General features: G+C 40.0%; 2 protein-coding genes, 1 long non-coding RNA gene and 1 other non-coding gene across 7 annotated transcripts; 3 read left to right on the top strand and 1 right to left on the bottom strand.

Annotated features, from left to right (window-relative positions):
- Positions 1-46288: 46288 nt before the first annotated feature.
- LOC121400580 lies at positions 46289-60594 on the top strand. Of its 2 annotated transcripts, XR_005965833.1 has the most exons (5): positions 46289-46618; positions 48289-48359; positions 48971-49208; positions 58686-59087; positions 60514-60594. It is a non-coding gene; the product is annotated as an uncharacterized LOC121400580 (long non-coding RNA). The 2 variants fall into 2 exon arrangements; XR_005965832.1 differs by lacking the exons at positions 58686-59087; positions 60514-60594 and having other exon boundaries at positions 48971-49428.
- Positions 60595-79118: 18524 nt separating this feature from the next.
- On the bottom strand, positions 79119-101009 carry maneal.S (mannosidase, endo-alpha-like S homeolog). Of its 3 annotated transcripts, none has more exons than XM_018249482.2 (5): positions 100479-101009; positions 85217-85786; positions 82727-82836; positions 81296-81372; positions 79119-80382 (listed from the first exon to the last, which is right to left on the bottom strand). In XM_018249482.2, the coding sequence occupies exons 2-5, from the start codon at positions 85692-85694 to the stop codon at positions 79746-79748; spliced, it is 1302 nt and encodes a 433-aa protein (XP_018104971.1). In that variant the 5' UTR covers positions 85695-85786; positions 100479-101009; the 3' UTR covers positions 79119-79745. The 3 variants fall into 3 exon arrangements, with proteins under 3 accessions (XP_018104971.1, XP_018104972.1, XP_041439872.1); XM_018249483.2 differs by having other exon boundaries at positions 100848-101009; XM_041583938.1 differs by lacking the exon at positions 100479-101009 and adding an exon at positions 98306-98326.
- Positions 101010-112942: 11933 nt separating this feature from the next.
- Positions 112943-124749, top strand: ppp1r8.S (protein phosphatase 1 regulatory subunit 8 S homeolog). Its single transcript, NM_001096929.1, is given in 7 exon segments — positions 112943-112998; positions 114809-114869; positions 116935-117088; positions 117861-118078; positions 119544-119688; positions 121692-121756; positions 124143-124749. Coding segments are annotated over 7 exon segments (1041 nt in total). The 5' UTR covers positions 112943-112948; the 3' UTR covers positions 124491-124749.
- On the top strand, positions 115887-116045 carry LOC121400824. The gene has a single exon (XR_005965954.1).
- Positions 124750-144179: the final 19430 nt, after the last annotated feature.

The following is a 144179-nucleotide window of genomic DNA, read 5'->3' as shown; positions in this document are numbered from 1 at the left end:
GGGAACTAGGCTGCTAGGTGATTGCCATCGCAAAGGCAGCAGTTGGCCTTGGGGATGTGCGGAGAGAGCCGGACAGCATTGGGCAGGGGCCTGCCATTCACAAACATGCCGGCCAGCTGGTTCACCTTCCGAAGGCAGGCTCCCTTTACTGATCCATACATTGATTGCGCGTCTCCCCAGCAGCCCACAGCAGCAGGCAGAAGGAATATTCTCGGTGCCAGGAGGGTTAAAATAATGCAGGGTCAGGTGGTTCTGGGTTACCCTTGTATGCTGGCAGTCTGCTATGTTACAGTGGGCACAGGCATAATAACACCGCTGCGGCCTTCTGAAGAGCTGGAGGAGAAGATCGACACGCTGTCAGTGAAGAGCCAGAGAAGAGCAATCAAGCACAGCAGCATGGATGGTCGCCCTTTCGCCGTTTCTGTAGAAGACAGGAAGTGGAGTTTCTGTAAGTTATATCTTAATAAAGGATTTGCTACTTTAAATTTTAATTGGTCTTGATGGGTTTTTTTCGTTGTATTGTAACAAATGTTTGTAAAAATTTTTTTGATGTTACTGGTCTTTTAAGTTAAATAAAAGACTAAGATCATACAACATAAAAATCAATTATCAAAAATCAAAACTAGATAAAGGTATAACAATAACACAAAAATCTCTCTTTAATCTCGCTTAAAGTAGGAACAAATAGTCAATGAAATAATTTATTTATCACTAATGTAATTGACAATTGTCTTAAGAAACGTAATTATTAGCTGTATCACTTGTGGTATCCAATAATGTATATACCAACTGCCTTTCCTTTTCAACTTAATATTACATTATAAGTAACTGCCTTCTTCCTTTATTTTAGACCTGACAACAATATTAATTGCAGCTTGTTCTGCTATTGCAGCAGTTATTTTCATTATTGGAGTAGCTGTTTACTGTGTCAGAAAAAAGTAAGTAGACGGCTATAACAATTAAAAATCAAAAAATGTCATTTGAAAACTATTGTCATTTATTTATAGATATATCACCAAAACTTCCTGGCCTGGCCGCTGATTCCCCCCCCTGCACATATCTAGCCAACAAAGGGGTATAAGGATGGGCCATCATTCCTATTTAAAATGTGGAATTTCAGCTCTTAAATGAGAACTAACTAACAAAGAAGTAAGCTAGAAATGTTGTACATTATGTTTTGGGCTTCTTTACCAGCCCAAGGCAACCACAGCCCTTTAGCAGTAAAGATCGGTGTCTCTGAATATGCCCCAGTAGCTCCCCATCTTCTTTTCTGCTGATTCACTGCACATGCTCTATGCTGATGTCACTTACTGAGCTTCGGGACCAACTCATAATATACAGTACACATAGAATATAAATGTCACAATATAAAGCCGATTAGTAATTAATACAGATAATTACTACATGGCAGCACAGAAACCAGTGCAACTAGTATGGGAATTTAATAATCAGCCTTGTAGCATCAGCTTATATTACAATCCAACCTCATTTTCTGCTAGATAATTTGCAACGACCCCTAAGCTTAGCTTCTCAACAGCTGCTCAGAGCCCACTGAGCATGTGAGTGTCGCAGACACTTTCCAAGATGGTGACCCCCTGTGACAAGTTTGATGTCCTGGATCATTGTTGAAACTTTAGGCTGGTGCATTAAGTGCGGTATATACAGTGCGGCATTTTTAGCCATATTCATTTTTAGGGTTTAGTTCTCCTTTAAAACTACCAGAAGTGGCTTTTTCTACCCCTGTTAACCTAGTGGATGCTGCTACTTGAGGCAAGAAATTCAACTTGCCCCATGGCAACAGTGTCCCTGAGCACTTACTACTACAATAATATAGCAAATGAAATGTGAAAACAAAAAGGTCAGGGGATGAGACAGGAGGATATGAAGACCCTACAATGTAAAGGTTATAAACATTCTTGCAAAAAGTGACTATGGTTATGCTATACACAGTCTCAAACAGCATAACAATGGCACCTTCCTCAGGAGCCACTCCCCTCTGTTGTAAACTTCTGTACCAGAGGATAGATTTATATAAGCGTGTTTTTGAAAAGCTAGTTTTTAAAATTACAGGTTCTTTCGCTAGCACCTTTTTCTACTCGTCAAGCTTTTATTTGATTATGTTTGATGGCTGCACCAAAGTTAAAGTTGGGTCTTGAAAGTCACGTGAAGAAGTTTGAACCAATGTTAAAAAATTTAAAAAATGGTGTTAATTTGAATTACATCCATTGAGACACATAGATGTGTGACGTGTGTCTGATTTCCTTGTGACTTTGTACTCAACAACCCCCTACAATTGCAGTTGAATCCAATTCTTTTGCACAATGAACTAAACCCTGATATTCTACATTGAACAAGCTCAGTTAATGAATTAAAATGAGATGTAATACTGTCAGTGAGCGGATCAGTTTGTTTGCTCTGCTTTTGACCATAATTCATTTTATTTGTGACTAATGGAGAAAAAAGCCCCAGTAGGGATATACAACTCTAAACCAAACATAGAAATTTCAAAGCGCCAACAGTTGCAGAGAAAAGGGAGGAAAAACAAAGAGTCCCATGTTTATCATTGATGAAACAATGGTCTATTGTCATTTGTTAAGAGACACTTCTGGTTTGGCCAGTCCAGAGGCAAATGTGGATGTGTACCAGCCATTTCAAGGCCCTATGGGTGAACCTCCTCCTGTTCCACCACTTAACCCTTTAAGTGCCACAGAACGTAGAATCTACGTTCTGTGGAAAAGTAACTTGAAATGCCACAGAACGTAGATTCTACGTTCTGCAGCACTTCCGTGTTCTGGAGCGGAGGAGCGGCTGTTAGAGCCGCTCGCTCCGTTCCGCATCGATCCCCTGCCCCTAGGCAACGAGCAGAGCAGGGGATCGAGTGGCCCCTGGGGCGCGATCGCCCAGGGGCCCAAAAACAGCAGCAGGCACGTGTAACTTACGTGTCCTGCTGCTGCAGCCTACACCGCGCTGGATATCTCCGCCCCCACAGCACAGGCACACAGAGGACGTCGCAGATGTCTTCCTGAGGCCCTTCCAGATCGCCTGCAACAGTCTCCAGCGATTTTTTCAGGTTAGTGCAACAATTACACACACAAACACACCAACACACACTTATTACAGTAATACACACTTAGATTCACACTTACACACACTTACACATACATTTTTGGGGATTGGGGGGGTCACTTACACTCACTGCACTTACACACATGTGCACACGCACACACGCGCACATAACATGTAATTTACCATTTGTACACACGCACATGCACATACATGGCATTGTGGCTTTTTTTTTTTTTCTTATCGCATCGTTTCTTTTTTTGGCTGAAAAAAATGTTTTATTGCCATTACGAATAGCGTATTCGCTAACCGTACTGTGCAATATCTTTTTTATGTTATTTCGGTGATTATATTGCAATTTTGGGTATTTTGGTGCATTTTTAGCCATTTTATTGAATTTTTAGCCATTTTATTGCATTTTCAGCTCTGCGTATGTTGTGTTCACTTGTTTCTAGCCGTATAACCTGTTTGGCCCAGCTAAAATATTCAAACTGTGATTCTGACGGCCGATAACACTAGTCTGGAAAAAAAACATTGATTTTTGTGGTTTTATTGGATTTTTTTGCATTTCACTCTTTACTGCCTTATTTTGTTTTGCCTTGTAAATTTTATTTACTATATATCCATTTGGGGGTCTCTGTGCGCCACATAGTTTGGTATATCTATGCATATTGGGCATCAAAGTGTTCAGTAGACCCCTGGCGTTCATATTTAGGATGTTTTATGCTGATACGTTACGAAATGTGGGGCATATAATGGGGTAAAATTCAAGCTTTGTGACGATTTTCAGAAATTTCATAAAAACCGTTATGTTCAGCATTGCTTTGCAGTTTGGCAGTTTACAGTAGAAACATTTATTTACCCATATTGTATTCGTCAGAATGTGTACTTTCTGAAAATATATGGTTTTCTGGGGTCTCTGTACTGTTAGGGGGGGGGGTCTAATGTCGCATAATACACACACCAGGTGCTCAAATTGAAGCAGCCAGCGCGTCAGCCGTGAAAATGTATATACACTATTGTCATTTGGGGGTCTCTGTGCGCCACATAGTTTGGTATATCTATGCATATTGGGCATCAAAGTGTTCAGTAGACCCCTGGCGTTCATATTTAGGATGTTTTATGCTGATAAGTTACGAAATGTGTGGCATATAATGGGGTAGAATTCAAGCTTTGTGACGATTTTCAGAAATTTGATAAAAACCGTTATGTTCAGCATTGCTTTGCAGTTTGGCAGTTTGCAGTAGAAACACTTATTTACCCATATTGGATTCGTCAGAATGTGTACTTTCTGAAAATATATGGTTTTCTGGGGTCTCTGTACTGTTAGGGGGGTCTAATGTTGCATAATACACACACCAGGTGCTTATATTGCAGCAGCCAGCGCGTCAGCCGTGAAAATGTATATACACTATTGTCATTTGGGGGTCTCTGTACGCCACATAGTTTGCTATATCTATGCATACTGGGCATCAAAGTGTTCAGTAGACCCCTGGCGTTCATATTTAGGATGTTTTATGCTGATACGTTACGAAATGTGGGGCATATAATGGGGTAGAATTCAAGCTTTGTGACGATTTTCAGAAATTTGATAAAAACCGTTATGTTCAGCATTGCTTTGCAGTTTGGCAGTTTGCAGTAGAAACACTTATTTACCCATATTGGATTCATCAGAATGTGTACTTTCTGAAAATATATGGTTTTCTGGGTCTCTGTACTGTTAGGGGGGTCTAATGTTGCATAATACACACTCCAGGTGCTCATATTGCAGCAGCCAGAGCGTCAGCCGTGAAAATGTATATACACTATTGTCATTTGGGGGTATCTGTGCGCCACATAGTTTGGTATATCTATGCATATTGGGCATCAAAGTGTTCAGTAGACCCCTGGCGTTCATATTTAGGATGTTTTATGCTGATAAGTTACGAAATGTGGGGCATATAATGGGGTAAAATTCAAGCTTTGTGACGATTTTCAGAAATTTGATAAAAACCGTTACGTTCAGCATTGCTTTGCAGTTTGGCAGTTTGCAGTAGAAACACTTATTTACCCATATTGGATTCGTCAGAATGTGTACTTTCTGAAAATATATGGTTTTCTGGGGTCTCTGTACTGTTAGGGGGGTCTAATGTCGCATAATACACACTCCAGGTGCTCATATTGCAGCAGCCAGAGCGTCAGCCGTGAAAATGTATATACACTATTGTCATTTGGGGGTCTCTGTGCGCCACATAGTTTGGTATATCTATGCATATTGGGCATCAAAGTGTTCAGTAGACCCCTGGCGTTCATATTTAGGATGTTTTATGCTGATACGTTACGAAATGTGTGGCATATAATGGGGTAAAATTCAAGCTTTGTGACGATTTTCCGAAATTTGATAAAAAACGTTATGTTCAGCATTGCTTTGCAGTTTGGCAGTTTGCAGTAGAAACACTTATTTACCCATATTGGATTCGTCAGAATGTGTACTTTCTGAAAATATATGGTTTTCTGGGGTCTCTGTACTGTTAGGTGGGCTAATGTCGCATAATACACACACCGGGTGGTTATATTACAGCAGCCAGCGCGTCAGCCGTGAAAATGTCTATACATATGTCATTTGGGGTCTCTGTGCGCCACATAGTTTGGTATATCTATGCACATTGGGTATCAAACTGTTTAGTAGACCCATATGTTTATATTTAGGATGCTTTATGCTGGTAATGATACATGGACAATACGATGCTGGAAAGTTGAAGCTTTGAGGCAATTTCCAGATATTTCACCAAAACCGACAACTTTGGGAAAGCCTTGCGACTCAGTAGTTTGGAGCAATAAGGCATGGGTACCCATTTTAGATTCTGTAGAATGTGTACTTTCCAAAAATGTATGGGTTTGGGGGGTAAACATATATTTCTGTGTTTTTACCCCACAAAAATGCAGTCAATGTGTTGATTTTTCATTAGCTGAAGTTACCCACGGGGACTGTTTGTATGCGCTAACTTCATTTTGGGGCCTCTAAATGCCAGATACTTTGGTAAACCTATGAACAATGGCCACCAAACTGTTCGGAGGAACCCTGGCAATCATATTTAGGGTGCTTTTTCTTGGTGCATAACGATACATGGGTGATATGGTGCTGAGAAGTTGAAGCTTTGAGGAAATTTTCAGATATTTCACCAAAACCGACAATTGTGGGAAAGCCTTGCGACTCAGTAGTTTGGAGCAGAAAGGCATGGGTACCCATTTTAGATTCTGTAGAATGTGTACTTTCCAAAAATATATGGGTTTTGGGGGGTAAACATATATTTCTGTTTTTTACCCCACAAAAATGCAGTCAATTTGTTGATCTTTCATTAGCTGAAGTTACCCACGGGACTGTTTGTATGCGCTAACTTCATTTTGGGGCCTCTAAATGCCAGATACTTTGGTAAACTTATGAACAATGGCCACCAAAATGTTCAGAGGAACCCTGGCAATCATATTTAGGGTGCTTTTTTCTTAGTACGTAATGACACATGGGTGATATGGTGCTGGGAAGTTGAAGCTTTGAGGCAATTTTCAGATATCTCACCAAAACCGACAATTGTGGGAAAGCCTTGCGACTCAATAGTTTGGAGCAGAAAGGCATGGGTACCCATTTTAGATTCTGTAGAATGTGTACTTTCCAAAAATATATGGGTTTTGGGGGGTAAACATATATTTCTGTTTTTACCCCACAAAAATGCAGTCAATTTGTTGATCTTTCATTAGCTGAAGTTACCCACGGGACTGTTTGTATGCGCTAACTTCATTTTGGGGCCTCTAAATGCCAGATACTTTGGTAAACTTATGAACAGTGACCACCAAAATGTTCAGAGGAACCCTGGGCAATCATATTTAGGGTGCTTTTTCTTAGTACGTAATGATACATGGGCGATATGGTGCTGGGAAGTTGAAGCTTTGAGGAAATTTTCAGATATTTTACCAAAACCGACAATTGTGGGAAAGCCTTGCGACTCAGTAGTTTGGAGCAGAAAGGCATGGGTACCCATTTTAGATTCAGTAGAATGTGTACTTTCCAAAAATATATGGGTTTGGGGGGTAAACATATATTTCTGTGTTTTTACCCCACAAAAAATGCAGTCAATGTGTTGATTTCTCAGTAGCTGAAGTAAAGTCCTGAACAATTTGGATGTGCTAACTACATATTGGTGTCTCTAAATGCCAGATACTTTGGTAAAACCTATGCATAATGGGTATCAAATTGTTCAGTGGACCCCTGGCAATCATATTTCAGGTGCTTTTTCTTGGTACCTAATATAGTTTGGGATATGCGGAGCAGCAAAATAAAACCTTTGAAATGATTTTTCAGAATTTTGAATTTTTTGTTGAAAAAACCGCTATGTTCAGACAAGCTTTTATGTTTGGTAGTTGGGAGTAGAGAGACATAGTTACCCATTTTGTAATCGGCAGAATGTGTACTTTTCAAAAATGTATGGTTTCTGGGGTAAACCTACGGTTTCAGGATTTTTTGCCTTGGAATCTAAAGCATGCCGTTTTCTGCCTTAGTGCTTTCAAAATTCGGTAATATACTGCCGGGAGTTTTTGCTGTACAGAAATCCTAAATCTCCCTAAAACTATACATATCTGGTATTGGCACGTTCGAGAGACATAAGGCTTTCCAAATCAGTTGGATTTTCATCCGTAAAATGAAATATTTTTCTGGTATAAATTGATATACGATGAAAATGGTAATTTTTCATTTTTTTTTGGTATTTAGCACTATAAATTTTTTTGCACAGGTGGAAATACATGAAAACTCAGGCAGATTTAGAAAGCTCAGTTTCTACCGAAAAAAACAATGTATAGTTTTCCTAGGTAAACTATAGGTTTCCCCTCAGAAAATGCCCCTAAAGTGAGAGAGCACAAAATGTTTCAAAAACGGCTGGCATTTCGCGTAACCAAAATGTGAAATTCTGCTGGCACTTATCGTATCAACAAAGATAAAGGTAATGAGGATCCACTTGCCTCTTCCAAGAGACTTGAATTTTACTCTTTTAATAAATCAGGGTTAAATGAACCTATAGGACACGAAGACACAAGTCTTGATATGGTAAATGGACAGAAAATGGACCTGTGCCAATGGCATGATAGAGATACGATTAGTTATGGATGTCAGGGCTACAGGGGAGCAAACGAGCAGTATCTGCTTTAAAGGAGGTTCACTTGTAAACAGCATGATTTGTCAGCAATGTCAGTTCCTGTGAGCCACTATCAACACTACTGACCATTTGACAGTAAATAAAGATCAATAGAAAGTTAATTATAATGCAGTATAATAATTGTAATATTTTCAGTACGTTTCATGTTTTCCATATCATGCTTTAGTGAAAGCTTATGTGGCAGTTGTTGTTTGTTACAACTCTTCTTTGTGTCTTTTTTTTGTTTTGTTTTATTTACTTGCCACTGTTTTTTCTTAAAGGAACAGTAACACCAAAAAATTTAAATGAGTAGTGTTGCCCTGTATTGGTACAACTGATCTTTTTGCTTCAGAAACACTACTATATTTCATATAAACAAGCTGCTTGTGTAGCAATGACAGATATTGAAAAAAGGCTATATGGCACAGGTTAAATAGTGGATTACAGATATACATTGTGTTCTACAGAGCTTATCTGCTGTGTAACCTGAGCCTTTTCTCCTTTGAATGGCTGCCCCCATTGCTACACAGGCAGCTTATTTATATAAACAAAAGTAGTGTTTCTGAAGCAAACACAGCAATATTATCAGTGCATGGTAACACTGCATTATATTTTTATTACTTTAAAACATAATTTTTTTGATGTTACTGTCTTTAATTTAGGCAGAACATCCAAGACTCAGCAACAAGTATGTGGTGTTTAGGACTTTTATTTGTTATAACAGGTATGGGACCTGTTATCCAGAATGCTCGGGACCTGGGGTCTTCCGGATAACGGATCTTTCCGTAATTTGGGTCTTCATGCCTTAAGTTACTAGAAATTCATTTAAACATGAAATAAACCCAATAGGTTGGTTTTGCTTCCAATAAGGATTAAGTATATCTTAGTTGGGATTCAAGTAGAAGCTACTGTTGTATTATTACAGAGAAAAAGGAAATCATTTTTAAAAATTTGGATTATTTGGATTAAAATGTAGTCTTTGGGAGACAGCCATTCCGTAATTCGGAGCTTTCTGGATATCGGGTTTCCGGATAAGGGATCCTATACCTGTAGTTCTATAAATACTGTTTTAACAGTAGGAAAAGGATTCTTTATTCCTTTGAAGCCCCAAAAAAATAGCTTGTTAATGTTTTTTAAATTGTTTATCCTGGAATAACTAGCAGGACATACATACTGTAAGAGGGGATTTCTTGTTTAAACATAGTTTGGAGCACTCATACAGGAGTAATCTAAATTAAAGCCTTGCAGGGTATCACTGAAGAAATGAGAGACTTTGCTTTTTGTGGCCAAAATTTACCAAGTGAATTTTGCACCAAAGCTAACGTGTTGTAACTAAATGTTACTGAGCTCCACAGCAAATTAATTTTTTTTATCCAGAGATTGTCCAGTTTTAGCAATATATTTTGAAATTGCACATTATTTGGGCATCATGGGGCCCCTATACCTCCTGGGCCCCCCCAGCAGCCGCAGGCGTCTGCTTCCTCTGTAGTAATACCCCTGGACTGTTCCTTATGTGAACAGAAGAGAAGGCTACTGCTCTCATAGGGGCTGATTTCAGCTTGTGCATTTCAGCAGCCTGATTTCAGCCCCTCATGTGGCACTTGCTTAAGTGTTAAGAATGAATGCCATTATTTTTACAGCATTAAAATGACTGTATGGACATTTAGGGGCAGATTTATTCAAGGGTCGAGTTGGAAAATTCAAATTTCGAGTTTATTTTAGTGTAAGTCGACTAGGGAATAGGTCCAAATTCGATTCGAGTTTAAAAAAAAACGACATTAGAATTTTGAAATTTATCAACTGCAGCACATCTGTGTTACATAGAGTCGACTTATGGCACCCTGTTACATTCAGCGCCGGATTTTAGTGGAAGGGTGGCCCCAGGCTGCATAGTCCTAGCACCCGCATACCCCCCTCCGGTGCGAGTGCACATGCCCAGCGAGTTCACGGCCAAGCCGTTCTTATTTTCATCGGTAATCTTCGGAATGAGACTTGCGTATCGGCAAATGCCGCAGTTGGAGCAATTTATGTTCCGCGACAACTGCACATGCGCCAAAACTCACTAAAATTGCCCAAATAGTAAAGGGCTAAGGTTAAAAATGTCCTGGGTGGATTTTCTGGCAGATTAAAAGGTACACACCCATATCTGAATTGTGGACACTGTAATTGTACCATTCAGGGAGAAATATAACTCATCTTTTGAAAGGTTCTCAAACGTTTAAAACGTGGTGTTTTTACTTGTGACAACTCTATGCCATATGCCACATTAAATGCGGGTGTGGGTTAGCCTATGTAGGGCAGACAAGTAGACCCATAAAGATATGTCTGAATGAACATAAATCTACTATCCATAATTACAAGCCACCCAAGAAGAAGATAGAATAAAAAGGCACCAGGGCCAGGAACAGTAACAGAAAAGACACTACTCTGGCTATTTATTTCTTTCAAAAGTCATAGGGTGGCCTCAATTATGTTGGCATATACTGGAAAAAAATTGGAATAAAAACGGACAGGATAAGAAAAAAAACTTTAATACAATGTAAGTCTCTTTGGATTTGGGTTCTTCAAATCAAGGTCTCTGGTGGCCTAAATGAGGAGTTCAACTTGACATGTTATTTGTAACTGTATTGTGCAAGTTTTGTACTAATTCCACTTACTTTTTTTTACAGAGTTGAATATTGAATTGAATATACCAGCGACACATTCTCCACCCTCCAACTAGCAGGGTGAAAGCAGGTTTTTACATGTATGATTTGGTAGCAGGATCATAGCCATTTATTACACTTCAACTGTTACTTCGCTATGGTTGCTTGGATATTTTTTTGTCATTGAGGCTTACAAACTAATATGGACTTTGGACTCTTCATTCAGTGAAGGAGCTCGTTATATACCCCCCTTTGCTAAAGGGTACCCCCTCCACGGATGAGAATAGATACTAACACTTGATCTTGGCCAAAAGGCAGAGAAGCAATAGAAATCGGTACACCCAAAAGATCCAACCTAAGCACATGAAAATGAATGTGGTCTATACTGTCCATTGTAGTGAAGAGTGCTCAGATATATACATTGGGGAGACAAAACAACCATTCAGTAAGAGAATGGCCCAACATAGGACGGCAAACTCCCCAGGACAATACTCAGTAGTCGATCTATATCTAAAGTAAAAGGGACACTCCTTAGAGGACAAATTTTAGACCAAGATGGTTTGAAAGATATATGAAGGAGGGAGGCCATTTATGCCAAAGTGGAAAAACCATCCCTGAACAGAGGAAGAGGCCTGAGACAATGCTTGTCATCAACATACAATGTCGCTTTTACATCCTTACCCAGCGGTTTCATAACAATTCACGCTTCCAGTCATGTACATTGAAAAATTAACACCTGAACAACGTACCATTGTGACTGGATCACACTTTCACACATCTGTGAGTTTCAGCCAACACCATCTAAATAAAGTTCAATGGAAGCATTGTGATTGGATGTCTGTGACGTTACTACCCTTAAGGGTTTTTATTTCCCTACAACTTCAGAAACTCAGAAAGTCCAGTTGTTTAGAGATTACTTTCCTGGAAAAGCATATTTTCTGTAGGGTTATTTTAAAAATGTGGTGTGCAAAGTACATGTGTGCCATAACCCTTAAACTAACTGAAGTTCTGAAGAATCTCATTGTATAATATAGAGTTTATCTGTTATCTATTGTGTAACCTGTGCTTGAATGTCTGCCCCCATGGCTACACAGCAGCTTGATTATGTATAGTAGAGTTCTGAAGCAAACACACAAATTTTACCCAGCGCAGAGCAACAGTACATTATATTGTTATTCCTTTAAAACACTTTTTGGTGTTATTGTTCCTTTAATATTACTGAATACTGAACAGAATTTGTTTTGCTTGTCTAAGAGCAATGGGAATTAAGCTCTTTAAAAACTCTTTTATTGTGTCTGTACCCCACAAAATAAATCCAGTGCTGCAACTAGGGATGCTCCGAATCCAGGATTCCATTCGGGATTTGGCCAGGATTCTGCCTTTTTCAGCAGGATTCGGCCGAATCTATAGTAGAGTTTCTGAAGCAAACTCTAAAACTCAAAAGAGCTTCCAAACTGAATCGGAATCCTAATTTGCATATGCAAATTAGGGGCGGGGAGTGAATCCGTGTGGATTCAGTACATCCCTAGCTGCAACCCTTTCTGTATAGTCTGACAGCAGAAATATCATAATCACAGTGGGGCTCATTTATCAACACTTGGCAAATTTACCCATGGAAACCAATCAGATTGTTGCATTTATTGTTCTACATTCAGCTGGCTTTAAAAAGTGAATCACTTTTTTTGATTAGTGTTCATAAAGGTTCCTAGTGTTTTTGTTTTTAAGTAGACAGTTATTTCAACATTAATAACTATGGTGCATTTTGATGTAGAGCCATCTAAGATATGATACACTAAATAAATACACTTAAGATCTAACATACATCATGCAAGAAGCAAAGAATAACAACAAATGAAATTTTTGGTCCAAACATTTAATGAGATTGTTGGACCGATTGCACAGACTGGCTGCCCCTGAATATTAGAACTTATTAACAGTGATCGCCAGAGCAATTTTCTTTGCAGTGATCCATACAGAGCTGTGTCTGGACAAGTCATTCATGTCTGCTGTTGGGCCTGACCAGCATCAATGTTCTCTCAACTCACCCGAACAGGGAATGTCATTTCACAACTCACAGGTACTAGAAATTACCACTCGGTCCTACATTACATGTAATATTCTCTTTACGGTATAGTTATACTTAACTCTGTCAGTGAAAGCACTCTGGGCAAGAAAATTTGCAGAAAATTCCAAGAAACACTGAAGACAGTCAACTTGTAGAGTTCTGCAAATTGACATTTTACTCACTCCTTTTCCAAGGGAAATTATCCAAAAGAGAAATAAGTCTATGTGGCCCTAAACAGGCAGGCTTATTTAACATTTGTATCATACACTGCTTGCAATTCAAATAGAGCCCACTACTGAGAATGATTCTGATATGTTCCCCCTGTTTTAAAAACATGTGGGGGCCCCACATAACAAAGGATAGCAATCCTGGATAACCCCAAATTGGGGAAGATTTGTTACAATGTTAGGGCAATGCACCAAAGTCAATTTAAAAACATGAAAAAGCAACTCTTTTCATTCACTCTCTCTTTGGTAAGAAATAACACTAAAGCTTACTGAACGGCCAACTGACTTTAGTTCAAGGATTTTCTTATTGGATTTACCTGAATTAAGAAGCTCCAGCATAAATAAGGGAATTTGGAAAATAATATATATATGCCAAATGTGTGAATCGCAGATTGTTGCAGGGCAGGAAAAATATTATACTAATAATACTAATACATTTTTTAAGCATTTTTTTTTTATCATTTTTTACATTCAAAAAGCTGTGAGAAATAGGAAGCAAACAGATGTGGTAAATAAGTTGCCAGTAAGATTACAACGAGGGTTAGTTTTGCACTCACATGTCCTTAGAAAGCAAAATGGAAAGGTCGTACAGGTAAACGATTGAACTTATCTCATTATTGTGGAACAGCAGAAAGAACCCCTATACTCCGAATTGTAGTGAATAGATACTTGACAGAAAGAGTGCTATTCTCTCTGTGAGTGTGTCTGAAATAGAATAGAAGGTAGCAATCCAAATATTTTATAATTAAACGCGATATTACCGTGTTCTATGGACAGAAAAAAAATCTAGAGCCTAAAATCAAACCAGGGTAACCTTACAGACTTACTATAACCGCACTGTTAATAGAAAATAATTAAAAAATAGTAAAATCTGGGATTAATTATAATCATACTATATATATATATAGTATAATATTTTGGATACTGCATAGTGTTACTTGTATCAACATCAGCTGCCTTAGCCTGCATCCTCCAAACCTCACAATTTCCATGCAACATGATTCAATAAAGAATAGTGCATGGGGGTAATGTAGTTCCTGATTGTTGTCTGAATTTGGAGAATGTTGTTACATATTTGTAACATCAGTTTAGTCCGTCTCCCTGCAGGATTTCAAATGAGCAGGAAGAGAAGAACTGTTAACCGCTGCATCTCAGCATCAGAAAATGACATTTTTATTCACTGTTCTTGAAGAAACAGTAACTGTGATATGGTGCTTATTTAGAGTGGTATGCTATTGTGCCTCTGTTATTCATGTTTTTGGTATTGAATGCAGTTTTCCTTTATGAACCAGTTCTAATTAATACAATTGTCTGGCTACTGATTCATTTCGCTAGAAAATTTAAGGGGCTCTCTTCCAATAACATTTCTTTGCAAAATGAAAGAAAACGGAATCTAATCAGTTTGATATACAGTTATACATTTTTCCCCAATGATTTATTGTAAACACACTTGCAATGAAAGCAGCGTTTCCCTATATAGCATTGAACCCCCTAGCGCGATTATATAACGGCAAGGACTCTAATATTACGTAATTTCCATGGGTCACAGACTATAAACAGATGTTGTTCTCGATATATAGGGCTGGCAATTGTAATAAACGTGTCTCCTTACCCCACCTGTTTAAGTATACTTGACACGTTGGTGAACTTTTCCGTTTTTAAGAGTGAACCGAAAATTCTGGAGCCCTATCATTAGGAATCTCCCAAACAGCATAATATTAATACAACTTATATTTTTGATTGCAATGATGATTAAGTGTCTACACTATCTTAGGGTGTAATCAAACAACAATTTCTAGGCTCGGTGCGCATCTGAAAATTGTGCGTGTGGAATGGTGCAGTAGACCAGTATTGCAGGTAGTGAACATAACTGGGGCGAGGAAGGTGGCGTTGGCGGGGGCGACGATGTGCTGCCTTAGGCATTTGCTTTGCACACAGGTTGCCCCACGTCCCTTTTTACTTTCTTCTAGGATCATTTGGAGCAAGGTGAAGGGGACCCGTTACATTTTGTTCATTGGTCCTTGCAAATAGTGTTCACTAGGTCTTACAGGTCGCACAGTATTTCAGAAGGCCAAAAATTTTCCTAGATTTTCATTTTGTGTTTCCTTTATTGTTTAGACAATTGCTGTTTTATGTGTTTGCAATTACTAGATTCTTATTTTGCCTTGCTATGTTTTCATGTTGTTTTTCAGAATATTGCTATAAGAACGTTATAGAGTTATAGTCGCTAAGAATGAATTTACATGCATCGGTGTTTTATTGAGGTTTAATATAGCTGCTTATATGTGGTTGCGGTGAATCATCTGAAAATTCAGCGGGTGTATTGGGTGCTAGTAGACCAGTATTGAGGTAGTGAACATACTGGGGCGGAGAGAGGTTGGTGTTGGCGGGCGACGTGTGTGCCTTAGGCATTTGCTTTGACACAGGTTGCCCCAAGGCCCTTTTCTTTGCCTAGGGATCATTTTGGAGCAAGGTGAAGGGACCGCTTGACCAATTTTGTTCACTTGTGTCTTGCAATAGTGTTGCACTAGTCTACAGTCGCACATTTTTTCGGAGGCCAAAAGTTTCTAGATTTTCATTTTGTGTTTCCTTTATTGTTTAAAAAATTGCTGTTTTATGTGTTTTGCAATTACTAGATTCTATTTGCCTGCTATTTTCATGTCGATTTTCAGAATTATGCTTAGAACGTTATAGAGTTATAGTCGCTTAAGAATGATTTACATGCATCGGGTGTTTTATGAGGTTTATATGGTGCTTTATGTTGTTGCGGTGGTCATCTGGACAATTGATGCGGGTGGAATTGGGTTGCAGTAGACAAGTATTGCAGCGTAGTTGAAACATACTGGGCGAAGAAGTGGCGTTTGCGGGGGCGACGTGTGTGCCTTAGCATTTTGCTTTGACACACAGGTTGCCCCACTTTCCCTTTTCTTTGCCTCTAGGATCATTTGGAGGCAGGTGAAGAACCCGCTGACAAGTTTTTCACTTGTGTCTTGCAATAGTGTTGCACTAGGTCTACAGTCGCAGCAGTTTTTTCAGAGGCCAAAAATTTCTAGATTTCATTATTGTGTTTCCTTATTATTTAGAAATTGCTGTTTTATGTGTTTGCAATTACTAGATTCTTATTTGCCTTGCTATGTTTTCATGTTTTTTTGCAGAATATTGCTTAAGAAACTATAGTCGCTAAAATGAATTTACATTGCATCGGGTGTTTTATTGAGGTTTATATAGTTGCTTATGTGGTTCGCCGGATTGGTCATCTGAAATTGATGCGGTGTGGAATTGGGTGCAGTAGACAGTATTGCAGGTAGTGAACATTACTGGGGCGGAGAGAGGGCGTTGGCGGTGGCGACGTGTGTGGCTTAGGCAATTTGTTTTGCACACAGGTTGCCACGTCCCTTTTACTTTGCTCTAGGATCATTTTGGAGCAAGGATGAGGGACCCGCTGACATTTTGTTTCACTTGTGGCTTTGCATAGTGTTGCACTAGGTCTACAGTCGCACAATTTCTTCAGAAGGCCACAATTTTCTAATTTTTCATTATTGTTTTCCTTTATTGTTAGAAATTGCTGTTTTATGTGTTTGCAATTACTATGTTCTTTATTTGCCTGCTATTTTTTCATGTTGTTTATTCAGAATATTGCTTAAGAACGTTATAGAGTTATTAGTCGCTCAAGAATGAATTTACATGCATCGCGGTGTTTTTATTGGGTTTATTATAGTGCTTTATTGTGGTTGCTCGGTGTCATCTGAAATTGATGCGTGTGGAATTGGTGCAGTAGACAGTATTGCAGGAGTGAACATACTGGGGCGGAGAGAGTGGGTTGGCGGGCGGACGTGTTGCCTTAGGCATTTCCCTTGCACACAGGTTGCCCCAAGTCCCTTTTACTTTGCTCTAGGATCACTTTGGAGCAGGTGAAGGGACCCGCTGACATTTGTTCACTTGTGTCTTGCAATAGTGTTTGCACTAGGGTCTACAGGTCGCACAATTTTTCAGAAGGCAAAAGTGTTCTAGAATTTTATTATGTGTTTCCTTTATTGTTTAGAAATTGCCTGTTTTATTTGTTTGCAAATTACTGATTCTTTATTGCCTTTGCTATGTTTTCATGTTGTTTTTCAGAATATTGCGTTAGAAACGTTATAGAGGGGGGGTGTTATAGTCGCTAAGAATGAATTTACATGCATTGGTGTATTGAGGTTTATATGGTGCTTTATGTTGTTTGCGGTGGTCATTGAAATTGATGCGGTGTGGAATTGGGTGCAGTAGACAGTATTGCAGGTAGTGAACATACTTGGGGCGGAGAGAGGTGGCGTTGGCGGGGGCGAGTGTTGTCCTTAGCGCATTTGCTTTGCACACAGGTTGCCCAAGTCCCTTTTACTTTGCTCTAGGATCATTTTTGGAGCAAGGCTGAAGGGACCCGCTGAAATTTTGTTCACTTGGTTTTGCAATAGTGTTGCACTAGGTCTACAGTCCACAGTTTTTCAGAGGCCAAAATTTTCTAAATTCATTATTGTGTTTCCTTTATGTTTTAGATAATTGCTGTTTTTATGTGTTTGCAATTACCGTAGATTCTTATTTGCCTTGCTATGTTTCATGTGTTTTTGTCAAATATTGCTTAGAACGTTATAGAGTTATAGTCGCAGAATGAATTTACATGCATCGGGTGTTTATTGAGTTTATATAGTGCTTTATGTGTTTCGGTGGTCATCTGAAATTGATGCGGTGTGGAATTGGGTGCAGTAGACAGTATTGCAGGTAGTGAACATACTGGGGCGGAGAGAGGTGGCGTTGGCGGGGGCGACGTGTGTGCCTTAGGCATTTGCTTTGCACACAGGTTGCCCCACGTCCCTTTTACTTTGCTCTAGGATCATTTTGGAGCAAGGTGAAGGGACCCGCTGACAATTTTGTTCACTGTGTCTTGCAATAGTGTTGTACTAGGTCTACAGTCGCACAGTTTTTCAGAAGGCCAAAAATTCTCTAGATTTTCATTATTGTGTTTCCTTTATTGTTTTAGAAATTGCTGTTTTTATGTGTTTGCAATTACTAGATTCTTATTTGCCTTGCTATGTTTTCATGTTGTTTTTCAGAATATTGCTTAAGAACGTTATAGAGTTATAGTCGCTAAGAATGAATTTACATGCATCGGGTGTTTTATTGAGGTTTATATAGTGCTTTATGTGGTTGCGGTGGTCATCTGAAATTGATGCGGTGTGAATTGGGTGCAGTAGACAGTATTGCAGGTAGTGAACATACTGGGCGGAGAGAGGTGGCGTTGGCGGGGGCGACGTGTGTGCCTTAGGCATTTTGCTTTGCACACAGGTTGCCCCAAGGCCCTTTTACTTTGCTCTAGGATCATTTTGGAGCAAGGTGAAGGGACCCGCTGACAATTTTGTTCACTTGTGTCTTGCAATAGTGTTGCACTAGGTCTACAGTCGCACAATTTTTCAGAAGGCCAAAAAGTTTCTAGATTTTCATTATTGTGTTTCCTTTATTGTTTTAGAAATTGCTGTTTTATGTGTTTGCAATTACTAGATTCTTATTTGCCTTGCTATGTTTCATGTTGTTTTTCAGAATATTGCTTAAGAACTTATAGAGTTATAGTCGCTAAGAATGAATTTACATGCATCGGGTGTTTTATTGAGGTTTATATGGTGCTTTATGTTGTTGCGGTGGTCATCTGAAATTGATGCGGTGTGGAATTGGGTGCAGTAGACAGTATTGCAGGTAGTGAACATACTGGGCGGAGAGAGGGTGGCGTTTGCGGGGGCGACGTGTGTGCCTTAGGCATTTGCTTTGCACACAGGTTGCCCCACGTCCCTTTTACTTTGCTCTAGGATCATTTTGGAGCAAGGTGAAGGGACCCGCTGACAATTTTGTTCACTTGTGTCTTGCAATAGTGTTGCACTAGGTCTACAGTCGCACAGTTTTTTCAGAAGGCCAAAAATTTCTAGATTTCATTATTGTGTTTCCTTTATTATTTTAGAAATTGCTGTTTTATGTGTTGCAATTACTAGATTCTTATTTGCCTTGCTATGTTTTCATGTTGTTTTTCAGAATATTGCTTAAGAACGTTATAGAGTTATAGTCGCTAAGAATGAATTTACATGCATCGGGTGTTTGATTGAGGTTTATAAATGAAATTTCCTATCATACTTACCGTAAATTTCTTTTTCCTGGCCACTTATCATGTCAGCAATACTATGGGTATTCGCCCCGCCCCCCATATCCCAGTTAGCATTGTCCCTCCCCCAAGAAACGATAAAGGACCCAACCCCTCCTCACTTACTTGTCTCATAATTTAGTCAACAGAGGGTGGGTTTGCTGACATGATAAGTGGCCAGGAAAAGAAATTTACGGTAAGTTATGATAGGAAATTTCATTTTTCCTGGCCACTTCATGTCAGCAATACTATGGGTTATACCCAAGCAATGACAACCAAACAAGAGGGAGGGCATAAACAGCCTTTAATTAACAGAAAAAGACCGCAGAACTGCGGAAGCAAAATTATGTTGAGAAGGTTTCTTAACATTCAAACGATAGAATTTAAAGAAGGTTCGAGCAGATGACCAAACTGCTGTCTCACAAATTGCCGATTCTGAAACCTCCGCTTCTGCTGCCCAGGAGGTAGCCACAGCCCTAGTTGAATGAGCTTTTAGCCCTGCTGGTGCCTGCTTGCCTTGAAGATTGTAAGATTTTTGTATCAAGATCACAATCCATCTAGCAATTGTAGACTTCGCTGGTTGTTCCCCTTTTCGAGGACCTGCCGGTATCACAAACAGACTTCCAGACTTTCTCAAAGACTGAGTCATAGCCAAATAATGTCTCAGCATCCTCACCGGATCTAGCTTCTGGAGCTTCGAGGAAAGTTGGGCTCCTCCGGTATGATAGGGATTATTATGTCCTGTGCAAGGTGAAATGTGGAAACCACCTTGGGTAGAAATGAGTCTGGAGGCTTTAAAATTACTTTATCCGGCCAAAAGGAAATGTTTTGCTCTTCTACAGACAGAGCATGTAGGAGACTGACTCTCGCTGCTGAAACTATTGCCACCAAGAATAAAGTCTTTAGGGTCACCAACCATAAGGACGCCTCTTGCAAAGGCTCGAATGGAGGTTCACAAAGGGCTTTTAGCACCGTTGGTAGATCCCAAGCAGGAGATAAAGTCCTTTTTGGAGGACAAATCTTTAATGTGGCTGAGAAGAAACGCTTTACTAACGGATCTTCTGCCCATCTTATCCCAGTCATAGCTGAAAGTGCTGCTACATGAACTTTTAGAGTTCTGTATTGCAAACCTTTGCTCAATCCTTCCTGCAGGAATTCTAAAACCTGAGGTAAAGGTGGTGGAAAACAGGAATTAGCCTTCTCCAATTGCCATAGGAGAAATCTTTCCCAAATCTTATAATATGTGGTAGACGTATTACTTTTTCTTGCCCTAAGCAATGTAGCCACCACTGCTTCAGAGAGCCCCAAAGCTACAGCCTTTTTGCGCTCAATCTCCATGCCATCAATGAGAGCGAGTGTGGGTCTGGATGTGCCACTGGTCCCTGGGTCAGTAGATTCTCCCTCATAGGAATCGGCCACGGGTCTGCTACTGCCAGTCTTCTGAGCAGAGGAAACCATGGGCGACGAGGCCAATAAGGGCCACGAGGATGAGCTCCGCTTCCTCCTGAATCACCTTCAGTAGGACTTGAAGGAGGAGAGGGATTGGTGGGAACACATAGGCTAGACGGAACGACCAGGGCTGAAGGAGTGCATCTGTCCCCTGAGCTAGAGGGCTGAAATATCTTGCATAGAATATCGGCAGTTGAGCATTGTCCGGAGAGGCCATGAGGTCCACTTCCGGAAGACCCCACTTCTCTACTAGCCGGTGGAAAATGTCTGGATGCAGCTTCCACTCGTGTTTTGACAAAGTATACGACTGAGAAAGTCCGCTTTCTGATTGAGAATCCCTGGAACATGAACTGCTGTCAGATTCTCCAGATTCTGCTCCGCCCAGCTCAGGATTGGACATACTGCTTTCCATAGTAGCAAACTTTTTGTTCCTCCTGTTTCCTTATATAGGACACTGCTGAGGAATTGTCTCCCTTGACCTTTACCGCCATTCCTTTTATATCTGGAGCAAAGGCCTGCAGTGCTTGAAACACTGCTCTTAGCTCTAACACATTTGCGTGCACTTTCAATGGAGACTTCCAGATTCCTTGGGCCACACTGCTCTCCAGGAGAGCTCCCCAACCTTGGGAGGAGGCATCTGTTGTTATTATCCTCCAATTTATTGGAGCAAGGGGAAAACCCCTGGACAAATTTGAAGGGTTCATCCACCATTGAAGGCCGACCTTGAGTTCGGGAGAAAGAGGAATTAACTGATTCCAATTGATTTCCCATCGATTCCAATGGGTCAGGAAATAACGTTGTGCCTCCCTCATATGGAATCTGGCCCATTTGGTCATTGGAATGGAGGCTGCCATCAAGCCTAGGAGAGACATAAATCGTCTCGCTGAGACCTCCCCTTGGAGACAGAAAAACTTCCATTTCTTTCACCATGCGCTCTATCTTCTGTTGTGGCAATTGAACCACATTGTCTGCTGTGTTGAATAGAGCCCCCAGGTAAATTAGGGATTGAGATGGCTGCAACTGACTTTTTTCCCAGTTGATTAGCCACCCGTGAGATTGAAGAAAAGAAATTGCAATCTCTCTGTGTAACAAAAGGACTTCTGGAGACCTTGCGGATAGGAGGATATCGTCCAAGTAATGCCAGACCGTCAGGCCCTGTTTCCTTAGCTCTGCGACCAGGGTGATGAGTACCTTGGTAAACGTTCTTGGAGATGTTGAGAGACCAAAGGGAAGGGCCCGAAACTGAAAATGCCTGTGTCCAACCGCAAAGCGTAGAAAACGCTGATGCTGATCTGCTATCGGAAGATGAAGGTATGCATCTTTCAAATCGATCGACAAGAGCCAGTCTCCTGCCTGGACTGCCGCAATAATGGTGTTTATCGACTCCATTTTGAATTTTTGAAGATGCACCAAGGAATTCAGTTTCTTCAAATCCAGCACTGGCCTCCACCCTCCCGAAGCCTTCTTCACTAGAAAGAGCAGGGAATAAATGCCTTTTTCCCTTTCCTCCTGAGGCACTGGCACCACCACCTCCTGGTCCAACAAGATTTGGACATTACTCTTCGAGGGCTTTTTTCTTTTCTTGACCTCGAGGCATAGGGGAAACCAAAAAAAAATTCAGAGTTGGAACCAACAAAAATTCTATGCGGTAACCTCTTTTCAATAAGTCCAGTACCACTGGTCTGAAATTGACTGCTTCCAGACCTCGTAAAACCTTGAAAGTCTTGCCCCTACTCGAGCATCCATTACTCCATGATCGTCAGGAGGATTTTTTAGAAGTTGGGACAGTTTGATTCTGTTCCCCCTGATAACTGCGGAGTGACCCCCTCTCCAAGACGACTGTCTTGAACTGCCTCTGCCAAAGTATCTATAGTTACTGGCATAACCTCTAGCTCTTCCTGAGCCTCGAAAAAAAAAACCTTTAAAGGGTTGAGCCTTCAATTTTTTCCTTTCTTGCGGCAGGAAAGTACTCTTCCCACCTGTCGCTTTTTTCTATGACCTCTTGTAATTTAGGACCAAAAAGATTTTCCCCAACATAAGGTAGGTTACAGAGACTTAGCTTAGAAGCCGCATCTGCACCCCAAGATCTGAGCCACAATGCTCTTCTTGCCGACACTGACACAGCCATCGACCTGGAAGCCAACCGCGTCAAATCCACTGCTGCTTCCGACATAAATGCCACTGCCATCTTTAATTCTGATAATCCAGCACTAATGTCAGCTGTATCCGTACCTTCAGCAATCGCTTTATCCAAAACTGTCGATCCACAAGGAGACTGCCTTTGCCACTGAAACCAGAGCTACTGCCGGCTTTACATGAGGCTCCTGCCACTTGATATGCCTTACGAAGCTCCGTCTCCACTCTTTTTATCCATGGGATCTCTTAGTACTGACGAATCATCAATTGGCAAAATTGTCTTCTTTGCCAAATGAATCACAGGTGAATCCACTGCTGGGCTGTATCCCAGTTCTTGGTATCCTGTTCTTTAAATGGATATAATTTTTGCAAATCTCGTAGTCATAGACGCAAAAGAGACCTTTTTAGCTGCTTTTCCCCATTCTGCCGAGATTAATTCTGTCACTTCCGGAAAAAGAGGAAAAAATTGTTTTGGCTTTGAAGAAGATGGGAGCACCTTAGACTTCTGGGCGTCCGCTTCCTCTTCTACTCCCAAGATTAATTTTATTGCTTTAATTAACGGAGGGATTAAGGTCAAATCAAATGATGAAGATTCCGTCTCCTCTTCTTCCTCCTCAGAAAACAACTCCGACATCGGTTCTAGACTTTCCTCTCCTGAGAAATCAGAGGAGTCAGGACTCCTCCCTGGACACTGAAGCCCCTTGGCCTGAAGGGATTTCACTAACAGGCGTATCCTGTAGTAGAAGGCCAAAGCATGATTTACAAAATTTCTTCCCCGGGCAAAGGAGCGTCAAAGCAGCCTGCACAAACTTGAGAAGAAGAGCCAAGCTTCCTTCTTTTCCTCTGTAAGGACTCCATAAGGCAAGCTGAAGAGACAAAACAACAAAAAAAAAAAAAAAACCAATTGAAAATGAAAGTGTTTAAAAAAAAACACTGCTAAGAGAAAACTAAGAGGGACATACCAAGCAACAAGGGCAGCTGTAACTGAGGCTGTGAGATCACCAGTACACTTCAGTCCCTCCTGGTGTGCTACAAGCAATACAGGAGAAAAAACAATGAGAATTGAGTTTTTACAAACCCGACCTTTCTGTAAGACAGGCATCTAATTACCTGACTGGAACAGAAAAACTGAAGTATCCACTTCCAAATGTATGCACTTTCCAGCATACCAAAATGGCGACTTCTTTTAAAAGCTGAAAAATGCCAGAAAAAACGTGCGCGCGACAAAAACGCGCGCGCGCGACAATACGCGTGCGCGCGACCATACGCACGCGCGCGAAAAAACGTGCACTCGAAAAACATGCACCTTAGGAAGTATGTTTGGTAAAAAAAAACCACCTGGGATCCCACACACCAGTAGCGACTTTTCAAATCACTAACCTGGAGCAGCCTGTAATAAGGAATTGGATTCCTGCTGAGGGGGGCTTCATGCGACAGTTTCACTGAATGAATAGCCCTCAGAAATCGCCAACCTTTCTGAAGAGTTGGATCTGATCAAAAACTGCCGCCAAGATGTCCCATGCTAACTAGAATGAAGACTAAGCAAAAAAGACAAGTAAGTGAGGAGGGTTGGGTCCTTTATCGTTTTCTTTGGGGAGGGACAATGCTAACTGGGATATGGGGGGGGCGAATACCCATAGTATTGCTGACATGAAGTGGCCAGGAAATAGTGCTTTATGTTGTTGCGGTGGTCATCTGAAATTGATGCGGTGTGGAATTGGGTGCAGTAGACAGTATTGCAGGTAGTGAACATACTGGGGCGGAGAGAGGTGGCGTTGGCGGGGGCGACGTGTGTGCCTTAGGCATTTGCTTTGCACACAGGTTGCCCCACGGCCCTTTTACTTTGCTCTAGGATCATTTTGGAGCAAGGTGAAGGGACCCGCTGACAATTTTGTTCACTTGTGTCTTGCAATAGTGTTGCACTAGGTCTACAGTCGCACAGTTTTTCAGAAGGCCAAAAATTTTCTAGATTTTCATTATTGTGTTTCCTTTATTGTTTTAGAAATTGCTGTTTTATGTGTTTGCAATTACTAGATTTATTTGCCTTGCTATGTTTTCATGTTGTTTTTCAGAATATTGCTTAAGAACGTTATAGAGTTATAGTCGCTAAGAATGAATTTACATGCATCGGGTGTTTTATTGAGGTTTATATAGTGCTTTATGTGGTTGCGGTGGTCATCTGAAATTGATGCGGTGTGGAATTGGGTGCAGTAGACAGTATTGCAGGTAGTGAACATACTGGGGCGGAGAGAGGTGGCGTTGGCGGGGGCGACGTGTGTGCCTTAGGCATTTGCTTTGCACACAGGTTGCCCCAAGGCCCTTTTACTTTGCTCTAGGATCATTTTGGAAGCAAGGTGAAGGGACCCGCTGACAATTTTGTTCACTTGTGTCTTGCAATAGTGTTGCACTAGGTCTACAGTCGCACAGTTTTTCAGAAGGCCAAAAAGTTTCTAGATTTTCATTATTGTGTTTCCTTTATTGTTTTAGAAATTGCTGTTTTATGTGTTTGCAATTACTAGATTCTTATTTCCCTTGCTATGTTTTCATGTCGTTTTTCAGAATATTGCTTAAGAACGTTATAGAGTTATAGTCGCTAAGAATGAATTTACATGCATCGGGTGTTTTATTGAGGTTTATATAGTGCTTTATGTTGTTGCGGTGGTCATCTGAAATTGATGCGGTGTGGAATTGGGTGCAGTAGACAGTATTGCAGGTAGTGAACATACTGGGGCGGAGAGAGGTGGCGTTGGCGGGGGCGACGTGTGTGCCTTAGGCATTTGCTTTGCACACAGGTTGCCCCACGGCCCTTTTACTTTGCTCTAGGATCATTTTGGAGCAAGGTGAAGGGACCCGCTGACAATTTTGTTCACTTGTGTCTTGCAATAGTGTTGCACTAGGTCTACAGTCGCACAAGTTTTTCAGAAGGCCAAAAATTTTCTAGATTTTCATTATTGTGTTTCCTTTATTGTTTTAGAAATTGCTGTTTTATGTGTTTGCAATTACTAGATTCTTATTTGCCTTGCTATTTTTTCATGTTGTTTTTCAGAATGTTGCTTAAGAACGTTATAGAGTTATAGTCGCTAAGAATGAATTTACATGCATTGGTGTTTTATTGAGGTTTATAGTGCTTTATGTTGTTGCGGTGGTCATCTGAAATTGATGCGGTGTGTAATTGGGTGCAGTAGACAGTATTGCAGGTAGTGAACATACTGGGGCGGAGAGAGGTGGCGTTGGCGGGGGCGACGTGTGTGCCTTAGGCATTTGCTTTGCACACAGGTTGCCCCACGGCCCTTTTACTTTGCTCTAGGATCATTTTGGAGCAAGGTGAAGGGACCCGCTGACAATTTTGTTCACTTGTGTCTTGCAATAGTGTTGCACTATGTCTACAGTCGCACAGTTTTCAGAAGGCCACCGCAACAACATAAAGCACTATAAACCTCAATAAAACACCCAATGCATGTAAATTCATTCTTAGCGACTATAACTCTATAACGTTCTTAAGCAACATTCTGAAAAACAACATGAAAAAATAGCAAGGCAAATAAGAATCTAGTAATTGCAAACACATAAAACAGCAATTTCTAAAACAATAAGGAAACACAATAATGAAAATCTAGAAAAGATTTCCGCCTTCTGAAAAACTTGTGCGACTGTAGACCTAGTGCAACACTATTGCAAGACACAAGTGAACAAAATTGTCAGCGGGTCCCTTCACCTTGCTCCAAAATGATCCTAGAGCAAAGTAAAAGGGCCCTGGGGCAACCTGTGTGCAAAGCAAATGCCTAAGGCACACACGTCGCCCCCGCCAACGCCACCTCTCTCCGCCCCAGTATGTTCACTACCTGCAATACTGTCTACTGCACCCAATTCCACACCGCATCAATTTCAGATGACCACCGCAACAACATAAAGCACTATATAAACCTCAATAAAACACCCGATGCATGTAAATTCATTCTTAGCGACTATAACTCTATAACGTTCTTAAGCAATATTCTGAAAAACGACATGAAAACATAGCAAGGGAAATAAGAATCTAGTAATTGCAAACACATAAAACAGCAATTTCTAAAACAATAAAGGAAACACAATAATGAAAATCTAGAAACTTTTTGGCCTTCTGAAAAACTGTGCGACTGTAGACCTAGTGCAACACTATTGCAAGACACAAGTGAACAAAATTGTCAGCGGGTCCCTTCACCTTGCTCCAAAATGATCCTAGAGCAAAGTAAAAGGGCCTTGGGGCAACCTGTGTGCAAAGCAAATGCCTAAGGCACACACGTCGCCCCCGCCAACGCCACCTCTCTCCGCCCCAGTATGTTCACTACCTGCAATACTGTCTACTGCACCCAATTCCACACCGCATCAATTTCAGATGACCACCGCAACCACATAAAGCACTATATAAACCTCAATAAAACACCCGATGCATGTAAATTCATTCTTAGCGACTATAACTCTATAACGTTCTTAAGCAATATTCTGAAAAACAACATGAAAACATAGCAAGGCAAATAAGAATCTAGTAATTGCAAACACATAAAACAGCAATTTCTAAAACAATAAAGGAAACACAATAATGAAAATCTAGAAAATTTTTGGCCTTCTGAAAAACTGTGCGACTGTAGACCTAGTGCAACACTATTGCAAGACACAAGTGAACAAAATTGTCAGCGGGTCCCTTCACCTTGCTCCAAAATGATCCTAGAGCAAAGTAAAAGGGACGTGGGGCAACCTGTGTGCAAAGCAAATGCCTAAGGCACACACGTCGCCCCCGCCAACGCCACCTCTCTCCGCCCCAGTATGTTCACTACCTGCAATACTGTCTACTGCACCCAATTCCACACCGCATCAATTTCAGATGACCACCGCAACAACATAAAGCACTATATAAACCTCAATAAAACACCCGATGCATGTAAATTCATTCTTAGCGACTATAACTCTATAACGTTCTTAAGCAATATTCTGAAAAACAACATGAAAACATAGCAAGGCAAATAAGAATCTAGTAATTGCAAACACATAAAACAGCAATTTCTAAAACAATAAAGGAAACACAATAATGAAAATCTAGAAACTTTTTGGCCTTCTGAAAAATTGTGCGACTGTAGACCTAGTGCAACACTATTGCAAGACACAAGTGAACAAAATTGTCAGCGGGTCCCTTCACCTTGCTCCAAAATGATCCTAGAGCAAAGTAAAAGGGCCTTGGGGCAACCTGTGTGCAAAGCAAATGCCTAAGGCACACACGTCGCCCCCGCCAACGCCACCTCTCTCCGCCCCAGTATGTTCACTACCTGCAATACTGTCTACTGCACCCAATTCCACACCGCATCAATTTCAGATGACCACCGCAACCACATAAAGCACTATTTCCTGGCCACTTCATGTCAGCAATACTATGGGTATTCGCCCCGCCCCCATATCCCAGTTAGCATTGTCCCTCCCCCAAAGAAAACGATAAAGGACCCAACCCCTCCTCACTTACTTGTCTTTTTTGCTTAGTCTTCATTCTAGTTAGCATGGGACATCTTGGCGGCAGTTTTTGATCAGATCCAACTCTTCAGAAAGGTTGGCGATTTCTGAGGGCTATTCATTCAGTGAAACTGTCGCATGAAGCCCCCTCAGCAGGAATCCAATTCCTTATTACAGGCTGCTCCAGGTTAGTGATTTGAAAAGTCGCTACTGGTGTGTGGGATCCCAGGTGGTTTTTTTTTACCAAACATACTTCCTAAGGTGCATGTTTTTCGAGTGCACGTTTTTTTCGCGCGCGTGCGTATGGTCGCGCGCACACGCGTATTGTCGCGCGCGCGCGTTTTGTCGCGCGCACGTTTTTTCTGGCATTTTTCAGCTTTTTAAAAGAAGTCGCCATTTTGGTATGCTGGAAAGTGCATACATTTGGAAGTGGATACTTCAGTTTTTCTGTTCCAGTCAGGTAATTAGATGCCTGTCTTACAGAAAGGTCGGGTTTGTAAAAACTCAATTCTCATTGTTTTTTCTCCTGTATTGCTTGTAGCACACCAGGAGGGACTGAAGTGTACTGGTGATCTCACAGCCTCAAGTTACAGCTGCCCTTGGTTGCTTGGTATGTCCCTCTTAGTTTTCTCTTTAGCAGTGTTTTTTTTTTTAACACTTTCATTTTCAATTGGTTTTTTTTTTTTTTTTGTTGTTGTTGTCTCTTCAGCTTGCCTTATGGAGTCCTTACAGAGGAAAAGAAGGAAGCCTTGGCTCTTCTTCTCAAGTTTGTGCAGGCTGCTTTGACGCTCCTTTGCCGGGGAAGAAATTTTGTAAACATGCTTTGGCCTTCTACTACAGGATACGCCTGTTAGTGAAATCCCTTCAGGCCAAGGGGCTTCAGTGTCCAGGGAGGAGTCTGACTCCTCTGATTTCTCAGGAGAGGAAAGTCTAGAAACCGATGTCGGAGTTGTTTTTCTGAGGAGGAAGAAGAGGAGACGGAATCTTCATCATTTGATTTGACCTTAATCCCTCCGTTAATTAAAGCAATAAAATTAATCTTGGGAGTAGAAGAGGAAGCGGACGCCCCAGAAGTCTAAGGTGCTCCATCTTCTTCAAAGCCAAAACATTTTTTCCTCTTTTTTCCGGAAGTGACAGAATTAATCTCGGCAGAATGGGGAAAAGCAGCTAAAAAGGTCTCTTTTGCGTCTATGACTACGAGATTTGCAAAATTATATCCATTTAAAAGAACAGGATACCAAAGAACTGGGATACAGCCCCAGCAGTGGATTCACCTGTGATTCATTTGGCAAGAAGACAATTTTGCCAATTGATGATTCGTCAGTACTAAGAGATCCCATGGATAAAAGAGTGGAGACGGAGCTTCGTAAGGCATATCAAGTGGCAGGAGCCTCATGTAAGCCGGCAGTAGCTCTGGTTTCAGTGGCAAAGGCAGTCTCTCTTGTGGATGCGACAGTTTGGATAAAGCGATTGCTGAAGGTACGGATACAGCTGACATTAGTGCTGGATTATCAGAATTAAAGATGGCAGTGGCATTTATGTCGAAGCAGCAGTGGATTTTGACGCGGTTGGCTTCCAGGTCGATGGCTGTGTCAGTGTCGGCAAGAAGAGCATTGTGGCTCAGATCTTGGGGTGCAGATGCGGCTTCTAAGCTAAGTCTCTGGTAACCTACCTTATGTTGGGGAAATCTTTTTGGTCCTAAATTACAAGAGGTCATAGAAAAAGCGACAGGTGGGAAGAGTACTTTCCTGCCGCAAGAAAGGAAAAATTGAAGGCTCAACCCTTTAAAGGTTTTTTTTTTCGAGGCTCAGGAAGAGCTAGAGGTTATGCCAGTAACTATAGATACTTTGCAAGAGGCAGTTCAAGACAGTCGTCTTGGAGAGGGGGTCACTCCGCAGTTATCAGGGGGAACAGAATCAAACTGTCCCCAACTTCTAAAAAATCCTCCTGACGATCATGGAGTAATGGATGCTCGAGTAGGGGCAAGACTTTCAAGGTTTTACGAGGTCTGGAAGCAGTCAATTTCAGACCAGTGGGGTACTGGACTTATTGAAAAGAGCGTTACCGCATAGAATTTTTGTTGGTTCCAACTCTGAATTTTTTTTTGGTTTCCCCTATGCCTCGAGGTCAAGAAAAGAAAAAAGCCCTCGAAGAGTATGGTCCAAATCTTGTTGGACCAGGAGTGGTGGTGCCAGTGCCTCAGGAGGAAAGGGAAAAAGGCATTTATTCCCTGCCTTTCTAGTGAAGAAGGCTTCGGGGAGGCGTGGAGGCCAGTGCTGGATTTGAAGAAACTGATTCCTTGGTGCATCTTCAAAAATTCAAAATGGAGTCGATAAACACCATTATTGCGGCAGTCCAGGCAGGGAGACTGGCCTCTTGTCGATCGATTGAAGATGCATACCTTCATCTTCCGATAGCAGATCAGCATCAGCGTTTTCTAACGCTTTGCGGTTGGACACAGGCATTTTCAGTTTCGGGCCCTTCCCTTTGGTCTCTCAACATCTCCAAGAACGTTTACCAAGGTACTCATCACCCTGGTCGCAGAGCTAAGGAAACAGGGCCTGAACGGTCTGGCATTACTTGGACGATATCCTCCTATCCGCAAGGTCTCCAGAAGTCCTTTTGTTACACAGACGAGATTGCAATTTCTTTTCTTCAATCTCACGGGTGGCTAATCAACTGGGAAAAAAGTCAGTTGCAGCCATCTCAAATCCCTAAATTTTACCTGGGGGCTCTATTCAACACAGCAGACAATGTGGTTCAATTGCCACAACAGAAGATAGAGCGCATGGTGAAAGAATGGAAGTTTTCTGTCTCCAAGGGGAGGTCTCAGCGAGACGATTTATGTCTCTCCTAGGCTTGATGGCAGCCTCCATTCCAATGACCAAATGGGCCAGATTCCAATATGAGGAGGCACAACGTTATTTCCTGACCCATTGGAATCGATGGGAAATCAATTGGAATCAGTTAATTCCTCTTTCTCCCGAACTCAAGGTCGGGCCTTTCAATGGTGGATGAACCCTTCAAATTTGTCCAGGGGTTTTCCCCTTGCTCCAATAAATTGGAGGATAATAACAACAGATGCCTCCTCCCAAGGTTGGGGAGCTCTCCTGGAGAGCAGTGTGGCCCAAGGAATCTGGAAGTCTCCATTGAAAGTGCACGCAAATGTGTTAGAGCTAAGAGCAGTGTTTCAAGCACTGCAGGCCTTTGCTCCAGATATAAAAGGAATGGCGGTAAAGGTCAAGGGAGACAATTCCTCAGCAGTGTCCTATATAAGGAAACAGGGAGGAACAAAAAGTTTGCTACTATGGAAAGCAGTATGTCCAATCCTGAGCTGGGCGGAGCAGAATCTGGAGAATCTGACAGCAGTTCATGTTCCACGGGATTCTCAATCAGAAAGCGGACTTTCTCAGTCGTATAACTTTGTCAAAACACGAGTGGAAGCTGCATCCAGACATTTTCCACCGGCTAGTAGAGAAGTGGGGTCCTTCCGGAAGTGGACCTCATGGCCTCTCCGGACAATGCTCAACTGCCGATATTCTATGCAAGATATTTCAGCCCTCTAGCTCAGGGGACAGATGCACTCCTTCAGCCCTGGTCGTTCCGTCTAGCCTATGTGTTCCCACCAATCCCTCTCCTCCTTCAAGTCCTACTGAAGGTGATTCAGGAGGAAGCGGAGCTCATCCTCGTGGCCCCTTATTGGCCTCGTCGCCCATGGTTTCCTCTGCTCAGAAGACTGGCAGTAGCAGACCCGTGGCCGATTCCTATGAGGGAGAATCTACTGACCCAGGGACCAGTGGCACATTCCAGACCCACACTCGCTCTCATTGATTGGCATGGAGATTGAGCGCAAAAGGCTTGTAGCTTTGGGGCTCTCTGAAGCAGTGGTGGCTACATTGCTTAGGGCAAGAAAAAGTAATACGTCTACCACATATTATAAGATTTGGGAAAGATTTCTCCTATGGCAATTGGAGAAGGCTAATTCCTGTTTTCCACCACCTTTACCTCAGGTTTTAGAATTCCTGCAGGAAGGATTGAGCAAAAGGTTTGCAATACAGAACTCTAAAAGTTCATGTAGCAGCACTTTCAGCTATGACTGGGATAAGATGGGCAGAAGATCCGTTAGTAAAGCGTTTCTTCTCAGCCACATTAAAGATTTGTCCTCCAAAAAGGACTTTATCTCCTGCTTGGATCTACCAACGGTGCTAAAAGCCCTTTGTGAACCTCCATTCGAGCCTTTTGCAAGAGGCGTCCTTATGGTTGGTGACCCTAAAGACTTTATTCTTGGTGGCAATAGTTTCAGCAGCGAGAGTCAGTCTCCTACATGCTCTGTCTGTAGAAGAGCAAAACATTTCCTTTTGGCCGGATAAAGTAATTTTAAAGCCTCCAGACTCATTTCTACCAAGGTGGTTTCCACATTTCACCTTGCACAGGACATAATAATCCCTATCATACCGGAGGAGCCCAACCTTTCCTCGAAGCTCCAGAAGCTAGATCCGGTGAGGATGCTGAGACATTATTTGGCTATGACTCAGTCTTTGAGAAAGTCTGGAAGTCTGTTTGTGATACCGGCAGGTCCTCGAAAAGGGGAACAACCAGCGAAGTCTACAATTGCTAGATGGATTGTGATCTTGATACAAAAATCTTACAATCTTCAAGGCAAGCAGGCACCAGCAGGGCTAAAAGCTCATTCAACTAGGGCTGTGGCTACCTCCTGGGCAGCAGAAGCGGAGGTTTCAGAATCGGCAATTTGTGAGACAGCAGTTTGGTCATCTGCTCGAACCTTCTTTAAATTCTATCGTTTGAATGTTAAGAAACCTTCTCAACATAATTTTGCTTCCGCAGTTCTGCGGTCTTTTTCTGTTAATTAAAGGCTGTTTATGCCCTCCCTCTTGTTTGGTTGTCATTGCTTGGGTATAACCCATAGTATTGCTGACATGAAGTGGCCAGGAAAATGAAATTTCCTATCATACTTACCGTAAATTTCTTTTCCTGGCCACTTATCATGTCAGCAAACCCACCCTCTGTTGACTAAATTATGAGACAAGTAAGTGAGGAGGGGTTGGGTCCTTTATCGTTTTCTTTGGGGGAGGGACAATGCTAACTGGGATATGGGGGCGGGGCGAATACCCATAGTATTGCTGACATGATAAGTGGCCAGGAAAAGAAATTTACGGTAAGTATGATAGGAAATTTCATTTATAAACCTCAATCAAACACCCGATGCATGTAAATTCATTCTTAGCGACTATAACTCTATAACGTTCTTAAGCAATATTCTGAAAAACAACATGAAAACATAGCAAGGCAAATAAGAATCTAGTAATTGCAAACACATAAAACAGCAATTTCTAAAATAATAAAGGAAACACAATAATGAAAATCTAGAAAATTTTTGGCCTTCTGAAAAACTGTGCGACTGTAGACCTAGTGCAACACTATTGCAAGACACAAGTGAACAAAATTGTCAGCGGGTCCCTTCACCTTGCTCCAAAATGATCCTAGAGCAAAGTAAAAGGGACGTGGGGCAACCTGTGTGCAAAGCAAATGCCTAAGGCACACACGTCGCCCCCGCCAACGCCACCTCTCTCCGCCCCAGTATGTTCACTACCTGCAATACTGTCTACTGCACCCAATTCCACACCGCATCAATTTCAGATGACCACCGCAACAACATAAAGCACCATATAAACCTCAATAAAACACCCGATGCATGTAAATTCATTCTTAGCGACTATAACTCTATAACGTTCTTAAGCAATATTCTGAAAAACAACATGAAAACATAGCAAGGCAAATAAGAATCTAGTAATTGCAAACACATAAAACAGCAATTTCTAAAACAATAAAGGAAACACAATAATGAAAATCTAGAAACTTTTTGGCCTTCTGAAAAATTGTGCGACTGTAGACCTAGTGCAACACTATTGCAAGACACAAGTGAACAAAATTGTCAGCGGGTCCCTTCACCTTGCTCCAAAATGATCCTAGAGCAAAGTAAAAGGGCCTTGGGGCAACCTGTGTGCAAAGCAAATGCCTAAGGCACACACGTCGCCCCCGCCAACGCCACCTCTCTCCGCCCCAGTATGTTCACTACCTGCAATACTGTCTACTGCACCCAATTCCACACCGCATCAATTTCAGATGACCACCGCAACCACATAAAGCACTATATAAACCTCAATAAAACACCCGATGCATGTAAATTCATTCTTAGCGACTATAACTCTATAACGTTCTTAAGCAATATTCTGAAAAACAACATGAAAACATAGCAAGGCAAATAAGAATCTAGTAATTGCAAACACATAAACAGCAATTTCTAAAACAATAAAGGAAACACAATAATGAAAATCTAGAGAATTTTTGGCCTTCTGAAAAACTGTGCGACTGTAGACCTAGTACAACACTATTGCAAGACACAAGTGAACAAAATTGTCAGCGGGTCCCTTCACCTTGCTCCAAAATGATCCTAGAGCAAAGTAAAAGGGACGTGGGGCAACCTGTGTGCAAAGCAAATGCCTAAGGCACACACGTCGCCCCCGCCAACGCCACCTCTCTCCGCCCCAGTATGTTCACTACCTGCAATACTGTCTACTGCACCCAATTCCACACCGCATCAATTTCAGATGACCACCGCAACAACATAAAGCACTATATAAACCTCAATAAAACACCCGATGCATGTAAATTCATTCTTAGCGACTATAACTCTATAACGTTCTAAGCAATATTCTGAAAAACAACATGAAAACATAGCAAGGCAAATAAGAATCTAGTAATTGCAAACACATAAAACAGCAATTTCTAAAACAATAAAGGAAACACAATAATGAAAATCTAGAAAATTTTTGGCCTTCTGAAAAACTGTGCGACTGTAGACCTAGTGCAACACTATTGCAAGACACAAGTGAACAAAATTGTCAGCGGGTCCCTTCACCTTGCTCCAAAATGATCCTAGAGCAAAGTAAAAGGGACGTGGGGCAACCTGTGTGCAAAGCAAATGCCTAAGGCACACACGTCGCCCCCGCCAACGCCACCTCTCTCCGCCCCAGTATGTTCACTACCTGCAATACTGTCTACTGCACCCAATTCCACACCGCATCAATTTCAGATGACCACCGCAACAACATAAAGCACCATATAAACCTCAATAAAACACCCAATGCCATGTAAATTCATTCTTAGCGACTATAACTCTATAACGTTCTTAAGCAATATTCTGAAAAACAACATGAAAACATAGCAAGGCAAATAAGAATCTAGTAATTGCAAACACATAAAACAGCAATTTCTAAAACAATAAAGGAAACACAATAATGAAAATCTAGAAACTTTTTGGCCTTCTGAAAAATTGTGCGACTGTAGACCTAGTGCAACACTATTGCAAGACACAAGTGAACAAAATTGTCAGCGGGTCCCTTCACCTTGCTCCAAAATGATCCTAGAGCAAAGTAAAAGGGACTTGGGGCAACCTGTGTGCAAGGGAAATGCCTAAGGCACACACGTCGCCCCCGCCAACGCCACCTCTCTCCGCCCCAGTATGTTCACTACCTGCAATACTGTCTACTGCACCCAATTCCACACCGCATCAATTTCAGATGACCACCGCAACCACATAAAGCACTATATAAACCTCAATAAAACACCCGATGCATGTAAATTCATTCTTAGCGACTATAACTCTATAACGTTCTTAAGCAATATTCTGAAAAACAACATGAAAACATAGCAAGGCAAATAAGAATCTAGTAATTGCAAACACATAAAACAGCAATTTCTAAAACAATAAAGGAAACACAATAATGAAAATCTAGAAAATTTTTGGCCTTCTGAAAAATTGTGCGACTGTAGACCTAGTGCAACACTATTGCAAGCCACAAGTGAACAAAATTGTCAGCGGGTCCCTTCACCTTGCTCCAAAATGATCCTAGAGCAAAGTAAAAGGGACGTGGGGCAACCTGTGTGCAAAGCAAATGCCTAAGGCACACACGTCGCCCCCGCCAACGCCACCTCTCTCCGCCCCAGTATGTTCACTACCTGCAATACTGTCTACTGCACCCAATTCCACACCGCATCAATTTCAGATGACCACCGCAACCACATAAAGCACTATATAAACCTCAATAAAACACCCGATGCATGTAAATTCATTCTTAGCGACTATAACGTTCTTAAGCAATATTCTGAAAAACAACATGAAAACATAGCAAGGCAAATAAGAATCTAGTAATTGCAAACACATAAAACAGCAATTTCTAAAATAATAAAGGAAACACAATAATGAAAATCTAGAAAATTTTTGGCCTCTGAAAAACTGTGCGACTGTAGACCTAGTGCAACACTATTGCAAGACACAAGTGAACAAAATTGTCAGCGGGTCCCTTCACCTTGCTCCAAAATGATCCTAGAGCAAAGTAAAAGGGACGTGGGGCAACCTGTGTGCAAAGCAAATGCCTAAGGCACACACGTCGCCCCCGCCAACGCCACCTCTCTCCGCCCCAGTATGTTCACTACCTGCAATACTGTCTACTGCACCCAATTCCACACCGCATCAATTTCAGATGACCACCGCAACAACATAAAGCACCATATAAACCTCAATAAAAACACCCGATGCATGTAAATTCATTCTTAGCGACTATAACTCTATAACGTTCTTAAGCAATATTCTGAAAAACAACATGAAAACATAGCAAGGCAAATAAGAATCTAGTAATTGCAAACACATAAAACAGCAATTTTTAAAACAATAAAGGAAACACAATAATGAAAATCTAGAAACTTTTTGGCCTTCCGAAAAATTGTGCGACTGTAGACCTAGTGCAACACTATTGCAAGACACAAGTGAACAAAATTGTCAGCGGGTCCCTTCACCTTGCTCCAAAATGATCCTAGAGCAAAGTAAAAGGGCCTTGGGGCAACCTGTGTGCAAAGCAAATGCCTAAGGCACACACGTCGCCCCCGCCAACACCACCTCTCTCCGCCCCAGTATGTTCACTACCTGCAATACTGTCTACTGCACCCAATTCCACACCGCATCAATTTCAGATGATCACCGCAACCACATAAAGCACTATATAAACCTCAATAAAACACCCGATGCATGTAAATTCATTCTTAGCGACTATAACTCTATAACGTTCTTAAGCAATATTCTGAAAAACAACATGAAAACATAGCAAGGCAAATAAGAATCTAGTAATTGCAAACACATAAAACAGCAATTTCTAAAACAATAAAGGAAACACAATAATGAAAATCTAGAAAATTTTTGGCCTTCTGAAAAACTGTGCGACTGTAGACCTAGTGCAACACTATTGCAAGACACAAGTGAACAAAATTGTAAGCGGGTCCCTTCACCTTGCTCCAAAATGATCCTAGAGCAAAGTAAAAGGGACGTGGGGCAACCTGTGTGCAAAGCAAATGCCTAAGGCACACACGTCGCCCCCGCCAACGCCACCTCTCTCCGCCCCAGTATGTTCACTACCTGCAATACTGTCTACTGCACCCAATTCCACACCGCATCAATTTCAGATGACCACCGCAACAACATAAAGCACCATATAAACCTCAATAAAACACCCAATGCATGTAAATTCATTCTTAGCGACTATAACTCTATAACGTTCTTAAGCAATATTCTGAAAAACAACATGAAAACATAGCAAGGCAAATAAGAATCTAGTAATTGCAAACACATAAAACAGCAATTTCTAAAACAATAAAGGAAACACAATAATGAAAATCTAGAAACTTTTTGGCCTTCTGAAAAATTGTGCGACTGTAGACCTAGTGCAACACTATTGCAAGACACAAGTGAACAAAATTGTCAGCAGGTCCCTTCACCTTGCTCCAAAATGATCCTAGAGCAAAGTAAAAGGGCCTTGGGGCAACCTGTGTGCAAAGCAAATGCCTAAGGCACACACGTCGCCCCCGCCAACGCCACCTCTCTCCGCCCCAGTATGTTCACTACCTGCAATACTGTCTACTGCACCCAATTCCACACCGCATCAATTTCAGATGACCACCGCAACCACATAAAGCACTATATAAACCTCAATAAAACACCCGATGCATGTAAATTCATTCTTAAAAAATTTTGGCCTTCTGAAAAACTGTGCAACTGTAGACCTAGTGCAACACTATTGCAAGACACAAGTGAACAAAATTGTCAGCGGGTCCCTTCACCTTGCTCCAAAATGATCCTAGAGCAAAGTAAAAGGGCCGTGGGGCAACCTGTGTGCAAAGCAAATGCCTAAGGCACACACGTCGCCCCCGCCAACGCCACCTCTCTCCGCCCCAGTATGTTCACTACCTGCAATAGTGTCTACTGCACCAAATTCCACACCGCATCAATTTCAGATGACCACCGCAACAACATAAAAAACTATAAACCTCAATAAAACACCCTATGCATGTAAATTCATTCTTAGTGACTATAACTCTATAACGTTCTTAAGCAATTTTCTGAAAAACGACATGAAAACATAGCAAGGCAAATAAGAATCTAGTAATTGCAAACAAATAAAACAGCAATTTCTAAAACAATAAAGGAAACACAATAATGAAAATCTAGAAAAGATTCCGCCTTCTGAAAACTTGGTGCGACTATAGAACTAGCGCAACACTATTGCAAGACACAAGTGAACAAAATTGTCAGCGGGTCCCTTCACCTTGCTCCAAAATGATCCTAGAGCAAAGTAAAAGGGACGTGGGGCAACCTGTGTGCAAAGCAAATGCCTAAGGCACACACACGTCGCCCCCGACAACGCCACCTCTCTCCGCCCCAGTATGTTCACTACCTGCAATACTGTCTACTGCACCCAATTCCACACCGCATCAATTTCAGATGACCCCCGCAACAACATAAAGCACTATAAACCTCAATAAAACACCCAATGCATGTATATTCATTCTTAGCGACTATAACTCTATAACGTTCTTAAGCAATATTCTGAAAAACAACATGAAAACATAGCAAGGCAAATAAGAATCTAGTAATTGCAAACACATAAAACAGCAATTTCTAAAACAATAAAGGAAACACAATAATGAAAATCTAGAAAATTTTTGGCCTTCTGAAAAACTGTGCGACTGTAGACCTAGTGCAACACTATTGCAAGACACAAGTGAACAAAATTGTCAGCGGGTCCCTTCACCTTGCTCCAAAATGATCCTAGAGCAAAGTAAAAGGGCCGTGGGGCAACCTGTGTGCAAAGCAAATGCCTAAGGCACACACGTCGCCCCCGCCAACGCCACCTCTCTCCGCCCCAGTATGTTCACTACCTGCAATACTGTCTACTGCACCCAATTCCACACCGCATCAATTTCAGATGACCACCGCAACAACATAAAGCACCATATAAACCTCAATAAAACACCCAATGCATGTAAATTCATTCTTAGCGACTATAACTCTATAACGTTCTTAAGCAATATTCTGAAAAACAACATGAAAACATAGCAAGGCAAATAAGAATCTAGTAATTGCAAACACATAAAACAGCAATTTCTAAAACAATAAAGGAAACACAATAATGAAAATCTAGAAACTTTTTGGCCTTCTGAAAAATTGTGCGACTGTAGACCTAGTGCAACACTATTGCAAGACACAAGTGAACAAAATTGTCAGCAGGTCCCTTCACCTTGCTCCAAAATGATCCTAGAGCAAAGTAAAAGGGCCTTGGGGCAACCTGTGTGCAAAGCAAATGCCTAAGGCACACACGTCGCCCCCGCCAACGCCACCTCTCTCCGCCCCAGTATGTTCACTACCTGCAATACTGTCTACTGCACCCAATTCCACACCGCATCAATTTCAGATGACCACCGCAACCACATAAAGCACTATATAAACCTCAATAAAACACCCGATGCATGTAAATTCATTCTTAAAAAATTTTGGCCTTCTGAAAAAACTGTGCAACTGTAGACCTAGTGCAACACTATTGCAAGACACAAGTGAACAAAATTGTCAGCGGGTCCCTTCACCTTGCTCCAAAATGATCCTAGAGCAAAGTAAAAGGGCCGTGGGGCAACCTGTGTGCAAAGCAAATGCCTAAGGCACACACGTCGCCCCCGCCAACGCCACCTCTCTCCGCCCCAGTATGTTCACTACCTGCAATAGTGTCTACTGCACCAAATTCCACACTGCATCAATTTCAGATGACCACCGCAACAACATAAAAAACTATAAACCTCAATAAAACACCCTATGCATGTAAATTCATTCTTAGTGACTATAACTCTATAACGTTCTTAAGCAATTTTCTGAAAAACGACATGAAAACATAGCAAGGCAAATAAGAATCTAGTAATTGCAAACAAATAAAACAGCAATTTCTAAAACAATAAAGGAAACACAATAATGAAAATCTAGAAAAGATTCCGCCTTCTGAAAACTTGGTGCGACTATAGAACTAGCGCAACACTATTGCAAGACACAAGTGAACAAAATTGTCAGCGGGTCCCTTCACCTTGCTCCAAAATGATCCTAGAGCAAAGTAAAAGGGACGTGGGGCAACCTGTGTGCAAAGCAAATGCCTAAGGCACACACACGTCGCCCCCGACAACGCCACCTCTCTCCGCCCCAGTATGTTCACTACCTGCAATACTGTCTACTGCACCCAATTCCACACCGCATCAATTTCAGATGACCCCCGCAACAACATAAAGCACTATAAACCTCAATAAAACACCCAATGCATGTATATTCATTCTTAGCGACTATAACTCTATAACGTTCTTAAGCAATATTCTGAAAAACAACATGAAAACATAGCAAGGCAAATAAGAATCTAGTAATTGCAAACACATAAAACAGCAATTTCTAAAACAATAAAGGAAACACAATAATGAAAATCTAGAAAATTTTTGGCCTTCTGAAAAACTGTGCGACTGTAGACCTAGTGCAACACTATTGCAAGACACAAGTGAACAAAATTGTCAGCGGGTCCCTTCACCTTGCTCCAAAATGATCCTAGAGCAAAGTAAAAGGGCCGTGGGGCAACCTGTGTGCAAAGCAAATGCCTAAGGCACACACGTCGCCCCCGCCAACGCCACCTCTCTCCGCCCCAGTATGTTCACTACCTGCAATACTGTCTACTGCACCAAATTCCACACCGCATCAATTTCAGATGACCACCGCAACAACATAAAGCAAAACACAAAATTCATCACAAACTATACCAAAGACAATAAGTGCAAATAATAATTTAAAGTTCCATGTTATCAGCACAGATGCTGCCCTTTCTGAAAATGTAAACACAGATCTGCATCTGCTTCTACATTGTTAAGCCGTAAATGTGCGTATTCTTTTCAATATTATAGAAAGTTGTTACAATTCTTTATATTAGTAAGCAGTGGGCCAAGAAAGACGTTTGTGCGGGTTTCTCCCCTCCAATGCCACCCCTTGTAGCCATTATATGCTCTTAGCTAATGCTATAAAAGCTCTGAAACAATCAATACATATTATGGGCTGCAACAGGAAAATGCTTCAAAGTTAATAATACTACAATATTACTACTAATGCAAATAAAAAAAAGATATAAAAACCTCAAAGATACTGTATTATATCAATAGAGCTACAGAACTGCAAGATCAAACAAGGAGCTACAGCTGCAGCTACACTGTTCAGCACTATTGTTCCCTCCAAGGGTATAAATTGACTTGTGATAAATGCGTAAAGGATGAAAGCTCTAGCCGCGGTTTCTGCACCTCTATGCTCTAATCCTTCATATATAAATAATAAAGATAAGCATAAGAAAAATAACAACAACATACAAATGATAAACCTGCTACCACCATTATAGAAAAACTTTACCAAGCAAGAATGAGTTTGCAGGACAGATACGCCTGCAGTTAGGTACAGTATCCTGGTGGGTTGTATGCATGACAGTTGTGCCACACATAAACGTCTTTCAAATTCAATGCCTACATCAACCCTCACTGCACTTAATTTTCTTTACATACAGTATGCTTCTCAAATATTCAACATAATAACAAACCAAAATAAAGAACACAACATTTTAAAATATATACACCGTGTATTGCTATTGCCCACACAGATAAACAGAAACAAAATAACATCTGCATCTTACAAGTGAGGCTATACATAAATATAAATTAGTATAAAGTAATACATTAGCAATTTAGATTTAGAGATACACAGTAAAAAGTATAATAAAGCATGAAAATAAATCTTCCCACAGATCACCAGTGCTCTGTTCACTAATAAAGGCTCTTTAGGATCTTGTACAGTATATCAAGAGTTTAAAACAGAATTTGCTCTATTTACCCCACTTCAAAATATGCTCCTAAGGGAACAGAGAACTGGAGATTTCCTTTCTGGCGAACTAAGGTAAATTCTATTTAATCTTTTAATCTTTGATAAATATAACTATAATGTGTTTTTCTTTTAGTTTAGGGCCAAATAGAATTCACCACAGTGCACCAGAAAGTAACTTCCCAGCTTTATATTTACCTATTTAAGATTATGAAATATGTTCTATTTTAAACCTATGATAAATATGCCCATAAAAGTCCCAACAAGTGAATAAATAACTTGTGATCTGCTGAGCTCTGCCTTTAATCTTTGACAGAGGTTCCCAGTTTTATGTCAGCAAACAAAAGGTTATTTTTCACTTCATTTGGTGTTTGTACATTTGGTCATTAGTTTCAAAAGAAGATACATGAACCATCAAAATGCAGCAATTAAGGTCCGATTCACAGAAATGGCTGGTACAGCACTATGGCCCTTGGCATCTGCTCTCAGGGGGAAAACTCTGGTAGAAAAAAATGCCCCTCTTACCTGTCACTGCTACTTAAATGAAGGACAGGCCTGTGATTGAACACAGATGAGATGGAACAGTGACAGGTGGGCCTCCCCACCAAAACACTGACTTGACAGCTTCAGCACTGAGCTCTCTCTCTGCAACTGTTCTGTATGCATTCAATAGTAAACTAGTCCATCATTAGTATAATGAGCATGAAGTAGTCATAACTCACAAGTGGAGAAGGGCATTGCTCTCTGCCTCAGTTGCAAACAAAATGTCCTGTGTGCCAGGGGCCTAATGTGTAGGTACCTTAAATAGCCATTGATGCTGCCACTGATGCTTTGGGACCTGAAAACATTTTTAACAATTCCTACGTACCTGTCTGGGGCTTTGTCCTTTTCTTCTTGAATGAACCAGTCTTTCCTAGCCAAGCTTTGTTCAGCAGCAGCTGTAGGGGTAAAAAAAAAAAATTAGCACAAAAAATAAATATTATGGTAGAGGGGATTAACTATAAAAAAAGCATCACTGCATATTCCAAATGGCAACCAATCAAAATGTTCCTTGTACTACACTGAACAGAACTATTTGCTTATTTTTCTCTATTGGTAACTGAACTTATGTTTATGCCACCCCCCTATATTCAGTGAACATACCATTTCCCCTAAAGAAACAAATGAAAAACAGGTGGAAACGTGCTGTACAGAGCAGACACACAAGAACTAGCTTTTATATACCTGACAGATTTTATAATTTATAAAACGTGACAGAGTTAAAAAAATGTCTTTTTCTGAAAGATGTGTGCTTTTCTTTAAAAGAAGACAAACGATACAATTATAACAACCAATCGCCACTTGCTGTTCCAAGTACAAAGCCCACCATCAACACATACCTACTGCTCTTAAAATAACCCAGCCATTTCTCATCTACTGTATATCATGCTATCTGAGTTTATTGGATTAAATGAAGTGCTATGACGGTAAAAGCTCATGAGATAAACTGACAGTAATAGGGATATTCATAACTATGTAAATATTTAAGCAATAAGGTAAACTGTTTTTGCCAACCCTTGCGGTTAAATAATTATGATAAGATAGTATATCACATTTCTGTCAGAATCAGGACACAGCCTAATGTCTGCTGGATACGAATAAGACCCCAGACTAATGATTCCTCCTTCCAATGCAAATAACTGCCATCACTATCTACACCTTGGCACCCTATAGATATCCCAGTTCACATATGCAGCAAGTAGCTTTACCAGTAACACATATTCACACACACAAGGAGAAATTTACCAACCTGACATATTCCCGTATCTCACTTTCCTGCCATTACTGGGTAGGTACTGTCTTATGCTGGATACTAGCCAGACCGCACAACCAGCAGCAATCCATCCTATTAATTCCTCCTTCCAACGAACTGTCATCATTAACTGCTAGGCAGTTCATCCCAGAATTCGGCACGATTTAGTTAAACTAAAAATTAGCCTTCTTGGTTATGTATCTGCTGCATACTAGCCAGACCTCACAACCTGCAGTCCTTCCAACTGATTTCCCCTTCCAACCGAATTAACTGTCACCAATATCACAAACAAAAACCTGGTGCTCTGAAACCTTGCAAAGTATTTTTATTGTTAGCCAATATAAGTATCACTTCTCCAATACTTTTTCTATATGTTTGTTTTTTATTTGTTATTTTTACTATGTGCTAAAAAGCATCTCACCTCCCTGCCAGTATTGGGGTCCAATCTGCCATCTGCTGGAACTGCAAAAACTCAGAAGCAAAAGTCTATCCTTCTTACTCCTCATTCCAACTGAAATAACTGTCATATTGATCAGCCAATAGAAATATGTGGGCGTGGCTTCAAGAGGGCTATGCCCATTGGTCAGTGTACTGCACGTGGGCAGAGACAGTTGCTACCTTGTAAAAACTGGCACCCCACATTACTTTCTCCTCATGCCAACTGAAATAACTGTCATATTGATCAGCCAATAGAAATCGGGGGGGCGTGGCTTCAAGAGGGCTATGCGCATTGTTCATTGTACTGCACGTGGGCAGAGACAGTTACTACCTTGTAAAAACCGGCACTCGCATTACTTACACCTCATGCCAACTGAAATAATTGTAAACACTAGCACCCCGCATTAATCCTTGGTCCCCATGTGCAGCAATACAAGTGAAGCACATTCACACATGGGGAGAAATGACTTGCCTGACATATTCGGCCCATCTCCGACACACACACCTCTACAGCTGTTATAAACACCCCAACAACCCGGCAATTTCTAACCCATAACCTGCAGCCCGACTGTGGATTATGGGATCAGATTTAGTATCAGATTTAGTCGCCTCAACTAAATGCAATGAACAGAGCAGTGCAACAGTAATATGCAAAGATATCAGCTGCCTGTCCGTATCAGTGGCTGCAACACATTATTACTCACCTCTGCAGAGAAGCCATCAGGGCGTTTGGTGCTACAGTTAGAAGGGACCCTGCTATGAAGCTTCACTTTCGAAGGTTCTGTATGTGGGAGGAGCACAAATGGACAGCTCTACTGTACCCCAAAACTGCCTCCTCTTTTCAGCAAACCCGGCTCAGCAACATTCTCACACACCTGCTTCATTCGTTGCTTGCTCCGCGAGCCAATAGAAAACAGGGGGCGTGGCTTCACATGCGGCAGGACCGTCCCCATAGGCAGGTACTGAAGCCGCTGTCCATGGTCCCTAAGTTACTCCTTCACTAGCAGCACTTTTCAACTACAACTTCCAGCTCTAATTAATTTGCTCTTTTACCCCCCCCCCATGGGAATAGTGTCTGAGGTCTGCAAAACTATAGAGCGATCCGATCCATAGGGGAGCGCTATAAAGTGAATGGGAACTCCAGCCCACCCCCAATGTCTCCTTGCTCAACTGTATAAAGCAGTACAGAGTCCTGCATGATATCTCCCTCTGTCAAAACTCCAGCGCTCTCATTCAGTTATCCAAACAGACTCACTTGCTCCATCCCTTCTTTTCACTCTCCGCCCTGAGCCCTCCCCTAACCCAGCCCTCCTCTATCTGCCCTCTCCACATGCTCCATACGCCTCCTCTATTCCCCCTTCTAACTCACTTGTCAGTCTTGGGGTCAAGTGTATTTATCCTACCTCCAGTATCCGCTATCAATGCTCCTTAGTGGCTCCTGTCATTTGAGCTGCAAGATAACGCTCCTCCTCTATTCTGTTTCCGGCAAAAAGGGCCAGCCCACCATGCGGCAGCCAATCAGAACTCGTAGAGAGCAATCACTTGTGATTGGCTCTTCTTAATAGCAATCATATAATTCTCGTTTCTGATTGGATTACATACATGTGCCCACCTTCTGTTGGGAAACCATTGGCTGAGACATGCTGGGGTGGGAAATCTGAGTGAAAAATCCCAGAAAGAGGCAGAATGGTGGAGAGCAGATATGATACTGCAATAAAGGTGCAGTGATTTTGAGTTTTGCAAGTAGCATGAGGGCTGACACCTGACTAAGAAGGGGAGATGGAGGACTCATGAAGGGGGAGGGATGGAAGAGGATGGATAGAAAAGGGCTAACAACACGGCAGTGAGTGGAGATAAGGAAATCTGAGAATCTGTGTGTCTCACTGAATGAAATAAAATAAGAAAAGCTTTTATAAATGTGTGTAAATTAGTTTGCTGTGTGTGAAAATAGGGTGTGTGTTAACTGGAGGGCTGCTGGCAGCTGGAGGGAGATCTCTGTAGAATACTTGCAGAGTATATGCAGCTGGAAGTCGTGGGGGTTTAGGGAGCAATTTGGGGGTTAATTGCACAGGCCCCTGGAGTTGTTCCCCAGGCCCCTCTGCTGAGGTAGAATTCCTACCCCCGCCAGCACTGATACCCCCACTGCCCAATTATCCTCTCCACACACCTCAAGTTTCCCAACACTCTCTCTTCAGCCTGAACTTGTACTATAATCCCCTCTGCACACCTCAAGTTTCCCCAACACCCCCCTTCCCCAGACTTGTACAACATTTCCCTCCCTAGCACTCCCCAAACTTGTACAGTTATCCCTGATGTGCAACTAAGTTTCCCCAGCAGCCCTGCTCTGTCTCTGTACCTTCTGCACCGCTCAAGGTTCTTCCCCCTCTCAACTTGACTCTTCCCTGCAGCCCAAACTTGTAACATTGTCTCTCTCTGCAGTTTCCCCAGCACATTGCTTGCACCCCCTAAACATGTTACATTAGGGCTATTTACATACACATTAAAGGGGTGGGTCACCTTTATAGTATGTTATAGAATTATCATTTTTAAGCAACTTTTCCATTGGTCATTTTGCTTCATTATTTTTTTTATATTTTTCTTTTAAATTATTTGCCCATTTTATCTCTTTCCAGCTTTCAAATAGTGGTCACAGCTACACTACCTACAAATGTATTGTTAATGCTACTTTTTATTACTCATCTTTCTATTCAGATCCTCTGCTATTCATATTCCAGTCTATTATTCAAATCAGTGCATGGTTATTAGGGTAATTTGGACCCTAGCAACCAGATTGCTGAAACTGCAGACTAGAGAGTTGCTGAATAAAAAAATGAATAACTAAAAAGCCACAAATAATAAAAAATGAAAACCAATTGCAAATTTTATCAGAATATCACTCTCTACGTCATACTAAACTTTAATTTAAAGGTGAATAACCATTCAATATTTTGATGTATTTGTTTAAGATACATTATGCTTACTAAATGTAGGGTTGGATCTGTCCATTGTGTCTTTGTGTGGACCAAGATTTTATTAACTCTACGTTAGGTGGAATAAGGCAGAAGGACCCAGCTGAAGCAGGGCTTCCTAGTTATAGTCTGTGCCATAGCAAAGAATGACAAATTTTCAGCATTCCTTGAATGGCCATCTTATTCTGTAGCTTCTACACTTAAAACAAAAAGAGAAGCCTATACAGAAAGTGCATATACAAATATAATTAATGAGTCAATGATGGTGCCACAATCATCTTGCTGGGCCTGCACAAATACTTTTTTCAGTTTATAACCTTTCACTTGATATAACACTTTCTGCCCATATGCTGCTATTGAAGTTTACGTGCCATATACGTTTACCTCTCCCATACAATTATTATATATTTTTTATTTCAGATTTCACAAAGGCGATGCCCTTATTACCATGGCTGCTGGGCTTAAGACTAAAGGAGAAGGAGATAAAAAAGGTTTAGTTCCTCCACGTGCATATGCTATCTTTTACATAAGGGAAAAGTTTTTAGGGCTGCATGTGCCTTTAAGTAGTGCGTATACTCTAGGAAGCCATTGAGAAATACAGGTAGTACAACTATTAGGGGCCCTGCAGAACAATATGATGTACAGTTTAGTGTATCAGAAGGGGCCCCAGGTTTATACTGGGCAATAGAGGGAAAGTGTGTTCAAAATGGTGATTCCACATGCAGTATTTTGAACCAGGCAAGCCAGATACTTTTGTGATGTAGTTAGGTGTACTGTGGTTTGTATCGTAATACAACCAGGGGTGCTCTGCCAATGAGGCCATTTGAGGCACTCGGCCCAGGCGGCATCGTCCCCCTGGTTTCCAGGGGAGGCAAAAATGCCGCTCCTGGTAACTAAGAGCCGAATTACCGGCAATTGCGCTCTCTGCACTAGTGATGTGGACCCTCCCGACCCCTGGCTGGTGCTGAAGGTGAGTGCCGTGGGGGGGCGGCAAAAATGAAAGCCCTTGGGCGGCATATTGGGCAGGATCGCCCCTGAATGCAACTATATCCTTCAGTGGCCTTTTTTTCTTACTTCAGACTATTTTATGTCTGCCTTTAAGGTTTCTTCAGCTAAAGAACCACTGGATCCATTTACAATGGAAAGGAAGATTCTGTGAGAAAGATGATAGAAGCTGGACTCCAGAATCCTTAAAATGTCAGCAACATAGACTAATTGTCTTTCTGGTTCGTCCATCTTCATATGGGTGCACATGCATAGTAGAGTGAAAAGCCGAACTTTAACAAAAAAGCCAGCTTTGACCATTGACCGTGGGCCATCGAAGAAAGAAGCAGAAGAAGGTAATCGCTTTAGGAGGATATTTGATCTATCTGACTGCTGCTTTTTTACTAGCACTTACCAGTATTGTAACCAGGTGCGAATATATATAGAGCAATGTGTAGTAATGTTTGGAGCAAAGTCACAAATTGTATTTTGCAGATTTTCATATTTTTCAGGATGATTTTGCAGTCGAGAGTCTGTTACATTGTTTTTTCACAAGAATAAAGACCAAAAAGTTTACTACAGCATATTCTCGATTTATTTCATCTTTATAAGGCAATTACACATGTGCCATAATTATAGTGGTTCCCATAAACTTCAAGGGAAAATAACCTAATCATCCTTTAACATCGCTAATAGCTTGTGCTCCGCAACATAGCACTTCTACATAACCTTAACAACTACTTGGTATGGCTCATTTATAAACATTGGACAAATTTACACCCGGGCAGTAACCCATAGCAACCAATCAGTAACTAGCTATTTTTCAGCCAGCTGCAGGTTGAACGGTGAAAGCAAATATCTGATTGGTTGCTATGGGTTACTGCAGAGGTGTTAATTTGCAGAGTGTTTATAGATGACCCCCACTGATTTACCCTATGTGATGGAATCATGCATTTACCTTGGTTTCCCAGTATGAGAGGGAGAACACACACCACTCTACACTTAGAGGCACATTTATCAAGGGTTGAATTTTGAATTCAAGTTTTTTAAAACTCCCATGAAATCAAAATTTATTTTAAAAAAATCTAATTGAATTAGATTCGAATTTAAAAAACTTGATTCTAGTTTTTTTCTCTAAAAAAAATCTCAATTGTCAGGAAGGCTGCAAACAACTCAAAATGTATCCCTGGACCACTCCCATTGACTTAAATAGCAATTCGGCAGGTTTTAGGTGGCAAATAGTCTAATTTGAGTTCTTAAAAGGCCAGAGTTTGATAAATCTTGAAAATCAAATTCAAATTTTTTGAAAAACTCGAATCGAATTTGAATAACTCCCTAGTCGAATTTGACAGTTTTGACCATAGAAAACTCGGAAATTAGAATTTTCAATTCCACCCTTGATAAATCTGCCCCTTAGAGTAAGAGAAATATGAACACTTCTATACTATAGAATGATTACACTTATAAATACTCAGTGTCAGTGCTGCCCAACATCTGTGGTACTGAGGGCCAGATGTTGGCAGCCCCCTCAGTTCATAAAAATAACACTTAAAAATATAAACCATAATATATTCCTTGTTTGACATTCAAAAAGCATTAAAAGTACAAGTATGAATTGAGGCATTTTAAGTATGTATTTCCTGAAGGCTAAAAAGGTAGATTAAAGCATAGTATGTCCCCAGAAATCAAGGTTGATACTATCTAAAGAGATACTGACATCAGAAATTGAACCTTTTTTTACATCTATCATAAAATTGACTTTGCATGCTTCTTATGATTTTGCCATAAAGTATTTGCCCAATGCTTTTACATTACCTATCTTGACTCCATGTGATCGCCATATTTGTGCAGCAGGAGTCCGTTAGCATTAGAAACTGCCTGCAATACTTCTTTTTTCATTAACTACTTACTGCCTCCTTTCTCCTGAGCTATTTTAACCCTTCCTAGACTTCCTCCTAAGTTTTCCTGGTTTTCAAGTATGTCCTCCTTATTTTATCCTTTTTTTCTATTGCCTGTCATCAGTCCTGGGAGTGTACTCCTGTGTTTCTGCCATTTATTTTTGTGTAAACAAATATTATAAACTATCTATATAAAATATTTTTTCCAGTGCCCAAAATGAATTGTGTGTTTATATATATATATATATATATATATAAATGTCCAGTTAGTACCCGCACTCTTTCCTTTACAATTTCGTGGGTGCAGCGGTCAAAGTAAAAATATGTAGCCTTCAAGAAGGACCAGCACTCCACTTGTTCAGGTGATCAAAAAATCTTTTATTTCACATCAAGCGTGTATCCAACGTTTCGGCCCACATTGGGGCCTTGAAAAAGGCCCCAATGTGGGCCGAAACGTTGGATACACGCTTGATGTGAAATAAAAGATTTTTTGATCACCTGAACAAGTGGAGTGCTGGTCCTTCTTGAAGGCTATATATATATATATATATATATATATATATATTTTTTTTTTTTTTTTTTTTTTTTTGAAACGTAAGTGGGGGCAGTGATCACAGGACTATCTTATTTCAATCCTTTTGAAGTGGTGTCAGTGAGAGCTTATCTTGATTCCTGCCTGTTCAATTGACAGGCTCAGCAGACAAGGCTCTATTTACATTACAGCAGCTTGTATGAGGGAGGGGTAATGACATCACTCCAACTTGCAGTTCAGCAGTAAAGTGTGACTGAAGTATATCAGAGCACAAGTCACATGACCTGAGGGCAGCTGGGAAATGTCAAAATGTCTAGCCCCATAGCAAATTTTAAAATTAGATATAAAAAAATCCATTTCTTGTTTTGAAAAACGGATTTCAATGCAGGATTCTGCAGTAGTAGCACTATTAACTGATACATTTTGTAAAAAACAGTATCCCTTTAACTGACAGGCTGAGATGGGATAGTCAGGTTGGCATAACAGTCAGGTTTAGGAACTTCAACTAACAATTACCTCTAAGCAAAAAACAATCCACATGACCTTTAGGTAACTTTTAATTTACATTCATATTTTAAAAAGTTGTTTTTAGTATCACTTTAAGTAAATATTTTTGACCATTACATTCTCCCTGTAAAGAACGGATGGGGCTTGGGCAGCATGTAAGGCTGTACTGGCACACAGCAACCCATTCGCTGTTTACAGATTTAATTCTGCTGGCAGTGCATTTTAAAGCCTCTGATAGCTTCCATTGGCATATTACAGTTGGGGCAGTCTGAGTTGCCACCTAGGTCCCATGGCTGTGGGAGACCCAAGGCCTCCTGAACTACCTTTAAAGGGGATGTAAAATACTATTTTTTTTAATGAAAAAATTTATCTCCAATATACTTTAATCAAAAAATGTGTACCATTTTTATAATAAACCTGACTGTATTCAGTGAAATTCCCCCTTCGTTTTACTTGCTCTGACTGCTGCAGATAGGAAACTTCAAACAGTCCCTAACTGCTCTGCAGGGAAACTGATCATACTTTCAAAAGGCAGGGGATCCCCCCAACGTACTTCCCAGAACTCAAGCAGCTTTGTTTGTTTCCCTGTAGAGCAGCCAGCGACCATGTAGAGATTCGTTTCCACAGACCCAATGCAGTCTGTATATTCTGTAGGGATGCACCAAATCCACTATTTTGGATTTGGCCAAACCTCTGAATCCTTTGTAAAAGATTCAGCCATATACCAAACTGAATCCGAATCATAATTTACATATGCAAATTAGGGGTGGGAAGGGGAAAACTTTTTTTATTCCCTTGTTTTGTGACAAAAAGTCACACTATTTCCCTCTCCACCCCTAATTTGCATATGCAAATTAGGATTCAACTCGGCCGGGCAGAAGGATTCAGCCAAATCCGAATCCTGCTGAAAAAGGCCGAACCCCGAACCAAATCCTGGATTCAGTGCATCCCTTATATTCTGATTATTAATCAGTCTTGCTGTATCAGCTTCTATGGCAGATATTATTTGACTTGTGCTGTTTTGATAATTTATGATGATCCATAAGCTTAGCCTCCCAACAGAAGCCCAGACTACACTGAGCATGTGCATAGTCTTGGTCTTGCAAAGATGTTTAAAGGAGAATTCATCCCGTAATAAAAAAAACCTCCCCGTTACCCCCTTGGGTAGACCCTTCTTCCCCCAGCCTACCTGCCTCCCCGGGCAAATGCCCCTCATTTTTTACTCACCCCTCCGTGCAGATTCTGGCCTCGGAGTTCAGGGCAGCCATCTTCTTCTTCTCTGGTAATCTTCATGTCTTGGTGGCATTTGCGGTACATGCTCAGTTGGAGTAAATTTCTGGTCCAAAACCAACTGCGCATGCGCCGAAAGTCACAGAATTTTTTCAAAATCTTCGTGACTTTCGGCGCATGCGCAGTTGGAGTAAATTTCCGGTCCCAAACCACTGCGCATGCGCCAAAAAAGACTGAAGAAAGATGAGGGCTGCCGTGACCTCCGAGGCCAGAATCTGCACGGAGGGGTGAGTAAAAAATTAGGGGCATTTGCCCGGGGGGGGCAGGTAGGATGGGGGGAGGAGGGAGGGGATCTACCCAGGGGAGGGGGTTTTTTTTATTACAGGTTGAATTCTCCTTTAACAGTTACAAGATGATGACCACCTGTGGCCAACTTTGAAAGCATAAATTATTTGTTTTATTTGGCTTCTGGTGCAGCAAGTTCATGATTATATTTTATATACAAAATACAGCATTTCTAGCATTATTCTATTTTAGACTTTAGTTCCCCTTTAATATAATATCTGTTGTATAACATACAGGGGACAAACAAAAAAGTTAAAGAACCTAATGCAAGGGTAAGGGTTTATTGGTACAGATTTAAAATACCAAAAAGTAAAAAAGAATGTTGAAACGAGGAGCATTACCATATGGTCACAATTAATCACAGGCATACCAAACAGAAACACAAAACTTGACATTCCAGCAGGGGGGGTTACTACCCCCAGAGTTTACCCTCACCATGTACAGATTTGCCACAAACTTCCAGGTTCTGCCGCTCGCAAGAATGTTAAAATTTGAAGCTTGTTTTGTGCGACAAAAAGAAAAAGACGCACAACAAAAAAAAGGGAGCACACGTAATGGTTTATTCATTTAAATGTGGAATACAAAGCCTCGAAAATTGTTGGTGGTCAGATTTATTATAACTTGATCCTGTGTTTGTAATCTAGTAGTAATATATATATATATATATATATATATATATGTATATATATATATGTGTGTATATATATATGTATATATAGATGTATATAGATATAGATGTATATAGATGCATATATATATAGATATAGAGATAGATATATATATATAGATATAGATAGATATATAGATATAGATAGATATATATATAGATATATATATATAGATATATATATATATATATATGTATATACATGTGTAGCAGTATGTTGAGCATAAAATGCATGTGAATTTGCCTTCCAAAAGCATAAACATCAAAAAAAGCCCATAGACTCTAATGTAGTTTGCTACAAAAATGACATGCGTCCACAATTTGTCGCACAACAAAATATTCATGAAACAAAAAAGTTTCACAAATTATTCACAGTTTTGAGAATTTTTTTGCAAAACAGGACAAATTCAGTTATCAGTAGTGATTTTTACTTTGTCTAACCGTACTTTGATATCACCATAGAGGTTGTTGTCTTCCAAAGTGGTTTTTTTTTTTTTTTTACCATACTAACTTATTTGAAGAAATGCAAATTTGAAGTTTACAAATCCACTTGGTTTCTATAACCTAAAGAACAATTTAAAAACGCCCCTGAACCGGTCGTAGCAATATTTTCCCACAAATACATTCATCCTAACCAATACACTTTCCTCTATTGCCACTTTTTCCCAATTATTAAAGCACAATTGCTAAAAATGACACATTCCACTTCAGGGAGGTTTAAGTCTTATAGCAAATTATCTAAGCCAGAGTGGACAGCAATACAAACTTTGGATTCTGACAAAAATCTTACCAGAAAGCTTTGTTAAGTTTTAAACTCTTCATTTTGGTATTTACACTGCTAGTTCAGAAAAAAACTGGTGTAACTATTGTTTATACTGACTGGGTTTGAAGTAGGGTAGTCAAATACATTTGTCCCTAGTTTTGTGTGTTTTATCCAATACTTGAAATTAACTTTTTTTCTAATCACTTTTAGGGTTATTAGGGTGTTACCTTTTTTGTGCAATTCAGATAAATGTGTCCCTTTTTATATTTTGACAGTTATGTTCAGTTGTAGGTCTCTTACCTGCACATCCGCACTCTTCAGCTTCCTCGATCACACTGACACAACTTAAATCAAAGGGCTTTTTGTATCCGGAGTGAGCATTTTGACATCATTGGTCACATGATCCATTAAAGAGTAAGCCAGATGGATAATGAAGGTGTTATCTAACCAGGTTTGGTATTTATAATAATAGTAATAGTGAGCATTATGACATCAGTGGTCATGTGATCAATTACAAAAAAAAAGACAGTTGGAAAATAATAAGGTTCTTGTGGCATATAAATATTATATATAAACTTACTAGCACAATACATAAATATATTAGACCACTAGGGTTAGTGGCGTAACTTGGGCTCAAAGTGCCCCCCGCAATACAATTTACTAGCAGCCAATATGTGACTTAAAGGAGAACTTTCTCGCTTGTCTTCTTTTCTCTAGGCATAGGCCTCCAAATGCGCACTAGAGTGAAAAGGCTGGCTTTTCCTTTCTAAGTTCAGCTGTTGCTCTGCTGAGCATGTGCTTGCCCAGACCTTGAAAAAAAGAAGATGGTGATAAGGATCTTTGCAGAAATACCCTGGGCTGGAACAATTTTTAACAAACAGGAGCATTGGCCTTGGGTATTAGGCAAACAATTATAATTACATTGGGGCATGCATAATTGTAATTTAAACTTAAGTTTTCCCATAAAATCCATTTATTTAATTCCCCTCTTTAAAATAAAATGCTGAGCTGAACATTGTTTTTATAAGAAAGTGAAATTAAATGTAAGCATGTTTTCAGTAAAATGCTTCTTTGCATTCAATATTATGAGCTTCTCTAATGCAGGCATTGCAGTGTTGGCTTTTAAGTCACTACAGTTTCAACTACAAGAGACCCCGGCCTTCTGGTTTTCAGAAAAATAGCAATGGTGATTACAGCTAACTCCAATCCCTTTCCCCATTTATATATGCAAGTAATTCCAATCAGTGGTTTACGTTACACTGACACCTTAATGCACAGGCTACCCTAGGCCGTAGGGGCCCAGTGTGATCAGTGGCCAATTTCTATTTTCTTTTATTTTAATATCTATGCATACATAAAAATCCAGATTTTGCACCTGGGAAACTGACAATATGTCTAGCCCCATCTCAGATTACAAAATTAAATCTAAAAAATCAATTTGCACTTGGATAAGAAAAACACTGTTATACTTGTGGGTGGCAAAAGTTAGGCACCCCAAGTGATCCCATTTACTTACCTGACACCAGCGAGCACCATGGAGTGATCGTCTTCCGGCTTCTTCTTTCTTCTCGTGGCTCTCATGCTCAGTATAGCGAAAAGCCAAACTTTAATGGAGATTTCAACCCTAAAGTTAAAAAATCCCGACCCCCCTACCCGACATAGACCCCCCTCCCTCCTCCCCCCATCCTAAGTGTTACCCCGGGCAAATGCCTCTAATGTTTTATTTACCCCTCGGTGCAGATTCAGGCATCAGAGATCACGGGCGCCATCTTCTTCTCTTCAGAAATCTTCAGAATGAGACTGGCGTGTTGGCGCATGCGCATTTGGTGCAATTTTCTGTTTCACGACAACTGCACATATGCCGAAACGCAAGAGAATTTTCAAAGCAGTTGAAGATGGCGCCTGTGAACTCCGATGCCTGAATCTATACCGAGGGTTAAAGAGATACTGACACCTGAAATTAAACTTTTTTTTTACATCTATTATAATATTGGCTTTGCAAGCTACTTCTAACTTTGCCATAAAGTATTTGCATGATGCTTTTACATTACCTGTCTGATCCCCCATGTTCCTGTATGAGGGGGCTGCCATATTTGTGCAGCAGGAGTCCGTTAGCATTAGAAACTGTAACTAACAGGCTGAGATGGGACAGTCAGGTTGGCAAAGTCAGAGTGTCAGAGAGTCAGGCTTAGGAACTTCAACTAACAATTATATACAAAAACAAACCTCTCAGCAAAAATATGATCAACATGACCTATAGGTAACATTTAATGTACATTCATATGCTAAAATTCATTTTTTAGTGTCAGTATCACTTTAAGTAAAAGGTTAGAGGCATTTGCCCGGGGTAACACTTAGGCTGGGGGGAGGAGGGTCTATAATTTCAGAGTTTAATTCTCCTTTAACGGCTATTTCATTCTACTGCACATGCGTCTACCCCAGGAAATTTGAAGAAAGGAGAAGGTGTAAGACTATAGCTCCATAGTGCTCGCTGGAATAATCCCAGGCCAGTGCAGATTTCTCCTGATAGGTACACCAGCCCAGGGTGTCCGGTATGTAAATGCAATCACTTGGGGGTGCCTAACTTTTGGCACCCAAGTAAAAATGACTTTCCTTCTCCTTTAAAGGATAAGTAAACCTTTAAAATAAATGAATGGAAAAATGATGAGGGCCCTATTCTAAGATATTTTGCAATGTACATTCATTATTTATTTTGCTTTCATTCCAATATATTAAAGGATACATGTACTGATAATATGAATTAATTTTGTAAAACAGCGCCATCTGCTGGTCAATTTCCGACCAGTCTGACAGCACCACCAAGTGGTCAAGCAAGTTGTCAGGAGAAAGAAAGAGGCTGATGTTCTTCTGCTTAGGAAAAAAATAAAAACCTTTCTCAAACCTTTCCTAAGCAGAAGAACTTCAGAGCAGCCTCTTTATTTCTCCTGACAACTTGCTTGACTACTTGGTGGTTCTGTCAGACTGGTTGGAAATTGACCAGGTGGTGCTGTTCTAACAAAATTCATTCATGTTAACAGTACATGTATCCCTTAATATCTAGAAATAAAAAGAAAATACATAATGAATGTACATTGCAAAATATCTCAGAAACCTTTTATTTTAAAGGTTTACTTATCCTTTAAGTAAGTGTAAGGTTAGCTAGTGCGGTGGGACGGGCCTCTCCAGCGGAAGATTTATCCAGGCCTGAACAACAGCCTCCCAATAGTGGCCCTGGTTGCAGACATTAATATGCTTATATGCCCTAGCAGCAAGGGCCTGCCCTGACCCAACGATGGTGTGTGCAAGTCGGCTCACCTGGATAAACCTGTGGTTTCCGCACAGTTACAGTTGTAGTATTTCTGGTCAGCTGATCTCTGAGGCAGCGCAGAGACCATCAGAAAATGGTGGTTCAAGGCAAGAGATGTAAAAGGTCAATATTTACTTAAATATATATATATCAGTATGACAAGATTCTTTAATTTACTGTTGCTCAAGTATTCATTTGGGGGTATAGTTTTCCTTTAAAGTTTCTAATGTTAACAGACTCCTGCTGCACAAATATGGCAGCCCCCTCATACAGTAACATGGGACATCAGACAGATAATGTAAAAGCATCCTGCAAATACTTTATGGCAAATGTATAAGTACCTTTCAAATGCAATATTATGATAGATGTAAAAAAGGAGTTTAATTTCTGGTGTCAGTATCTCTTTAATGGATGGAGATTGTGCAGATCATAGTGACTGCAGTGTTGTTAAAACCATATCCTACATAATATGAAGTTAGTTCCAAGGCTGGATTTTACTTTGGGTACCATTCTGTGTATGTATTGTTGAATTGTGATTCCTTTACACTCGAAATTGAATTGATGACCTTTTTTTGCAATTTCAGGTTTGTTAGACATTCATTTTCACTTTTTTTCATGTTGCGGAGGAATGTATAATTACTGTTGCTCCAGCTCCTAACTCTACAGTGACTTTACAGACCCCTAACTGGTACGAGGGACTGCCAGAAACTGTATCTGTCTCATGGTGATGCCTTCTAAGCAATTTGGGAAGTTAGCATTTGCAAAAGACAGAATGGCCATTATATGTGAAACTGGACGTGCATTTATTAACATAAAGGAACAGAAGTCTGCTGGGCCAGATATTGTTTTGAAAGATTATGATACCCTTCCCAGCTCCATTAATCTTTTCTATCCTTTCTGGCTTAACATCTCTAACTGTAAGCCTAAGGTCTGGTCCAAGAAGCTTCAGATACAGTTTTCTGTTATGTTTATCCAAACTGAATCAGGTGAGCCATTGTTTAAAGGGAGATCTGGTATCTATTTTGCTGGGTGTGGGCCATTTATTGTTATGTTTTTACATCTATAATGAGCTATCTGCAGAAGTTTTTCCTGCTCAGCTAGAAGCACGTGAATACGTGAAGCTTCTTCCATTGGCAATTTTAAACGTTTTGTGTGGTATGTTGGTGTTATTGTATCTCGTTCTGTATTACAGACCATTGTGCCTTTACAACTAGAAGGAGCGATTATATTCTTAAAGTTGCCTTTCTTCCGAAAACTGGTTCAGCAGACAACAGGGTTAAAGGGTTTAGTTCATCTTAAGTAACTTTGAATATCAATTCTTCAGTTGGTCTTCGTTTTCCTTTCTCCGTTGCCTCTTTCTAGCTTGAAATTTAAATAGCAATCTGGTTCTTGGGGGTCACTGACCCTGGCAGCTAAAATTCATTGTTTGTAAGGCTACAATGTTATTAATATTGATCATTTTTTTTACTTTATCTTCAAGACTCTTATTGAAATCAGTTCCTGGTTGCTAAGGTAAATTTGACCAGGACAGCCAAGTCATCTTCAAATTAAAGAGCTGCAAATAAAAAAGTTAAATTCTTCAGAAACCTCAAAAATGAAAACCAACTGCAAATTATTTCAGCATATCACAGTCTACTTCATAGGAAAAGTTAAAGGAGAAATAAAAGTAGGTCCAAAAATCAGCCAGATATCTGTTGGGTGAAGACCACACTGATGTACCTTTAATGTTCCTGTCGCTGGTGTTTCAGGATAGAATATCTGTAATCCAGGTGCAGAATCTGCAAACTGTTACAATTTGATACATTTCTCAGCAGCATCTGTGGAATATTAGAAACTATTGTATCAGTTCTCACAGTTGCCTTTATTTAAACTCAGGGATTCTGCTGAGCATCACCAAAAATAGGAAATGGAGCAACTAAAATTTAGAACAGTTACAGAGTCGGTTACCCCTTCCCCTTGGGCTTAAAAATGAAGCATTACAATTGAATATTAGAAAACAGGTAAAAAAAAAAAAAATATAGAACAACGGAAAAAAGTCTTTATTTCTGACCACCTGAAAAGAAAAAAAAAGTGTTTGGAAGGCAAATAGCCCCTTTAAAACATATCTATGTCCAATAGATCATTAAGTTAAATAAAAGACTAAGATCATACAACATAAAAATCAATTATCAAAAATCAAAACTAGATAAAGGTATAACAATAACACAAAAATCTCTCTTTAATCTCGCTTAAAGTAGGAACAAATAGTCAATGAAATAATTTATTTATCACTAATGTAATTGACAATTGTCTTAAGAAACTGAATTATTAGCTGTATCACTTGTGGTATCCAATAATGTATATACCAACTGCCTTTCCTTTTCAACTTCTTAATATTACATTATAAGTAACTGCCTTCTTCCTTTATTTTAGACCTGACAACAATATTAATTGCAGCTTGTTCTGCTATTGCAGCAGTTATTTTCATTATTGGAGTAGCTGTTTACTGTGTCAGAAAAAAGTAAGTAGACGGCTATAACAATTAAAAATCAAAAAATGTCATTTGAAAACTATTGCCATTTATTTATAGATATATCACCAACACTTTCTGGCCTGGCCGCTGATTCCCCCCCCCCCTGCACATATCTAGCCAACAAAGGGGTGTAAGGATGGGCCATCATTCCTATTTAAAATGTGGAATTTCAGCTCTTAAATGAGAACTAAAGCTTAACAAAGAAGTAAGCTAGAAATGTTGTACATTATGTTTTGGGCTTCTTTACCAGCCCAAGGCAACCACAGCCCTTTAGCAGTAAAGATCGGTGTCTCTGAATATGCCCCAGTAGCTCCCCATCTTCTTTTCTGCTGATTCACTGCACATGCTCTATGCTGATGTCACTTACTGAGCTTCGGGACCAACTCATAATATACAGTACACATAGAATATAAATGTCACAATATAAAGCCGATTAGTAATTAATACAGATAATTACTACATGGCAGCACAGAAACCAGTGCAACTAGTATGGGAATTTAATAATCAGCCTTGTAGCATCAGCTTATATTACAATCCAACCTCGTTTTCTGCTAGATAATTTGCAACGACCCCTAAGCTTAGCTTCTCAACAGCTGCTCAGAGCCCACTGAGCATGTGAGTGTCGCAGACACTTTCCAAGATGGTGACCCCCTGTGACAAGTTTGATGTCCTGGATCATTGTTGAAACTTTAGGCTGGTGCATTAAGTGCGGTATATACAGTGCGGCATTTTTAGCCATATTCATTTTTAGGGTTTAGTTCTCCTTTAAAACTACCAGAAGTGGCTTTTTCTACCCCTGTTAACCTAGTGGATGCTGCTACTTGAGGCAAGAAATTCAACTTGCCCCATGGCAACAGTGTCCCTGAGCACTTACTACTACAATAATATAGCAAATGAAATGTGAAAACAAAAAGGTCAGGGGATGAGACAGGAGGATATGAAGAACCTACAATGTAAAGGTTATAAACATTCTTGCAAATCCCCAAATCTCCCTGTTTGCATTAAGAGAAAAAATGTAAAGAAATTTATTTAAAAAAAAAACCTAATGCCTTACTGAGTTGGGTGACTTGCACTATGCAGTTGAAAAGAATGTTTGTATGCAGCTCTTATTCGGAAAGGTTGCCTGCCTCCCACTTAAAGTTATAGCTTTTATAAACTGCTCGCAAACCGAGGCAGGCAGGGAGTCAGACGCTACGTTTAGAAGCCGGGTGAAGAGGTGACGTCACGGATCACAGACGTCGTCTTTTAGACATTCCTAAGCACGTTGCGGTCTCTGGAGTTTGCATGAAGGAGTGACTGTGGGCTGCTGAGCTGATCCTTGCCTTTCTGTTTTTGTCTGGTATGTGTTACCATTTCCAAATATTGCATTCTATGGTTTTTAGGTTCTGGGGCAATATGGAGTGCAAAAAATGTGGAAGTAAGACAGTAGGGCTGCAGGTGTCAAACTATTGTCCAGGAAGGGGCAGGTGTCAGGTATTTTTTCTACTTAACAAACTTAAATCCAAACTTATATACAAAGTATAACCGATAAAATGGGATGGAACAAGTAAGTACTGTATTTAATTTGGTTGGGTTTTTATTTTTATCTTATGCCTTAAAATTACCCATAGTTTATCTGTTATCAGACACCATTACATGCAGAAATACAGTAATCGGTTAATTACTGATGCTGCTCTCTTGCAAATAATAATGGAGAATACAATGCCCCTTTCACCTGTCAGTGAATGAAAAGCATTATGTTGGATTACAGGGCAACAGGGTCGGACTGTAGCCTCGTGGTCCCACCTGGGCTGCAAAACATCGGGCCCTCCTGGCAGTCCCGGGGGCCCACTCCTAACCTCTAAACTCCCAGCCTGCGCATGCGTGAAAAATGCAGCGCTGCGGCACAACAGCTGGTCAGTCAGGGGAGCAGGTCTGGGCCAGTGGGAGCCCAGTCGGCCACCGGCCCAGTCCGACCCTGTGGGCAAATCTTGGAGCCTAACAGTGCCAGACCAAGAGGGAAGCATGGCAAAGGAAAGCTTGTGCGAGCTGGGGGGGGGGGTGTTGGCTGATTCAGTAGAAGTCCAGATTCCTCCACTTGTTGCTGAGAAACTTGGAACCAGTGATTCTCCAGGACCCTGAACTAGGGAGTAGGCATTGTACCTCTTCTGCTTACCCCTAGTTGTGATACTGGCGGCAAGGTCTGTCATCTGGACAGAGGATAACATTTTTCAAAATAGAAGAGGAGAAAGTAAAAACTAAAAAAGAAAAATAAGTAATAAAAACATTAAAATTGTACATGCAAGCAGTCTGTTTCTTGGTTGCCATGGCAGAGACCTACGGCGACCAGAGTGCAAGCTAGGAAAGAAAATGAAAGGATGCCTAAAATAATCTTTCTAGAACTTACAAAAAGTTACCTTAAAAGTAAACTTCCCTTTTAAATCAACTATGTGATTTGAATGGGACAATTATACAGCCATTCAAATTAGACAACCATTCAATTGGTAGTTATTAAAGGGTATCTAAACCCAAAAACAAACTTAGCCGTGGTGCTTCTCTGTGTATTTTTGCCATTCAAATTAGACAACCATTCAATTGGTATTTATTAAAGGGTATCTAAACCCAAAAATAAACTTAGCCATGGTGCTTCTCTGTGTATTTTTGCATTTTACAATCGTTTTATATTTTTAGTAGTTTCTGAGATATTTGCATTTTCAGACAAACACCAGTCATTTGTCTCAACATAGTCAGCAATCAAAGGGTTAACTGAATGTAGGAAGTACATAAGAAACTGCATAGGCAGTTGTTGTCCCTGAAAGTTAAAAAGAGCGTTATAGTGAGCTGCTGAGCTGAAGCCAGTTGTTAAGCAGTTCAACTGTATATAACTTCTAAAATCTCAGAAACAAATAAAAATACAAAGTGGAAGTAAATTGCGAAAGCCAGAGGACCAGTCTGATGGCTTTTTACAGTTATTTTTTGCCATGTATGGCCATCTTTAGCCTCCTCAAATGAAAAAATCACCCTCTGCCTATGATCTCAATATCGGCTGCTACAAACTCCGATCTAAGCCGCTCGGGTTCTTATCGCTTATTTATTATTACATTTTTCCGAAAATTACTTTTGCGGGAAAAGAATTGATTTTCACAATTTTTTCGTGTTTTCGAGTTTTCACCAGAAAGCTCCGAAAACATTGTGAAATCGCCCAAAACAACCAAAAATCAATGGGACTGTTTCCATTGACCTTTATGCCACCTCGAAAGGTTTGAGATGCTTGTTTTTATATTCGGGCTTTTTAGCCCCTGGGGTTTAATAAATTCCGTAAAATTTGTGATACACAACACAAAAAATCACTAATTTTTCAGAATTTGGGGAATTTCGGGTATTTGGAGCTTTGTAAATACCCCCCACTTGTCTGTCAGAGGACAATTCACACCAATGTGGATCTGCAGGATTTCATCTGGCACTACTACAAATGCACCAAGCAAAAAGCTTTTAAAGAGTGGAAAGACCAACTTAAGGTGGATGCCTCTTGCTTATCATGAGTTAAATAATTTCGAAGTAAAGGTGGCATCATTAGTCATTAGTCATAAAAATGTAAGAAATACTTTTTGCTTACTACCAGAGATATTTTATATAAACACTTATGCCATTGCAGCTTTACTTCTTCTTTTAATAAAAAATTATATATAAATAGTAACTGCGTTTACATTCCCATGCATACCATTACAGTAACTGGCCACAACTGAAAGTGAGCATAACTTTCCCTGAAGCTTGTTGCGTATGGCTATGGTTGGTAGTACGCCTAGAGTTCAAAAATAAGCACCTGTTTTGAAGCCATGGAGAGCAACATATAATGAGTTGGGGAGCAACATGTTGCTCCCTAACCTGGGGATCACTGCTGAATACCATCAAGTAATCACAGTCACCACTGTGTCTATTAACTGCAAAAAAAAAAAAAAACTTCTCACTTTCAGTTGCTGAGAGGTTGCTACTCCCTTAAAGGAGTAGCAACCCCTAAATATAAAAAAAACCCTACCCTACATAGACCCCCCTCCGTCCTCTCCCCGCCTGTGTTACCCCAGGCAAATGCTCTGTCTTTACTTACCCCTCTGGGCAGATTCTGCCCAGTGGAGTTCATAGGCGCCATCGTCTTCTTTTCGGTAATCTTCGGAATGAGACCGTCGAAGCGGCGCATGTGCAGTTAGAGCAATCTTTTGTTTCGCGACAACTGCGCATGCGCTGAAACTTTGCTGAATCGCCAGTCTCATTCCAAAGATTACCGCAGTGGCCGAAGATGACGCCCATGAACTCCAATGCCTGAATCTGCACCGAGGAGTAAGTAAAAAGTTAGGCGCATTTGCCCTGGGTAACACTGAGGCTGGGGGGAGGGGGTCTATGTAGGGTAGGGGTTTTTTAACTTTTGGGTTTGCTTCTCCTTTCACAGCTTCCTTGTGCAGATTCTCTAATGTAGTTCTGTTTTACACTCTATTCACAAGCTCAGGGGCTGTTTTCAGTTGAGCTGCCAGATCGTAAATTAATCTGTTTTAATATTTACGCATACAACTTTATTTTATATAAACCATGCCACTGTATAATTATAGGCATTGAGAGAAGTACAAATTCATTCCAGAGGCCTATGGAGGGACCCTGGGACAGGTGGAGCGGAGTAAGGCATGACTTAGGGGACGAATAGGAGATTAAGGGGAGGTCTTAATGGGGCATTGTGGGGGTTGTAGGCAGGTCTGAGCGAGCCTTTAAAGGGAGCTGAAAAGAGCGGGCTTACCTTTAGCTGAAGCTGAAGCCCGCCCTATAGAAAGGGGTTACCATGTTGCAGATTTGGCGGTGTGGGGCTGCCCTAATGGGTAGCCAAAAAGGGGGGATGGAGTCTTAAGGTGAGATTGGCCTGGGGCTAGGCTTAGGGGCAAGGAGGCACAGTAAGTGAGAAAACAGGACGGAGGCTTGCTTAGTCTGGAGAATGGGTTGATTATGAAGAGTTATGTGAATGCATTATAAGATAATGTTAAATGTTATGCAGCCTTAAGCGGTTAAATGTTATGCAGCCTTAAGAGGTTAAATGTTATGCAGCCTTAAGCGGCTATTATTTTATATGTCACAGCTTATTCATTGGTTATGCATGTGTTACATTAAGATTAATATTATGGGTATGTTGGTGGATGGTTTTACAAAGCTTGGTGTGTGTTAATAAATAAGCTGCGGCCTTTTTTCCACCATAAAATGTTGTTTTGTGTCTCATTGGGGTTAAAATAATTAATGGACGTTATTGAGTCATACATAAGTCAAGGAAATACTTGTCTGAAATCAATCCTAGGACCCCAGTGCAGCATTGTAGCAATGCTATATCCTGTGCAACAAGTTGGGAATTTGCTGAACATCTACAACTACTCTGTATCTGTAGATTTATAAAACTAAGAAAATGTATGGGACTTTGGGGGAATCAATAATAGACCCTAGAAATGGTGGCCCTACAATATACGGTCTTACCTTCTTTCTTTCTGTCTTCTTTGGCTCCCCTCTGTTTCCAGCAGATGGAGCTCACACTTCAGCCTTTTGATTTTCTGTAAATAGAAATCATTTGATGCATTACGTAGTTCCTACTGGCCACCACAATACATTTGCAGTCAAGTGAATTAGTATATAAAATGTTTTTCATGGAGCAAAGCACATCCACGTAACTTTCAAACTACACACAAATAAGTACTTGTTTATCGCAAATTATATTTAACTAAACTTTAATCTAAACTGCTAAAACCTAATAAGTGTTGGTTTCATTTAGAGGAAACGGTTGAACTCAGCGTGTCTTTTTTCAACCCAAATTACTATGTTAAATCTCTCAGTAGCACCACAGTGATGCCAAAAAACAAATTTACCACATTATAGAAGTTGCTTTTCTTCAGACTCAAGGAGCTAAATCAGTAAGGGCTGAATCTTAAAGGGCACCTGTTGGGTAAAAATGTTACCCTCAACCAAAGAGCCTGCATTCCAGTTGGGGATAACAGTAGTTTTTTTGTTTTTTTTAAAAAATGCCCCCCGCCAGCACTACGCTATCCGCACCGGGAGGAAGCCCCCGGTGCGAGCAGTCATTTCTGGTCACTCGCACGTGCATAATGAAAATGTGCCCCGAACTGCTTGTTATGTGCATGCACGTGACCTCACATGCGCATTATGCACATGTTAGTGACCGGACATGGCTGCTCGCACTGGGAGCTCCCTCCAAGTGCGGATAGCGTCGCGGGGGGCATTTTTTAAAAAGAAAACTACTGTTATCCCCAACCGGAACACGGGCTCTGTTAGCCCCCATCTTTGGTTGGGGATAACATTGTTACCCAACAGGTACCCTTTAACAGTATGGAGTCAAGAAGCAATCTAGTAAGATTAGCTGAAAATCATTTTACAGCCCAACTATATCATTCCTTATACAGACAGCTGTAATTTGCTTTTGATACTTTCTTCATACTGTATGTGTACTAGACAAAAGATGACATCTGACCCTAAAATCACATATATAGGCGTCATCTGTCTCAACTTAGCGCCTGCTACTCTCTTCATCTCCACATATTTTATGTCCTGCGTCCTCATCACTTTAGCCTGTTCATCTGTGACCTCCTAAGGCTTTTGCTTCATAACAAAAACACCATCCTGGGAAACAAGTTAACATTCAACCAGTATGTGTAATACAAGGACTTTACTACATAGATTGACTGCCTTTTTTCTTGCTGCACACAGACAACTGTTTTACAAATATAAGTGGTAAATAGTGAAAGTACAGTTGCTAAAATAAACCACGTATAAATTATCTACTTATGGTTTGGGGGAAAAAAAACCTGGTTGGTTGCTATTGGCCACTGCATCTTAGCATTTAGGCCTGTAAATCTGCTGCAAATTTTAAAATGTTTAAAAGATTTATTTACCATTTGCATTATTATTTTAAAGGAGAATGAAAGCTAAAATCACTGGGGGAGGGGTGTAAGTTGCTAGGCAAGTTGCTAGGCACCTCAGTTAATTCTCTTCTTTAGAATACACATCAAAAAGAGCAGGGCTGTCCGGCCCTCACCACCATTGGACCAAAATATTTTTATTATCCAAAGTTAAAAAATGTATACTTGCATCTCCATCCTCCTTACACGTTTCATACCCACAAAAGCACTTTAATATGGGCTATGATGTCACCCACAGGAAGTGAGCATTTATACAAAAAGCAATCAATCAAAAAATAATTTGAAAAAAATATAGGAAAAAAATGACAGTCCTTAAAGAGACAGCATTATATATATGTCTTGAAAGAACTACATCAACATTTGCATGTACAAAATGTGCAAAATACAATGAACTTACATTATAAATATATTTTAAATGAACAAAGTATGGACATGAATGATAGCAACCAGAATGCACTATATATGTAAAAGGTATAAACAGCATATTAGTGATAATAGCATGAAACATCGAATTCTGAATTCATGCCAAAAGGTATCCTGGTTTTGAGATTGAAAATCCAAAAGAGTGCCACCACAGGATCGTAGATAAGCAACTAGAATCACAGGGGTGTCTAACAATGATTTCAGCTTTCTGATGATGACAATGATTCTTGAACTCCAACATACACAGAAAGCAATAATTAATTTACTTTTTTTGCATGAACTTTACAGCCATCGATATGCAGCTCAGAACTGACTACTTGTGTGTTTGTAATAGTTTATGTATAAATTATCACTGATTCCTAGCTGGAAAAAAAGAAAGAAAGAAAATAGTTACAAAGAAAATAGTTTCAGGGCAGGCCTTAAAAGTTATGATGTTCAATGCAGCCACATTTGTGGATTGGCTGCACTCAACATTCATTTGGAAGTCATAGAAAGGTGCAGTCAGCTGATGCACTTACCCCAACAGGAGGCATTGGCAGAGCCAACACTCCACCTTGACAGACAAATGCACCAACAGCTAAAGCAAAAAATTATAAAGAGTACAGATAAAAAGCAAATCTGTATTAAAGGTTTCCTTCATAGTGGGGATGAGAGAAGGCTTTTCATTCACAGCAGCTTTGCCTGCCTCCTATTTGGATGATGTAGAATTCATCTGGGTTTTTATCAACGGCTTTTTTACACAAGACATTGTGAGTGTTTCTTTTCTTCCGTCCTTTCCTTTTCTACTGTCTCTGAATAGTAAAGTTAAAACATTCATACATTGAAAAAAATATTTTCCCCATCAGTTACACAATTTCTAAGTACTGTACAACGACTTGATCTGACTGATGCAGGTAAAAACCTTTTTACACTGACATAACTATATATATCTCTGGATTATATCCAGTGGCTTAGCTAGATGTTGCTGGGCCCCACAGCAAATTAATTTTAGGGCCCCCAACATATCCAGTGTTTGTCCTGTTTTACCAATATATGTTCAAATTGCTCATCAATGAGAGCCTCATGGGGCCCCCTGTACCTCCTGGGCCCCCTGCAGCCGCAGGGTCTGCTTCCTCTGTAGTTACGCCCCTGATTATATCTACCTGATCTGTGTGCAATGGCAGATTGTGGGCAATTATTATTATAATTAAGGGGAAGGAGAGCTGACCGACCTGGAACATCACAGGGGCAATACACTCCCGATCACCATGTGTGCCCTGTCCTTAAACAACAATACTGAGCCCACATGACTCCATTTTACAAGTGATAAAATATGTTATAAACAAGCGCTACCAACACACCAATTCTCTGTAGGATAATTATTTGTTGCGGAGTTATTTTTAAAATGAAAAAAACAAACCCTTTACTCCACTGAGGCAGATCTCACTCTGAATGCCTTGAAATAGTAAAATGTAAGCAGTTACTGCTGCCCATTATGCTTTAACATCTAATTTGTCATGCTGTTTTTGCAAAAAGGTCCAAAAAGAACTAAAGAATAAGAAATTGCTGCTGGAATATCCCACCAGCATAAGTTCTTGAACATATTTGTAATTTTATCCTCATCAAGCCATTTGGCACATATAAACAAATATTGTGTGCTGTGCACAAGAAAATACAAAATTACATATGTGGGCCTACTACATCTCTACCCAAACCCATGTGCATTTTAAAAGACAAATATCACAGGGACTGGCAAGTTATTAAGAGGACAGCAGGTAGAATCTGCCCATCATAATCCAAAGGTCATAAACACAACACAAAAATCAGTGCAAATGTTCTGTACTAAGCAGTCACATATCCAGTGTGGCCAGGGGATATCAGGAAGGTCAGAAAAAGATAGAGGTGCTTAGCATAAAGAATCTTGAGCCTATGGGTTTATTTGAATAAGAAGATACCAGCTATGGAGTTTTCCAAATAATGGGTTTTTGTAGAAATCCCATATCTGTACACAGTAGGCCTGGCGAGTTTTTAAATAAGACAAGTGGTGATCAGGTCAGGAGGTGAGTGACTAAAATTACTGTGAAGGTGCTTAAAGTGGACCTGTCACCCAGACATACAAAAGCTGTATATTAAAAGTCCTTTTCAAATTAAACATGAAATCCAAATTATTTTTTTATTAAAGCATTCATAGTTGTTGTAAGCTCACTTACAAATCTCAGCTGTCAATCAAATATTGTATGCCTAGGCATAGAGGTGGGGCAAGCCATTACTTTCACTTTCCATTCAGCACTTTCTAGATGTCACTGCCATTCCCACATTCTCCCAGTTCTCTTAACCATTTAATTGTGTAGCCAGTACATGGGGGTGGACATCAGCTCCCCTATTCTGGTGCACAAACAAGATTTTAAGATGATGCAAGGCTTGTCTTAATAACAGTGTCCACGCAGTGGCATAACTACCGGGGGAGCAGGGGGTGCGATTGGCCAGGGCCCACACCCCCTCGGGGCCCCCCGGCAGCTAGCATGCAACAATTTCCGGGCGGATCCGGGCGTACGAAGGGGTCGGGGGGCCCGGCTGCGCGTCCCGCGCCAGGTACCTCCTAGTGAATTTAGGTTTCCTACTCCTTTAAAAACTTGCAAAAAATTTGTGTGCATATGATTAAAAAGATATTTGAGGGAAGTCAAAATACAATCCTTATTCCTCCAAAAGAAAAAATGTAGCAGTTTTAAGAAGTGTTGCTGTATACATAAATAAGTAATTTTTTTTTTTTTTTTTGCTTCCAGCAATCCCACCCATTGTCTGTGCTTGTTACAAACATATTTTAAATAAATACAAATCTTCATAGCAAGTAAAAAGAGGTTCTTAAAGAGTGTCTCTTCCGTCCCTTGCAAATGGCCGCAAGAATCTCACCTTGCCTCATGGCAGGAGCAGCCCTGTGTACCGGTGCCAGCATAAACCAAAACATCCATCATATTGGATCCTCCAATCTGAACCTATGCCAGCTGCAGAAAAAAAAATCCATCATGTTGCCCCTTATTTGTACCTGTGCCAGCAGGATCCAAAAATCCCAAACATCTGTGTACCTGTGCCAGCAGCCACCATATTGCCCCGTGTACCTGAGCCAGCAGCTGCCAATCCCTCATATTGCCCCCAATCTGTACCTGTGCCAGGAGCAGCCAATAACATCCACAATATTGCCCCCAAATATGTACTTGTGCCAGCAGGAGCCAAAAATCCATCATATTGCCCCAGTAGCGTCACTAGAGGGGGGCGGGCCCTGGTGCGTGACGCGCAGCCGGGCCCCGTCCCCCTCCGTTCGGCTGCATTTGGCTGCATTTGACAGTGGGGGGTGAGCTGCCGGGGGGCCCTGAGGGGGTGCGGGTCCTGGCCCGGTCGCACCCCCTGCTCCCCCGGTAGTTCCGCCACTGTATTGCCCCCAAATATGTACCTGTGCCAGCAGCAGCCACAAATTCCTCATATTGCCCCCAAATATGTATCTGTGCTAGCAACAACAAAAAATCCATCATATTGCCTCTAATCATCTGTTTCCCTGTGCAAACAGTAGTCAGCATGCCTCTGAGGAAGCTGAAAGCAACAGCGAAACGCGTTAGGCAAAGGTGAGCACACCCAGGTCCACGACAAGCACCACAAGGAAGTCTGAATCTAGCCGGCAAGACCATCCTCTGGGACTTTACAACTATTAAAACTGGACTGAATGCAAATACCCTAAGGGGGATAAAAGAGAGTGCATTTATTGTTGTTTTTAATTGTTTCTTTTTAATAAAACGGTATTATACTATTTTCGGTTTTTATCCCTGCTCTGGAGCACATTTGCAAATAAGCCATTTGATACCCCTTTTGAATGAACGTATTACGCTAGGCAGGTTGCCACAGGCGCTGATCTCCTTGTATATATATATTTTTTGGAAATATATATATTCGTTTGGATTTTCTTCTACTACAGTTGAGAGACTGTGAAGTGATCGGCAAGAAATAGCTTAAAGGATTGACATTTTTAACTAATTGTAAATTGTAAGCAATTATTTTTTCACAGCAGCCAAGATCTTGCCCACAAATATGTACCTGTGCCAGCAGCTGCCAATAGGGAGGTGGGGAGTAATTCTGCCTGCAGTACGAATCACAGACAAGAGGGGTTTGGAACAGGTGGTTTATAAAATTGAAAAACTATTAAAGGCCAAGCAAGCCAGGGTTTAAAAAAAAAGAAGAAAAATCCCCTTAAAAATGCGCCCCCCTCCCCTGATTGCGCCCTAGGTGGGCATCTACTCTGCCTACCCTTAGGTCCAGCCCTGCTTCAGAGCTTTTCTAAATGCCCCAGACATGTTGCCAATATTTACAGCTCCGCTAAACACACCATTTTCTTGTGGCTCACTGACCCACGTGACCACAAGGGAAACAGAAGTGTAGCCCTTTTCTAACAGCAAGCGAGAGTGATCGTAAGAGCATGATTGGTATTGGCTATGTATAGCAACAACAATACGTGTAATGCTTTATTGACTGTGGGCGGGTGAGACACAGGGAAATTGTGTGATGTATTGCAGCAAATGAAGTAGAGAAATATATTGTGGGGCTGGGGAAGCGGCAGGGATCCATTGCAGAAGTAGAAAGGGTTTTTTTACAGCGGTGGCGCTATGTGGGAGAAACTATGAACTCTCTAAGCTATCTGTGTTGTACTTGAATACAGGTTTGAAGGGGCACCTGGAAAGTAAAGTACCCATAATAACCAATTGTGTGTTTGCTTTTATTCCTGCAGTTGGCTGGTAGGAGCTAATTACTAATTGGTTGCTATGGGTTACTGTTCAGGCACCAATTTCCCAGTGTTGATAAATGAGCCAGCCATGCTCAAAAAGCTGAGTGACACCCAAAAGATAAATAGCCCTGTATTCATCTACTGGTACAGTCATGAGACCTTGCAGCCGCACAGAATCAGTGCAATCAGTATATTAGCAGTCGGAAACACAATAAATAATGTTGGCCATACATTGAAAGATCTTTCCCCAACATGATCACCTTGAGGTGGGCAATATCGGACTGATCCAATTGCCCCCCCCCCTCGGGCTAAATTATTGGATTGCAATGATAGGGATAAAGGCTGCTGGAGCAAGGACCACGTCAACAAGATGATTAGATTCTCATCACTATGGGATATTTCTTTTCACCCAAATATTAGTTGGTAAGGCCTGTTGGAGTGCCCCATACACGGGCAGATAAGCTGCCAACTCGGACTGAAGGGGCCTAATCAGCAGCTAAAATCTGCCAAGGTATATCCATAAAAGCAACATTACAATCCATGCAAGGGTCATCATCAGGTTGAGAGTGTGTGTTTGATATTGAAGTATATTAATTAACAAGACATGGAGGCTTATTTATTAAAGGTTGGATTTTAGAGGCTTTTCAAAACACTAAACTCACAAACGTTAAAACTACAATTGTCATGAGATTTATTAAAAAATCTGAATAAAATATGAATGAAAAAAAGTGTTGAGCGATGTGCTACATTTTTCGAAACTTCTAAACATTTTAGTTTTTCAGACAATTCCTAGGGAAAAAAATCTGAGAAACCTATAAAAGTCCATTTATAATTTAAAGCCGTCCAATAGGATCAGTGCAACGATCATAGACTTCTATAGCACCCTGACTTACTTACTTACTTACTTGGCAAAGTTTTACCTTAGAGGATTTGAGTGGTTGTTACACTAATAAATCTCGAATTTTTCGCTGGAAGGCATGGGAGGCAGTTCGGGGAGATTAGTCGACCCGAAGAAGAGGAAATTTGTCGCCGGGCAACTAATCTCCCCAAATCGCAGCATCTGCCCTTACCCTTAAAGCTCTTTATGTATTACTCTTCATAGCAAAAAACACACTGACCTATTGGTGTGTAAAAAATTACCATGGTGGTCTAGTGGGAGGGGGTCGGCAGGGACGCCCGCCGCGAGGTGCGTCCTCTTCTTCCTGCGTTGTGAACACTAAGGGCATGCGCCTCTACTTCCTTTATAGGCGCAATTCGCGCTGACGTGCTTACGTCAACGCGCAATGGCGCAAAATTTGAGAAGTTTAAAAGGCGCACTTGGGCTGTAGTTCATTGGCCGTTATAAGTTTCTTCTTGTAAGTTCCTGGGTGTGCTACCTGTGCTTTCCTGTTATCTGATACCCTGTTGCCTGCTACTGACGATTCTGATCTCTGTAATCCTGACCCTGCCTGGTAACCGACTCTTCTGTATCCGTATCCCTTCTGATTGATCTCCTGGTTTGACCCTTGCCTGTCTGACTCCGCTTGTACTATGCCTGCCCCAAACCGGCCTGATTTGACTACGCTTTCTGCCTACGCCTTGTACTGTGACCTTCTGCCCAAAAGACTTTGCTTTACCGTTGAGCCCCTTTGCTCGTCCAGAACCCTTCGCTTGGCACCTCTCTTAATAAGACCTGGCGGCATCCGATTAGCTGAGGGCTCCTCCTGAGGTGAAAGGTGGCTGTTAAAGGCGGAAGCAAGAGCCGAGAATAGGGTGCTTAACATTGATTCTGTATTTAGGGTGCCGACCGTGACAAGGTGTGAATGGAGAAGGAATGTGTGATCTCGTACATGGCCCTATGGAGGAGATGCTGTTTGATTAATTGCAGTCGATAAAGGAGGACATTTTGTTCAGACAGAGGTACTAAATTAGAATCTTTAAGATACATTTCTGGAGGCAGTAAAGGAGTAATTGTGTAATGGGAGGCAGAAGCACTGTGGCATACTGATAGAATAGCTATGTGATCTTCTACAAGTAGGCATGGGGACACACTCTTTCCATTGATATACTGTAGATACCGCTGTGGTGCATCATGAAAGCCATGTGATTTTTAAACAATAAAAAAATGTTATTGTGCATTTTATGAGGAAGAATGAGATGTCCTAGCCCTGTACCAGGAGGTAGCCCTTATTTCCTTCATATGCCCATGCTTTCATATTTGGGCACTGGTCAAGGCTCAAACAATCACAGTACATTTAGCTAAGAAAAATCTATATGGAACGTCGACGTTGATCAGCACTAGTTGTGCCCTGCTGTGAATGTTGGATCCTATACCTGGATACAATCATTATGAATTAATTATTTCATGATTAAACGTTCCTCCTTTGAAAAGCTTGACAAGTCCAGTCTATAATTTTTTGGCTTTTTCTTCTTTAAATCACTCAAAAGGACAGAGGCAAAATGATGGTCAATTAAATGCTGCAACAAGCAAAATATTGTTTGATTAATACTGACATTAATGTTCAGTTTAAATGACGAGCAAAGGGTAAAACTCTGGGTATGCCAATTTGCTGGCAACCCACACAGTAATTGCGATGTCTTACTCCAGGCCCTGGGCCAACACTCCTCTTCACTGGTTCTAGTAAGCATGGCACCACCTTCTTGCTTCTGGTCCCTGGGATATTTGCTGCAGCCCTAGGCTGTGTACATACACAGCATAGAAAAGATTTGGCTGTGCGCATCCAGGTTCAAATTTTACCCTAATGTGCACATGCACAGCCCCACCAGCAAAGGATCCCTGGCACAAGCAAAAAGATGCCTGTGCACACTTGGATGGTATCTGGGCCAGTGCATTTTTCAGGAAGGAGGTGTGCCAGCTGGTGTGGTCTGTGGTAATAGATTATAATCAGACGGTGCCTAAAAAATTGGTACCCCCAGTGATTAATCCTATCCTTCTCATTTTATAATAACATTAGCATATTATTAAATATTTGTCATATCAGTCTCTAGATTTTGTTTAGCTGGCCAGAATACTAAGGGGCAAATTTACTTACCTGCGAAAATTCGCCAGCGCTGGCTTCGCGCACATAGCCAGGCGTAGCTGGACAATGCTAATTCACGAAGATCCGATGTTGCGCACAGGGTACCAAACGCTTGAGAAGTTCAGCAGTTCGAAGTTACGCTAGCATGGGGGTGGGCCAGACACGCCTATAAAAAGACAGTGCTGGAACAAGAAGCCAGCACAGGAAGGTCGCAATGCAGATAGTGGCTTAAGTGGATATTACTGGGCCCCACAGCAAATTATTTTTCAGGCCCCCAAAATTCTTAGAGGTTGACTTGTTTTACCAATATTTATTGAAACTGTATATGAATTAGTGCCTTCTGTCCCTGAATGTAGATGATGTGCAGAAGTCGGCCCAAACCAGGGGCGTAACTATAGAGGAAGCAGACCCTGCGGCTGCAGGGGGGCCCAGGAGGTATAGGGGCCCCATGAGGCCCTAAGTCATATACAATTTCAATAAATATTGGAGAAACAAGTCAACCTCTAAACATTTTGGGGGCCTGAAAAATAATTTGCTGTGGGGCCCAGTAATATCTAGTTACGCCACTGGCCCAAACCCGTCCGTGAGTATCATGTCAGACTGCATATCATCAGTGGCGGAACTACCGGGGAAGCAGGGGGTGCGAGCGGGCCAGGGCCCCCCCGGCAGCCTGCGCGCCATTGAAAATGTGGGCCGTGCGGAGGGGGGCGGGGCCCGGCTGTGCGTCACACACCAGGGCCCGTCCCCCTCTAGGATCGCTACTGCATATCACTGGTACAAATGGGTGCCTGTACTGGATATGCAGTATTGCTCTGGGACCCTACACCACAAGGACTGTAATGTTGTAAGTCAAAATAACTCTTTTACTGTTTTTCATGTGCATCTAAATATCAACACAGATAGGTAAGCCAGACAGTTTCTAACCGTTTCGAGAGGTAGTTCACCATCACAAAAATAATTGTTTTCATATTCAGGTATAGGACCTGTTGTCTGGAATGCTCCTGACCTAGTATTTTATGTAATTTAGGTCAGAAATCATTTACGGGGTTATTTACTAAATCCTAATTTTTCTCATTATTTAATGAAAAAAAAGTCCGACCAAACTCCCATCCAGAATCATTTAGCATTAAAAAACTAGAAAAAAACAATTTGGTGAAAAAAACTGGAACAATTCGAGTTTTTGCTAAAAAAAAAAATTTGGGGTTTATGCCAGAAACACCCACAAATGTTTTGTATTTTTGGACGAGACCATGATATCTTCAAATTTGAAATGGGACATTTGACCTGGACAGGTTGGAGATGGTGTATTTTTGGATTTGAAGCCTCGAAAAATTCGAGCTTTTTTTTCACTAAAAATTTGAGTTTTCTAATTAAAAACAACAAAAAATTTTCGAGTTTTTTCTTTTATTCAGACATTAATAAACAACCCCCTCAGTCTACTAAAAAAAAGTTTTAACCTTAAATAAACCAGAGTTTTTTGGGTTTTATGCCAGAAACACTCAAACTTTTCATGATATTGCTCAAAACCCACTAGATTTAAGAAAATCAGCGCTGACCATGATATCTTCAAATTTGAAATGGGACCTTTGCCATTGAAGTTTACAGGACGTCCATAGGTTGGAGATGGAGTATTTTCAGATTTGCAGCATCGAAAAATTCTTTCCACTAAAAATGCGAGCTTTCTAGTTAAAAAAACTCAAATTTTTCAAGTTTTTTTTATTTGGACTTTAATAAATAACCCCCCCAATCTATTAAAAAAAACTTAACTTTAAATAAATGCAATAACGATTAATTGTTTCTTAGTTTGGATCAAGTACAAGGTGCTGTATGATTATTACAGAGAAAAAGTATAACATTTTTTAAAATGTGGAATATTTGTTTAAAATGCCTTCAGACTGTCAGAGACAGTCTTCCTCTAATTTGAATCTTTCTGGATAACGGGTTTCTGGATAAGTGATCCTATACCTGTAGCATATTCCAAATAAATAAAATAAATTTAAATAAAATGCAAGTTTTTGCCATGTTTTCCAGTAGCAGCCCAGCAAGCCAGTGTGGCTGATTAACTTTGGTACAGAAGCCCAAATAGCGAGCCTGGGACAGGTGGAGCGGAAGGGGCGCATGACTGAGATGTGCGTAGAGGAAAGTTGGGAATAGTGGTGAAATGCATTGTGGGAGTTGTAGTGGGGAAAGAAGCTGGGAAGAGGGGGCAGGGCTAAACCTTTAAATAAGGGAAGAAAAGTGCGGGAATCCATATTACCTGGAGACGGCATAGGGGAAACAACGTCCCTCCCGCCCTGTTAGGATGGGGGGGTGTATATGGTTCCGTCGCAGCTTTTGCATAGTGGGGCTGCCCTACTGGGTAGCCAAAAAGAGGGGCTGGAAGGTAAAGGAGGTTGGTTGGATAGGCCTGGGGCAAGGCTTAGTGGGCAAGGAGGCACCGTAAGTGAGGATGTAGGTGGTGGAGTCTCAGCCTTAGGCTGGTTAATTGGTTTTTGATTAAGAAGGGTTTGGTAAGTTATGTAAACATTGTTAAATGTTATGTGCAGCCTTCAGCGGCTCCTGGTTTTACCCAAAAATGTCAAAATGTTATGCAGTATTATTTTATGCTCGTATGTTTTGGAGTTAAATAAAATAAGTGAATGCAAAAGGTTATTTAATAAACAAGCTGCGGCCTTTTCACCAATTAAAATTCTGTGATTGGAGTGTGATTTATGGGGTGTTTGGGGATTGAATCGGTATCGAAGCATACTTTAGTCATGCTGACAAATGGCAACTCATATTAGTTGCAATCAGTTTTGTTAAGACTACACCTTTAAAAGGTACCAGATTACATGGTAAACACTTTTTAGTGAGGCAAAGGACCACCAGAAGCAGTGTAGGATTTATTATCTAAAATGTTTGGAACCTGGGGTTTTCCAGATAAGGAATCTTACCATAATTTGGATCAACATACCTTAAGTCTGCTAAAAAAAAACATGTCAACATTAAATAAATGGAATAGGATTCTTTTGCCACCAATATTGATCCATGCAGCTAAGTTACCATCAAGTACAACCTTCTGTTTTATTATTACAGAGAAAAAGGAAGTGATTTTTAATTAGAATTATTTGCTTAACATGGATTCTATGGGAGATGGACTCCCATACATCGTAGCTTTCAGGATAACTTTTTTCTGGATAAGAAATACAATACCTTTACTTTAAAATGTGCCAGCTAATCACATGACAAATGAACTGCAACACTTGCCATTTAAGTATTTGGCAATTGTGCCATAGCCAAAAGGAAACAATTGTGGTCTTAGTTACATTTGAAACAATTGTGCTAATATAGAACTGTAATATACAGTATATATATATATATATATAAATAGACCAGCCATATTATAGTTTCCAAAGTTTATTTTTGGATGTTACAAAAAAAAGAAAGGTGTCAAAGTTAACGTTTACAGCATAGAGACCATTTGTTTGTTTTGGAAACTCCATTAAGGAACATAAGTAATTTTGGAGATCAGCTCTGAGTATACCATAAAGATTTAAACCAAAAGGATTTCATGTAAAACAACTGCATGCGTTTTACTTTCTTTAAATCATTAAAAAGTTTTTATATGATTTAATTTGGAATCCCTTTGCAGACATATGTTCTGTTGTCCCTTGGTTAAGAGTTATAAAAGCTAGATTTTAAAGTGGTGTATGGTTAATAACATGAACGCCTTTGGATGCAATAAAATTCAGCCCAGATATTAAATTATCAGTTTGTAAAAACCGCCAGTAATTTCTTCCAGTTTGCCATGTGGAAAATAATTGCAGATGATATTACTCACTCACTTATAGCCTGTGTTAGCACTAGATGACGTACATCTTTGGTACACCTTATGCCAGGATCTCCTCTGATTAGTGGAGTCTTTATCAAATCATCTTTGAGTTATCTAGTTTCCAAAGAAAGAACCTCTTGTTAATGAACTGTTTTGTTTTCTTCTGTGGGAAAACCTGTAAAGCGTAAAGACCTATTTACATCAGCCATTGCTCTTTCTCCTTATTGAAATGTTCTGCCCACTTTCTTGTAAGAACCAAGTATAAATCAGGCTGGTGAGGTGTATAGTCTAGATAGAGACGAGTTGCAGTTTTTTTTGGCATTGCCTTCTCAATTTGGGTCCCTTCGTGCCACTCATTAAAGGAGGTTATAGACACTATCTCTGGTCGAACAGTGAGAGCTGCCTGAAGGGCAGTTTCAAAATATTTCCCATTGACTCTGTTCCTGGTGTTGTGGTTGTTCCATGGCCGAATGCTGGTATCTATGTAACCAGGTCCAACACTTGGTATAAACATGAGATTGTTTGTGTCACAGAAGCTCTTGATGGATTTCCAGTTCTGGTGGGAAGATCCATAAGAGAACCCATTTGAGGCAAAATATGTGTAAATTCCATCATATCCGGCTGTGAGTATGTCATGTTTGTGTCCTTCTTCCACCAAAAGACCAATGAAGACTGCATCATAAGGTGTGTTACGTATAGTGTGAGAACCAGTAGGTGTCAAAAGGTTGGCCCAAGACTCTGGTGGAGTCAAGTATGAGTCATAAATGTAAAAAAGTGGTAGGCTTTTACTGGTACTGGTTTTATATCTATAAAATGCAGGATGAGATCCAAAACTAGAAAAGAAAAAGAATATATTATCAACCTGCCATTGAGAATAAGTAAACTAACAAATTTGCCTAAAAGTATAGCAGTACATGGGCTTAAATAGAGGGAACCAAGCTAAGGATTCACCCTTTTTATGGCATTTGCAAGTGGCAATGCTAATGAACAAAACATTATTACCTGTTGCTAATCGTTTCCCATTCGCTTGGTGGATCTCCATCCAAAAACTGTTTTTGTATAAGGTATTTTTAAGACACTTTCAATATACATTCTTTAAACAATAGCAATGGTTTTAAAGTTATTTGTAAAAAGATATTTGCTATCTTTCTGGCTGTTTAGCAGAAGCCAAATGTTTAATAGACCTGGAGGAGAACTGAATTCTGCTACACTGCTTCAAAGGTTAGCTCTACGAAACAGAAAGGGATTTTAATGAATGTACATTGGAAAGTTGCTTCGAATTTTATTATGCAGACAAAACTTTTTGGGTGGAAGTTACCATTACATGGATGGCTGTGTGCCACCCAGCAGCAGTGCTTAGTATTCACAAATGTGCCAGCCAAGTGCACATGCTAGGCATCTCATTGTACTTTCCAATCAAGGGAATTTGGGATAGGAAGCACTGTATTGATCATGGTAGCAGCAAAACATTTGTGAAATTGTCCATATGCGTATATACTACAAGAACTACAAAAAAAAAAATCAGAATGCCTTAAAGGGACACTGACACAACCCTATGGAAATCCAGTATTACTAAAGAGCTGTGGCACAAAAATTTAGCTAGTCAAAAGTCCCCTAGAACAAACAGTTGACCACTAAATATTACCTGCTGTTTGGCTGCTATGAGTTATGACCATTTACTACCTCTTTTATTGTAGTTTTGATGATTCCTAAGAACTCAAACATGACATTAGAAACAGCACTTACTTGTCAATGATGTACTTAATATTATCATGCAGCATGCGATCATCTCGCCCTTTGTAGGGCTGTATGTGAAAAGCCACCTAAAACAGAGACAAACACAACAGGCCATTACAAAGTGTTTGTGTAACTGTCGGTTCTCAAATTTGTTTTGTACTTCTGAACCTGGTGAAAGCTCACTCATAGGGGGTTATTTATCAAGCTCCAGATACTCATACCCTTAAAAAAAATCAGAATTTTCAGGATTTATTAAAGTCTGATGGTATGAAAACTCCAAATATGAAAACCCGGCATCTCAAAGCTCTCAGGGTCCTGTATTAGTTAACGGGGTAGGTCCCAGTGTCTGCGCTGCTGTCAGTACTAATATGCAATGATTTCGGGGATTTTGGGCCAAAAAGTCCGAAAACCACGAAAAATTTGTGGTTTTTCGGAAAAGTCCGAATACTTCGGACTTTTCGGGCAAAGGTCCGAAGTTTGGCCAAACCTATTTTTTGGAATTATAAATAAGGTCCATTGGTGAATTCAAAATCGCTAGGATTTTTTCTTAGAAATACTGAGATAAATTCGGAGCTTTATAAATAACACCCATAAAGTGTATAGTGGATTCCAAGTGCAACGGCACTCATTGGGTCAATTCTGTATTTGCTGTACATCCATATGTGACATCAGTATTTCACTGTGACTAAAACAGCTGTATATACAAATTATTAGGTTAACTAAGCTAATTTATATAATGGCATGCTGTCCTGCATTCATGGACATCACCTTTTACTGCAAAATGGCATATTCTCAAGAGGTGTCTGTCATATGAAAAAAGGAGTTCATCCAGAAAAAAGGCAGTGCAAAACATGTTATAGTTCCACTGTATACTGTGCAAGGTAATGGCATTTATGCTTTTTTTTGACAGAGACACTCACAGGTACATCATAAAAAGTACTTATTTTTATGTCCTTTTCAGACCACAGGGACACAAAAGGGGTTTGGGGGGGGAGGTCTTGACCAGCAACCAAAATACTGCACAGCACCTTTCCTCCAGCACAGCAAACTGGCAGCTGTGAGAAGCAAGCTGGGGCATGAGACACCGTACATAGGCAATTTACCTTTACAACACTCCCTGCAGGAGTACATCGTATGTCATTTTTACAAGCATTTGATTCCACTTAAAGATAAACTATATGAAGCAATTGCTCTTTTGTATCAAGATGGAAGTATATTAACTTAATATTTAAATCCAGTATTTAGAGAAACATAATTCAATGTTCATTTTGGGATTCGGCTGACTCCTGGTACTTTTTGAAGCATTCAACCAAATCAAATTTAAACCCATTTGCAACTTTGGACAACTTAAGACAATTTTTATTTGTTTGAACCAATAAATTATTGATTTGATAGTAACAGGTAATGTAGCCTATTGTGTCATTTTTGTTTAAGCATTACCTTAATGTTTTGCTTAAGGGCAGCCTCCAAAATAAGGGGCACCAAGTCTTCCACAGCTTCTCCATTTTCATCAGCTGTGCCAGGAGGATACCAAGACAGAACAAGCACCCCTAAGAAAGGAACAAACCAGTTAATTGGTAAGCTACATATATGAAAGATATATGCACATGTAATTTAGGGGGATTTTAATGTAAATAATACTTCAACACCAGCATATGAATTCTGTTTTATTAGAGACTTACAGATTTATATTCCATCTGCACCCATTTCCCACCTTTAAGCTGGATAGTTATTATTCATTGAGTGTCACAAGATGAAAAGTGGAGGGGGTTGTAATTCTTTTAGTGTTTGACTGGGTTTTTATGGTAAGCACCTATTTTTTTCAGTAACCTGCACACTTGTCTGCGTAGCTTTTTGGAGGACTGGAGGTGTGGGTCACATGACTGTCCCACAGAAAAGGACCTGTTGTCAGGAGAAAGAGTAGTTTTGTAGTAATTTTGCGTGTGTGGGTCGCTGTTGCTAGAGGGTACATGTGTTCTGGGTGTCACTGTGCAGGGGGAGGGGCAAGTGGGGGCTTTTTGCTGTGGGGGGGTAGTTCTCCTTTAAAGAGGTATGCATAACTTAAATTTCACACTGCAGGGCAGCACAGAGATATGCTCCTATGGTACCCAGAAGAATGAATTTTTCATATTAGGCACAAAGAGAGCATTGTACTGCGATCATGGGACAATGCCTGCAAAAAACAGAGCATCAATGATCTAATATAAAACTAAAGGGGAATTTACAATCCTGGGCACAGTTATGGAGACCCGTGCCGCAATCACTGCTTTGTCCAGTTAACCAGCTGCAACTGCATTTTGTGTTCCCCCAGCATGAATTTCCACAGAGATTCAAAGTAGAATTCTATGTGGCGCTCAGCTTATTGTAAGATTGCAATAACAGAAAATGCTGGGTTAACCCTTTAGTATTATTGTACAATATCCGTGTCAGCAGTTTGTCTGTATACTTAGCAAAAATCGGCAAGAACATTTGGTCTTTTAATACATACCAGTAGGGATAAGTCTGTAGGTTTGGTTTCCGTAAGGCGATAAAATACTTTCACCCCAGTAGTGATATTTTTGTTTTTTGATTGTCCAAAATGGTAAAATGGCAGGGTATATTTTTTTATTATTAACACATTTCTTGACAGTTCATTCCTGCGGAACTTTTATTAAGATAATGCGATATGGAATCCATGTGCAATTAACAAATTCAAACCGATTAACAAAGCCCTATCCATAGCTGTATCCTGACAAAGGACCAATGTCTGGTGTATTGCTCTAAAGTAATTTAATAATACAGCTAATTTTCTGCTGTGTCCTGAAATATGATCTGGTTATTTTTGTAAGACACCGTCTATTATACTTACTGTAAATACTCTGCTTTACACTAATGCAGTTGTTTGAAACTGGATTTATATTGACAGGGCAGATAATAAAAGGTTAAATGTTCTTTCTTACAAAATGTGTCATTTTTCTAGCTGGTCAAATTGTTTTCAACATCCTGGAAAATTTCTGCAAAAATTACAAAATTGTAATGAAGCATTTCTCAAGCATTTGCTTATTGTCTCCTCTACAAATTGTTTTTCAACTTTGAGCAGCCAAAAACCATTTTTTCCTGTGGTCAAACATTAAAGTTTGCTCCAAATGCTATCAGTCTACTGAGGTTAAAAGTGTAGAATTGTATTCAACTGTAAAGCTAGCTAGACACTGCCAGGTCCACTCATTTGGCAAGGTCACTACATGAGCTTATCTGGGACAGATCTTGCCACCCAGAGGGCCCTAAAGGCCTGTCTTATGAGGACCACATCAACATGCCTATGCAATCCTTGTTAGGTGGAACAAATCAAACCTGTCCAGTTGATATCTGGTAGATTTGCAGCCCAATATTAGTCAGACAAGCCCATCATAGGTCAATAAGCTGCTGACTCATTTGGTAAGGTCTGTGTTGGCAGCATTTTCAGCCTTATCCCACATCTTTGTTTTTTGCATCTTTTACATAATGAAAAATAAAGGAACTCGTATTTTTTCACTAGTGATAAGAAAAACTATTTCCAAACGTTATTAAATCTGCACAAAAAACTATTTTGCAAATTTCCAGTATACATTAATTACACATTTTCAGTGGTTATAAACCTTAACTGCATTTTAACTTTTTAAATGTGTTTGTTCTTATTCCAACATATGGATTACATAACCATGAGTTCTAGGAACGCTGTCTCCTGGTGGTAATACTGAAAATGATTAAGGTGAATGAATAACTTAAAATAATATATGGCAGCTGTTTATGGGAGCCTAACAACTCTGCATTAGAAAAATGTGTTTTGTAAGTGTCTGCAAGGTCCCTTTCTTGTCCTTTAAAATACTAAAATACCCAAGATATTTGCACTAGCAAGCCAACATGCCTTTTCATAGGATTAAATTCACAAAATGGTGTCAGAAATTCACTCACCTATAGCCGCTGCTCTTAGCTGCCTCATATGTTCTTCCAAAACCTCAGGATCTTTGGAACTGTAGGGTCCTAGCTCTGGGTAGAAGCTAGAGCCAATGTCTTCTGGGGGGCTGTGCCTGCCCTTTGGGTAACTTGCAGATATCTTTGGGTCCCAATGAGGTACCATAACATGGTCCCAGTGAATGTAATTTCCATCAAACTTGGGGTTGCCATACCACATATAGTAGAAAATGTGGAGGTCATTATACACATTAGTTTGGTCTTGTGTGTATACAGTTCCTTGGGGGTGGGAGATAATGTCACTAGACACAGAACGCTTTTCAGGCTGTTCAGCAAAGGGCATAAGTTCCAGGCCAGGGGCCAAGTCAGAAAATCCATCAGAAGGCTTTAAAGTTCTCAAGCCCATCATGGTTCCAAAAATAAAAAGAGTAAAGAGAAATAGAGCAATGCATGCCTTTCTACGAAGCCTTGCCATCATAAATAATTCTTCTGTCGTAAATTCCTGTTGATTACTTTATTTAATTGAGCCCGATGTCTGTATTCACTATAACCAAGAGGCACCCCTGTGAACTGATATTAGCATTTGTTAATAAACTACATAATTTTCTCTCCATTTTTAATGCATTGGTTATGTAATCACAAACATAAACAATTAAAATAAGCTTATTTCCACTGTTAAGAGCTCTCTTGAGTTAACATGTTCTCATCTTCTACTGCATATAATCACTCCTGACTCAAGATTATATAGTTGATCCTTTCAGAACTAGAAAACACCTGCCTGGGTGAAAACCAGACAGGAGGCAAGCCTATATGGATAATCAAACTCATACTAAATATTTAGTGAACTTAAGAATGACTCCTTCTTAGACAGAGAATGCTAAAGCCAAGGTAGTTCAGGACATCTGGGGGAGAAGCATATTGCATAGTTAAGTTGTTTTGAAAAAAGACCAAAGTCCATAAAGTTCAACTTCTCCAAATGAAACCCACAGCCCATACACACAAACACACTGACACTGACCCGTCATGCACTTGTAAACTTGTAAACTGCACTTACCAATATCTGTGCTAATTGTAGATTTTAGTATCACAATAGCCTTGGATATTATGCTTGTCCAAGAAATCATCCAAGCCATTCTTAAAGGCATTAACTGAATCAGCCATCACAACATCACCCAGCAGTGCATTCCACAACCTCACTGTCCTGACTGTGAAGAACCCCCTACGCTGCTTCAAATGAAAGTTATTTTCCTCTAGGGGTGGCCTCTGGTGCAGTGATTCTCTTTATGGGTAAAAAGGTCCCCTGCTTTTTGTCTATAATCTCCTCTAATGTACTTGTAAAATGTAATCATGTCCCCTCGTAAGTGCCTTTTTTCCCAGAAGAAACAAACCCAACCTTGTATATGTATGTGTGATGGATGCATGTTGTCCATATACAGTTATATGTATGTATATATATATATATATATATATATATATATATATATATATATATATATATATATATATATGTATATATATATATATATATATGTATATATATATATATATATATATATATATATATATATATATATATATATATATATATGTTATATTTATCAGCATATTGTATATGTTATGTGTGTGCATGTATGTTTATACATTGTGAACATAGAGATGTATGTGGGTTGGTGTAGGTGTATATATTTGTAGTATTATCTGTGAATGTTTATGTGCTGCATATTGCTAGTAAACCCCACCACACCCAGTATTACACCTACTTTATATTCAAAACTAACTTTTTTAGTTTGACAAATGTCAGCTATACTTCCCTCCATTCAGACTCTAAGAAACAGTGACCATACCTCCCAACTGTCCCATTTTTAGAGGGACAGTCCCTCTTTTGACAGCTCAACCCACAGTTCCTCGTTTGTCCTGGAAAGTCTCATTTTTCTCTGCACTGAACAGCCAGAAAAAGAAACAATGTTTCTAACTTAATTGGCTTTTGGCAGAGAGCCCAGAACAGCCAGAGCAGCAGATAAGATACTTTTGTAACAATTTCGAGATAAGCAAATAAGTAATTGTAACAATATAAGATAACAGGTCCCTTGGGGAAAGTTAGACTTACAGCTTAAAGGGCAATTCACCTTCATTAGCAACACTGTAATAACTGGGGGAAAAAACACAGAAATATGTTCAAACTTTCATAACCTGACAAGTTTTGTAAAATGAACATGGTAATTAGAGGGCGTGGCAACAAAATTAGGCGTGGTCAAAAATGTAGCCGTGCTAAGCCCTGCAACTTTTTTGTCCCTCTTTTTATTTACAAAATGTTGGGAGGTATGCAGTGACCGCCACTATTCTAATAAACAGTGTCCCCAGCATTTCAAGGTAGAGTGGCCCAAGCATTCATAGTCACAATGCCCCCCACCATTTTAATGCATAGTGTCCCCAGCATTTCAAGACAGAGGGACACCAGCATTTCAAGAAGCACTCATAGTCACAGTGGCCTCAACATACTAAAATATTGACCCCAGCATTTTAAAACACAGTTAACTCAGCAATATATGACACAGTGGTCTTAGAATTCCAAGACACGCTGACCCCGATATTCTATGACAGTGTCCTAAGTAGGGATGTCGCGGACTGTTCGCCGGCGAACTTGTTCGCGCGAACATCGACTGTTCGCGCTTGCCGAATGTTCGCGAACGTCGCGCGATGTTCGCCATTTTGGGTTCGCCTTAGCTGGTACTTTTTTTTGACCTCTCACCCCAGACCAGCAGATACATGGCAGCCAATCAGGAAGCTCTCCCTCCTGGACCACCCCCACACCCCCTGGACCACTCCCCTTCCATATATAAACTGAAGCCCTGCAGCGTTTTTTCATTCTGCCTGTGTTTGCTTGGAAGAGCTAGTGTAGGGAGAGAGCTGTTAGTGATTTGAGGGACAGTTGATAGTAAGTTTGCTGGCTAGTAATCTACTTGATACTGCTCTGTATTGGAGGGACAGAACTCTGCAGGGATTTGAGGGACATTTTAGGTTAGGTAGCTTTGCTGGCTAGTAATCTACCTTCTACTGCAGTGCTCTGTATGTAGCTGCTGTGGGCACTGCTGCTGATCTCATCTGCTGACTGCTGTAATAACCCAATAGTCCTTGTAAGGACTGCTTTTATTTTCTTTTTTGTTTTTTTACTTTGCTAGTTGCTACTATAAGAGCCCAGTGCTATTAGTCTAGCTGTGTTGGGGAGTGGGACTGGTGTGCTACTGTGCTGCTCCTAGTAGTTCAGCAGCACCAACCCGAGTAATTTTTTTTTTTTAATATACATATATATTTTTTTTATTTTACTTATCTTACTGTTCTTTAACGTGTCCAGTGCTGTTTGCTGTTCTTCATAGTAGTGCACCAATAGTAGTGCACTTGCAGGCATTATTTGCCCAGTGTGTTCTTCAAACAACTGCCATCTAGCTGTGTGAGCTTTTTCACATTCTGTCTAAATATCAATAATAATACCGTCTCCAGAAACACCACCTGAGTGACGTTTTTCAAGCAGCAATAATATATTCCGTATCCACTGCTGTAGTAGTGTATACGTTGACCTTGCAGGCATTGTTTCAATTTGTTTGCCCAGTGTGTTCTTCATTTTCAAACAACGGCCATCTAGCTGTGTGAGCTTTTTCACATTCTGTCTAAATATCAATAATAATACCGTCTCCAGAAACACCACCTGAGTGACGTTTTTCAAGCAGCAATAATATATTCCGTATCCACTGCTGTAGTAGTGTATACGTTGACCTTGTAGGCATTGTTTGCCCAGTGTGTTCTTCATTTTCAAACAACGGCCATCTAGCTGTGTGAGCTTTTTCACATTCTGTCTAAATATCAATAATAATACCATCTCCAGAAACACCACCTGAGTGACGTTTTTCAAGCAGCAATAATATATTCCGTATCCACTGCTGTAGTAGTGTATACGTTGACCTTGCAGGCATTGTTTCAATTTGTTTGCCCAGTGTGTTCTTCATTTTCAAACAACGGCCATCTAGCTGTGTGAGCTTTTTCACATTCTGTCTAAATATCAATAATAATACCGTCTCCAGAAACACCACCTGAGTTGTTGTTGTTGTTTTAAAAATAATGCCAGGCAAAGGCAGGCCGCCACGCAGAGGCACTAGGGGCCGTGCTATGCTATGCTATCCTGTGGCCCTAGGAAATTGCCCAGTTTTAAAAAGGCAATGACCCTGAACTCCCAAAATGCTGAAGAGGTAGTTGACTGGCTTACACAGCACACCCCATCCTCTACCGTTTCTAACTTTACCACAACATCCTCATCCTCCACTGCTATGGGCACCCCACGTAACACTTCCTCCACCACCGGCGCCCCTTCTTCACTGGAGTCAGAGGAGTTATTTTCACATGAGTTTCTTGAACTGAGTGATGCGCAACCATTATTGGCAGAAGAAGATGAAGGAGATGAGGACGTTACACCAGATTTAATTCTGGCAGAGAACACAACAGAGATGGACATAATGAGTGATGAGGAGGTCCCCGCTGCTGCTTCCTTCTGTGAGCTGTTAGAAGAAATTGATGCATCTGAGGAGAATGATGATGAGGAGATTGATGTTTTGTGGGTGCCCAGTAGAAGAGAGCAAGAGGAGGATAGTTCAGATGGAGAGACGGAGAGTCAGAGAGGCAGGAGGAGAATAAGACTTAGAAGAAGCAGGGAGGACAGCTCGCAGGGAACAGTAGGGCAACAACATGTATCGGCACCTGTGGTCAGCCGGCCAACGCACCCGCCATTGCCGCCAACGCCGCCAACTTCTACTGTTACCGCCAGATTGCCAGCTTCAAAAAGGTCAGCAGTGTGGGATTTTTTTAATGTGTGTGCCTCTGACAAAAGCGTTGTAATTTGCAATGAGTGCAGTCAGAAACTGAGTCTTGGGAAGCCCAACAGCCACATAGGTACAACTTCTATGCGAAGGCACATGAACGGCAAGCACAAAGCACTTTGGGAGCAACACCTCAAAGGCAACAGACAAACTAAAAGCCACCCTCCTTCTGGTCCAGCATCTTACTGCTCTACCTCTGCTGTCCTTGACCCGTCTGAACCACCCTCCACTCCGCCTTCCACCTTGACCACCAGTTCCCATTCCCAGTCATCTGCCACCAGCCAAGTTTCTGTGAGGGCCATGTTTGAGCGTAAGAAGCCAATGTCTGCGAGTCACCCCCTTGCCCGGCGTCTGACAGCTGGCTTGTCTGCACTCTTAGCCCGCCAGCTTTTACCATACCAGCTGGTGGACTCTGAGGCCTTCCGCAAATTTGTAGCAATTGGGACACCGCAGTGGAAGGTACCCAGCCGCAATTTTTTTTCAAAAAAGGGAATACCACACCTGTACCACCATGTGCAGAGCCAAGTCACCGCATCTCTGTCACTTAGTGTTGGGCCAAAGGTCCATATGACTACTGACGCATGGTCCTCCAAGCATGGTCAGGGCAGGTATGTCACCTACACTGCCCACTGGGTGAACTTGGTAATGGCTGGGAAGCAGGGAATGTGTGGCTCAACAACAACAGTGGAGTTGGTGTCACCGCCACGGATTGCACGCGGTTCTGCCACCACCTCTACTCCTCCTTCGCTCTCTACCTCGTCTTCTTCCTCTTCTTCCTCCTCTGCTGCTGGGTCCTCCTCCTCCACACCTGTGCACCCCCAGCTCCCCCTAGGCTATTCGACGTGCCAGGTACGCCGTTGTCATGCTGTCTTGGGGATGACGTGCCTGGAAAGCAGAAACCATACCGGATCTGTTCTCCTGTCATCTCTGCAGTCACAGGCCGATCGGTGGCTGACCCCACACCAACTGAAGATCGGAAAAGTGGTGTGTGACAACGGAAGCAATCTGTTGGCAGCACTGAGACTGGGCAATTTAACACATGTGCCCTGCATGGCACATGTTCTGAATTTAATAGTCCAACGTTTTGTCTCGAAGTACCCAGGATTCCAGGACGTTCTCAGGCAGTCCAGGAAGGTGTCGGCCCATTTCAGACGTTCCTACACAGCCATGGCACGCCTTGCTGACATTCAGCAGCGGTACAACATGCTAGTCAGGCGTTTAATTTGCGACAGCCAGACTCGCTGGAATTCAACGCTCCTCATGTTGGAACGTCTGCTGCAACAACAAAGAGCCGTCAATGAATACCTGTTGAACTGGGTGGTAGGACTGGATCTGCAGAGCTGGGGATTTTTTTCCCACGTTACTGGGTGCTTATGCGCGATGCCTGCAGGCTCATGCGCCCTTTTGAAGAGGTTACAAACATGGTCAGTCGCACCGAAGGCACCATCAGCGACCTAATACCCTTTGCTTTCTTCCTGGAGCGTGCAGTGCGACGAGTGACAGATGAGGCTGTAGACCAGCGTGACGAGGAGCAGGAAGCGCACGATTTCTGGTCGGAATCACCAGAACGAGCCCAGGCACCTGCTGCAACGCAGGGAGAGGTGTCAGAAGTGGAGTCAGAGGAGGAAGGTGGCTTTGTGGAGGAGGAGGACCAACAGGAGCAGGCTTCCCAGGGGGCTTGTGGTGACCTTTTGGGGACTCCTGGTCTTGTACGTGGCTGGGGGGAGGAGACCGTGGATGATGTAGTCCTTGATAACGAGGAAGCGGAGATGGATACCTCTGCATCTTGTGAGAATGGGGTCTTTCATGCTGTCATGCCTGTTGAAGGACCCCCGTATCAAGAGGCTTAAGGAGAAGGACCTGTACTGGGTCGCAACGCTACTAGACCCTCGGTACAAGCATAAAGTGGCAGAAATGTTACCAATGTACCACAAGTCCGAAAGGATGCTGCATTTACAAACCAGCCTGCAAAACATGTTGTACAATGCTTTTAAGGGTGATGTCACTTCAGGAACTCATCAACATTCCAGGGGCAGAGGTGCCAGTAATCCTGCAACGAGCGCACCTGCAAGGACAAAGCACTTTGGCCACTCTGTAACGTCAGACATGCAAATGTTTTTCAGTCCAAGGCAGCGCCAGAACCCATCGGGATCCACCCTCAAAGAACGCCTCGACCGGCAGGTAGCGGACTACCTGGCATTAACTGCAGATATCGACACTCTGAGGAGCGATGAACCCCTGGACTACTGGGTGCGCAGGCTTGATCTGTGGCCAGAGCTGTCACAATTTGCCATGAACCTCTTGTCTTGCCCCGCCTCAAGTGTCCTCTCAGAAAGAACCTTCAGTGCAGCAGGAGGGATTGTAACTGAGAAGAGAACTCGCATAGGTCACAAAAGTGTGGATTACCTGACCTTTATTAAAATGAACGAGGCGTGGATCTCGGAGGGTTACTGCACGCCGGGAGACTTGTTCTGACTCCCCATGCAGCTGTCCTTCTCTGCACGCCTCATGACTCCACACACAGCTGTCCTTTAGCGTCCTCCTCCCTCCGCCACAAACTAGGGTGCAAACCCTACTGGTTTCATTTGAATCCAGGTAAATCCTGAGTTTTTCTGGCCTCTGTGCTTCAGTGGCTGCGACAAAAAAATTTTCTATTGTTAGCATTTATATGGCATATTTTTTCTGGCCTCTGTGCTTCAGTGGCTGCGACAAAAAAAACATAATTTTTCAGGAAAGTACACATGCCTAATTTTTCAGGGTTCTGCAACAGTGGCAAAATCGCATCTTTTATGGTCACCGCAGGTGATCAATAAAGTAGACCAAAACTGGGCCCACACTGCAGAATCAGTGTTTTTTGGTTCACTTCACTGTACATTGAATTACCTCTGCCTGACCGTGCACGTGCGCACAAGCACGGTGACTGCTAAACACACCACTACAGAAATATTGCCACCAACAGGACGAACATCCTGGAGGTGACAAGCAACTAGTAATTAACAACTATTATTTGCTCACTTGACGGTATCATTGATGAAAGCTCTTTGCGTTTTTTTGCGTTGCAGTAAGCGCCACGTTTCGTCTTTGCGTGTGAACAGGCTGTAACCTTTACACGACTTGATTGGCATGTAGACGCCGGACGTTTTAAAGCAGTTTATTACACAGGTTTAGAAATGTAGTGTGATTTCTGCCCTTTACAGCACAAAACGCAGCGCTGTGTCAACAATGGATTTTTCAGATACATTTTTGCCCTTGATCCCCCTCTGGCATGCCACTGTCCAGGTCGTTGCACCCTTTAAACAACTTTAAAATCATTTTTCTGGCCAGAAATGTCTTTTCTAGCTTTTAAAATTCGCCTTCCCATTGAAGTCTATGGGGTTCGCGACGTTCGCTACATCCCTAGTCCTAAGCTTTTTATGTCACTGCAATATATGAAACAGCAATGAAATCCATTGTTCAAGTAGTAAATATCTACTGTTAAAGTAGGGCAGAAAAGATGGACAACGTGTACTTTTGTGATACTAGTTTTTAGAAACCCCTGTTTTAATATGAATCCACAGTCACCATCATGCTAACAATAAATGGATAATGCATATAACCATACACATAATAAATAAATAGGGAGGAATGCTAGTTGGCAGAAATCTAGCTCATCCCATTAAGAAGACACCCATCTATTTGTGCATAATCATCATTTCTCAGGATTTACATAATACACTGGTAGACACTGTATAAAAGCATATACTGGAGCATATAAATGATTTAACCTACTTTTAGCAGTCTTCTTTATGACTTTTATGAGTTTTTCCACCACTGTTCTCATGCAGACATTCTCCTGTCTAATGACCAGGACAGAGTTCTACAGAGCAACAAGCTCCTTTCTACTACTTCATTCTGTATTTCTACAACCAGTTTATTATACAGTGAGTTTGACGGGAGCTTGTTAAGTGAAAGCACACTCTAAAAGACACCCAATCTTTATAACTCCTTGTTCAAACAGATCGTCTGCTTAAAGGTTTATATTTCAGCTGTAAGGCTACATTTCCACTAACGATATTCAATTTCACTGAATTTTTCAAAAAGGTACAGCATGGCCTTTCTTCTCAATGAAAGATAAAAGTCATTTTAACCGAGTACTACCTAAATATGAAAATACACAGCCTGCTTGCAATGGTTATTCTGTATGCAAAAAAGAAAAAAAAAAGAGCCAGCATTGCAAGGTAAAATTGATTTTTTTTATTCTGCTTGCAGCATATCTTTACCGGGGGAACTTTATTAAGAGGATTGGTTATACACAAATATTTACCCCTCCTTTGTCAATTTCAAATGTGATACTAGTGTGAACATATAGCTCTAAAGGCAGATGAATTAATTCCAGGGTTCCCTATACTTGCTCCTGCTGCAATATTAAAACTTTTGACAGCACATTTTAAGGAGGTTGGGAGGCGGCCAAATCCTGAATCTTTCATGAAGGATTTGACAACTGAATCCAAACCCTAATTTGCATATATAAACTAGGGCAAGGAAGTGCAAAAAAAAATCCACGTAGCATGCAGAATGTGCAGTTTCCTTGTCATGTGATTTTAAGGGTTCAGCATTGGTTTAGTCAGGCAATTGGATTCATCTAAATCCTAATGAAAAAGTTTGGGATTCGGATGAATCCTAAACTAAATCCAGGATTCAGTTCTTCCTATTTGAAATGTTCAATGATCCTGTCTGCGTATTCTATAGGAATATGAAGTCTTTTTTTTTTATTAAATTTCTAAGCACGACTACAAGACTAGGATTATTTCCATGGTAACTGAATTATTTTTATCAAAAGTATGTCCGGCATAGACACTCTGAATCTAATTTTACCTTGCTCTGGTTCTAATAATGTATATTGTTTTATAATGTTTTACTTACATTTCTGGAACTGTCAAAAGTACAGCAATCCATATAACAATAGTGGACATTTAATAAATATATTTCACAAAGAGTCATTATTATTATTTGTTTCATAATACCAGATTTTTTATTTCTCAACCTAATTGTCATGCTGTGTGTCACTGACAGATTCACCTGCTTTAACTGGCTGATTCCAGTAGGAACATACTGCAATGTAATATTAACAAACTTGTTTGCAGTGGTAAAACAAATACAGGATCCGTTATCCGGAAACCCGTTATGCAAACAGCTCCGAATTACAGAGAGAGGCCATCTCATAGACTCCATTTAATCCAGATAATACACATTTTTAAAAATGATTTCCTTTTTCTCTTTAATAATAAAACAGTTCTGTGTACTTGATCCAAACTAAGTTATAATTAATCCTTATTGGAAGCAAAACCAGCCTATCAGCCTATGCATGATATGTATGGCTTCTTCAAAGGATATAATTTGTACACATTTGTAACATTATTTGCAAACTTGAGTGACTACATGCCTATCATGTCTTGTGCGCACTAGTATTGCATTCCGCATCACATTAATGGAGCACGTTGTGTAACATCTGTTACATTAGAGCTGATCAATGAATTACTTGCTAGGCCAGCAAACGTGTTTTTTGCTTCTAAGCAACATTTCTGCATCACTCACAGTAAGCTATCATTTTACTTTGTACCACAAGTGTTAATGCAATAGTGGACATATCACATTGTCTTCCTAAGACAAGCATAGTAACTTCTAATAAATGTTTTATTGCAAAAAAAACAGTACTATATATGATAAATGATACTATTGTTGGAGGAAGGAGTGCTTATCTGGATTGAATAACAGATCGCCAAGCCAAAACACTTAGTAGTAGATGCAGTGTCTCTCTTTCATCAGTCAGTGCCCAACTGGGCTCCTAGCAGCTGCAGATCGTGTTTCCTCTGTTGTTATGTTCAGGGATACAAGGTGAAGCTTACTAATGTGTATTGGATCCTTGTACTTTACAACTGCAACTGTTCAGGAGTTAATACAATAGTATTCCATATTTAACTGGCACCAAAAAACGTTTAATTACCTTCAATAATGTTTTGCATGGTATGTGTGATAAAGAAGATTAAAAAATATATTTCCAGAGCTTATCCTTTTTTACATCAGTTCCAAGATATAGGTCACTGACCTTGGCACATTTAACAATATGAACAGTTACAGACACATCATAGGGCTATGCAGGCCTGCCTGTCATTTTACCCATAGCTACTTACACAGAACCTGCAGGACTTTTGTTCCACACATTCCCTTTCCACTCTTTTCCCCAATCAAAGCATCTTTTGCTGCCATATGTAGGATCCAATCTACCGCAACCATGTCCAGTAATGGTCAGACATGAATTCTTCACAGTAGAGGAACTTCTATGGGATACTTAAAGGGATACTGTCATTGTAAAACATGTTTTATTCAAAACACATCAGTTAATGCTACAGCAGAATTCTGCACTGAAATCCATTTTTTAAACTGATTTTTTTATATTCAATTATGAAATCTGATATGGGGCTAGACATATTGTCAGGTTTCCCAGCTGCCCCCAGTCATGTGACTTGTGCTCTGATAATCTTCAGTCACTCTTTACTGCTGTACTGCAAGTTGGAGTGATATCACCCCTCCCTTGCCCCCCCAAGCAGCCTAACAAAAGAACAATGGGAAGGTAACCAGATAGCAGCTCCCTAACACAAGATAACAGCTCCCTGGTAGATCTAAGAACAACACTCAATAGAAAAATCCAGGTCCCACTGAGACTGATTCAGTTACATTGAGTAGGAGAAATAACAGCCTGCCAGAAAGTAATTCCATCCATCCTCCAACAAGTGCAGGCACAAGTCACATGACTGGAGCAGCTTGGAAACTGACAATATGTCTAGCCACATGTCAGATTACAAAATTGAGTATAAAAAAATCTGTTTGCTCTTTTGAGAATTAGATTTCAATGCAGAAGTCTGCTGGAGCAGCACTATTAACTGATGCGTTTTGAAAAAAAACATGTTTTCCCATCACAGTATCCCTTTAAATCAAAGTATATACATATATAGTCTTTATAGATTTGCTCCATCTTCCTATGCATGAAACAACAGACAAATTAGACCCTGACGCTGCTGTGGGTCCAGAAGTTTGAGATAAGCAATTTAAATATATTTGCAGATAAATCATCAGCCAAGTAATTTCTCATTAGGCTACTACAACTTTCCATGCATAGCATCAACATTATTATCTTTACAATGGACTTCCACCACAAAATCTACAGTCAATGCAGTACATAGTGTCTCCAGTGCAATGTTGTTAATTCACAAGTCCTCTCTAGTTTCATGTTCAGAAATCTGTCATGATACACAAAACAACCATTGTTTTCAGTGTATGTAACATGATCAGCAATCTATAAGCGAGCTTTCCACTCAGCGAAAAAAAAAGAAAAACTGCTTAACAAAACTGTTTAAAGGAAACAAAGAAAATCAATATAAAGGCCTCTTTCATCATTATGTATAGTAAAGGCTATGGCAGACTAGGGTTGTGGTGAGCAGAAACAAAGTGCATTCTGTGTAATTTTTTCACAGAAATTGTATTTTGAGGGATAATTTGCACACACAGGTGCTAAACTGTAACAGTTCAGTTACCCATAGCAACCAATGAGATACTTGCTTTTATTTTCTTACTTTTAGTGGACTTTTCAAATCGAATTGCTGATTAAATAATCAGCTATATTATTTTGCACATTAACCTTTTCGCATATTAACACAAAATAACATTAAAGTAAATTCTGGGCATATGTGGATAGAGGCCCTTTAGTGGATATTGCTGACATAAAAAAGGCTGCTTTACTAACATGGGGTATAAAATCAGACTTTTTATGTCCATGCTAGCAATGTCTACTAATAACTTCATCTATAATTATTATAAAACAGCTATTAAGTGTATGAGTCTTTAGACATAATGAACTGGGTCATGGATGATGATACTTGCTTGTGCCTTCATTGTTTTTGCGTGAAACCTGCCTAACTGCTAATTGATTCAGAGGAAAGCAAAAAAAAATCAAAAATTTACAGCCTCTTCAATTTGCCTCAGGGAGGTGGGCAGGAACAAACTTCTTCCTGACTACCAAGAGAACATTTAGACCAGTTCCTGGATAAACGTTGTACAACAGTTTTTTTCAGTAGCTTGGTATTTTCTCAATTTCTGAAAATCCATCTGATTGTTTTTTAAAGATATCTAATTTATCTCCTAGTACAATAGCCTCGATGAGAGACTTCCACAATTTCACAGTCCTCACCTTTCGGCATGATGAGATAGAACCTTCTTTTTTATAATCCACTTTTGATGGAAGAATCTACTGATGAATAAAGTGTTAGTTTATTTATACATAGCTATCATATCTTCTTCTCCAGCATAAACAACCCCAACTTGGCCAAGGTCTTCCTTGGGCCTTACTGGTACTTTGTAAAGAAGGAATATGATCCTTTCCTCCTATGAATCTATGGCCTTTTAAAACAGGACAGCGCTTGCTGGCCCTACTTGCTGCTGTGTGACCTTGCTTGCTTCATAAATGTTTATGTAACCCACTATGTATCTATTAAGGAGCCAATGTATTATGTTAATTTCTGATAAAATCTGTTTAGCAATAAAGTTACAGTTCATGTGCCCAAGTTATTGTGGAAGATTGTAAAGTGTATGTGTCAGCTTGGAGATCTCTTCCTTCATTACTACAGCAAAGACTCCAATTCTTTACCCTGCAAGCAGCAGGAAGCTGCCAAAATAGCTTTATATAATACTACAGTAATGCTGAACTGCTTGTGATATAGCATAACTTACTTAACTACATTTAGATTCTACTGAAAAACAGCATTGCACATCAAACATGGGGGCTTCAAATATGAGAAGTGCTTTAGGACAGCCCCACACACATTGCTATCAAATTGTTGCAGTCTCAGCAAAAGCCCTTCACCTGAGCTCTCAACTAACTGCTCTGCTGTCTCAGTGCAACCCTTACCTCTCCAGTAGCATTGGAGAAAAAAATGCAAGCCTTCCTATACTTTTACATTCTTCCCTATTGATAACATAAAACATCATTTTCATTGTCATAGGTAAAAGTTTATGGATTATGCCCTCAATAATGGTAGCAGTCACTTGACAATATATTTAAAGGAAACATTACGATTTTGCGTGCCTGTGGGAATGCTATATATTTTGTGCCAATGTGCCTACAGGAATACTTGGATTATAAAATAATGTAAGGGCAATGGCACGCATGGCATTTTGACCATCTTCCTCTCTCTCTCTCTCTCTCTCTCTCTCTTCTTTTTCTTAATAAGTGTTTTCCTTCTGGTGGTGACAGGCTGGAAAAAGTACCAACAAATATTGGTCTGTCTCAGTCTGCATCTGCCATAGGCAATATTTTTCCAATTCCTATGAATGGGAAGCAGAATTATATGGCAAATTATTGCTAGGGTTATTCCTTCAAGAACACCACAGGGGTCTAAACACTACATGTGCCATAGGCCAAATTGTAGATATACTGTGGATTATTGTTGATGTGCAAAGCTGCAGGCAGGATTACTGGAGATCATGTGCCTGCAGGGAAAATGCAAAGATACTGGAGGACAACACTGAAATAACTGCAAGGATACTGAGAACTATTGATTTATATATCAATATAATCTATAACTTCCAACATTGTTGACTGTGGTATGTTATTCAATTTGAATACTGGATACAAAAAAGAAAGATTCGGCTGAATCCGAATCCTGCTGAAAAAGGTTGAATCCTGGCCGAATCCCGAACTGAATCCTGGATTCGGTGCGTCCCTAAAATAAGCCATATAATCAACTGTTTAAATCATACATAGCTGTTTAAATAGATAATAATGTGTCATAAAACATTTAACTGGATATAATAACATGTATCATAAAACAAGACAAATGATGTTTGTGGTATCATAATAATTGGTGGTTTTGGCTGTACTCAGTGTGTGTTTTTGACTGTGTGTGTTAACTACCAGGGTCAATACTACCAGCATGAATATAACTTCTGCCTCCCAAGATTAGTATACCCCATTGCTTGAAAGGACAGATTGCACATACCAAGCATACCAAAAGGCCTGTGTGTGTATATTAAACTTGCACAGAGGCATGCTTAGAAAGGTTGTTCAATCCCATTGTAATACATTACAACAAATACAGTATAGAAAACATCACATGGAAACAGTTTTTTTTTTTTCTATGTGCAATAGTTAAACATCTCAGGGTGGGAAGTTCACTTTTCAAGAGATTTTTGCATTTCACCATGGTACAACCATGCTTATATTAGTGAATACAGGTTTGATGGATATGAAATACATAATAATTACGAGAAAGAAGTTGCCTAATCCACATTATATAAATATTGAACTCCAAAAGAGCTAGATAGATAGTTAAATAGTAGTACTTGGGTAAATGATCTATATTTACCTTACAAGTCTTTTTTGTTGTCACCCATGAAGTTGTCGGGGGTCTTCATCGTGTCCTTTTCAGACAATCCATTTACATAGCATAAAGGCTATACACCACATTCACAGCAGAGTGGCTGGCTGCATGTATGCCTCCATTGCTATTTCCTGCTTTGCGTCACAGAGTAATCTGCTTCACTGCTACTAATAATCTTATGATGGAGAATTGTGGCAACTAATGTTTTGTTAGCTGCATCTATATCTAAATAAAAATGTAAAATTCCAGCTAGCTGTCTATGCAAGGACCATCTGCCCCTCAATCTCAGTGTTGAGGATGATGCTGCATCCTGTGGCAGTAGGTGGGGCTGTAAGGAACACTCTGTATACTTACTACACGTAGAGCTGGGGCACAATCACTGCCCATAAAAGATCAAACTAAATTAATGTCTTCGATTATCTGTTGCAGGCCCTGTCGAACCCCATAGCAGTTCTACAAAGATCCTACTCTCCATCCAGCACAATGCATGCACAAAAGAGATGTTGGGGCTGAAACCATTATTACAGGATGGGGTGCATCAACAGGTGCATACTTAAATAAAGCTGTTTACTGTATTCACGGGGATATGACAGCTATATATTAATAAAAACTTGGAATGTGCTTTTTATAAACATCAAAATTGTGAATGCTTACTGAATAAAGGGAAGCAGACAAAGCACGAATGCTGTGTGTCCACCCCTTTCTCATGCTTAATGGAACGTCCCAAGCAGAAGCAGACTGCAGTGTGAACAGAAGGCAAATTTGCATCACAGCTGATTAACTGCTTCATTGCCACTCTGGGTGAAAAGTGTCCCTGGTCTGTTCGAATAAAATGTTATTTTTATTATATGTGCAATGGAATAATATTTATAATACAGAACTAATATGATCATTTGCCAAGCGTTGGTTACCAGACACTTATAAAACAGAGATGGCAGGGCTCTTATAGTGCACTTTGTTGTTCTTAATATATGGCTCTTTAATCTGTCAGCAGTCAGATAAGAAACAAACCCGATAATATGATGCATGTGCTCAAAAGACATATACACCGAAACTTGTGTATAAAAGTGGTGTAGGTATGCTGCATAACAGCATGTTAAAATGGTATAAGCAATATGTTAATGGTAACAATGGGCTAATCAACCCCCCAAACTGCATGTGTCTACTACAAAGACTATACCTTAATTCAAACTACCAGCATGCAAAACAAAAGAACTCCACCCCAGGGTGGGCTTCCAGAAGAATAATCCATTCACATTGGCTGGTGTTTTGGAATAAAGTAAATGGACTATTAGTAAGTGGTTAGAGCGCAGCTCTTCATGTGGTTTGGGGAAATGCAATTTCCTCTCTGTTATGTGTATTTATTTAAAAGGAAGGCCAGGGTTGTTCCTCAGATCGCATAAAGCAAGGGAACAGATCAACACAGTCAATGATAGCCAGGACTATGTTGTGTTCAGCTTTTCTTTCCCCCAAGTCTCCCATTCTAATTCCTTCTTAAAGTATAATTACAAAAATAGAATACATTTTATTAAAACTACACAATAATGTGGTACCATAAGCCCATGCCTATGTATTCTCTTTTCTACAATATACAAGAAAAACCCTTTTTTTTTAGTTTATAGACAGGACAAATAGCATATTATTAAAAGGATTGGTACAAATACAATTTTAAAATGGACTTACAATTAACAGTATAAAGTATGAGGCAGGCACTACCACAAAATTCTATGACATACCCTCAGTATTACAGTTGTATTGCATAGTGCAGAAAATGCAGCGGTGTATCTATAGAGGAAGCAGACCCCGCAGCTGTACGCGGGGGGGGGGGGCAGTCTGTTTTCTTTGTAGTGGGGCTATTGGTGACTCATGATTTTGTGAGTGCCACAAGTCACCTGTGATTTTGGAGTTGGATAGCAGAAATGTTTGATAGAATCCGATTGTATTCTACAAAGTTTATCTGTTATCTGTAGGGAGCGAGCAAATGTTTTCACGTAAATGACACCCATAGACTCCAATGGGAGAAACAAAAATGTTGTGCGTCAAAAAAATCGCGCGCGTCAAAAAAATTTGCAGTGCATCAAAAAAAAATGTGTCGCCCATAGACTTTAATACATTACTGCGAATTTTTTGACAGCGGTCAAATTCACCCATCCCTAGTTATCTGCTATGTAACCTGTGCTTTTTCTCTTTTTTTAGCTTCCATTGGCTGCCCCTGTGGCCAATAGGGTTGCCACCCGGCCAGAATTTCACTAGCCTAGCCAGTAAACTACCAGCCAGGGCCCGGGCCATTATTACAAATTTACTAACTATGTACTTTCCAGTAAATTCATAAACCCTACTTCTGCCTCCAGCATTCCTGTGATTCACATGTTGCTAAGGCAGAAACTCCACTGGGCCCCCTATACTGTGACTTCCATCCCCCAAAATCTTGGGTACCAAATTGCCGCCCAGGTTATATCTGAATTAAATTGAAAAGTCGTACCTTGTATTTGTAGTTAAAACCATATATCAAGTTCAGTCTTTGGGGCAAATTTAAAGGGCAAACTGGCCATCGCTAGTGAAAATTCGCCAGAAATACAATCCGCAGGGACATCGCTAAGTCACTAACAGGCGTAGAGGACAATTCGCTAGCGAAAGAGTACATCGCTAATGTAGTTTCATGCCCTTTTGCCAGGCAAATTTTCACTCAGGCAAATGATCGTTACTCTGCAAATTCACTAAAGTGCAAATTTTTTTTAATAAATGGCACTTCAAGCAATTTCACCAACATATATATGACATATATATGGCGTATATGAACCCATCCTATTCAAATTGACCTAAGCATAAGTGTGAATGAAGTTTTGCTAGGCAGGAATAAACACTAGCGTAAGTTCGCTATGAAATGCTTGCACTAATGAATTTTCGCTGGTGAAATTTTGGCAACGTTCGTCTGCCGAGACGTAACTTTGCATTTTGATGAATTATAGTATGACCTGTTAATTAACATCAGACAAAGTGGTGCAAAGTGGAGGAGAAGCCTTTCAGGTGAAAATGTAGTAAATTTCCTGTTTTTTTACTACATAAAGCTAAAAGCTCTTTGTCATTTCTTTTATCTAAGTCACAGCATTTTGTTTATTTTGGAGTCCAGTCTGAAAAAGGAACATTTGGAGAAATGGAGTGCTGACGACAGGGCTGCCATCAAAAATCAGGGGGCCCCGTACAAAAAATATTTCTTGGCCCTGCCCACCCCAGACCCCGATTCTAAAGGGCAAGCAGATGCTGTTGATTATAGTCCACAAATATAGTCCAAATTCTGTTCCAGATTATTCTTCAGTTGCAGGGAAGCTCCTGTTAGGCAAAGTTGCCATGAAGAACAACATGAGTAAGAGCAGTGTTTAGCAATGGGCAACATTACTCTTATTTATCGCTTCAGCAAAGGAACACCCCTTTGTTATTAATTTTCAGCCGATGCGAGCCAGTCATCCAAAATGACCAGCAGGTGGCGCTGCTGTTAAACTGAGTTTCCATTTCTACTTTCTATTGGTCTTGATTAGGATTTTTCAACCTTGAAAACTTTGAAAACCTTGGGATTCTTAGATGTATACATATTCTCTTTTCAAACCAGTATACTGTAGAACGAATCCAGCCAAAGAATTCAGCATCAGATTAGAGCAAGGACCATGACACTGAATGAATAGAACAAGGTATACGCCCTGTACAGCTTATCTGGTAAGTTGATCTTGACCTTGTAGATGACTAGGACAATACTGCACAGTAAGACTGCCCCTACCTGCGGGAGAATATTGTGGCCTATTTGACTGTGTTATGAGGGTCGCATTAAATGATGCATGGATGCAAAAGAAGGAGGTGCCTTTCCGTTTTCTCTTGCCTAAAACAAACTGTTTTACTTAAAGGGTTGGTTCAACTTTATGTTAACTTTTAGTATGTTATAGAATGCCCTATTCCAAGGAACTTTGCAAATGGTATTCTTTTTTTTATAGATTTCAAAGTATTTGCCTTCCCCTTCTACAACTTTCCAGCTGTCAAACGGCGGTCACTACTCTATTGCTCTGTGAGCTTACAATTTTATTATTATTTGTTTCTTTGTATTACTTATCTTTCTATTTAGACCCTCTACTCTTCAGTTTCCAGTTTGTCATTTAAATTACTTCCTGGATACTAGGTTTAGCAACTGCTAAAATAGCTGATAAAAAATCAAACTGGAGTGCTGAACAAATAGCTAAATAACAAAAAACAAACACAAAATATAAAAACCAATTGCAAATTGTCTCAGAATATTACTCAATAAATAAATGCTGCACATTCCCCCCCCCCCCACCAGTATGCATACATTTCTATTGTTCAGCAATTCCAATAGATTACTTAAAGCCAAGGTTGTTGCTTTTATTGCAGTTTGCTGATCTCCTCTCTGAATGCTACCATGTTTATTTAGCACACCTAGACTCTCATGGCTAATTCTTTGGTAGGTAACAGTTCTGTCTTGCTTTATGGCATTGATTCTCGTGTTATACTTAGTATCAGATGAAGTCACGGACCTCCTAGCTGTCCCGTTTTTCTCCGGACAGTCCCACTTTTGACAGCTCAACCCGCAGTCCCAGATTATTAGTGAAATGTCCCTACTTTCTCTTTGATTGCCTGCACTGAACAGCCAGAAAAAGATACAAAGTTTCTAAACTTAATTGGCTTTTGGCAGAGCCTAGAATACATGGCAGGCGCACTTAGATACATTTGTAACAATATAAGGTAAGCAACGAAGCAATAAAGATAAGCTTGGGGAAACTGTGACTTGCAGTTTAAAGTGCAGTTCACCTTCATAAGGAAAACTGTAATTACACATAAAAACCAACTAAATGTGTTCAAACTTTCATAACCTGCCAAATTTTGTAAAATGAACATGGCAATAAGGGGGTGTAGAAGATAAGGAAGCAGAGCTGTCCGGCACTCAAACGGATCCACAGGACCAGAGATATTCAGTTAAAAGATATTTTTATTAGTAGAAAAATTAAAAATATATTTGCATCTCCATCCACACTACGCGTTTTGCACCTTTTGGGGTGCTTTGTCATCGAGCCCATGACTAAGCACCCCAAAATGTGCGAAATGTTGTAGGGTGGATGGAGATGCAAAATATAATTTTAATTTTTCTACTAATAAAAATATCTTTTTTTTTTTTTATAATCTCTTTTATTTTTCAAAATTAGATACATTGACAAAGAATAATGTAAATATCATTATCAGTACAGAACATTTCAACTGGTTCATATCAGTACAGCTTCATTCAGTATAACATACATCAACAGCATCGTTTTACTCAAGGTTGTAGAAATACATTCCATGGGGCCCAAATTTGTGTATGTTTCTCTACCCTGTCTTCTAATAAAGCCGTTAAATACAACAGATTCTGTGTTTGGGTAATTCTTGCAATTACGGCATGAACATCTATAGTATGTTGTAGCCAGTGTTTCGCTAAATTGGTTCGTGCGGCAGCTAAAATTTGTCCCATCAAGGTATTCTGGAGCTTCGTGAGGCCTTTGGATGGACAGGCTAAAAGAGTCGTAGTGGCCTCAGGGACTATATGCGTATGAAATACTCGCCCAAGTAGGTTATAAACTTCCGCCCAATATTGCTTTGCCACAGGACACGTCCACCAGATATGCAGATAATCCCCAACTGCTGTACAACCCCTGAAGCAAGAATCGGGAGTGGAAGGATCAAGCGATGTTTCCTTGCTGGTGTGAGGTGCCAACGCATCAGTACTTTATATGTAGATTCTTTAATGGCAGTATTAGGGGATATCCTGGAAACAGTATCCCAAATTAGTGACCATTCATACTGAGATACAGAACGCCCCAAATCTTTCTCCCAATCTAGCATATATTTAAGGGGCTTGTCCACATCCGTGGAGACTAAATATTTATATAGTAAAGAAATAGTACCTTGCATTTTCCCGGCTCGTTGAGAGCAGGTTTCTAACAGAGTTGGAGGTCTAGACTTGAAGGAGGGGTCAACAGAACGAATGAAGTGCAGTAACTGAGAATATCTATAAGTTTCGCTCTCTGGCATAGATTTTACAAATTGTAAATACTGAAATGATTTAACACCCATAGTCAGTAACATATCTTGTATTCTATGGACGTCATTTGCTTTCCACCATTGAAACGCCGGAGTAGCATAGCCAGGGAGAAAAAGCGGGTTATTGTGTAATGGAGTGAGAATACTATGAGATCCGGCCGGTTGAAATTTCCCTCGGCTGTCATGCCATGTCCAAATGGTGTGTTTCAGAACAGAGCTAATCACGGGGACAGACTTAATGTGTGTTTTATCCGCCCACAAATAAAATGACAGGTCCGTGGGATGTGCTAAAAGCGTCTCCAACTGGACCCATCTATTCTCATGAGGCGGTAGATGCCATTGTGTGGTCTGGGAGATCCTCGCAGCCTTATAGAACAACAATAAATTAGGCAAACCCAGACCCCCTTGTAATGGAGGCCTGTGCATAGTTCTCTTATTTATACGTGGTGGTTTATGGGCCCAAATGAATCTGTTAATTTTAGTTTGAAGGTAAGTAATATCTTTTATCTTAATCGTCACCGGCAACGTACGAAACCGATACAAAATTCTAGGTACTAAGGTCATTTTTACTGAGTGGATTCTCCCAAACCACGATATAGCGTACCTGGACCACTCTTCAAGGTCCTTTGCCAATTTCTTAATTAGGTTGGGATAATTACATTTGTAAAGAGACGTATATACCGGAGTAATATTAACCCCCAAGTACTCAATGAAGGAATGTCTCCAGACAAATGGGAAATTAAGTTCCAACAGTTTAATTACATGTTTAGGGGTATTTAAAGGTAACGCCTGGGATTTAGAAATGTTCACAGTCAAACCTGATACGCAAGAAAATTTGTCCAGTAGTAGAAACAAGTTGGGTAGAGAAGTTTGGGGTTTGGTAATCGTAAGGCAAATATCATCCGCATAGAGGCTAACTTTAAATTCCACATCCTTTATTCTAACACCCCCAATATTTCGGTCCTGTCTAATCAACTGGGCTAGCGGCTCTACTGCTAGAGCAAATATCAACGGGGAAAGGGGACAACCCTGGCGCATACCTCGCAAGATCGGAAAAGTGGAAGAAAGGAGACCCATGCACTTAATTTTCGCTGTGGGAGTGGAATAAAGGACCCTGATCATGTTAATAAAATTACCCTTAATGCCGAACAGTCGAAAGACATGATAGATGTGTGACCAATTTACCGAATCGAAAGCTTTCTTCAGGTCCAGTAGTAAGATTATACATTGTAAAGTCTGGGCATTAGCATAATCTATTGTGGTAATGAGTCTTCTAATGTTGTCTGAGGTCTGTCTCTGCAAGATAAAACCAGACTGGTCGGGGTGAACTAGTTTAAGCATGTAATTGTTCAGACGATTAGCCATCACCTTAGCCAATAATCGCATGTCGACGTTAATTATGGAAATTGGCCTATAGTTTTGCGGGTCAGTATGGTCTTTATTAGGTTTAGGTAATAAACAAATCGTAGCTTCTAGCATATCAGATGGGATAGAGTGGCCCTCTAGTATTTCATTGAAAACTGCGGTCAGGTGGGGTACAAGCAATGTAGCAAATTGTTTATAATACAATAGAGGAAACCCATCAGGTCCCGGGCTTGATTTAAGTTTCATGTGTTTGATAGCCCACTCCACCTCATCTGATGTTATCTCCGCATTCAAAGCATCTAAGTCCTGTTGATTCAATTTAGGGAGATCTAAATTGCTCAAAAAGACTTCCGAGTCAAGTTTATGCTGCCCGCCACCCTGTGTTTCACCATATAAATCACTATAAAAGTCACGGAACGTTTGCAAAATCTCCTGAGGGATAGAAGAAAGCCGACCCTGACTATTACGCAACGCCGTAATTCTCGGCAATTGCGAATAATCATTCAATTTTCTAGCCAGCAATGTGTCTGGTTTATCCCTATGAATGAAAAGTCTTTGTTTAGTCCATCTAATAGATTTGTCAGCCTCCTCCATCAGCTGGTTAGTAAGGACCGATTGGGTAGCTTGTAACTTTTTAGTGACATATGGGGTAGGGTTCCATTTATTCAGATCTTCCAATCTACGTAATTCGGCCGTAAGTTCAGTAACAGATTGTTGGTGTTTCTTTTTATGCATGGACCCAAGTTTGATAAAAGAGCCTCTAATAGTTGCCTTATGGGCCGCCCAAATAACCCCCATTGATAGTGCTGGATCTAGGTTAGTGATAAAGTAATTTTCTAAGTCGTTAGCTATGGTGTCTTTGATGGTAGGGTTAGATAACAGTGCTTCATTTAAGCGCCAATTGGTTCTGGGGCCTAACGGCGGTTTGTATATCAAAGACATCCCTATAGCTGCATGGTCCGACCATGTAATTGGATGGATATCCGCGGTTGTGACCTGTGAGAGTGTTTGAATTGGGGTGAAGAAGTAGTCTATACGGGAGTAAACCTGGTGCGGGTATGAAAAAAAAGTATAATCTCTAGAAGAAGGGTGTAAGGAGCGCCAGGTATCCACGAGAGCTAAAGATTTAAGGGATTTAGTGAAAGTTGCAGGGGGTTTGTGAGTATACAGTCGAGCAGAAGGAGTCTTGTCTAACGTGGCAGACATTACCATATTGAAATCTCCCATCAGGATGATGGTGCCTAGGGTGAGCTGGCCAATCTTAGTGAATAGGGAGTGGAAAAAAGCGCTTTGGCCTTCAGAAGGGGCGTATATATTAACAAAGGTATATAACTTACCCAACAAAGTGCCCTGTAATATAATATATTGGCTATTGGGGTCTGTAATGGTTTTAGTCGTCTGGAATCCCAAGGCAGATCTGACATAAAAGGCGACCCCTCTGCGTTTGGAATGGAATGTGGTATAGTAGACTTGAGAATATTGTTTATGCAAGTATGGAAATGGGGAACCCTCAGCAAGGTGTGTCTTCTGAAGTGCTATAATGTCGGCTTTAAGATTACGGTAATATTTAGCCGCTATAGATCTTTTTGTAGGAGAATTAAGTCCCTTAACATTATGAGAAATTATAGTCAGTTCCGCCATGTCATCGGGAAGAAGGGAGTTGTAGCAAGACGGGCAACACACCTTACATTAGGTCTCAGACTGTCACAGGTTGGGACCCAAAATAAGAACCACAGATGTAGCCATCGAAATTGAGAACATGGAAACAGTGAAATAAGCCATACAACCACTGCGATCCTGGACCCCAGCGTAATAGTAGCTACACAAAGCGTTCTAAAATAAAATACTGAAAAGAGAACAAATAGAAAACATACCAGATGAGCTGAGCAAAACATGGATATTCGTAGTACTGAAAGAACATCGTTAACAAAAGCAAAAAAGAACAAAGCAAAATACTCATTTATAAAAACAAATGAATTTTGAAACAAAATACGTCTGCCCAAATTCGGACAGATGGCCTCAATCGAGTGAGGCATGGGAAGACAGCCGTGAGTCACGAGCCTCCCGGGCTAACTAGCCCTGCAAAGTAGTAGTAGAAACAAAACAGGTAGAGAAATAGAGTCAGGTCTTAGGTGACTTCGAGGCATTGGAAGTAGGTGTTGGTATCTTAGACCATTGAGGTGTAAGTGATGGAGGGGGTCGGCTCGGGGACCTTTGCGTCTCATCAAAATTGCGGAGACCTAACTTGGTTAGAAGCAGAGTCCCATCCGATGGTTTCGTTATGGAGCAAGTTTGTCCTTTATACTGTGCCGACAGTCTGAATGGAAATCCCCACCGGTATTTTATTCCGGCTTGGCGCAATATAGCCGTAACTTGGCGAAGTTCCCGTCGTTTTTGCAGAGTGATTGGAGCAAGGTCTTGAAATATGGAGATCGTGGAACCTTCCATAGTAATAGCTCCATGGTCTCTAGCTGAGCGGAGGAGATCCTCTTTAGTTTCGAAATAATGTAGACAGGCCAAAACATCTCGCGGAGGTTCCCCCGGTGGAGGTTTGGGGCGTAATGCCCGATGTGCCCGATCGATGAGAAGAAGATCCGGATTGTACTCAGGTAGGAGCTTAGAAAATAAGATGGTAAAAATTTCGTGGACATCAGTATAAGATTCCGGAACATTACGTATGCGGACATTATTACCCCGAGATCGGTTCTCCAAATCCTCAATGTGTGATTCCATAGATTCAATAGTGTGATGTAGAGCAAGAACATCAGATTTTAAAGAGCCTTGTTCCATTATTAAGGCATCATGATCAGCTTCCAAATCGTTAACTCTCGTGCCAATAGTAGTAATTTCCTTAGTTAAATCAGTGACAGTCTTTTGCAGTTCGGTTTGTAGAAAAGATTGCATTTTCAAAAAAAGGGCATCAAGGCCCTCAGATAAATCCGTCTTTGTAAGGCAACGAGCATGGGTTGGTGCTGTCAAAGGTGAGGCCGCACTGGACTGGGAGGATGCCATTGGAGAGGAAGTCGTGTCACTTTGATGTTTAGTTTCTTTTTTCACGTAGGAAGTTAAGTCTTTTTGGGTATGCTTTGCACGTCCCCCAGTCATTGTAATATAGGGGTTATGTCACACAAGGGGATACAGAATAGCTGTTGTACCTGTCTAAGTAAGAGCTGCAGGGCGTAGCCGAAGGAGTCACATGCCGCACATGCTATACCCCATCACTGAAATTCAAGGGGGGTGGCATAGCAAATCATTAGTGAATGGTGGAAAAAGTAAAGCGAGCACAAATAGGAGCGCCGGAAGAGGTGGATTTCCCCTTTAGGAACACAAGCCGCGCTTACACAGATTCGATTAATATGCGTGTAGCAATCTTCTGGGCACAAACAACAAAGTGCAAGAAGGGGTGGAGTTCCCCTTTAATAGTAGCGGCTGTATGTACGTAGAGCCTCTCAATATGGGTTCATCAAGTGCCCGGGCACAACAAAGTACATGAAGGGAATGCCTCGTGCTTGTAAGGCCACAATGCGAGCCAAATGCTTCCTAAGTCCCAAAAATAGCAACATATATGCTAGAGCAGCAAAATAGCAACCCCACCGCCGCTCCTGAAGTATCAATGCAGGGCACTATGACAGCATAACAGTTGCTGTATCAGAGTTGGGAAGGAGCTGCGTAATGGCCGCCGTCTGGGAGAAGCAGTTGCGTTCCAGCTTGAAACGCTGCCAGCAGGGGATTCCCCGGGCAGCCCGTGTACAAGGAGGAGAAGTCAGCTTACCGCACCTGCTGGTAAAACCCCTGGCGGTGTAGTGTCGGCTCCGACCCTGTTGTGCGCGGCTCGCAGGAGAGTCAGCAATGGCGCCTCGAGGCGGAGGCCTCACCATGCGCCTCACGAGTCCAGCACCGCACAGTCCTTCCTCGTGGCGCCTTTCTCCCACCAGCCCGATCCCCACTAAAGCAGCGCTTCGGCAGGTGCGGAGTAGGGGTGGATGTGGTGCCCCAAAGCGTGAGTATATGGCAATCAGGGAGCACTCCAGCGAGGAGCTGCGCGATGTGCGACCTGCTCGATCCGTGGCTAGCCACGCCCCCCCAATAAAAATATCTTTTAACTGAATATCTCTGGTCCTGTGGATCCGTTTGAGTGCCGGACAGCTCTGCTTCCTTATCTTCTGCTGTACCGCTCCCTAAAGCTGGGGGTCTGGGGCTGGTGCACCCGGACCACTTTCACTGTATGGTGAGTTACTTTACATTTAATTCTGGAGCACCTCGTTCTCTTTTACACATTTGAATAAGGGGGTGTAACCACAAAATGGGCGCAGTAAAAAAATGTTGCCATGCTCCACGCGGCAAAGCTCAGTTTTGGAAGCTCACTATGACGTGATCGAAACGTGTTTTTTTTTTTTCTATTATAGTCAGTTACTCTACCTGAGCCTGTATTTTTCCGCTATTTTGTACACATTTTACCTGTACCCAGGCATGCAGTGTTTTTGTTTGGTGAGTGCTCCTCCACGTTCCATAAGAGAGAGAGAAAGAAAGTGTGTGTATTTGTGTGTGTATACCAGTATACAAAGAATTTACATATACAACTCTTTTTCCCTTCCATGTTTTCTATTATTGTTTTTCCTTGCCTTATATACAATGAACTTGCAATAAAATAGTGATATTAAAAAATCCATAGAAGTTTCAACAGGAAACAGCAGGTTTTTAATACGAGTTCAGTCAGTGTTCACCGCTTACTGAGTATTTTATTAAATTTTGCTTTTTGAAGCAAGGGGGGCAACTCGATATAATAAATACGTTTTTACTTTTTTTAGCTGGGACTCAGTATAACTAAACGTCAACGTGTAAACTAACATAAAGGACTGAAACAAAGTGGCTGCACCTTAATGACGTAACAGTAACAGAGTCGCAGAGCAGTGACACGATTTCCTTCCAACACAAACGCAGTGCGCATGCCCACAAGTCATTCGGCGGAAACAGTATCAGAAGTTTCCCATAATGCTTAGAGGGGAGAAGTAAAGATGGCGGCGAATCCGAACGCTACCAAACCAATATTTGAGTGTCCGAGCTGGTAAGAAACAGAGCTTAGAAGCATCAGCAATGTGTTGTTTTTCGTTTGCAAAACTAAAGACGGTAGAAAACATGTTGGCAGCGAGAAAAGAAAAATCGCAAGACCTAAAAGAGCTAAAGCATTTAGAGGAGATACTTGGGATTTTAGGAAAACAGACTAATAGACACGTTGCGGCCCTCATCACACTGCCGCTGCTTTACTATCGCAGTTATTCCCTGACAGGCACAGACTTCTTATTCATTTACAGCCGGATCACCGCAGATTATAGAGCATGGAATACAGTTTTAGTATAATGAAGCTGGGACTACAGGTTCATCATGGTTTGGCCAGTGTTTGGAGCTCACCACCAGATGAGCATATCCCGGGCTTTCGTTGTTACAGACAATCTCCACCCTAAAACATTTTTTTTGCTATACCTTTGATATACATTTATCGAACAAAAAATGTAATGGTTTTGTAAATATATCTGCAAGGACTTTGTAAATTCTCTCTGTGTCTGAGTGGGTTTATTCCTCTCTCACTAAACAAACATACAGGCAGGGTAATTGGTGCCTGATAATTGCAGTAATGTTCTTCTATTGTAATAAACTCCACTGGGGCCAGAACTTGCTTGAATGGTGTATAACTTCTGTACAGCATTGTGTAAATGTGTCTGTGCTGTATAAATAACAAGTAATATATATTTGTCATTCCTGTTCTCTGGTTCTGATTCTTGAAACATCGTAGCGCAAGCCAGATCTGCAGGTTTGTTAGTCCCCTTGCTTCTGCTGCATAATCTCCGGAGTCAGAATATGCTGTGTAGGGAATATAAATAGTCAGACAGATACTGCTTTCAACAGCAATTTCCATCAGGGCCAGATTTAAATAGCGGGCGCCCCTAGGCCCACTGCCGTTCATCGCCCCTGTCCCCTCCCCTTTTTTCATGCAAATTATCATTGGGACTGGAGCAATGGGGATTGGCGCACAGGAAATTTTAAAAAGGATTGTATCTCCAGTAAATCCCCAGTGTTTCTGAACCAATGTGGGTGTGGTTGGGCAGAATGGCTTCCCCTAAAATCCTGCTTCCCTAGGCCCGGGCCTTGGTGGCCTTTCCGCAAATCCGGGCCTGATTTCAATAACGGTGGATGTTCATCTTTAATTACAGTTTTTAACTATAGACTGTTTTGGCCATTTAAACAATATTTACAATTTTGTTTGATTAAAAAAAGTATTGTTTTAAACTATCTATCGGCAAATGTAGTGCTGCTACCCTTTGGTAGGGCTGTAGTTAGTTATCCAGTGTATTTTCTAGTGCTCAGTTAAAAAAACGAAGTTTCAGAAGGGAACTGACATGTCTTGACAAATTATTGTGATTTGTTAAAAATTTAGTTGCTTACATCCACTGAGGTGATTGTGAAGAGATGCTTAGGAACTGTGGGACAGTGTAGTCCAGCTATGCTTAAAGTGACCTTTATAAAGATGATTGTTAAAGGGAATATAAAGCCCAAAATACACTTTGCCAATCCAGTCAGGAGAGGCCTGCATCAGGCAATGCAGTTCTTCCCTGACCGGATTTTCAAGCTAAACATATATCCCTTAGGGAGGCAGTCAGACAGGGCCCATACGCAGGCCAATACGTTTCCGACTCTGTCTGCCTGTTTATGGCCAACATAAGTCAGATGAATATTGGAAGCATGTAAAGTTGATTTTTGTTACATTGTTTAATCATCCTGTGCAGTTTGCGGGGACAAGCCAAAGAACTATACAGTTCCAAGACTGAAGATTTTAGAAATGTTGCTATACTATAACAATGTATCCTCTTTGCATTTAGGGCTGGCAAGCCACCCCCAGGTCTTCATCTTGATGTTGTAAAAGGAGACAAGCTTGTTGAGGTAGGAGCATTAAACTATTCATACACTTTCACTGAATGGTTAATATGTGCACAAGGCTATCACAGAATTTAGACGTGGATGGTTCTTTCACAGGGGTTATAGAACATCGACCTACATATGTAATAAAAGACGCACAGTTTGCCCAGGTACATTAACTCATAGCAATCAATAAGGTGTTATCTTACTAACAGATGAGCAGTAAATGCTTTTCCTGCCTGTTCTTTTAGCTGCAATGTAATTGATTGTAAAGTCTTATCTGTCAGAAGAAAGTGTGGTGTTCATGTACAACTGCCTCCAATAGGCATAACAATTGCAGCTGCAGTATGTTCATTATTGTGACCACAAATGCACTGCAGCTGAGCTTTATTGCATTCCTATGTATATACCTTTTATGTATCTGTGTATTTACATTATTACGGGGGTTCTGCTCCACGGTTTATCTGCTATGGTAAAGTAAAATATCATCCTGACACTTTGAGACAAGTGTTTTCAGCAGCCATCTTACTGTAAGGCAGGGGTCCCCAACCTTTTCTACCCTTGAGCCACCTTCAATCGTAAAGAGAGTTGGGGAGCAACACAAGCATACAAAAAGTTCCTGGGCTGCCCAATAAGGGCCGTGATTGGTTATTTGGTAGCCCAAATGTGGTCTGGCAGCCTACAGGTGGCTCTGTTTGGGAGTACATCTGGTTTTTATACAGCCAAAACTTGCCTCCAAGCCTGGAATTCAAAAATTAGCTCCTGCTTTGAGGCCACTGGGAGCAAAATCCAAGGGGTTGGAGAGCAACATGTTGCTCACGAGCCACTGGTTGGGGATCACTGCTGTAAGGTAAGCAGGTAAAAGGCATGATTTACGTGACTCTTGGATATGAGATGAGTACCAGCTCCACTAGCAATACAATGCATTTATAGTACTGAAAATCTGTTACTGGTCAGTAAAATTTAGAAGGCAGTTATTTAAAAATGTTAATTTCCATGGTGGATAAGGGTATTTATATAAAAAAAAAACTCCCTAAAATAGTGCACTTGATACGAGCCGGGATACCCACGCCTGCCTGTTTATTCAGATGGGTGTATACCATGATATCTGGGTTTCCACGAGTGCCACATTAACTCAACCATAAGCATTTAAGCTCAGAGTGCAGAGAGACTCCCTGAGTTATAACTTATGGTACAGATGCAAGGGATACATCAAGGTCAAGTTAAATAATTGGTGATGTAAAAAGATCTTTTTTTTTCTGACTTGTCAGTTTACAAATTGAAATATAGATACTTTCTTGGAAGCATTTCTAGTTTAACATTGTACTGATCAGTCATACATTTTTCAAATTACTGCACATTATATATTGTCTTTATTTTGCGTAGATCCAGCTATCTCGCTTTTTTTGGAACATCTGTGCTTTAAAGTAATTTCTTGGTAAATGCAATAAGAAAAATCTCTGCATTCCTCTTGACAATGTGAGCACTAGATGTCACTGTTTTACTAGATGGTACATTAGATTTATGTGTTGGTATGATTTGGAACATAAGGGCAAGCTTGCTCAGAAAACCATATTATGGGTTATTTTATGAATTTATAGAAAATTAAATGTAAACATTATTTATAAATTGGGTATGTCTTTTATTAAATGAACTTAGTACACTTAAAGGACAAGTAGACCTATAATAACCAATTCTTGACTGTACAAAGGTACCAATCCAGCCACTCAAACCACCAAATGTATTTCCTTTGAAACTTTTTTTTTTTTATCCCACTATACTTGCTTGCAACCAGCATCTTGTACAAGTGCTAAGCTATTAACAACTAATAGGCTTAATCCATTGTTCATATGGGGTCAGTGAAAACACTCATCTGTATGTAGGCGACATGCACATTTTCAGTCACAAGAAGGATCGTGCTTTTTTTTTCTAGGCATGCACAGGATTTGGTATTTTTCTATGCAGTTCAATGTTCTCCCAGAAAAATAAAATGTGCCCTCTAACCCCAGTTAGTGCTATACAATCCCAGTATGGTTAAAATGCAGATCAATGCTTTCTATTTCTAAATTTTTGCTTCATCATCCTACAGAAATTAATTATTGATGAAAAGAAATACTACCTGTTTGGAAGGAACCTAGATATCTGTGACTTTACTATTGACCATCAGTCTTGCTCCAGAGTTCATTCAGCCCTGGTCTACCACAAGCATCTGAAGAGGGTCTTTCTGATAGACCTCAACAGCAGTAAGTGTAATCTCTACCAGTGCATGCATATCCACAATTAATGTAACACATGAACGCTACAGTTGCCCTTTCATGAAGGCCTTAAACAGATGCTGGAGGCTTGTTGGATTGAAAAAAATTATTGCTTTTGTGGCAAAATATTAAAATCGGTGCTTGCAGTAAGGTATATAGAACATTTCCTTGTATTTATGTTGCCTTTTTTTTTTTATTGTTATCCTTAAAAATGACTAATCTTATTGGTTTAAGTACCGGTAACATTACAGTCTTAAAACAGTAAGTTTAAGTAAGAATATAATAATTAAAACAGAGTCCTTGGTCTGGGTCTTTAAAATTCACTATTGTCAATAGATATACTGAGATACCAGCACTGATTATTTTAGTAATCATTTTGTAAAGATAATTCCCTACCTTCTCACACAGCAACTTAAACAGAGACCAAATGTCATTCTTGGCTCTTTTATATAAGTTTTATATAAGCTATATTTTATATATATATATATATATATATATATATATATATATATATATATATATATATATATATATATTATAATATGTTATTTTTATACTTTTATTCAAATTCTTTTATTTGACGAAAGCCACCAGTTTTTCACCAGCCAACTACTTAGTCCTAATTAAGCATGCAAAAAAGTAACACTCTGTTGTTGTGAACCTTGCTTCATATTATTCATAACTTGGCATTGTTTTAATGAGCAATGCGTTAACCATATCATTGTTATAATTACCTGCCGTTTTCCTCTTGTTTATTTAGCTCATGGGACATTTCTGGGCCATATCCGGTTGGAGCCCCACAAACCTCAACAGATCCCCATAGATTCCACAATTTCATTTGGAGCATCAACTCGCATGTACACCTTACGAGAGAAACCTCAAACTCTTCCATCTGCATTAAAAGGAGATGAAAAGGCAGGGGAAGATGATGAATTAAAGGGCCTCCTGGGCCTTCCTGAAGAAGAGACTGAGCTTGATGTGAGTGCCAGCTGCTTTGAGCAGTATAAAATACAGCTAGATGTTTGATTCTTGCGCAGATTTCTTGTTCAGGCGGCATTCACACCCAAAACTGTTTTGCACAGTACAAAATGTGATTACAAGTTACTTTCCAACATTAAATTTACATTTTCAATGAATTTAAAGTTGTTTGTCAATGCAATTGTTTTGAAAGCAGTGTTGATCCCTTTCTGTGCTCCTCCGGGTATATTAATCAACTGGCTTGTGCTACACTTTTACAGGAGTCAGAATCAGCTGTGCAGGCAGCCAGAGAGAAACTATCAATAGCAGTTACATTTACATATAACTTTAAAACCCTTTGATTTATGTATACTGGAAAGTTGCTGTAATTTTTTTCGTTATGCAAACACTGTGAGTGGAGAACCACTTTACGGTGACAAAAATCCTTAAACATAAAACTGATTGATAAAAAATAGTTCTATAAAGTAGTCTGCTTTAGATAAACATATACAGGTATGGGATCCATTATTCAAAAATCTCCAATTACAGAAAGACCATCTCTTGTAGAGTCCATTATCAACAAATCTAATTTTTAAAAATGATTTCCCTTTTCTCTATATTGGAGGCAATGCAATCCATTTGGGTTTATTTAATGATATGGAGATCCAAATTAATGGAAAGATTCATTATCCATAAAACCCCATGCCTTGAGCATTCTACATAATAGATCCTGTACCACAACAATATATCCATATCTAAGAAGGGAAGCAGGGATTTTTCACTCTAAATCATAATGTGTTCCCTACAAATTAAAAGATGGAATCTTTGTTAATGAAAATTGTTTTATATCTTATATCTTTGGACAATATCTCCCTACCTTTATGCACAAATATAGGAAGCTCATTGCAGCTTATTGTGTTTCACAGTAGAGGTCTTAAAGGAGAAATAAACCCTTGCCCCCTCCAAGCTGCAGAGTAGTGCAGCAGAGTTCAAAGGACAGCCCTATGACATCCCTTGATAAAGTCTGGCTTGTGAGTGGTGGCTTTCTGTTAAATCCAGATGTGCATGCAGTTCATCCATAACTGAATACTAAATAAGAATTTGCCTTTGGCTCCTTCCCAGAAAAAGAACATCTTGGGCCTTTCTTATGGTCACATTTGTACAAAAGAGTCCAGTTTGTAGTACAGGACCATCTAGGTCTCTAATTGAAAAAAAAAACTTTAATTTTTTTCATTAATCTGCCTCTGCTTGTATGTCTGTTCCATCAGCAGAGTCACGGCTTTGGGTTCAGTCAGTGATTCTTCTGTTCTTATTATCCAAGACCATCTTGAGAACATTAGCTATTTTTCAGCCTAAGATAGTGTCATAGGAGAATCTGGCTTTGCGTAATAAAAAAAAAAGGTTAAGTGCAGTGCGATGTCTCGATCTGCCCCAAACGTTTTACAAACCTAAAATTTACAGGCTGATTTTTTTTTTTTTTTTGCAGAATCTTACAGAGTTCAATACAGCTCATAACAAGAGGATATCCACACTAACTATAGAGGAGGGCAATATTGATATTCAGAGAGCAAAGAGGAAGAGGAAAAACTCCCGTATAACTTTCAGTGAGGATGATGAGGTTATTAACCCAGGTGAGTAACAATTTCACAGCAAAAAAATTAGAATGTAACCTATTTCATAGGTGCTTGTTTAGTTCAAACCATTATCCTCTATTCTACTGAGAGCAGGGCTGTAGAGTAGGTCCATAAATCTTTTGATGCCAACTCCTCCGTTTATGGTACCTCCAACTCTTCTGTTTTTAAAGAAACATTTAAATTAAAAAACTGTTTCAAAGTAATTAAAGTATAATGTACTTTTGCTTTGCACTGGTAAAACTTGTGTGTTTGCTTCAGAAAGACTACTCTAGTTTTTATTAACAAGCTGTTGTGTAGCCATGGAGGCAGCTATTCAATCTGGAACTATAGTAATCTTTCTGAAGCAAACACACAATTTTTAACAGTGCATTCCAACATTATATTATATGTTAATTACTTTAAAACACTTTCATTTTTTGGTGTACTGTTCCTTTAATATACTAACGTAGTTTAAATTTTTCTTGAAAGAAGTTAAGTACACAGCATACAAGGCATTTTATCACTGCCAAAGCTCAAAAATCAAAACCACATCCTTTGGTAATTCTAAACCAAAATCAGAGTTAAACTACATAAACCAGACAGGCCGCCCATCACTTTTTGCAACTGCCATCCTTTTCTACTGGCCATGCTTCACTCACTCTATTAACAACACTTAACTGAACTGGATAGGCCTGCATTGTGTGTTTGCAGAAGAGCAAAGTCCTATTGTTTTCTATAATACCAGTTATGTTGTTTCTTTTTGGAGCTTTTTTGTTTTTTTATTCTCTGCAAAACTATTTGGCCCTTCGTGATTTTGCCTATTTTTGCATATTTGTCACATGAATGGTTAATGATCTTTGAACAAAATGTAAATCAAACCTGAGTAAACGGTCTTAAATGATTACTGCTCTGTAAGGCTAGAAAGTTATTGTTATTGCTACTTTTTATTGTTCATCTTTCTATTCAAGCCCTCTCCTATTCATAGTCCAGTCTTTTATTCAAAACAATGCCTGGTTGCTAGGGTAATTTGGACCTTAGCAACCAGATTGCTGAAATCGCAAACTAGAGCTGCTGCTGAACAATCTGTATTGGCTTTCATTTTTAATTTTGTGTTTTTTTACCTAATAATTAAAAATGAAAGCCAATGCAGATTGTCTTAGAAAATCATTTTCTACATCATACTAAAAGTAAACTCAAAGGTGTACACCCCCTTTAAGCAAAAAGCTATAAAACCCATCTTAAAAATGTTTTGCCCCCTTAAAGTTCATAACTTTAGCACCTTTAGCAGCTTCTTATATCCGTTTTATATCACTGTTGAAAAATGTGCATTAACGAACAGTTACTGTGTTTTGGAAAGCTTTGTTCTTTAAGTATGCAGTAAATTAAAATGCGTATTTATTCAGGTTTCCCTTGTCAATTTTACATTTTGTTTAGATATCAGAAATCCTCAGTGTGACAAATAAGCAGTAATAGGAGTAATAAAGAAATTGTGGGGAAAGTATTTGCTTACATTTTTTTTTTAAAAAGCTGTGAACAGGCCAAGGGTGGGTATGTAAGTATGTGTCTTTGATGATCTATAATAAGCAATATAGACATTGATATACACAGTTATCTCTGTGTATTCATGTTTTACATGCTTATTACATAAGGGTGCCTAGTTTTACAATTAGCAGGTTTTCTCCTCAGGGTTGCAATGCAAGTGTATGAAGGCACCAGAGCAAGAACAAGTTTAAAATAGACCTGATTCATACAGCCATTGAGGCACCCATATGTAATAAGCATGAATAAATGATAAAGATAGTGATACTAAAATGAGAATGTGTAATTATATAAAAATATTAACTGAGGTAATATACATTTTTACTGAGATTTTTAAATGATAGAACTGATAGAAATGATTGTGTGAGTTTAGAGATTAAAAATACTATATTTGTGCAGATTTTACCTTCTTTTTGTCTTTAAAGAATGCTATGGTGAAAAGGTTAGCCTTCCCTTACCTTATCTCTCATATATTTTTGCAGAGGATGTTGATCCTTCTGTTGGGCGTTTCAGAAATATGGTGCAAACAGCGGTGGTTCCCGTAAAGGTAAATATAGTTTATTTTCTGAAATATTGGATATTTTTTTCATATTTATATTTTCATATTATATTTTTTCACTATATAGTCCTGACTTAAGCACCTATCATTAACAGGTATTAACAATAAGCTAGAGTAAGTGGGCGTGCAGTTCAACTCGGTTTCCTCTTTTTTGAAGCTGCTGTCCGGATAAAGTCACAATTGACAGTTTGCCTTATTACAAGAGGGCATGTGCTAATGCGTGCTTGCTTTATTTCCTACAAAAATCACCACCAATATGGGCAAACTCTGAAGATGGCCAAACATTATAAGATCTGTTTGTTTAGTGAGGTTTCCAGACGAGCGGATCTTTTACCAATATGCCCACCTTGAGTAAGTATTACTTTTTTGTGGTAGTTTCCCCCTGGTTTAGAGCATGCCACGTAGGGGGGACTTAAAGGAAAACTACCACAAAAAAAGTAATACTTACTCAAGGCCTTTAGGTAAATTTTTTAAAAACATTAGGCAAATCAAAAATTGTACTTGTGGTATGTAGATATTAATGTAGCACATTAAGTAGCATACAGTCACTAGCAAGTGTTTAGGGCACCAGTATCCTCCCCAGGCTGTCTTTCCCAGGGCCCATCTCCACCTCACATCGTGAGCTTTTTTTTTCTGAGAATAAAGTAAACACAATTACAATTTGGAAGGCAGCGGATCTGCTTTTCGCATAACCCAGGTAACCAGGTAGAAGATTACATTTCACAATTGAGAGCTGCAGCACAAAACCTTTTTTTTTTTTCTTTTTTTTTCAAAGGTTAAAAAAAAAGCTAATTGCAAACTATCGTAGATGGTGCTTTCTACACCATACTAAATGTTTATTTTATGGGGACTTGTACATTAAGATGCTTTTGTGTACATTAGTCTCAATGCAGAAGTACATTTATTTATTCCCAGGCTGCTCCCCGACTGCTTCCTTTCTTTTCACTCTTCATCTCTGGTATCTACATTTATACAGGTTTTCGATACCTGCTCCCAACTGATCAGATGTGGAGATAAACCCCTCCCTCTCTCCACATTGCCCAAATCCAGTTGAGCGAGTTTCTTACATACAGATATTAAGCTGGCCACAGATGCAAAGATCCGATCGCCATCCATCTCCCGACCTGCCACTAACCATTCTGATCAAATAAATTAGAAAAGAACAGATGAGCCAATGTTCTGCCCCTGACAGCAATCGTACGAAAGTTAAGCCCGACAAAAGCTAGTGACAGTCTCCCACTGAAAATTGGACGATCGGTAATAGATGCAGAGAGATATTATCCGCAGCCGACAGAAATATTTTAACCTGTCCGATCGACCAAACGACCGATCTCAGGCGGACTCTCCACACACGGTTTGAAAATCAAACAAATCCTCGATTCGTACGATCGGATCTTTGCGTCTATGGCCAGCTTTAGTTATATGGCTCCAGTAGCAACATACAGCCAAACTACCATTCCCAGGAATCCCTTTGATATATGTATAATGTGGGTAAAGATGTAACTTGGAATGTAAGCTACCTGGAATAACTGGCTCTGTAGTCCACCCCCCATAGACAGTAGATAACGCATACATATGAATGTGGCCCCAAAACTCATTCATATAGCATAAGTAAATGGCATACCCAAAATGGCCATTTCTGACAAGGTAAGCTGTTTAATTATATTGATGTAATATATATAAATTTGTATTTAGACCTGTGTTTACATGAGCACATTGTTGGGCACTATTGCCTACACTTCTGCTTGTTGGCGCTTGACAGACGCGTAGCAGTTCCAAAGTTATGCAAGGAGTGTTTCTCAAAAATATTACCGGTAGAGTAATAAGAAGTAGCTGACAGTTTCAGCATTGCAAATGGGGAGGAATATAATATATATAACAGATAGTAATTATATAACAGATAGTAATTAGTACTGTACCACAAAATCTAGTACTTGGGTTTATAAAAGTTTACTTTTATTAGAACCCCTAGATTATAAAATTGAACATGGTATTAGGATTGGTAAACTTAGTCACTTATCTATACTTTATGCCCTTGTCTTTTTTAACTAGTGTTTTCTCTGCCTCTGCTGTAATGCATACTGTGAGCTGAATATTTCCATATGCAGCTACTTGACGCCAACCTTTGTTTAAAAACATAAGTATACTTGGGATGTCATGATTTTTATGCTGTTGTTTTTAAAACTATATTACACTGTCCATTGCAAACAATTAATTCTACCATGTATAATTGTATTCTGAATATACTTGTGCTAAATATATTCTGTATATCTGTTTAATCATGAATAGACCTTACATTTGCATTTAGCTAATAGTGGCATGTCTTGTTATATTACTGTAAAAACCATAATTCCTTTTTCCTCTTTTCCTGCAGAAGAAGAAAACTGAAATTACTGGATCCCTCAGTCTAGAAGATTCAGTGGGAAGGCGTGTCCAGAACTTTCCATTTACTGGAGGCCTCTATGGTGGGCTTCCTCCAACACATGCTGAAGGTGGGGCACAGACAGCTGGAGGCCATGGCACAGCCCTGATGGGTGGTATGCCCTTCCCTAATCTTGCTCCTGAGGTGGACCTTGCACCTACTACTGCTACTGTTGCTCCCATAACTGTTGCCCCTGCTCCATCCAGCTTTACTGTTGAAGCTGTTAATGAACCCAAGAAAAAGAAGTATGCCAAGGAGGCCTGGCCAGGGAAGAAACCCACTCCATCATTGCTCATCTAATCTCACCAACATAGGCCGAGACTGGGGCAATAAGCCAACACTCTGTTTTTCGGGTGTCTGCCAGAAAGACGGCAGCTGGCACATTTTTAGCCAGGTTTTCATGGTCATAAAGGTCCTTTTTGCTTTAGCTGTATGAAAAAAACTGTCCGTAATCCGTCAATATAGGGGTGTCTTTAAATTCCCTCTTGATAATGAAAGAACCTCATTTTATATGGAACTTGAATTTGTATCACTGGTAAGAAAAAGTCTCCAAAAAAAATAAGTTTGTGCACGTTAAATCAATATATCTGTCAAATAGAAGCAGCAGTGACGGAAAACCTATCCGTTATCCAGAAAGCTCCAGAATTACGGAAAGGCAGTCTCCCATAGACTCCATTTTATCCAAATAATCCAAATTTAAAAAAATGATTTCCCTTTTCTTTTTAATAAACAAACCAATCCTTTGTACTTGATCCCAACTCAGATATAATTAATCCTTATTGGGAGCAAAACCAGTTTATTGTCTTTGTTAAATTTTTACAGGATTTTCTAGTAGACTTAAGGTACGAAGATCCAAATTATGGAAAGATCAGTTATCTGGAAATCCCAGTTCCTGAGCATTCTGGATAATGGGTACCGTAGCTGTACTTACAAAGTGAAAGATGATCAATGTGTTTTGCGTTGGTCACCTATATACAGTGTATAGAAACCTGCATGCAACTGTACAGCTTTAGACATATTTTTATATTTAATAATTTGACTTCTACACATTTATGTAAAATGTTCCTTTTGCTCCTTTTTATTTGAATGTATATGTGTGAAAGCTAGCTCACATTAATTATCTTTTTATTTTCCCATGCTAATATACAGTGGTCACTGGGGTTACATAACCAGTAATTTATTCCTGTAATACTTAATGGAATTTTTTTTCCCGAAGCAGAAGTCATCTTGCAGACAGTGGAATTCTTGTCACAAGGTAAAATATTGCTTTTAAATGAGCACATACTAGAAAATTTAGTAGGGCGCCTGGCAAAACTTTCTGTTCCTCATCAGTAGCTATAAATAAGAGGATGTTAATTTATTATCAGTTAGAAGTATTAAAAATTACTGTTGTTCCTCCTCAACTCTACTTGGGTCTTCACACGGAATGTGTTTTGCTTTACAGTAGCAGAACTATCGGAGGAACAACTGGTAGGACTGCACCCAGGTCTGCCCCTCCCCCAATAGACATGTTAGTCACATGGAGCCCTGTTATCCCCTAGTTACACTGCTGTATCTTAGCTGAAAATACCTTCAGAAAGAGAACCACGCTTTTCAGTTTTCTGAGTCCATTACAAGCAAATAATTAGAATTTTTAAAAACAATTGTCTTTTTCTCTGTACTGATAAAACCATTACTTGTACTTGAACCTAACAAAGCTGAATGAATGCATATTGGTCACAAAACAATCAAATTATGTAAAGATCTGGAAACCCCAGGTCCCAAACATTCCGAATAATTGAGAACTGAGACATTTGAGAGGCTGGATATTTATTGCAATTGTCCAGTTTTTTTTTTTCCCCACACTTCAGTGATTCATTGAGTTCAGACCCATGAACAATGAACTACTAGATTGCTGTATAATGTAACAAACATTGTTTTTTACTTTTACAAATAGGGTATGCATCAACTGACATTTTTTTATCTACAGCTCCATATAGATTTATCTTTGTAATAGCAATGTTTGTTTCACGGGTCGCACCTTTCTTTGTAACCAGTGTCGAGCCTTTTGGTCAGTTAAGGCAAGATTATTTTCTTGTTTGATGCATTTGTTCAGCATGATGATTGACATAGCAATTAACTGAAGCTGGGCACACAGCCATTTAACTGATTCTATGCTGTACAGACCCCACTTTGTATCCTTTATATTGATTGGGTCAGACAGGAACAAGGACTCCCTAAGCAGCCCAGACCACACTGAGCATGTGCACAGTCTTGGTCTTGCAAAGATGTTTAAGAAAGTTAAAAGATGGTGCCCCCCTGTGGCCAACTTTGAAAGCATAAACCATGTGTTTCATTAGGCTTGTGGTGCAGTAAGTTCATGTTTTTTTACTCGGACCTCTGTCATTTTTCTGTCTTCATTTCACCAATTCATTATCAGGAGGAGAATTTAATTTTTGTTTGCCTTTTATATGACACTGTCAAGTTGCGCTGGTGTGGTTTTAGCATAGTGCCACTTTTCAGGGTTGTAATACACCCCATATTCCATCATCTAGATTGGTTACCCTCTGCCACCCAACAGCGAGTTAAATATTTGTGCATCCCAGCTAGCATTCACAGAGTGATACAAGTTGCACAGCAGCAATGGTTAATCTGCTTTATTACAAAATCATAGAACAGTAGCAGGACTTTAACTTTATGGGTTTTTTCTTTTCCCCTTAACAAGAAGGTCGTTTTTGAGCCAGCTATAGTCAGCCATTAGATATCAAAATGTGTTGTATATAGATTTCTTTTCTGATTGTGCAGGTTTAATTTGATATATAACCTTGTTAAAGCTGTATTTTAACACTTTGTATTTCTTTTATTTCAACTGAAATAAAAGGCTCAGAACTATTTTGTTATATTTTCTTTTATCAAATCAATTTAAAAAAAATCAATTTAATGTTGCATTTGCAAGGAAAGTTCTTTGTGCGCACCACAAATTGTTGTGTGCGCTGGCCACAAAAAAAAGTTGGGACGCTAATGCAAAAAACACCTGGTGGAACATCTCCGCAATAGACAACAGATCAGTAACATGATTGGGTATAAAAAAGTAGTGTTCTTATATGTCCAGTTTTACCTTTGCCCACTACATTCTACAGACAACTCTGCTGGATCCATTGGGCTAACAGATATTCTCTAAAAAAATAAATAAATAAAAAAAAGGCAAGCTTGTGGGTCTTGTGGTTTCTCTATGTGCAGTCTCTTTAGCACATCATAGACATCTTGGTAGTGTATGCTTCTGTTAGCTTTCATGCAGTCTTCAGCCTGCTGTCTTTATGCCATGCTAAGCTACCCTGTTAATGCTCAGAGCCTTTGCAGTGGTTTTTTCAAAGGGTATGTCTATTCCCTTGTTACGCTGCTGAAAAGTTAACGTAATGTTTAAGAATTTTTTTTATATGTTTTTCTTCTTCAATTGTAAATTTATTTGGTCAGTCTGAAGGTTGTAAGTTTGTATGGAAACTCCCTTTAGTTTCCTTATGTATTCTGTTCCTCGTTTTTTCCCATGACTCATTATTTGAAATGCAGAGGCAAAATGATTCGTGGAAATCTATTGCCTGTTCATATAATGTGCGTGGACAGTGATATATTTTGTTTGATTTTCTAGATATGGCAAAATGACCTTTTGCTTTCACCTTTGCAGCTATTATTGCCCACATAACAATAACTTGAGTTGCTATAGAAATCAGGGCTCCTATAAATTGTTACTGTTACCAGGAAAAAAAATTCTTCCTTTGCCCAATAATGTAAAATATTGTATAAAAGATTAGATTTGAAAAACATATGTCTTACTTTGCCTCTTAAAGAATAAATCATGTTGTCTTTTTAGGGATACGTTGAATCCTTCTCAAAAGCTTCCGCCAAATACTGAAACCAAACTAGTACCATAATTTGCATTATCAGACATAAAAAAAAGTCTTGTCATTTGGCCAAACTCTAGAATTGCTAGTTCTCCTATGGCAAGTGATGCCAGACTTGGCTAAAAAAGGATTGATACCTTTAAAAATTACTCCTTTATTGGAGAGCCCCTTAGTTGTCTGTTTCCTGTCTGTTACAAATGATAGGTGGGTATGATGTGTCCTAAGGATGTAGGTAGCCAATAACAGCTCAGCCATTATACAGGGAAAGATAAACTGTAGCTGGTTCATATAGGGTTGCCATGTTTTGGTTGGACTTTAATATGCCTGCGGGGGAATGTGACCTCAGATTAGAGAGAATATACAGTAAGTAGTTGGAGAGAGTAGGGTTTTGCCAGTGAAACGCTTTAGGTAGGGGTGGAAAAGATGGCTACAAATCTACCATTGAGTACAATACCAGCCCTGGCTCTAGCTGGGGATTTACCAGCTTGGCTGGTCAATTATGCGAGGTGGAAACCCTATATCCATCTAGCTGCTGATTGACTGGAATCCTAGTCATGGACTTATAGGTATGCACAAGATCAGAATTATTGCCCCACAAGGCAGAGGAATTTTGCTACCCAAGGACTGATTTGGTCAGTGCAAGTGAATAGATTCATCTGTGACACAGGGAGATAACGAGCATGGATGGAAAATACTGTTACCTTGAGGTATACAATCAAGATCCTAGAGTTTTTGCTGGCTTTGATATTTTACAGCCAACACACTCATCTTCCATTAAACAAATAGTAGGCAACGCCCTGCCAATTAAGTCATTTACAATACCATTGTATGAACATTTGTACAGTTTGTATTATCAAGAATCGTTCTACTGTCTGCTCCTGTGTATCATTTAGCAAACAAACTTAGTTCCGTTTGCCAGTCAAGGTTCAGTTGTGTTCAGAATAATAGAAGTCTGACATCAATAACCTGATCATACACTGTTTTTGGTAGAAATTATATTTCTACATGGCAAATAATTTAATAATAAATTTAGTAGTGTAATATAAAACCAACAGTCATGACATGCATGCCGCTGATTCTGTGTAATTGAATCATTAATTGAAGCTTGTTCCAAATAATAGCAGTGTGGAGTGCAATATGTAAAAAAAAAAAAGGAAACATAAAGAAGTGCAGAAAATGTTTGGCTGCTCAGCTAAAATGATCTCAAATGCTTTAAAATGACAACCAAACCTGGAAGACATGGAACAAAACTGAAAACTACCATTCAAATGGATAGAAGAATAGCCAAAATAGCAAAGACTTGGCCAATGATCAGCTCCAGGAAGATCAAATCAAAGCAGGTCTAACAATACCTGTGAGTACTGTTACAATTAGAAGAAGCCTATGTGAAGCCAAACTAAAGGTAAGAAGCCCCGCAAAGTCCCATTGTTGATAAAAGGACATGCTGAAGAGGTTACAATTTGCCAAATACAACACTGACTGGCCTAAAGAGAAATGGTGAAATATTTTGTGGACTGATTAACACACAATTTTTTTTTTGGGGTCTAGGGGCCACAGACAGTTTGTAAGATGATCCCCAAACACTGAATTCAAGCCGCAGTACACAGTGAAGCATGGTGCCACAAGCATCATGATATGGGGATGTTTCTCACACTGTGGTGTTGGGGCTATTTATCAAATACCAGGGATCAGTTTCAATACATCAAAATACTTGGAGGTCATGTTGCCTTATGCTGAAGAGGAAATGACCTTGAAATGGGAGTTTCAACAAGACAATGACCCCAAACACACCAATAAACAAGCAACATCTTGGTTCCAGACCAACAAGATTGACGTTATGGAGGGGCCAGCCCAATCCCTGGACCTTAATCCAATAGAAAACTTGGGGGATGACATCAAAAATGCAGTTTCTGAGGCAAAAGCAGGAAATGCAGAAGAATTGTGGAATGTAACAGGTGCCAGAAGTTGGTAGACTCCATGTAACACAGATGTGCAGCAGTTGTCAGAAACACTGGTTAAACAGGGTACAACTAAATATTAGTTCAGTGATTCAAAAGAAAGCAAAATATTGAAACCGTTTTCAGTTTATACAGTGAATGTTTGAGTTTGTAAAGAAGAATGCAGACACTGCTACATTTTGGAACAGCCTAATATTCCCTTTTTTCCCACTGTAAATGAATAACACAAATTTAATAAATTTTTCTTCATGTTTTGATTTGGAATAGACTGTGCAGTGTTCCCAATGCATTTGTGTGCCGACACTGCCCCCTCATGCTCCGAGTTTAAAATCGCGTCGGAGCAGGTCAAAGGGGGCGCCGCATGGCTAGTGTATTGAGCAACACAACACTCTCTGCACTAACGGAGGTTCTCACCTTGCCTCATGGCCTGAGTGGCCCTGAGTAAATCTTCTCATTGATTGTGGTAGCACACCCGCAGACCAGATTGTTATTGATTTAGATTCACCCAAGTGAGTCATGTTTATTCTAAAATTGCATTTTGTCACAGTGGGTGCTGCACATAATTGCATTGATTGTATGTATTGCAAAGTTTGTGTTCTGCACGGTGACAAGAATACTACATGTTTCTGTAGGATCTTTTGATTTGACCAGCTGGTGTTCAGAGTTTCCTACAGCTATGCTTCTTCCTTAAACTGCTTCCACATTTGAACTTCTTTTATTGAATGTTCTGTATTAAAAATACATAGTTATGGAGAAAATATACACAAGGGTGCGACTAATAAGCCAACGCAGGATTTAATGGAAATTGGCTTATTTTTCACAATTGGATTAGAGCCATGGGGGCAAATTTACTTACCTCCAAAGTTGCAACAGCGTTGGCTTTGCCGCACTTGGCCAGGTGTGGATTTCCCAGGGCTGCGCAAATTCACGAAGATCCGAAGTTGCGCACAAGTTACCGATTGTTTGCGAAGTTGCGCTAGCGATGTTATGATCAGTGGTTCGAAGTTACGCTAGCAATGGCTAATTTGCATACGGCGCCAAGTTAAAGGACAATGGACGTATATGTAGCAGCAAATACATTACACTACACAAGCCTGCGAAAGCTTTATACATGTGCCCACTGTATAGTTTAGGTGCCATATGTTAGGAAATGTTGGGGGGCAGGAGGGTACCCCCCAAAAAATTATGATCTTTTTCAGCCTATAACCCTTAAAAAAAGTAAGATGCCAGCTTTTTTTGGGACTTTCAACTTTTTTGAAGCAAGTCCTATCTAATCTATTGCACTTCGTCTGGTCTGAGGTGGCGAAGTAAAGTCTGGCGCAAGAGGTAACGTTCACAAAAATCTGCAACTTTGGGAATTAGCGTAGTTACGTCCCTTCGTCAGAGTGAAATTTCGCCTGGAGTAAGGGTGCGAAGTAGCGCTAGAGTAGGTCCACTTCGCTAGCGAATTTATACGTCTGCACCCGTAAGTAAATTGGCGAAGTGTCAAAATGACGTTGCGATGGCGACTTTAGGCGCCCTTTAGTAAATTTGCCCCATAGATGTGAAGGAGCTCTTTTTCACAATTGTACTGTCTGTTTAGTCATTAATAAGTTTCATTAGCAGGTAGTAAACATTTGTAAGTAATAAAATAGGCAGGGAAGTGTGCAGGAAAAAAATAATAGTGGAAGGGAAAAAATAAGGGTTATGGGGACTCACCATGACACAAAAATGTGCAGATAGGACCATATGCAATAAGCAAGCATTAGATAGCAAACCTCATTATCAGTCAAATCCAAGTGACCAAGTGAATGGAGTGTTTTGTCCCCCACCCAATGAGCTTCTTTTTTTCCTAATGTTCCCAATCACCCCATGTGCTGTTGCGCTGAAGTGCTCAATATCTTTAACTTACATAAACCGTTGACTTCTTTGTTCATAATACACAGCAGCATACAGGGTAGAATATCAGGCCTAACAATTCTCTTCTGCTTTAATAGGACAACATGAAAATCCACTGTCCCAGTATGAGCAATATTAAGTTACTGTTCCCGCCTTCCAACAAGTAAACATTACATATTTCATGTCAGCGTTTGTGGTTAAGTGAAAAACTCTAGGGCAACAGATGCTTCAAGCTATAAAACTTTGAAAGAACTTTAATGCAAAAATGGACTGCAGGGGCAAAGTGAGATAGCAGTTCCAGCTGCTGCTTGTAGATCCCCCACACAACAGTGGTACAATATAGTGGTAACAAACAGATCATCTGTCCTAAAGTGTTGGAAATGAAGAGGAAGCTAAAGATTTTGCTGTAGAATATAGTAACACCTCTGCACACTGATGACCGGGAAATCTCTAAAGTAGCTACGAGACTGGGGAGTCCCCAACCTTTTTTTTTTTTTTTTTTTACCTGTGAGCAACATTCAAATTTAAAAAGAGTTGGGGAGCAACATAAGCATTTGAAAAGTTTGTAGGGGTGTCAAGTGCTGTTATAGGCTCTATGTGGTCTAGCAGGCTATAGAAGGCAGTTCATCTGGTTTTTATGCAACCTAAACCTGCCTCCAAGCCATGAATTAAAAAAATAAGCACTGCTTTGAAGCCACTGGGAACAACTCTTGAGCCAATGGTTGGGGATCATTGCTCTAAACCAGTGATCCCCAACTAGTAGCTCCTGAGCAACATGTTGCTCCCCAACCCCTTGGTTTTCTGCTCTTAGAGCAGGTGCTTATTTTTGATTCCAGGCTTTGAGGCAAGATTTGTTGCATAAAAACCAGATCTACTGCCAAACAGAGTATCCTGTAGGCTGCCAGTCCACAAATAGCCAATCACAGCCCTTATTTGGCACCACTCAGGAACATTTTTCATTCTTGTGTTTCTCCCCTACTCTTTTTACATCTGAATGTTGCTCTCGGGTGCAAAAACGTTGGGGACCTCTGCTTTATACAAATAAATAATATGTTCCACAGAAGTGGTGTTATAATGTTCTAGATGCTCCGTGCGAGCATCAGGCACATGATGTCACATTAAAGTTGACAGTAATGGAAGTGAAACTTTTGAGAAAGCCACACAACTGCAAATACAGTTTTAATATAAAGCCACATACAGTAAATCTATAATTATCTTATTAATAGAAACATTTACTATATATGTTTGGTGAAATATAATTTGTCATAGCAAGCTCTTGTGTATAATTTCTTGTGCATCAACAGTTTTCTGTTCCTCAAATACTACTATGTACAGAGGGAGCTAGGAACTATTAGCATACTTAGAAGAGGAACCAAGATGTGCTGTAGATTATACAATAACTGCACATAGATATATACAGTAAGCTAAGAAAGTATTGTACTTATCAGTTAGATTCTTTATACATTTAAGTAGGATGTCAGTAGCAATGATACTGCTGTCGTGCAGTTACAAGACAAATTGTGCAGCGTTTATTGCCCTAGTTGGGCAAATGTTGGAGTAGACTATGAGCAATGTACAATACTCAATCATTGCTCTCATGGATGTATATGTTATTTATATATAGGAATGTCATACTGTAAATACTTCTTTAGGATGTGGTAAGAAGAAGATAGCACTTCTGTAAAATAAAAAAAGCAGTGACAAAAAAAGTCATATTTTTAGCCTTACAGTTCAGTATATCCTTTTTCAGGACAGCAAAATACATATACAGTATATCATACATATATATATGTGTGTGTGATATAATGTTGATGGAAAAACACTGAACTGCTTTACAAGCACAATATACTGTAGAAGAAACAAATAAACCTTCTGCAATTAGCATTATCTTGGGAAGTTGGCCAACAGTTAGGCTGATATCTTTTAGAGACAAAGCTTGAACTTGATGGTTGTGGTTTCCAAATTACTGTGTAATTATGAGGTGCCACAGAGAGCCTAGAATTGAAGTTACTTTTTTGTGTACATCAGGGCTACTTGGGTCAGACTACTGCCAATAAGCAACTATGGTAAACTGTATGTGTGTGCATACAAATAACTAAAAGAGACACTCACACAAGCCAAAGGCAGGAATCTAATGTACATTTCATACATAAAGTACAAGCAGGGGTGATCCTAAGGCTGCCCCCACCCCCCACTCCTGCTCTGCGATTAAAAATAAGCTTTGGGGTGAGTCAAAGGGGGGCAGCATTGCTAATCCAATGAGCTCAATAGGCAAGGTTCTGCCTCATAGCAGGAGTGGCCCAGTGTACAAGAAAAGGCCTGTTATAAAAAAAACAATTTGACCCCCTTAATTTACCAATAATTATTTTCAGGAAAATCTGTGCAACAAAATCTAGCTTCAATTTAAATCGTGTGGTTTTTTTTCGGATTGTGACTCCGAAAACTTTACTTTTTTTAATCTTCTCCCCAAAAACTCGATTTTATCGGATTATCAAATGAAAACCAGTGCAAACGGCCCAAAACTACCGAGAATCCTGAATGTAAAAACATTTTCTAATTGTAAAAGGGACCATCTGCTATTGAATTCTAGCAGCTTCAGAGCATAATAAATCTCGAAAAGTTTTTCCTCTTTAAAAAATTTACCAGAAAAATTAGAATTTTTCGCCACCAGTTAAAATAGGGGCTATTAAATAGCCAACCAGGGCCCTTATTTGGCACCCCCAGGTGAAAGTGCATAAGAGGGAGTGTCCACCTAAAAGCCATCCAGTCATATCAGGTGTAAGGTAATCAAAAGAAGGATTATCTGAATTGATTGATGCTTTGTTGCAACCACTTGTGATCATGTTTGCTACATATGTAGCGCTGTGGGCTGGACTCCACAAGCATTTTTGGTCGGATCGACGCCCGCTTATTGGCACGTGTGTGGGGCCCTCCTACAGGCTTTGCCAATTGATATCTGGCTCCTAACAATAGAACAGAGTACATTCAAATTAGAATTCGAGTTGGTGGTTTTAAACTCAAAATTTTGAGTTTTGACCAAAAAACTATTCGGAATTCTAATTCTAGTTTACCATTCAAACCTTAGTAAATCTGCCCCTAAAAATCACTCTCTTTCTCGGAATGTCCATCATGGAGTAAGATCAAAGCTGAAACCCTTGGCTTTCACATTGACCATCACCCTCTAAACATAATTGTCTTACTTCTGATTGTTTCTTTTTCACAGATTGTAAATAGTATGGACAAAATTTTTTTTTAGAAAAATATAGTACATTCCTAGATCTGTTCTGTCCCCAAAATATCCAGTATTAATATTTAACAGATATTAAACGATTTACATCAACATATGTATTTATTTTTTGCTGACTTTCAAACCAAAGCAAAAATCCATGTCCATCAGATCAATAACCCAAACCAAAAATCTTGAGAAAAAGTATTCCATTTTCTTTCCCCATGCAGTTACATCATTTTTTTTCTGATTTATTAAACCCCGATGGTGTTAAAAGTCAGAATAAAAAAATGACTCCAACTGCGGAGTTGATGTAGAACTCAATGGCAGATGCCCCGTTGATATCCTGATCTACGCTGGGTAAAGATTTCATGGTTTTCAGGTGCCAAATCCGAAAAAGTCGCAAATTTTATAAATTTTTCATAAAAATTTATTGATAAATAGGGGGAAATTGTATGTGCGGATTTGGTCTGAGTCGTTTTCAGAAAATAGTAAGAACTATTCGGATTTTGATAAATAACCCTTTTAAAGTGAAGGAAAACTACTTGATATATGAGGCTTCAGTCAGATTCTAATACCAATCAATTTTTAATTATGTAAGGGATTCAAAATCTTAAGACTTTAATTGTGCTATGTGGAAGAGCATTGCAAATTTATGGCTTCTGGAATTACCGTAAGCCATTTTTCATAAGGAATATTTGTCAGTGACTCACAGCATCAGCCTGTTGGCTGCAGCCATGTGGGGAGGGATTAGGTTTAGGCACTCACAAATAAATCACTAAAATGACAGGTATGGGATCCATTATCCAGAAACCCGTTATCCAGAAATTTCTGAATTATGGAAAGGCCATCTCCTTTACTTGATATAAACGAAGATTTAATTAATCCTTAATGGATGCAAAAATAGCTTATTTTATTTATTTAATGTGCATGATTTTCTAGTAGACTTAAGTATGAAAATCCAAATTATGAAAAGATTTGTTATCTGGAAAGGCCCAGGTCCTGAGCATCCTGGATGACAGGTCTCATACCTGTATAAACAACTGCTAGAAAACTATTTGTGAAACATCCATTACAGTTCCCTGGTTATACTAAAGTGATTTTTGGTGACTTTTTTTGTAACAGAGACCGTTCCCCTTCAATAAAACACTTCCTGTTAAAAAAAAAAAAAAGGACCAGTAGATGCTGTGGCTAAGTAAACATGGTGCAAATGGAAACAGGAAGATTGTGAAATTATTGTTTGTCTATTTGTACTGCCAAGTTACCATTTGTTTTACTTTCTTTATTAAAAAATACACAAATCTGATTTTTAATTCAACATTTTCAATGGTTATAAAAGGCAGTACTTATAGTATCTAGATGTTTCTTTTCTCAGCAGGACTGGTAACTTTTTAAACAAAGTCAGATGATTAAAAGACCGGAGGAGGATTTATTTCTGCTGCATTGTTCAAGAGTCAGAACCAGGTGAGAAAGTGCAGAGGAATAGAGTGTTGAAGGGCACCTGTTGGGTAAAAATGTTATCCCCACCAAAGGTGCAGGCTAATAGAACACGCATTCCTGTTGGGGATAACAGTAGTTATTTTTTTTATATATATATAAAAATGCCCCCTGCCAGTGCTACGCTACCAGCGCTACGATAAGCAGCCATGTCTGGTCAATCTGATGCGCATAATGAAAATGTGCCACAAATTGCTCGTTATGCGCATGCGAGTTATACAACATGGCTGCTCACACCAGGAGCTCCCTCCCTGTGCGGGTAGCGTATCACTGGCGGGAGGCATTTTATTTTTAAAAAAATACTGTTATCCCCAACCAGAACGCGTGCTCTATTAGCCCGCACCTTTGGTTGGGGATAACATTTTTACCCAACAGGTGCCCTTTAAGCAAACAACTAGCAGTTGAAATTAAATTTCCAAATACCTTTATGACTACTGAACAGTTTATTGGGTTCCTTTTTCAGGTTATTATTAAGTTCACAGCCAGCAAACTGCTAGGGGTGTGGCAGTTAAAGGAACTTACAGGGTCATCTATCACATTGCAAAACTGTTTCATCTGACCGAACATTTTCATTTACACTAATACCCAATGCTGTGCCCTTTGCAATGCACAATGGGCTTGATAATACTCGTGCTAAATGTGCGATAAAGAAAATATGTGTTTACCTGCGATGAAGATTGTGATATTGTATCTAATTCAATTCATTGCGATATGGAATTTAGTGAATGCAAGAAATGTTCAATTCAGCGGTAAAACGTTATCGTGGTTTCCATTTTCTGTGGAAACCGCTGGTATCGCTATTTTTTTTACAAATCACGCAACAACGTAACGCAAAAAATTCTACCTCCGTCTACAATTGCATAAAAACAACATATGTCAAGTTCATAATTTTCATGTTTTTCAAGCGGAAAATAACTTCCGGTTACCCTCTACAGCTCCATATTGTCTAAGCTTTTTATCAACATCTATTGGCTCATCACAACCAATCAAAGGTTATTACTTAAACACCACACCCAGGAATAGCTTAGCAATGCTATAAAAAGGACTTGCTGTTCTGGAGAATTCGTGGGACTGCCTCCATGCTGCAGATGCTTGCGTGCTTAAAGTCTGCTATTCCAGGTACATTTGGTATTGCAAAACATACACCCCTTTGCATTTTAACAACCCACAATCCAACCTTGTTCACTTCCCTGTGTTCAAAACAACTTCAGCCTCACTTTTAATTGAAGGATTTCTCAAAATGTAAACTTGCACTCCAAACCATATCCTCTATATCAGGGCTGTCCAACTGGCGGCCCGCGACCCCCCCCTCATATGGCCCTCCACATCAAAGTCTGCCTGCTGTGTCTGTTTACCATATGTAAGATTTAAAAGGCATCACTACAGAGATTGACTGGCCCCTGCATTGTCTAAATCTCAAATTCCCTGCATTGTTCACACATGTGACACCTCTATTCTTCACTCCCCTAAAGCCCTGTACTGTTCACACCTGAGACCCAGTCTGAAACTGCCACATTGTTCTCCTGTTCACACTTTATTCAAAATGCTAATAGGGCACCAGCACTGTGTCACTGTATGTTGTACATATTAGACTGGTCCTGATTCCTCTCCTGCTCTGTTCTACCTTCCCTATGCTCCCTGTGTGTGTCATACTTTGGTATTTGTTCTGGGGGTTTGTTAGCATTTGAAAATTATTGTTAGTGGCCCCTAAGGTGTTTAATCAGATGCTGGGGTACTGTATTATACACAGGGGAGGAGGAGGCATTTGGATTTATGGGTATGTCTTAACATCTTTACCTGTGTCAGCAGCAGCCATAAATAAATCTGATCACATCATATTGCCCCCAAGTATTTATGTACCTGTGCCAGTGCCCAGCCCAGCAGCAACAGCAAACATATGGCCCCCAAATCTGTACCTGGCTGTGCCAGGAGGAAGCTTCACACTTTACAGTAATAGAAAGAATGTCTTTAGTTCAGTGCAAGTGTGCAAGGCTGAGAGCAGCGAGAGCCACACCAAGCAGGCCACCAGCTCTCTGTCTCTCTCTGTCATCACATCAGTGACGTCATTGACACGTGTACGCACATCGTGGTGCACCGCACAGAAGGAGCTATTACTTGCTGGCAAGAGGGAGAAGGGGATGGATTCCACCCAACTGGGTGACCATGATTACTGAAACAAATTATTAAATAATCGCTTGAAAAAAGTGCGCCCCTCAATGATGGCATCCTAGACAGCCGCCTACTCAGCCTACCCCTAGTTCTGGCCCTGATCCCTGCAATGAGCACCAACCATTTGTTTTTTGGTATGCTATTAATGTGGACATGGTCTTGCAGTAACATGGGTGTGGTTTAAAGTGGGTGTGGTCTAAAAACAGGGAGTGGCTAACACTGGCTTCCGTTATTGGCCCTCCACCATGTAGATTGAAAAAATTCCGGCCCTCGGTACCATAGAAGTTGGACAGCACTGCTCTATATCATCTTATAGTGTACACCAAACCAGCTGAAAAGGACATTTGCCAGCCTTCCAAACAGATCATCTATCTTTCATTTTTGCAAGTGTTAATCTTCTCGTATGTGTTTTTGGTTTAAACCCCATATCTAACTTATATTTGTAAGATCAAAAATCTCAAACAAACATATAATTACTTATTTACAACCATTTACTGGCCATGTCTAATTGTTTCACTTGTTTTAAGTCTAAATATAGTTTGGCTTCTTCAGAATGTGCATTTAAAGGATTAAATCACCCTGTTTAATGAAAAATATGTAATTTTTGCACTCATCAAAGCTATCATTGAAAAATATGATGATCTGTTTGGAACTGGCAAGGTCCGTACATCCTATTCACAAAATAGCCCGCTGAAATGTAGCCACAACATCTGTCATAGAGATCCACCGAATCCAGGATTCTGTTCGGGATTCGGCCTTTTTCAGCACAATTCGGATTCGGCCCAATCCTTCTGCCCGGCTGAACCGAATCCAAATCCTAATCGGCTGAATCCAAAATAGTGGATTCGGTGCATCCCTAATCTGTCAACAGTGTGAGAACTGTATGCAGAACCTCTGATCAAAAAAAGGTTTAATGACTGCAAAAGAATAGTAAAAGAAATGTCAGAATAAGCCCTTCAGGCCAAAAAAACTGGAGGAGGCCCATTTCAGCCTGTACAGTTTTCCACATGGAAATCATTGCTACGGGAGGAGATTTCTCCTTTGGCCATGTCTGGGGTACCTAGAAGCATGGATACAGAACAGCCATTCACTTATCAAATGCCTGGTATTTTTCCCCCTTAAACTACAACCAAAATATCCTAATAATTGATTTTGTAAAGGAGTACTTGACTTGAACCTTAACATTTATTGTGATGTTTCTCATTGACACTTTGCAACTGGTCTTGTTGTTGTATCTATATTTAAAGAATAATCCTTTGCATCACATCTCCTATTTTTACCATTAACATGTATCTGGTTGCTAGGCGCAGATGGAGCCTATCAACCGGCCAGTATTTGGAAATAGAAACACAAATATGCCTAGAGGATATACAACATTGAAAGCCAAGTGTGAAAAATTATAGTAAGATTGAAATAAGACCCTCATACACAATTGTGGGTGTTGCAGTCCATGAGTCGGATAAGGCATTCCAATCTTTCAACAATTCCTATGTGGAAACGCAAATAAGATACCATAATGATATGATGAATTTGCAGCATAAGAGAAATAGAGACATTTATAAATTATGTTTGCAGTTAGTAAGAAAGGAAAATCGGAATTATGATTTGGACACAAAAGGGAGGAGTGTGGGAGTGACAAGAGACAATCCTCAGAGTAGTCTTTTTAAATTAGTGGGCAGACTCATTGTGATTGGATGCAGATGGCAAGCAGGAAATGGCATCTGTGTCAGTCTGATTTGTGGGCTCATTCCCCAATCACATGAAAATCTTATGGGAATAGACAGACACCAGATATACAGTTGTGTTCAGAATAATAGCAGTCAGACATCACTAACCTGATCAATCAATCACTGTATTTGATAGAATATTATAAATATTTCTACATGGCAAATAATGTACTAGTAGGTGTAGTAGAGTAATATAAAACCAACAGACCCAACTGTCTTGACATGCATGCATGCTGCTGATTCTGTGTAATTGAATCATTAATTGAGGCTTGTTCCAAATAATAGCAGTGTGGAGTTCAATTAGTGAGATCATTCATTCTGTGAAAAAGTAGGCATCAATAATGCAGAAAACAATAGGCTGCTCAGCTAAAATGATCTTAAATGCTTTAAAATGGCAACCAAACCTAAAAGACGTGAATAAAATGGGAAAACTACCATTGGAATGGACAGAAGAATAGCCAAAATGGCAAAGACTCCAATGATCAGCTCCACGAAGATCAAAGAAGGTCTAAAGTTACCTGTGAGTACTGTTACAATTAGAAGATGCCTACAATTGTGTTGGGCCTATTTATCACACATCAGGGATGATGGATCAGTTTCAATACATCAAAATACTTGAAGAGGTCATGTTGCCTTATGCTGAAGAGGAAAATGTCCTTGAAATGGGTGTTTCAACAAGACACCAACCCCAAACACAGTAAATGAGCAACATCTTGGTTCCAGACCAATAAGATTGACGTTATGAAGTGGTCAGCCCAATCCTTGGACCTTAATCCAATAGAAAACTTGTGGAAATGCTGTTTCTGATGCAAAACAAAGAAATGCAGAAGAATTGTGAAATATAACAGGTGCCAGTGAATGTTTGAGTTTGTAAAGAAGAATGCAGACACTGCTATTTTTGGAACAGCCTAATATTCCCTTTTCTTTACTTTCTGTAACAGACATTTGATACATTTTTCATGTTTTCATTTGGAATAGAATGTGCAGTGTTCCCAATGCATTTGCGTGTATAGAAATAAAAGCAATAATAAGTTGATTATAATTGCTAAAGCATTTGATACAGTGCCACACAGAAAGTTACCGGTTAAATTAAGGAATGTTGGCCTGGAACATAATATTTGTACCTGGATAGACAACTGGCTAAAATATAGACTACAAAGAGTGGTGGTAAATGGAACATTTTCTAATTGGACCAGTGTTGTTAGTGGAGTACCGCAGGGCTCTGTACTAGGTCCCTTGCTTTTCAACTTGTTTATTAATGACCTGGAGGTGGGCATTGAAAGTATTGATTCTACTGTATATGTGCAGATGATAATAAATTGTGCAGAACGATATGTTCCATGCATGATGCTGCCACTTGTGATTTCACTAAATTTGAAAACTGGGCAGCAAACCGGAAAATGAGGTTCAATGTTGTTAAATGCAAAGTTATGCACTTTGGAAAAAATAATATAAATTCAAGTTATACACTTAAGGGCAGTGTGTTGGGAGTTTCCTTAATTGAGAAGGTTTTTTGTAGATAACAAGTTGTCTAATTCTGCGCAGTGTCATTCTGTGGCTACTAAAGCAAATAAAGTTCTGTCTTGCATAAAAAAGGGCATTAACTCAAGGGATGAAAACATAATTATGCCATAGGTCCCTGGTAAGGCCTCATCTGGAGTATGCTGTGTTTTGGACTCCAATACTTAAGAGGGATATAAATGAGCAGAAAATGCAGAGATGTACAGCTGAACTGGTTAGAGGGATGGAAGACTTAAATTATGAGGGTAGACTGCACTGCTGGGTGATGTTGTGATGGCTGATTCAGTTAATGCTTTTAAGAGGGGCTTGGATGATTTCTTGGACAGACATAATATCAAAGGCTATTGTGATACTAAAATCTACAGTTAGTATAGATATGGGTATATATAGTTTAGGTGAGTGTAAACTTGATGGACTTTGGTCATTTTTCAACCAGATTTAACTTTGTAAATATAAGCTTTATTGACTTTTTAAACACACTGCTATTAATCTGAACACAACTGTATATGCAATAAAACTCCACACAATAAGAATGCTACACATGGCACCATTTTACTCTGCTTCCTACATCCAGTTTCCCATTACCTTTCTAGCCAGCACACAAGTATTTCTCTCTGAACTTTTTTCTTGGCCTTCCAGATCTTTCCTTGGCTTCCACAGTTTCCCTTTACTGCCATTTCTTGATAACATTATCAACAGTAGTAGCAAGCAGGAAGCTTTTCTTAATTTTCAGATTCTCTCTTGCTTACAGGAGCCCATGGTTGTTGAGCGACAGCCCAAAGTTTGAGGTGTCAGATATTTGATGAAGCCCTGCAGTTCTCAACACCTAAAGACTTAATGAGGTAATAAGGGTCAAAGACCTTGCAAAAAACAATGTTTATCATTTGACAAGTGTCCAAACTTTTGCACATGCCACAAATACTAATTTATTTGTTCCTGTGTTTTAAGGCTGATGAAAAAAATTTAACTGTGCATTAATATTTCCAAATAAGTTGTTTTTTTAACACAGGGATCCTTGCAGTAGTTATTTCATATGTTTCACTTATATGAATATACAGTAGGTACAATTGTAATTTATTAAATGTGTGATTTGCAAAGGATCCCTTTTGCATTCAGCTGTATGTCTGTTAGGGTTCCTTAGTAAGGGCCATAGCAATGCTTTGTCTGTACTGTGTCAACAATGAGGGAATCTGACTAGCAACCTCAGATACAATAAGTGATCCATTAAACAAAGAAAACGCTTGGCCATTGTGAATGGTTTCCCTCCAACTGAGGTAATAATTTGCTGTTAAGAGAATGTTGCTAATATGTCCATAAACATTCCAACTTGTATGGTACAACTAAGTATATCTCCCTGCTCAGTAAAAGAACTTGAGATTTGCTGTAAGTTAATTTGCTACAGGATTGTAGGCAGTAGGATCTAAATTCCCTTAATAACCACACAATCTCCAAAGTAAAGGGTAGAGTTGGCACTTTTCTAGTGCTCTATATTAACTCTATGCTATATTTCTTACATATGGTTATAAATTAAAAAATAAAAGCATAGAGTCTTGAGCTAGATTGTTATAGCCCAGAAGATGTTTAGATCAGATGGAAGTTCTGAAGTATAATGTTTTTATATTACAACTCACTGAAACTCAACCTGGTCCTTTACCCCCAAAGTCAAATCCAGGGGTACCAGTGAGACAGTTCCTCCTGATGAGGAGGAACTGTTCCACTGAAAATGACTTTGAGACATGGGCCCTCGATTTAAGAAGTAGGTTAGTGGACAGATGATCAAGTGGGCATATATAAGAACCAAAGCTACAACTAGGGAACAAGCGTTGTATGGTATGTCAGGGCAGGGACACAGAAGTGAACAAAAGCAACAGACTAATTTTGAAGAAAGAAGAAGAAGGAAGCCGGTCGCTCTGTGGTGCTCACTGGAAGAACCATCGGACTGGTGCAGTTTTCTCCTGATAGGAACACAGGCCCAGGGAGTGAGATAAGTATAGATATATATATATATATATATATATATATATATATATATATATATATAGATATATATATATATATATATATAATCACTTGGGGGTGCCTAACTTTTGGCACCCCCAATTAAATAGGCTTTTTCTTCTCCTTTAAAATCGGAG

This window comes from Xenopus laevis, chromosome 2S (genome assembly GCF_017654675.1).
Source record: "Xenopus laevis strain J_2021 chromosome 2S, Xenopus_laevis_v10.1, whole genome shotgun sequence".
NCBI classification, from domain to species: domain Eukaryota; kingdom Metazoa; phylum Chordata; class Amphibia; order Anura; family Pipidae; genus Xenopus; species Xenopus laevis.
The sequence above is the reverse complement of the archived record's forward strand: the minus strand, read 5'-3'. Positions and strand labels throughout refer to the sequence as shown.

Coding starts and splice junctions, on each gene's coding strand:
- maneal.S (XM_018249482.2), bottom strand. CDS start 85,694: ATGATGGCAAGGCTTCGTAGAAAGGCATGCATTGCTCTATTTCTCTTT. Junction 82,837..85,216: donor GCTAAGAGCAGCGGCTATAG/GTGAGTGAATTT, acceptor TTCCTTTCTTAG/GGGTGCTTGTTCTGTCTTGG. Junction 81,373..82,726: donor CCCTTAAGCAAAACATTAAG/GTAATGCTTAAA, acceptor TCTCTGTTTTAG/GTGGCTTTTCACATACAGCC.